This window comes from Notamacropus eugenii, chromosome 2, assembly GCF_028372415.1.
Source record: "Notamacropus eugenii isolate mMacEug1 chromosome 2, mMacEug1.pri_v2, whole genome shotgun sequence".
NCBI lineage: Eukaryota > Metazoa > Chordata > Mammalia > Diprotodontia > Macropodidae > Notamacropus > Notamacropus eugenii.
Window position 1 is genome coordinate 455,365,752 of NC_092873.1, and position 144,179 is coordinate 455,509,930.

The following is a 144,179-nucleotide window of genomic DNA, read 5'->3' on the forward strand; positions in this document are numbered from 1 at the left end:
AGAATAGTGTATGTAGTATTGGAATTAACTGTTCTTTAAATGTTTGATAGAATTCACTTGTGAATCCATCTGGCCCTGGAGATTTTTTCCTAGGGAGTTCATTGATGGCTTGTTCAATTTCTTTTTCTGAGATGGGGTTGTTTAAGTATTCAACTTCCTCTTCTGTTAATCTGGGCAATTTGTATTTTTTAAAATATTCATCCATCTCATTTAGATTGTCGAATTTGTGGGCATAAAGTTGGGCAAAGTAGTTTCTAATTATTGTTTTAATTTCCTCCTCATTGGAGGTGAGTTCACCCCTTTCATTTTTAATGTTAGTAATTTGGTTTTCTTCTTTCTTTTTTTTGATCAGATTAACCAAAGGTTTATCAATTTTATTAGTTTTTTCATAAAACCAACTATTGGTTTTATTTATTAATTCAATAGTTTTCTTTATTTCAATTTTATTAATCTCTCCTTTGGTTTTCAGTATTTCTAATTTGGTATTTACTTGGGGATTTTCAATTTGTTCTTTTTCTAGCTTTTTCAACTGCAAGCCTAAGTCATTGATCTCCTCTTTCTCCCTCATGCTAATTTAACATAAATGTGTGGTGAAAATCAATGTATTCTACCACATTAACATAGGCAAATATTTTATTTTTAAATACCTGTTTATTGAGGTTATATTTTAGGTTTAGAAACTATTAGAAATGAGTTCTTTCCCTTACTTTAATTATTTGTCTCTTCTCATTTCATCTTCTTTCTTATGTTCCTCCCTCACATTTAATCATTTCCCCCCAATTTCACTGCCAATTTACATGCAATCTTTTCTTTTCTTGAATTCAAAATTTATATGCACATAATTTCAGCACTGAAATTTTTTGCTTCTTTTGGAACCCCTGGAAAGCCACTAGAAGTATGAAAGAGCAATTTGTAAAAGAGGCAAAACTTTTATAAATTCAAGCATAAATGGGGTATTATTATAGATATCAGGCATTTAGAGATGGCACAAATTATTCTCATCAATTTACATCATAGGAATTAATATGTAATCTAAATATAGCTTCATTTTTCTCCCCATCTCACCCAGATGAGAAGTACAGATAGGAACTCAAAGGCCCAGCCCCAATACTAATTGACAGAGAAATCAGAAACCTCCTGTTTCTGGCCTAGATAGGTTCATTCCTCCTTAGAGGACCTTTCCTCATCTCAGGAGATCATCATAGTATTGTTAGAGTTAGTGAACTTAGCTTTAAGCCCACTGGATGACTGGAATTCCTGAACTCAAGGATTCCACCAGTATCAGCCTTTACGGTAACAAAGGTTAGAGATGTGTGCCATAAATAAATAGCCTTCATTCTCATATTTGATGAATTTTCCTTTTTTTTTCCTTTCTTCATTGACTTTCATGATCAAATGCCAAATTTATTTTTGCTACATACCTAAGGTGTATAAGCAACGTCTACTGAGTCCGAGAATCACTCAAATGATCTAAAAATGTCAAAAGATGTAATTTTAAGTTTTGGAATAATGCGAAAGTAGTTTTTAGGCTAGTAATATTCTACTTGTATAATTTATAGGAATAAATAGAACTCTGCCACTTAATAGCTACAATGACTATGTGACCTTGGGAAGGCTTATAACCACTCAGTCTCAGTTTCTTCCAAAATAAAATGAGAGAAGTGGACTGGTTTATTTTAATAAGCTTCTTTAGTATTAAAAGTCTATGAACCAGTTTTATAGTTTATAGTTTTCTATAAGTTTTCTATAGTTTTCTAAACTATAGCTTACAGTTTTCTAGATGTCACAATGTTCTAAAAGACATAGAGGATATCTCCAGAGTTAATATGGGGAGGGACTGTGGCCTTTATCTCAGGATTACATGATAACAGCTATCAGAGGCCAATTGTGTCAGGACCCTATGTGGAGTCATGACCCACAGTTTAAGAAGCACTTACAGGTTTTAAGTGGAAAAAAAAGTTTAAGAAACCCTGAGTCCAACCTCCTAATTTTACAAATTTCACAACAGAACCCCAGGGAGGTTAGGTAATTTGCCCAGTATCACACAGGTACTAAATGAGAAAACTAAGTTTTAAACCCATGCCATCAAATCCTCAATTTACCACTTTTGATTTCATTGTGGAAACTTGGCCAGTTAAGAATGAAGGAATAAATGAATGAATGAATTGCCAACTTGGAAAATATTCTCAACACTTTTTGCTTCCAAATTAAGATAAAAAAAGGAAGAGTAGAACTTCCTCCAATTCTCCCCTATAATCTTATAGTCTTTAAACATGGTTTTGTTCTGAGACATCCATTAATTCATCTCAGTTGAACAAATATGAGAAAAAAATTATCCACTGGAGAACATTTTGTTCTATTCTAGGTAGAAAGGAAAAAATTTAAAAACAGCACCTTCCTTCTTATGGTCCAAGAGAGAAGGACAACACACAAATACAAAATTCATGATACATGGTGGTGGAAGGCATAAAAAATAATGGGTGGTGGTGGTAAGTGTGGTAGGGGAGATCCTGAGGTGAGAGGGTGAAGGTTAGTTGTGTGATATTCTTTAAGCTGGACAACCTTTGAAAAGGGGAGTAATCTTGTGACTTCTCCGAAATCAGGCTACTTAAACAAGCAAGTAAAACTTAGCTTCACAAAATGGTAGATAAAAGCTAACTGGAATTACTCACACTAAATTATAATGGAACACAGTGAAGATTTAGCATGGAGGCACACTTGAGACTCAAGGACTTTCTTCAAAACTACTAGGCCAAGTTTATTTTGATACAAATGCTTCTGGGCATACTAAAGACAAAGTTAAGCATATGTATAATACCTGAAAGTCCTCTTCTGTCTTTGTAGCCTCAATCAAACCTGCTTTGGTAGGACCCAAAGTTAATTGAATAGCAGTGATGCTTTTTATGAGATCAAATCAGCTTTAGGCTCTAACTAACCAGACGAAGATATCAGTTGTGCACCTACCATTCCATAGGGATAGGAATAGCAATAGTCTGATTTCATGGACTCCTAGAGAAGTCAGTGAAAGTCATCATCTTCTCTTCAGCTTAGTCTTACATAGTTGCTTAGATCAATAGTGTCAATTGAAAATAGAAATAGGGGCCATTAAACATTACAAAAGGTTACCTGTAAGCCATGTATTGTCATAGAAAACCAAATACTAAAATCCATTATATTGTATTTTTATTTATATGCTACCTATTTCCTAATTACACTTTAATCTATTTTGGCCCATTCTTGGTAGTGTTGTAGGCAGCATGGAGTACTAAATGGGTGTGAAAATTTAGTCTTAAACCCAGGCAATCCAGTATTAAATCTCACACTTTCCACTTCATTGTGGGAACTTAGCCAATTGTGAGTGAATAAATGAGTGAATGAGTTGGCAACTGTGGGAATATTCACAACTCCTTTTACTTCCAAATTAAGATAAAAGAAGATAGGAGTAGGACCTGTGGCCCACGTATTTGACACCTCTGGCCTATATTACTAAGAAATTAACTTACTTGCCCAGGATCACCCAATCAGTATGTTTCAAAGGCAGGAATTGAACCAAGATCTTCATGGGTTCAAGTACAGCTCTATAGCTGAAAAAATTCTATTTCTTATCATTTCATAACACACACACACACACAGAAAGTACCAAAAACAAAAGATTTAAACTATCTTTTTCTACCCCTTATATATAAAAGAGTCAAATAGTACAGACTTATCTTCAGATGAAGAATAGTATGTCTCGGTAAAAATAAAAGAGGAATTCAGGGACTAGGAAGTCAATTATGCAAACTGACTTTTGGCCAAGCATCAACACTCTTACACCAATACATAATAGCATGAGTCAGTTGGTCAAGACCTGAATTTTACAAGCTTACATGAATGATGGTCCATGGACTCACATACTCTCACCCTAATTATAGGAAGCAATAATTAGATGATGTTCCTAGTAAAGACTCCACAGGGGAAAGGAAATGTACAACTGTGCTAGAAAGGTGGAAGCAAAAAGGTCACCGCGAATGGTTTCCTGTTTTACTCTGTAACAGGCTTCAGTATTTTCTTTTGTACACTCTGCAGTGTAGCACTAGTTAACAGAAGAAGTCCTATTGGCACAGTTACAGCTCACTATTAATCCTTCTCTTGTGACACAAGGCTGTGAGGCGATAATGTGGCAGAGTTCATTTTTCTTATAATTGGCCCATATTATTGCTCCTAACATAATGATGACTGTGAAATGTCACTTAATATAATTCTGTAATAGCCACTATAATATACTATGGCCCAGAACAGAGAGAAGAAAGGTCATGGTTAGAATCTATCAACAGCATATCCAAAGCAGTACTCTCTCTTCCCTTCCCTTCCCCCATATATATATGTATGTATATATACATATACATATATGTATATATATGCACACACATATATGTATATACATATATGTATATATATGCACACACATATATGTATATACATATATGTATATGCACATATATGTATGTGTGTATGTATGTATACACATACAGTAATTTAGAAAATGTTAGTTGTGAGTCATTTGATTCTTAATCATGCAGAAAACTGCTGATCATTTGTATAATTTCTATTCTTTCAGAATTAAAGTTTGTGTCCTCTTCCTTACCTATGTATTATTTTTATCAAATCAATTTTATATATAAGTAAGAATTTTCCCATAATCTTTATAATCCCTTGATGCCTTATGTGACACTGAAGCCAGGCTATACTGTTTTTAACAAAAGCAAATTGCATGTTCAACACATACATGCCAGGAAATCATTCCAATAAAGGGCAAATGCAGTGTATAATATAGTGCTAGATGACGTCATGGGAATGACATTGAAACTTTGAGCATTCTTTTGCATTCTCTAATTCTATCTAGTTGAGCTCAGTCTCTGGAATATCTTTTATCATGTCTCTCTCGGTCAAGCCTCTGTAAAATACTGATTACCTGAACTTCAATATTTGGAATAAAAGTTGTACCTATAAGTGTTTTGTTTTGTAGATTATAAGGGAAGAGATAAATTCTTACAAATTATAGCTTATGGCAAATATCCTATATTAGCAAAAATGATGTGCCTAGCTAATTTTTGCCCAATATGTTCCCATTTTTCTGTAGTGTGTATAACTTAGAACATATTTGTTCTGATTGAAATATGTAATGAGGGATGTGATTTGGAGAACGGAGGCTGAAGGAAAGAGTAGTAGAGCTGCTAGCTCTTTGTCAAGCAGTGATTTGAAAATTTCCCCTTAGTGTTGTTCTTTGATGCTTTATCGTAATGTAGAGATGATGCTAATTGATCAAAAATTCTAGCTGCTCCTACCAAGGAGAAGCATTGAATTAGGCCCTCATAAGAGCCTGGTTGTTTTTTTTTTTTTTTTTTATTTGAGGTTCAACCTTGTTTAGACTCAAGAACAAATTTTTGCTTTATTTTAGTTACAACTCATGAAACTGATTGCTTAGGTATCAAGGTGATTGCAATCTGTGTCAACAGGATAGGTGCCTGCATTGATGAAAACTTGGCTCAATCAAGCATTAAAATATAATTTATAAATGTAGAAAAAAAGTTGGACAAGGCAATAAAAAGGTAAACTAGTTAACCCTAGAATTATTTTTTTAAAACTACTTTTGGATTTGGATTAAGTGGAAATACATTTAAAATAAAATACCCTGAAGACTGAGCCTAGGAAATTAGGAATTTGTAGACTCCAATGCTGGGACGTTAAGCTTAGGTGAAAGTAGAAAAGCAAAAATATGGATATCTCTCATAAATCCAGTCAACTGCCTAACAGGAGAGATTTAATAGAGATATATAAAAATGTCCTAAAAGCATATGACCTCCAAGTCAACTTCCCATTTTTGTGACTTTCCAAAACAAAAAACAAAATACTCATGCTCCTTCCAATCCAAAACAAATGCAAAAAGATATACTTTTAAAAAAAGACTATAGATTCACTTTTCCTGGTGCTATTTATTAAGCCTTTCCTCATTTTAATGAAATTCTATAAAAAGTGATATGCATAAAGTATGGATAAACTGGACATGAACTAAATCATCCTTGTTCTCAATTGTGAGACTGTAATATAGGAGCATCCACATGTTAGCAGTCCCTTATTTTATCTACACGTTGCACAAGCATGCCATCTAGAATTTCATATAATCACTGATAACACTGTCGAAAAGCACAGGGGCAAATATGAATAATTATAGAATTCTACTGGAAACATTTCTCTAAGTTGATATCTGCTCATTAATGTTTTGGATCCAACTGACTTTATCAGTGTGTAGCCTACATCCCTCCATCTTGTCTTCAGGGACATTGTCAAATGCTTGCCAACTTTATTGATTCGCCACCTAAATGCTTTCCACCATATTCGGTCCACTTCCTTCTTCCCCACTCCTGAGTTCTTGATTTGTTTCATATGTGTATAACTTTTAGTATGATATGCTATTCCATGACCTACCATGAATTCTATTGTTTGAGGACAAACTATACCCTAGTTGAGTTATATTCCTACCAAGTATCACGTTTTAATTACTCACATAGAATGCTGGACTTGGAGTTAGGAAGACCTGTGTTCAAATACAGCCTCAGACACTCACTTTACTGTGTGATCCTGGGGAAGTCTCTTAATCACTTTTGCCTTAATCCACCAGGGAAGGAAATGGCAAACCACTCTAGTATCTTTGCCAAGAAAATCCCATATTGAGTTGCAATGAGTCAGACATGATTGAACAACAAAATAGAACTCTCTAGTAATTGATTTGTGTAGATAGGTATCTTCAGGGTTGAATTTATGGTGTTCTTTTGTGTATTGAATGACTTTCCCATTAATTACTATTCCCTTTCCTGCCATTATCTTTTGTTCTTGTTGGTATATTTTATGAAATGAGAATTTTCAAATCTCTGTGGACAGTTTTCTCCATACTCTCATTTTCTCATTTAAAAGACCTGATGACTATATTCTTAAAATCCAAGATGTGGTCATTGGTCATCAGGTTTGAATAGTCTTAGGAAGCTTTCAGTCTACTTCTCCTGGAAGAAAATAGCCATTTTCTGAAGCATTTCTGAGAGAATTCACTTAGGGGGGTATACTAGCTCAAACCATTTACTGAGCTGATTGTTAAATTTTCAGTGTCAACATTTACATCTTGGAAATCAGTAAATGCTAAATAGCAGGGCTTGTTTTATTAAATGTCTTGACTTCCGAAGTTAATGGAGAAAATATTAATAAAGCTGATTAAACAAAGAAGCGTCTTGTATACACGATTGCTTTTTTCTCCTCAGAGAGACACTTATTAAACATTTACCAGCACACCATTGCTATCAGTAACCATAATTTGCTTCTTCCTCATAATTACTGGGTGATATCTCACCTGATGGTACGTGCTGATTCATACCATTACTTCTTGGGCCACAAGAAGCCGTTTCCTCCAAAAAGAATGAGAATTACCCTCCAAAGCCTGTAGGAAGAAAGTCATATCTGTTACCAACCTTCAGTTATTTCATGGTTCTTCTTTTGTCACATTCTTCACTACTCCAACATCTTGATTCTGGACAGAATGGCACCCTGCTTGTCAGATTCTTTTATTTTATTTCTTTCTTGAAACACTTATTCTTTCAAACAGCGATTCATTCTCCCTGATAAACTGGAGATCACAGATGTCTTCTTTTCTCATGCGCATTCATCTTTTCCTTTAAGAAGTACTCCATTTTGAGCTTTGTGCTTAGAAAGGTATTACCTGGGACTAGAAGAAACACAGACATGGAGCATCCTGTTTGCAAATCACTGAAAATTCCTTTTCTTTCCCATAAAGTCTTGATAGCTGATTCAGTATCCTTTGTTTTTCTTTTCTGTAGTTGTCTTTACTAGTGCTTGAGGCTAGATGCTCTAGCAAACATCAAATTTGTCATTACCTTTCTTTCTTCAGAGTATTTGTTTTCTAGGGTCTCCTGAGGAAGGTTTAATTTATTTAGGCTCAACTTCTTGCCTTTTCTGGCCACAGGATGACCTGATTAGCTGAGATGACTTTAATTGGCAGGTAGCAAATTGTTACTATGCCCTAAAGCAGTTAGAGACAAACAGAAACTGTTCACAAGAATACCTAATTATATAATTAGATCCACCCACCTTTTTTCTCCTTGCTAATGACCTCTGGATATTTCCTTGTATTTTCCTCATCTCAGGAACAAGAAACAGGAAACAAGACACAGAATTCAGTGTCCTCTTCAGTCCCGCCTTGCACCCTCTGGTCCTTTCTTTAGGCCTGCCTCTGTTGTAGTGGCAGGCCAATTTTATATATATATATATATATATATATGTATGTATGTATGTATGTATCTATCTATCTATCTATATATGTATGTATACATATATACATACACACATATACATACATGTATATATACATATATGTGTATATATGTATACACATACACATATATGTATATATGTGCATGTATCTATAACACGCATACATGTATACATATTTTGTATTCATTTCTTTGTGAGATTTTTATAATTTGAAATACATGATCAATTTTTGTAAAGGTGCCCCATGTACAGCTGATAGAAAAGGTGTACTCCTTTCTATTCCTATTTTCTTCTCTCTAGAGTTCTATAATAGCTAACTTTTCTAAGATTCTATTCTTCTCCTTAATTGTTTTCTTATTTCTTTTATGGTTAGATTTGTCTTGCTGTAAGAGGGGAAAATTGGGCTCCCCTAACAGGAACTGGTGTATTTTGTCATATTAAGATATAAATGACTCTTTGAAAGCCTGAACCTCCATCTTGCACTTTATCTCTTTCATTTTTCTCACATTCCAACATAGAGTGAAATTTCTGCTTCTTTTCCCTTAAAATATTCTATGTTGCCCAGAGCTTCTCCCAGCCCTGGTCAGAAGCCTGTTCCAAAGGAAGGACTTTGTGTCCTTTGCGCTGTGTGGTTAACAAACCAAGACCAACACAACCCTCTGGGGTCATCGTCACAGAACACAGTGCTCTTATTTCTGGTGTTTGACATAGGTGGTCAAGTCTCTGATACTCTGCTGTACATGTGGTCCAAGCAGTTTCCCAATGACAGTCAGATTTTATTGTCCAGCCCTCTGGGCAAATTTTGGTGTTCAGGCTTCCACCCAGCACCTGAGGAGGCACTCTTTGCAGAAACTGTGGCAACAAGCAACAAGAGCTGAGTCAGTGAATTAGCCTTATAAGATGAGGGAGGTGAGATCCACTTTGAGGCTTTCAAACAAGCTTTTGACAGTCATGTTCCTAAGTCTTCTAGTTCCTTCTCCAAAGATATTCAACTCAGGAAGGGTAACTGAGCTCTGGCACCAAAAAGGATGAAAGTTTTGGGTTCTTTTATAGGGCTTTCCTAGTGGAGACCTTCCCCTTACTCTATCAACAAAAATGTGAATTTCTATATAGCCTGACAGGGCTTCCAATCTCTGCTTTAGGTAAGTTCTCAAATATTTGACTTCCCACATTTTTATTAAAATTTCTCGCGTTTGTATTAGTAATGGGCCACAGAGTTCAGAATAGTGTTCATATGTAGGCAATTTAAACCAGAATTGTCTTTATTTCACACACACACACACATACACGCACACACACACTCATATATATAGGTTTTGTGATATCATTTGAAAGATAATACTTCATAGGCATCTGATATTTCTGATGTTTTGAGAATACTTAGCTTTAAAAATAATTCCAGTACAATTTAAACTGAAATATACCATGTAATTGACTGAGCTGATAAGGGGTAATATGAATAGGCTATAAGGACATTCTCCCCAATACTCCTTGGCTGTTTGTTAAATTTATTTTCAGCCTTTTATGTTATCTTTAAAAATATATACAAAGACAATCTTTTGTTAATCGGTTACCTAAGATACCAGTAAGTTGGCTTTTTTAACTTTTTAAAAAGTTTTTTTTTCTTTTTCTTTGTAATTGGGTTGTTCATGTTAGACAACTCTGATAAGCATGGCAAGTATGACCAAACATAGACCATGTCATTCTTTATAAAAATAAAGTTTATATTAGGGCATATACTACTTGTATACCAAACAAAAACCAAAGACAAATAAGCTTTTGAAAAGATCAATAACTTTCTATTATGAGTGTTATTAAATCAATGTGTACTGGGGTCTTATGATTGAACAGCGAGCAACTCTTCATCACAGAACCTTATTACAGAAGAAATATTAACAATTACTTCTCTAGATTTGGGACAAGAATTTTATCTTTACAGTGCAGATTGAATCTGTCCCTTCATTTCCATTCCAATTCTTACAATCTCTGTACCCAGCCTTAATTAGATCTCACCTTGATTATTAAAATAATCTTCTAACTGGTCTCACCACATATAGTTTCTCTCAGAGACATATTGAATGCATGATCTAATCAAAACGTTTCACTACTAAAAACAAATGAATTGCTTCTTCACTGCTTATCAAATAAATATTCTTTTTTTTATTAGAGTAGCTGAATGGTACAGTGGCTAGAGGTCAGGACCTGGAGTTAGGAAGACTCATCTTCCTAAGTCAAATCTGTCCTCAAACACTTACAAGCTTTGCGACCCTTGAGAAGTCACTTAACCATATTTACATCAGTTTCCTTGTTTGTAAAATGGGCTGAAGAAGGAGATGGCAAACTGCTCCAATATATCTTTGCCAAGAAAACCACTAAAATGATGACAAAGAGTTGGACACAAAAATGATTGAAAAATATTATTTGGTGTCCAAGACTAACTAAAATCTTTGTTCATTCTTTACTTATATTATATTCATATGCTATATTCATATATTCTGGACAAAATGTGTTACTTATTTTTCCATAAGCATTGCTGTCTATTCTCACCATTCCCCATATCTGGAATGTCCTTCCCTGCTCTTTCTACATGTCAAAATCTTGCCTTTATTTTAAGATCTAGTTCTAGTAATTCTTCAGCCATGAAAATCTCCCTCATTATCACTGTCATCATCACCATCTTCATATTGTCATCATTATCATTCTTGTCATCAATACAAAACAGCAGCCACTCTTTAAGCTATATGTTAGATACTGTGCTGATATCTGGGGATACCAAGAAAGACAAAAATACAATCTGCTGCACTCAAAGAGTTTAGATTCTAATGGGGTAGTCAAATTGTGTTCATACAAAATATCACCCCAGACACATTCTATTTCCCATTATAACTATCCATATATTTGCTTGATCCTCCCCAATAAGACAATCAACATAGATATTTAATGTATGTCCTAGGAATACACTAGGCTTTGAGGTTACAAAATTTAGTTGGTCCCTATTCTCATGGAATTTACTTAGCACAAAAATTATATGCCATCTTACAGACAAACAAATACAAGATATATGTGAAATACATGAAAAGAGAAACCATTTCTTAGGGTTAAGACCAAATTTTATACATTGCTGTATCTTCACCTAATACCTATCAGAAAGTTTTATATAAAATTCAATTAACATATACTGAATTCAAAATAATCTCCCAAAGACAAATTCTTACTCTAAACAATAAGATTAATTTTGTTATGTTGTATGAATTCCCTCTTACTTTTGAGTTCTAAATGAAGTTAAAAATATTTATCCTCTGGTCTATGTCAGTAAGGAGCCTGCTATCCCTTGTCCCAGTAGGCAAATGAAAGCTATTTTGAACAATGAAGTAAGAAATGACAATGACACACCTAGAGTAGAGCTATGCAGAAGATGTAAATGAAAAGAAGATGAGGTAAAAATCATGCATCAAGAATAAGAATGACCCCAAAATTTAGAAGGAAAGCAGAAAAATGGGAGGGGGAGAATTGCAGCAAGTTTCTCTCACAAAGGATTCATTTCTCAAATACATAGAGAACTGATTCAAATTTGTAAGAATACAAGTCATTCCCTGATTAACAAATGACCTAAGGACATGAACAGGCAGATTTCAGATAAAGAAATCAAAGCTATCTGTAGTTATTTGAAAAAATGCTATATAAATCAGTGTTGCTTAGAGAAACACAAATTGAACAGCTCTCATATACTATCTCCCACCTATCAGACTGGCTAATATGACAAAAGAAGAAAATTACAAATGTCGTAGTAGATGTGGGAAAATTGAGACAACAATGCACCATTGGTGGAGCTCTGAACTGATCCAACCATTCTGGAGAGCAGTTTAGAACTATGTCCAAACTATGCAATAAAGCAGTACGTACTCTTTGATCCAGCATTACCACTGCTGGGTCTATGTCCCAAACAGATAAAACAAAAGGGAAAAGGACCTACTTGTGACTCTTTTTGGTTTCTAAGAACTGGAAGTCAATGGGGAATGGCTGAAGAAATCATGGCATATGATTGTGATGGAATATTATTGTGTTATAAGAAATGACAAGTGGGATGATTTCAGAAAAAAACTAGACTCACATGAACTGATACAAAGTAAAGTGAGCAGAACCACGAAAACGCTATATGTAATAACAATATTTTATGATGAAGAATTGTCTATGACATAGCTATTCTCATTATTGCAGTGATACAAGAAAATCTCAAAGGACTCATGATGAAACATGATATCTGCCTCCAGAGAAAGAACTGATATTATTTGAATACAGACTGAAGCATGTTATTTTCACTTCCTTCCTTCCTTCCTTCCTTCCTTCCTTCCTTCCTTCCTTCCTTCCTTCCTTCCTTCCTTCCCTCCTTCCTTCCTTCCTTTTTCCTTCCTCCCTCCCTCTCTTTCTTTCTCTCTTTCTTTTTCTTTCATCTCTCCATCCCTCTCTTCTTTTTTTCCTTTCTTCCTCCCTCCCTCCCTCCCTTCCTTTCATTTTTTTGGTTTGTCTTTTTGTACAAAACAACTAATATGGAAATATTTTGTTCAATTGCAGATATATAACCTATATCATATTGCTTATTGTCTCAGGGAAGGGGTGGGGGGGGGAGGAAGGATAGAATTTGGAACTCAAAACTTTTTGAAAACTGTGAAAATTTGTTTTAACATGTAATTGATAAAAAATAAAATAATATTTTTTAAAATATTAAAAATAATCCAGAGATACTCCTGGAATAGAGATGTTGACATCATAAAGCCAATTTAACAATTAAGAATGTTTAGTCTCAGAGAAACAGAGAAGAAACAAAGAGCCAAGGGTAAAATGGGCTAAGAATGCTAGAGTAATGTTTCAGTTTGAAGGGGTAATTAGGGAAATGGGACATTTTTCCCCATGGCTTCCTTTGAAAGGATTGACAACTGCATGTGTTCTAGTTCTTTGAAGAGAATGGCATGTCAGAAGTGGGAATGTGAGAAAAAAATATTTATTGATGGAATAAATATCTTTAGTTTCAAAAAAAGAGAGAAAAACAGTTTCAGCAATATTTCCATGTAAAAGTAAAAGTCTTAGATACAGTTCGAAATTTACTAGACTATATGTGTTTGAAATTGAACAATAATAGCTGATATTTGTCAAGAAGAAACAAATAAAGTCAAATAAATTGAGAACTACCTATCTAGGGCAGCCAAATATGTTTTTGAGATATTTGAAACATAGTGTTGCATCCTGCTGAGAAACTGAATTGAGAATATTTAAATGACCAACTTATACAACAATAGTTGAATTTAATTTTTTGATCTTTTTGCCAAGTGTCATTGTAATGAATTGTGGGGCAAAAACCTATCTGCTTGAATTTCAGTACAAATCTGGAAGAAAACCTAACTTTTTTATAAAAATATATATTTTCCATGTGATGCTATATATGTATATGTCTGTATATTGATATCTATATCATTATACACACATAACTGTATGTGTGTATGTCTTCTCCCTTATTCATATATAATGTTCCTGCTGCATATTTCCATGTATACAGATGAGTATAAGAAGATTATGCAGTTACACTATAAAATATCATTTAACTGAAATAACATGACTCACATGAATACTAGATGATGATAGTTGTTATAAACTGATCATTGTAATCCAATTCATAGTGAACTACACAAATGTTACTGAGTCTCTACTAGATTGCTCTGTATGATTTGGTAGGTAGCCAGTCAGAAGGAGCTAACTCAGGAGCCAGCCAATGACTTTTACTCTGCCTTTGCCTTGATTTCCTTTATAGTTAACTATATTCTGTTGTATGGTTCTTGTGATCCAGCCAGTTGCAATATGCTAATCAGGCTTTATACAATGATAATTTCACAGCGGACAACTTCTTACATTTGGATGGAAAAATTCAAAATATTTACATTTACTGTTAAAATGCAGGTTTTAAAGTTTTATCTCCATATTAGTAGAGGGAATAATGAAGATCTTTGCAAGTTTAAAAGAAAAAAAGTTTTGTGAATAAGTGTTGAAGAGAAAAAAGAAATTGGAGGAGGACATAGAAATCCAGAGCAGACACTTGTTTTGGTAAGTTTCTTTGATATTCTTCCTTTGAGAGTAAAGATGAATGAAACAAATTAAGAAAGAAAAGTACAACATAAAAACCATAGTGCCTCTGAGACAATCAAGAATTGATGGTGGGAATTGAAGATCCATGGGTCTAAATAGAACCTCATGGACATAAAAGAATGCATACCAGAACACTGGGGAGCAGTGCTGGGCTTAGGGAACTGGGAGCAAGATTTGAAAAAAAAATGAGAAGGAGCTGGGTGGGCTATAGTTCAGTGGTCAACTAGGAATGGCAGTTGACTAGAGATATTCAACTAAGTCCTTGAATACTAGGATGTGATCTCTCTTCTCTGCCTATTCAAACTCAATAAGAAGGGGTGTAGCTGTAAGGGATTTTAATAGCGACTAGTAAAAAAATAAATTCCTCCACCTTCTAAATGTACCTGTAGGCAACAGAAATTTTCTATCTCATTTTTCTATTTCTCCATATTATAAATAATTTTCTCAGCATTTAAAAGCTAGCTCAACTTTGATATAAAATTATGATTGCTCATAAATCCTGTTTTGTATGTGTCTCTTTCTGACCAAATTATTGCAATGGAGGGAGTCAGTGAATGAATTATGGTATGGAGACAAATATGGACTAGGTATGAACCTTTATTCAAAAATGCTAGGTGTTATCTCCAGGTGGGTGATTAAAAACAAGTATTGGGAAGAACTAACAATATCAGTGCTAGAGACTGAATTCCAAGGTCATTAAGCCCCAGGTAGACCTCTAACACTTCAAATGCTGATCAGCTCCCACATTCCCAGTAGCTCTTATTCTGTCCCCTTAAATGTAATATGTATCTTTTTCAAAAGTCCTCACCATCTCTTGAGATTGGATCTGGGTTTAATAGTATAGAAGTATAAATTTCTTTGAAAGTTAAGAGGGAATATATCCTTCTGAACCACAAATTGAAGAATGGCTGTAAATTCTAAAATCTCTAATTTATTCAACAACGCTTATAAATTTTCTAAAATCAGATGAGACTAAGCCACAGGGATCTATCTGTTTTTCTTCTTCTATCTCCCCTCCTCCCCTAGACAAAACCACAAACTGTTATCCTTGACAAACTCAATAGTATTTAGGGTTGTGGAGGGTCAGATTGTTTATCCAAATATATTATCCCCAAGAGTTACGTCTAGGGAGTGGGTTAGTCCAATGGGAGAAGAAATGTGTGGTTTGGGAAAAGTGGCCACTACTCTTAAAATCTGAAAGGGGATATCCAAAGAATGAGTATTTGGTTCTTCATTTCTGTAGTATAATTTAAAACCTCAAATAATTTCAAATGACAACACTTGCTGGTTACAATAGTAATATCAGAGCTTAACTGATTAAACAGTAAAGAAAACCTAATTAGCTAAACATTAATAGGGTCATTGCAATATTAGTGGTAGGGGAGCTATGTGGCAAAATGGAAAGAGTGCCAGGCTCAGAGTAGTGAATACTCATCATTCTGAGTTCAAATCTGGACTCAAATACTTAGTAGCCCTGAGATTCTGGGCAAATCACTTAAACCTGTTTTCCTCAATTTCCTCATCTATAAAATGAGCTACAGAAGGAAATGGCAAACCATTCCAGTATCTTTACAAAGAAAACCCCAAATGGGGTCAGAGGAAGTTGAACACAACTAAACAACAACAAAAAGTAGCAGCAGCAGCAATGTAGTGTTGGTGATAGTGGTGGTAGTAAGTAGTAGTAATAGTAGTAGTAGTAGTAGTAGTAGTAGTAGTAGTAGTAGTAGTAGTAGTATTCATTGTCATAGTCATAGTTGTTGTTAAACAGATAAATTGGAACACAAAGAAGGTAAGCAATTATCTGAAAAAGCTAAGGATGATATTTGAAGGAAGCAATTTTGCTAAAATGAAGAGTATAAGTGAACGATAGTAAAGGGCAATCAGCCTGGAAATATAGGGTAACCACTTATGAAGGACTTTAAATGCTAAACAGAGGAAATGTGTGTGTGTGTATGTGTATGTGTGTGCGTGCGTTTTACAATGTCATTTTATTTATTCATTTTTTATTGTCTAAGGGAGGATAGATTTTGGAGTAGTAAAACTGAAGTAAGAGAGACAAACTAGGAGACAGTGTCACTATTTCAATCATTGGAATGAGGAGAAAAGGTCTTAGATTTGTCTGCTTTGTCCTAAAAGATAGAAACAATAAACAAATCCCAGTTCTTTCACTTAGTATTATGTGGCCTTAGTCAAGTCACTAAATCTTGCTGATTTTCAGTTTCCCAATTTGTCAAATAAAGGGATGACCTTTAATGTCCCTCCAAGCTCTAGCTCTATCAGCTAGAACAATATGTGTTATACGTAATATTGCATTGTATGTGTTTGTCTCCCTAGAACGAAGCATTATGTGAAACCTGAAGCTTTACATTTCTATGGAATTAGTAGTTAATATAACTTACGAACCTATAAATTATCAGTTAATTTGAAAAAAATTGAGGAATACAAAACATTTATCCACAATCAATTTATCTTTTTAAAAGAAATAACATTCCTTTTATGATAGTGTAAACTATAATATGGACAAGGAGGAAATGAAAGAATATATAAGATCTGGACATCAGTGATACTTGGATTTCATACTTCTAAACTACACTGATCTTTAGGTAGTAAAATGCCTGGTTAGACTATAATTTTGTTTTGTATTTTTCTGACTTGGAGAAAAATTATAACCCCAAAACAATTATTGACTCAGTGGTAAACTTGGAAATAGAAAAAAAACAGACATGTTCAGGGGAAAGCAGGTTGTCTCTGCGGGTGGGGTTCAGTCTTTGTCTAGAATTATTTCACCTAACTGAAATAATTGGAAAATATGATGATTAAAATTATAGATGACAGTAATTTGAACAAGACTCCTCATACAATGGAAGAGAGTAATAGAATTCGAAGTGATGTGATAAATTAGAGAGAAGGCCCATCTAGAAGACAATAAACTTCATTAAAAAATATCAGAAGTTCATTCACATCCTAATTAAAATGTGGAGTGTGAAACATGGAACAGTACAATAATGAGATTCTGACAAATGTAACATGTTTCTTTAATACACAAAACTGATTTGTTCTTAAATAATTGTCTGTAAAGTGAACAGTCACCCTTAAACCTATATTTCTTGTTTCAGTGAAAAAAACAAAACTAAAATTGTCAGATAAAAAGGAAGCAAGATAGGCAAAACATTTATTAATTACCTTAGGTCACATAGCTGATTAAAAATGAATGTTAGTAAAATAGTATGATTATTCTTATAAATCAAAATAAAACTAGGAAAAATATATATGTCAGTATTTGTGTGTGTGTGTGCAGTTACCTTTTCTTTGTAGAAAGAGACTTAGACCTATGTACACACACACACACACACACACACACACAGTTTTACTTAACCATATTCAATATAGAACAAGTGTTAGAGTCTGGAAACCCTGATTCATTCATTCCTTCATTTATTTATTATTTTATGGAATAGGTAGGAACTGACACTGGTGAATCCACTGTATTAGCTGCTGGAAGAGATAAAAAGTAAAATATGTGAGTGTTATTATTATGTATTATGTATTAATTTACTATTATTATTTTATTATTATGTGAGTTTTGAGGCTTCACATTTCTATAGCATTTTATAGTTAGGCAATATAGACTAGAGAGGCTGCATGGCAAAATTCATAAACAGCAGACCTCACGATCAAGAACACAGCCTGATTTCAAATTCTATTTTTGATGAGGCCATCTATAGTAGGAGCATCTCCTCTCCTCTCCCTTTCTTCTTTCTTTCTGCCTATCTGACTTCTGACTTTATCATTCCACTAAAATTGTTCTTTACAAATTGACCAGTGATCTAGTTGAGAAATACAACCCCCTTTTCTCAGTCCTCTTTCTCCTTTCTGCAGCTGCTGATGCTTAGTTACTCCTCCTTGATAATACTCCCTTCTCTCTAGGTTTTTAGACAGTGCTGGCTCACTTAACTCTCCTCCTACCTATCAGGTCCCATGAATTTAATTTCATCTCTGTGATGATTATTCTTAGATCTACCTATCCAGCTTTAGACTCTCTCTTTTTTTGAACTCCAAGCTTTCCTTTCCAACTGCCTTTCATAAATCCTAAAATGAATGTCCATTAAACATCTTAAACCAAACATGTCCAAGGTAGAAATTATCTTTTCCCCTAAACTCTTCTATCCCTTTCCCCATTATTATAGAAGACAATACCATTCTTTTAGTCCCACAAGCTCATGATTTAGGAGTCATCCTTGACTCACTATTTCTCATCCCTCATGTCTAATGTTTTGCGAATGACTATTGATTTTACCTTTGCAACATGTCTCAAATACACCCCCTTCTCTCCTCTGGTTACTGCTACTATTTGGGTACAAGCCCTCATTATTTCGTGCTGGAATTATTTCAATAGTCTGCCGCTGGCTTTGCCCACCTCAATTCTCTCCCTACCCCCAATCCATCCTTTATTAAGCCACTAAAGTGATTTTCCTAAATCATAGGTCCAACCATGTTCATTAAATGTCAGTAGTGAACTATTAATTCTTATATCAATACAAAACTCTGTGTTAAGAATTCCAAGGCTTTTATAACCTTGCCCCCTCATACCATTCCAGTCTTCATACAGTTTACTTCTTACTAAGTTCTCTTCAGTCCAGTGACACTGGCCACCTAACTGGTCCATGAACATGATGTTGAAAATGGCTCATTTTCTCTGACTGTTTTACAACCCCAAAATACTCCTCCTCCTCAACCTAATCTACTATCTTCTCTGTCTTACTTTAAGTCCTAATGAAAATCTCATCCTTTTCAGAAAGCCTTTCTCAGCCCCTCTTGATTCTAGTGCCCTACCTGCCTCCTTAATTATTTCCTATTTATCCTGGATATAGCTAGTTTGTATGTAATTATTTGCATGTCGTCACCATCATTAGATTATGAACAAAAACTGTGCTTTTTGTATGCTCAGTACTGAACACATTGTCTGGTACGCAGTAGATTCTTAATAAATATTACTTTTTGGATAAATTGATTGTGACTCTAGATAAGTCATATAATATCCCAGTGTTTCGGGGTCATTCTCAAAGATCATAAATTCAAGAATAATTGCTGTAAAGGACACAGGATCTGTCTTTCTCTATTATACCAATTGTAAGTTGGTAAAACCTCAGAGAGAATACTGAGACACCAAAGGAAGAGAGCAATCCAAGTCAATGTAGGTATATATGTTTAGGTTTACTAGAGTTTATTGGGTTAATTAGGGGAGTGTAAATGCTGATGTGAATGATTTCAAATCACATAGTGTATATATATATATATATATATATATATATATATATATATACACACACACACACACACACACACACACACACACACACACACACACACTCACATAGCATAATGAGCTCTGTATTCATCAATAAACTAAACATTGTTCAATGAAATAAAACATGTCATTCATAGCAACATCTTTAAGCAAAAAGTATCATTCTATATCTATCTGTCTGTCTTTCTGTCTGTCTATATATCTATCTATATCATAACAGTATGTCATATGGTACATAGCATGTATCATTTAATTCAATAGCACTCCTCAAAATACTTGTTTATAAAATCAGGGGGTCCCAGGCTAGGGTCTTCCCCAGCATGAGACATCCTTAAGGGGTAGCAGAAAATACCATACCACCCACCCCTATGTCACAGTAAGAACAATCTCCATAATCAATACCAAGTGTCCAAGTAAAATCCTCTTTCATCTTAACTCCAGGTTCACTTCCAAGTCCCATGGCTCTTCCTCTGTGGGCTAACTACTCCAGACTCTTGCCTGGATTCACATGGGGGCAGCTCTCTGCTCTTGCTCCATGTCTCAGCTCATAGAGAGTGCTCCACTCCAACCTCTCCCACAACCACTGCCTCTCTGACAACAAAGCAAAAACAAAACTGACACACAGCACCAGCACTGTCATCTCAATTTAACTCCAAAGTCCAGAGGCTCTGTGATCACATCTCAGTTCACTTTAACAGCTTTCACAAGGGGCTTAAACTAAGCCTCCTTGCTATGGGCAGGTTTCTACCCTACAGCTCTATTCACTTTCAGTCTGGAACCTACTTCAGCAAGTCTCTGCCATCAGAGGTTTCCTCTCTTCTCTCAGAGGTCTCCTCTCAGTTCTCTTCTCAAGCTGGATCACCTCTTCAAAATTGGCTCTCTTCAATATTTGCTTTCTCAGCACTAGCTCTCTTTATATATAGTTTTACTCAGCATCTGATTGGTTGGAACCCACATACATGTATCTGAATGGCTAGAGTCCACATGAACATATCTGATTGGTTTCATGTTTGTTTGGCTAAAATTCAATCCAGAAGAACAGCAAAAAGATCTTACTTTACTTTCTTGTTACAGGGAATTTATGGGATTTACTCATGAAACTAGTTCTTGGCAGCTGGAGGACAGAAGAATGAATCCCCACACCCTGCTTAGGCCAGTTCAGATACTACATGGAAACAGAACAAAGAACATAGTGCCAGGGATGGCCCAAGGTTACAGGCAAGTTTTTCCATAAGATAGTTGGAATAACTTTTGCTGTGTACATTCATTCAAGATACTTTATATTAGCTGTGGAATCATAGACAGTGTTCTCACACTCTATTTTTCACTGCACAGTTGACAATCAGTACTGAGATATATTTCCCTATAAAATCAATCAGACTAAGTTAATTCCTTATGGCAGAGATCTGACAGCCTTCTATGGTTTTACAAAATTATCTTGCAACTCATTTTCTTTCAAGATGCTGTGACCTTGGCAAAGGTATATCTGGTAAAAAGAGAAGGGATAAGAAGGTGTTGTTAAAGGTACTGGTCTTTTAAAGAACCTCTTTCAGTGCAGTCTTCAGTGTACATTGTGCCCAAGATTTTGGGCAGCTTTCAGCTTAGCCCAAGCTAAGACACAAGGGCATATACATAACACAGGTTTTTAAGGAAAGTGAGGGAGAAATATTAGACCCTCTAGAACTTCTAGCTCTGTCACATAAAGATCTCACTCAGCCCTGAAGCTGTTTCTTTCAATACACAGGGTTTGCCATGCTGCGATATAATGGGGCAGCAGAAACACAACCCAAACAAAGAGTGGGGCTCACTCTGCTTTCCTATGATGCCTGCAAGTGGCCTAGGAATTGTTAACTGACTAGTCCCTTTGTCAGAAGAGTGGCAATATTACTGAGCAATTTTCTGCTTGGTCCAAGGCCCAGAGGAAATGTACAAGGAAAAGCTCTGGAATGCTTGGAAAGAGGCAAAGATAATATTTTCTAAGGCACAAAAGAAAGACTCAGATGTCATTACTTTTATTTCACTTTGAAAACTACATCACAGGGAAGCTGTATTTAAACGTCTTTTATTTAATATCTTTGTTTAAAATTAAGTGAATGAAATTGGTAGGATCTTAAAGAAATTTATTTTTTGGAACCAATCATAATTCAGTTAACTTTGCAGTTCCTCAATTAAAATAAAGTTACTCACTCCATTACCTTTCATGCACACACATTCTGCTAGGCAAGAAAGCTAATGGCAGTTTTCACCACAGATGCAGCAGTTACAAGCTAAATGAGCAAGGACGAAATTAGGAACATAAATAATGCAAAGCATCACATCTTTCCACATGTGCAGAGAGCTTCTGAATTGTATGATATAGATTGAAACAATTATTTTTATTTTAGACTTAAATGTGGACTGAGTCTTTGTGAAATGAACCTGAAATTTGATTCAGTTTTTCAGATAATTCAAACAAGAAGGTTACTTTTGTCTCAACTATCCAGGATTGTTTACTTAATCACACAATCATCTATAAGAATTTATTAACTACCTTCCATGTCCTAAGCCCAGAAAACAAAACAGTAGATTACTTCTGCCTTCCACAAGCATTTATTCTACTGCAAGATGTGCATAAATAAGAAATACATTTAAATGATATTTAAAATTAGTTCATGTAGTTTTTTGGATGAATAAAAGAATTAGCACCTTGAGGTAACAAATGAAGTTCCCGTTGTCCTAAACATTGGGGTTATGAAGAAAGGTAAAAGAGTCGCTTCCCTTCAGATGCTTACAATCCATAGGTATGAAAATGTGCAAACAACTATGTGCAAACATGAGAAATAGAAGATAAGTTGGAGACAATCAAGAGGCATTAGCATTACTGAGCCCTCCCTGTATCCCACTCTGAGGGAATAGATTACACAATAAAATGGTTACAATAATGCACCATATTAGTCCAGGTCCCAAAAATGTATTAAGTAGGCATGTAGACAAACAAATGTAGGCAAGTAGCCAATCATCAGGTAGTTTGGCAATACACTAAAAGCATAATAGACAACAAATTCCCATATTACAAATTCAGATTTCAAAAGTCTTTGAGACCACATTGTCATTATAGAAAAAAGTGTTATCAGTAACCAACCAGATCTAATATTTTTGGAGTAAAATATTATACAAAACTAAATAGGCACGATGTTGTTTCATAAACGTTTAATAGCTTTTAAGTAGGTACTGCTTTACTTAGTACTTATATCTGCAAGCTGAATAGAATGAAAAGCTTTCAAAATAAGGAGACCTAGAGAATTAAAATTAGGTGGTAACAAGATAAGGTTCATTTATTCTCTGTTATGCTGCCTGATACCAGAATTATTCCAAAGATGGTTTCAGTAAAGATAAGATTGTATCTCAATATTCTTTTGTAATTACAAAACGCATTTATTTTATACTTCTGAATCTGAAGATTGTTGAAAATATGAAAAATAAAAAGAAGTATAATTTAAATAGTACTTTAAGGTTTATAAAGCATTCTTATATGGATTATCTCCTTTGATCCTCACAATGACATGGTCAGGAAGGTGTTAACATGATACCCATTTTATTGATGAGTACATTGAAGTTAAGAGAGATTAAATGCCTTGTGTTGGGGGATGTAATTCATAATTATTTGAAACAAGATTGAAACTGATGATGGCTTCCTCATTACACATTTTCAGTGTAGTAACTTATCCTCAGACTGTTTTCATTTGCAGTTCACCATGATATATTAGAAGAATGAACTAGCAGTGATAGCTCCTTGGCACAGTGTATATGGTATCCAACAGAGTCAGGAGGCCCTGAAATCGAGTCCTACCTAAAACAGTTTTTAGCTATATAATTCTGAGCAAATCACTCAACTTCTTTCATTCATAGTTTTCTCATATGTAAAAATGTGAATTTGTGGCAGCTAGGCAGTGCAGTGGATAGAATGTCAAGCCTGGAATCAAGAACACACAGAGTTCAAATCTAGTCTCAGATCGTTACTACCTGTGTGACCCTGTTTATCTCAGTTTCTCATCTGTAAAATGAGCTGAAGAAGAAAATAGGCAAATCACTCTGGTGTCTTTGCCAAGAAAATCCCAAATGGAGTCATGAAGAGTCAGACATGACTGAAACAGCAAAACAACAAAAAAAAAATGAGTTAATATTAGCACCTGACCCCTAAAACCATTCAAGGATTAATGGAAAGAATACATCTAAAGGGAAGGCCAATAGAAACAATGAAGATAAAGATGATCAATTATCACTTATGTAGTATTTATTCACAACTACTACCCAAACTACCTTTCTAAATTTATTACATGATTCCCTTTCATGAACTAACTTATTCAAACCCACCATTCCATCTTCTATCTCAATGTCTACACTGATCGTCTCCAATATATCACTACAACCTCTATGGATACATATTCTCCTTCATAACTAAGGTCTCACATATTCTTCTGCCTTAGACCTTTCCTGTTCTGAACGATTACTCATGCTTCCTGCTCTTCCCTCTGTTAAAAGAAATGGTGTACTTAATATGGAGCCCTTTTATGTTCCTTTATACGCATATGTTGTCTTTAATGATAACACATAAATTCATCGAAGAATTCTCTGTCTTTTCACTCCCTAAGTAAAGATCGGCTTTTATTGGCTGCTTTATCCACCATGTTTTATCTATTATTTGTTTCACCTTAACTCTCATATGTAGAACAGTGGTTTTACAATCATACTGATAAATGTAACAGTATCATCAATAATAGTCCTTGTATAGTTGAGGAAGAAAGCAGTTTTTTTAACATATAAGTTGTATATCATTTAAGATTTGGAACCTGTGTGGGGAAAAACAAATGTAAGGAAAGAAAATAAATAATGCCTATTGTGCAGTTTATTTGATATTTCTTCTTCTTTTGTCATTAAATAGTCAAGGATTTTATCTAGTACAGGTCCTGGTACATAATAATTACTTAATAAAGGTTTGTTTATTGATTGATCATGATTTATAAAACCTATTATATAAATTATTTCATTTGATCCTCATAAAAAACCTTTACAGGTACACAGTACAAATAGTATTATCTGTAATAAGAAATCATAAGAAATAAAAAATATCTCCATTTCTAATTCTATAATCATTTGGATAGTATCTTACATGGGATGTTTTAAGCAGAAAAAAGTTGTGGAGGTTTGTGACAACTTTAGACTGCATGGTAATTTAAAAAGAGCAACAAACATCTTGTTTTTAGCAGCTGTGTGCACAAGCTCAGCAATATTTTATTTTTACTATGAATAGTTAAAATATGTAGTATATGCATAGAATGCAAAATCACTGCACATCTAAAATGATGAAAATGGATAAATCAGAAAAACAAGAAGATTCATATGTATTCATACAAAATGAAATAAGCAGAACTGGGAAAGCCATAACTCAAAATAAGTGGAATGAAAATTACCCCTCCCCAGCACATACACACACACATATACACACACACAGTAACTACATCCCACACACTTGTGATCACATTTTGCCCCAAAGAAGAGACAAAAATATGCTTCCCTTCATTGCAAAATTTTGAGTTATTTGAAATTGTAAAGTGGTATATATCATCTCAATACAGACTCATGTATTAACTTTGATGAAGTGATTACTTTTCCCCCCATTTTTTTTATTATCTTTTATGACAAGGAATGGTTTTGTGGGCAGGGGAAAGGGCATGAATATATTTGAAAATGGTGGTGATATAAAGCAAAATGTATCTATAAAACATTTAAATTAGCTTGAAGAAAAATAAACTTGGCTTACTTTTCTCCCCAAATATCCCAATCAAAAGGCATTTGCAATTTATATATGGACATATAAAGGTAGGCACACTAGAAAATTAATAAACCTTGTCCCAAACAAGATCTAAATTAATTCCACCTAATTCTGAAATTATATATACAGAGAATTTTATTTAATTACATAGACATGCTCCCCAAGGATCTCTATAACTACAAGTAAGGAAACACATACAGACACAACCACACACACACACACTAGCTGTCATAATTAATCACCTCTCTATAATAATTTTGTTTATTATCCTGGCCTTTTTGCCCACTTTTTTACATTTTCAAATACCCATTCATTTAAGGAAGACAATCTTTGTTACTTTTTGGGGGGAGGAATCGCTTTCTTATCAAGATACAATTCAATAAGCCATAGATCAAAACACTCTTCAAAAAGAAATATCCTTTTACAGAAATTATAGGAAAAAAATCTATTAATCTAGATTTTGTGCACCTTAAAAATTTTAGATCACATATACATGCACATGAATGTATAGATATATACTTACCCATATTTATGATATGTCATATATATGAATTAATGCACATATACACATATGCATTCATGTGTATATGCATGTATTTACACATGTGTATATACATGTCTGTCTGTACATGTTATCCTTCCAGATAATTTACAGTTCCTTTTGAAGTCTAATCAGCAGTTCTAGAATAATAGTTTTAGAAGTGAAAGGAACTTTATGAGTTATCCATTCCAACCACCCTTCCTCCATGAATAGATGATGAGATTAAGGCCCAGAAATGTAGACTACAAAGAGACTTACCTAGAGTTAGAGATAGTAAATTACAGAACCAGGATTTAAAACCCCTTCACTGGATTACAATCCAATACCCTTTCCAATATATCACACTACCTCCAGATGGGAGCCTCTCTCTGTAGTATTTTATTTTATGATTTCTCTTAGAATCTGTGAGTAGTTGTTTACATATTTTATGGGAATTTTCACTAAATTGCTTAATTAATGAATGTTTTACTTTAAAGCCAAACCATTTGTTATGAGAGTTAATTTTTTCTTGAATTGTGGGACTTAACAATCTTTATTCTCTATGACTTCTTTCTGAATGAAACAAGGACAAACGCTGTTTTCTCCCCAGAGATTCTCTTTTTTTTCCAGAAAGAAGTCATCGCCTACCAACAATATCATTTTATTCTTACACCTGGCTATAGAGAACTTCTCTCTACTTTGGTAAAATTAATTAACAAAACTGAATACTTACCAAGGTCACCAGTAGCTGTGAGAGTTCATTGTATACTACTTAAAAAACATTTTTTTAAAAAATCTCTTAATAGTAACCAGTATGGCTAGATTATTAGTAATCATAATAGGCTGCTTTCAAAACTCTTCTGACTGATATTGAAATTTCTCCGTAATATGGCTCCTATTAGTCTGTCTAAACATGTTTTCCCCTACTCTTCTACATGAATCTTCAGCTACATAAAAAGAGGTCTACTCTTTTTTCCCTGAACCCACTACATGTGTGTGTGTATGTATGTATATGTGTATATACTTATATGTCATCAGTGTCTTTGTACACATTTCCCCCTCTGTAGTCTCAATCAAATATTTTTCTTCTTCATATGTTGCAGTCTTAAACATTCTTCAATATTTTAGATTATATTTCAGCTAATCTATTCAGCTTTTAGCTCAAAGTAGTCTCTGCCATCAGTCAGACTTCCCATCTATACTCTTTTATTGAATTTTTTTCTGTCTTCTAGTACATTTACCACTAGGGTCTATCCAAAATGCTGGGGGCCTTCTATATCACTTAATATTGTATATATGCCAATGAAGCATATCAAGAGCCCATTGCTTATCCATCACTCTCATCAAATAATTGTTCAAACTTTTTCTGGCTATAATTTTTTCTAATAATAAACCTTACACTGAACCTTCACAATTCTTCATTGACCTGCCAAGCACTTAAACTGTACTGCAGAGAGTGCAAATCTGATGGGCTAGCCATGTAGCCTCAATGCCAAATGCATGCTTACTGAAAAGACTACTTTACATAGAGCTCACATGAGACAAGTACTCACATAGTGTTTAGAAGAAGTGGTTCAAGGACACTGTAAGGTATCTCTGAAGAACTTTGGCATCAGTTGTAGCCTTGGGAGACACTGGCACAAGACTGTCTGGCATGATGGGTCTGCATTAAGGAAGGCATTATACTCCACAAGCAAAGCAGAATCATAGTAGCACAAAGGAAACATGAGTTGTTCAAATCCAGAATGTAATAGTTGTGGCTGACCATTGGCAAAGCCTTGAAAACTTGTATTGGACTGAGCAGCCACAACTGAATGCACTGTACCTTGACCCCAATATCACGATGTAATTGGTCATTTTCAAAAACGAAGAGTGATTAACACAATCAACAACAGTAGTTATGTAGTATTTTAAGATACCCAAAGAACTTTACACCTTTCTGATTTGATTCTTACAACAATCTTGAGAGGTAGGTACTCTTATTATCCCCATTTTAGAGCGAAGGAAAGCTTACGTTCTACTGGCCTAGTCATGAAGATTTCAAGGCGACCTTTATGCTATAATGAGGAACTCAAGAAAGACGTTAGTGGAGGAACAATTGGATACATGACACATAAAAAAACTTAGCGATGCAGCCAACATTTCAGAATCACAGAATGCAATACATATTTCTGATAAAATGTTCAAAGCATAATACTCAAAATAAGATAAGGTACAAATGAGTAAATTACAGAGACCTAAAATATTCTCCTCAGAAAGTGTATTTACCATATTTCTAGCAAAGTATTGTTTCTTAAAACATTTTTGCACAAATATTCAATATTATAAATTTATTTTTAAACAACTCATAATTGATTTTCTTCATAATGTTTTCTGAATCCAGAGACTATACATTTTCATTTTTAATCTTTCTCTCTCTCTGTCACACTCACATACACACATTCTTATGTTCATACATAGACATAGCTACACAGGAATAGATACGTGAAAAAAGGAATAAAGGCACCCATACATATAAATTTTTTTAAATACAGTTCCACAAGTATAAAGGCACAAAACCAGAAACATATACAGACATATAATCTACATGCATAATACAGATTCACAAAGATAGAAGTGTAATATACACCTGCATTAAAAGAAAGCAGCAGGGTAATAGTTGATGAATGACCAAATGAATTTGTTTTGTGGTAAAATGTGGAAAGGAGAATAAAATTAATGTGGTAAGAATGAGGTAGATATGAAAAAGTACAAGTGTTCAATACACAGATGAATCATAAATTGACATGCATCACCTAAAAGACAATGGAGAAGTCCAAGGTAGTCATGAATAGGCTACAGCCCATTACAAACCAAGAACTGGAGAAAAGAAGTGGTCTAATTCAGCAGTATCAAACTGAAATAGAAATGGGAGTCATTAAATCATATGTAAGGATCCCTGCATGACACATATTAACTTAGAAAACCACATATAATAATAGCCAATAATCCTCATTTATACAAGTACCACACTGTACTAAATACTTTACAACTATTGTTCTCATTTGATCCTCACAACAACCCTGGGAGGTAGGTGCGATTATAATCTTCATTTTAAAGATGAGAAAACATGCAAATAAAGGCGAAATAACTTGTCCATGGTCACATAGCTGTAAATACCTGAGGCCAGATTTGAGCCTGAATCTTCTTGAATGCAGGTCAATTCTCTATCAACTATGCAACCTAGTATTATATTTTTCAAAATTTATTTTCTCAAGTATTTTCCAAATACATTTTAATCTTCTTTGGGCAGCATTTGGGAGTATTGCAGGATGCACTACCACTTGACTGGTTTTTGACACCTCTGGTCTAAATGCTGTTTCAGAGAGATGTCCAAGAAGAAACACTGTGTACCTTGTTGAGAGAGTAAAGGTTACCCAGTGGGCAAAAATCAAAACAATGTCTATAGATTTAGAGTAAAACCCTCAAAATGCTGCATAGATTTTCTGGGGTTGATTTATGAGAGAACACAGACAAGAGCCACAATAAGTGAAAGTGAACATGATTTGGAAGGGGTTTGTGTATTCATTAGATTGCAGATTCTTTTCACCTATCAAAGTATTAAGATTATCAGAGATTTTTATTTTATATAGTCAAACTGCAGAAGCATAAACAATCATTTTATTTCTTGAAATCTACCAAATTTGTGCAAAAATTTGGTTTATTTTCCAGAGTATAAATAACCATAGGCTGTTAAGAGCATAATCTTTAATCACCTACTCATGCTCTCACACTGATTTGAATTAGAAGTATTATGACTATATGCCAACACATGGAACATTTCACTCCAACTACAGCTGAGATAAGGTAAAAACTCAGTATGTTCTGAAATGAAACTTTTTTTTAAGATTTCAGATGTTTGAAGAACCAAGTGACACTGTTCTTTTTGCAGGAAATAAATTAAGAATAAAATTCAATTGCTTACTCTAACAACCTCATGGCTGAGATGAGACAGAGCAAATGTGTTCTATAATCCCAACAAAATAATCATAATGCTGCAAAGGGAATTTAGTAAAGGGAGAAAATATCAGAGGCCTGAAGCTTTTTGTTTAGCATGGGAAGGCATACATTATTTAATCCCTTTAAATTTTATGTAGGCTTCAGTCCAACATAGAATCATTTATTGAACTTATACAGCACATAAATTGCTAGAATCATCAGAACTACAAACCAGGTAGGATATTTTATCAATGTAAAGATGAGGCATATGTAGATAGGAGACATGATATGACAGCTAATTATATGGTAGGAAAAATAAAAGATATCCTATTTTTTACATTTAAATATAGTTGTGAATAGCTGAAGTACATATTGCCAAGTGAAAAGGCATAGAATTTCTTTTAAAATAAAAATAATATAATCTCACAAGATTAAGTAAGGGTCAATTAAAGTTGTTCAAGACATCTTAGAATGGAAACATATAGAAAAAAGTGATCCTTAATAAAAATACATTCCTTTTAAAATATCATTACATTTGTCTGAATAATTGTCACACAGTTCAATTTTACACTCTTTCCTTTGGTCAGCATATAGAGGTATGACCATCATTCAATCCATTTAAATTCTGCCCTGCTGGCATTTATTATAGTCCTACAATGTGCCAGGCCCCATGTTAAGAAGTAGGTATACAAAGATAAAAATGAAAACTTCCCCTGCCCTCAAGGAAATATTTCAAATCTACTTACATTTTATCTTCACAAATTTCATTGCATTGAGAGGTAAGTAGATGGAATATTGAAATTATACCAACCCAGAACTATTGCCTATTTAAAAAAAACCCTTTTGATAAAGTATTTTGTACTATATAATTAGGTGGAAGTGTAATTGGTTGGATAGCTGGATTCAAAGAGATAATAGTTACTAGTTTGATGTCATCAGGGACTTCTGAAGAATTTTTAAGAAGTATGTGCTTGATTCTTATATAATACCCATCATCCTTCCCCTTCCCCATAGTTATCTTGGATTTTCCTTCTCAGTACCCCATTGCCTTATTCTACTTCTGTTTCATTTCCACCACATGCCACCTATACTCTAGCCATCATCCTAACCACCATTCCCTTCACTCCATGACAGTCTGGGACTCTGATCCTTGAAGGGTCTTTTGGCTTTGATTGGAGAGGTTTTGTTTTACACACACACACACACACACACACACACACACACACACACACACACACACTCCAGATTTTAGCTCTCCTTTATGTATTATCTTTTTCTCTTCAGAATGTAAGCTTCTGAAGGTCAGAACCTGCCTTGTTTTCCTATACATATCTCCAGAGCTTAACACAATACCTTGTACATAACAAGCACATAATAAATACTCACTCTTTCCCTCCCCTCACTTATCTTCTTTTCTCCTCCCCTTCTCTCTCTCTTTTCCTTTCTGCTCTCAATCTCTTTTCTCTCCTCTCATCTCTCCTCTCCTTTCTTCCCTCCCTTTAGCTAGAGGTAGAGATCAGATATGATCAAAAGTAAATCAAAGCAAAACCAAACCAACCAACCAACCAAATAAAAAACACTCCACGAAGATCAAGTTGCTTTGCTTTGGGGAAAATATCAAAGTTTTTGTACAAACTCCATACTTCCTATGGAAACAAAGTCCCTTCTACCGAATACTATTTTTTTCAGGTGTAGCTATGTGGCACTGAGATGTAGATTACCAACACTTCTTTAAAATTATAGATGTGTAGCCCACTGAAAACAAATTTGAAGAAAATGGTGGGTGTTAGCAGTTTCCAGCATATAAACAACAAGGAAGTCTGAAGAACATCAGTAAATACCATCATCAAATAACTGTAATATGAAAGATAATTTGGGTTTGTCTGATGGCAGGAGTGACAAATAGCAATTGGACAGTCAGGCTGCTCCTTTGCTACCCTTGGGATGCTGGAAAAATATGAGGAAGACCTCCGAGCAGTACAATAATGACCTTTGGAGAGAATATGAAGAATTGCACAGGATTAGCCAGCATGAGTGGATGGAAATCTGCATTCTTCAGGGCAACTCTTACAATGATGATATCACAGACCTATCTGAGTACTAAGGATCCCACATTTTTGTTCCACATTGAGATTGCAGTTCATTAATTCCTTGTTTCATACTGTTATATAAAATATTTTCCTAGTTTGTACTTGTAAAGTTTTTTAACTCCTTACAGGATTTTACACTTATTATATTTCATTTGATAAAATTATTTTCCAATTATAGCTTCTTGATAATTTTTAAAATTCTAATATTATCTCCCAAATGTTGCTTCTTAGCTTTGTACTATCTGAAAATTTGACAAACATGCCTTATGTTGAATAGTATGAAGCCATGGACACATCCCTGGGACATTTTACTAGAAGCTTCAAAAATATCAAGTAATAAATAACTATTCTTTTTTTGTTTCCTCAACCAACTCCCATTCACTTCTTTTGTAAGAGTATACCATGAGCATCTTTGCTAAGCATCTGTAAGTGGGAAGATTTCCAGGCAATAAGCATGATATGCCTCCATTTTTCCAATATTATCTCAACATAATCTACAAAAATAATCATTAAAAACATAAAATCTCGTTAATTACAATGAAAAATGTCTATGATTAAATATGAAAACAAGTTACAAAAATGTGTTTCAAATAAGGTACATAGAAGACTTCTAATAAGTGGGAAAATATATTCAAACCAAAATCCAACATGATATGCAATGGAGAAATATTAAAGGCCTTTTCATTAACAAAACAAAACAAGAATTAAACAAGCCTGCTCACTCTTACCACTTTTATTCCACATAATGTAAAATTCTAGGAATAACAAAAAATTCAAAATAGAGAGATAAGCACTGGAAATGAGAAGATTAAAAAATCATTACTTGAATATGGTGTATTTGTAAATACTAAAAATCTTAGGAAATCAACAACACAGAGATAATAAATGAGTTTGGCAAAGTGAAAAAATAAAAGAGAAACCCTCAAAAAAGAATTCATGTTTTGTATACCTCTAGTAAATAGAAATTATTTTTATGGGGAATACTAGTGATGATAGAGGCTCACACAAGGTAGTATTATGAATATAGAGTCCCTATACATTCCCAGGGAAAGACAGGCCTCTCTGAAAGGGAACGTGTTGACTGAATATCTTCCATGAGTCTAGAAGCCAGATAAGGGAAAGGGAGCTTTCAGGGATATCTATTGACATAAATATGCATACTGTGTCTCTGTCCATAATTGTGTTAAATAAACCTCTTCTATCTTTAAAACAGGGCAGAATCTCTTTTTCATATACTATTGAAAACTCCAATACTCTCCTCCTAAGCAACATACAGACAATTTTGAAGGAAAGAACATTCCTATTTAATTGTGGAGAAAACATATCTACTTAATTGTGACAAAACTGATTATGTGACTTGAATTTTAGTGACTCTAAAGAGTGTTTACTGTCACAGTGAAACATCTCAATTTAATTGAAATTACTGTCTTGTCTGTCAGTCTTTAAGATTATGGTGAATTGTTACCTCAAATTTCTATGTGCATTAGTCAAGCTGTCAACAAGTACTTAGACAGTGCCCACGGGGTTGTCTCAACATCCATTTTGGACTGTTTCCATCATCTATTATGGTAACCAGATGAGTCAATATTACTTTAAAATAGTTTGGTGGGTGTTTTAATTCTTTCTCCAGTGAACATTTTTAAAGCTCATGTAGGGAAACAATTCCAGATCAACAGAATGCACTGGGACACAATTACAGTAATTATAATCTATTCCTCATCAAGTGTGTTTCCACAAAGGTGTTGTGTTTGTTTGCATTTTGAGAAACAATTACATTTTTGTCTCATAGGATTCAACAGTATTTCTGGTTGGAAAGCATTGCTTCTTTATATGCAACTTTTAAATTTCTCTCTTTGGGAGATCATGCTTTGTAAATTGCATTTCCAATGTCATACTTCATAGTGGGTTAATACTTTTCAGTCATTTCCCATGCATTACAATTTGGCATGTTGTCATTTTTGTAGTGTTTTTTTTAATGTTCAGCTGAAAATGTGCCTTGTTATTAACATGTTATTCTACCAAGTTCTTACTACTCAGTTTGGCCATTGGCAATATCCTTTCAGTTTATTTTCATGAGACTAATTTACCTGAATCATTGCTTACATAAGCCTAAGTTTTGTGATCTGTCCTCAAAACAGTTCTCAAAATAGATGACACAGTTCACAGTTTTCTTCTCCAGTCTTTAAACGAATAGCAAGAAATAATCCCATGAGTTAAGCATTTCAAATTTAAGTTTAGGACTTTTTGCTTTTTGAAACTGTTATTAAAATAAGAAGTTTCATGGACAAAATGGATTGGTGACAGGGCAAACAGCCATTCCAAACTTCATAAAAGTGAATGAGTGTTGTATTAAAATATTTATCTGATAATCACATACTTCAGATTCAGATTAATCATTAATGTAACAGATAAAATACTGATTGTGCAGCAGTTAACATATGTTGCAAGGGTGTTTATCAAATCTCTTACAATGCATCCTTTCAATTTTAGGTTCCAAAACTCTGAAAATGGAGTTTATGAAGGTTCTGTTTTATAGATACTTCATGAGCTGACCTATTTGTTATATATTAGTAACATGGCTATCCTTGAGAACTGTAGACTCAAGACTCCCAAAGGTCCTGTGACATCTCTAGGGAGGATTGTGTTTATTTAGAGAATTGCTCTGGTAGCAGATATAAATTAGTTGAATATTATTCATAATTTTGTGGTTGTTCTTACTTAAAGCTCTAGGGGCATAGACATATTATTTTAAAACTTAGAAAAGGAAAAAGAGAAAGGAACTCTTTTGGGGAAAATGGCTATGTTGATACCTTAATTAAAGTGTAAAAGTTGATTTTCTTTGGCTTTGCAGGATGTATACATAAATAGCCTCTCTCTCTCTCTCTCTCTCTCTCTCTCTCTCTCTCTCTCTCTCTCTCTCTCTCTCTCTCTCTCTCTCCCCCCCCCATCTATCTATCCACCTATCTAGCTATCCATCTATCATCTATTTATAGTCATCTATCCATATATATGAGCCAGGTAAGTGGCACAATGGATAAAGTGCCAGATCTGAAGTCAAGAAGACTCATCTTTATGGGTCCAAATCTAGTTTTAGATACTTACTAGCTATATGACCCTAGGCAAGTCTCTTAACTCTACTTGCCTTAGTTTCTCATCTGTAAAGCCAGCTGGAGAAGGAATGGCAGGCCAGAATGATAGCTTTGCCAAGAAAACCCCAAATGGAGTCACAAAGAGTTAGACACGATTGAAATGACTGAACAAAAACATATTGTGTGTATATATGTGTGTACATATTCATTTCTATCTGTGTTTCTATCACCTACTTATTTTTTTCAGATTAAAGAAATCAAAATGAGACAACTATATTCTAAAAACCCAATATAATACTTTGCCTTATTTCCCAAAGATGTTTAATCATCTTTATACTTAAGAGCCATTTCCTGTTGACTCATCCCTATTTTATATTTCTACATCTTTTTTTCTTGTTTGAATAAGAGGAAAATTCATTTATATTGCTGCATTATTACATACAAGAATCTGAAATGACCTACAAAAATCATTTTGGATGAAGTAGATATGCAACCATTTAATAGCTGAAATACTTTCAAGTAAGTTGATTGTATTTTAATTTGAGTGGGGAGATAACTGATTAGTTTCTGATAAGTGCAGTTCTTCAGAGTATAATGAGGGGACCAGCCAATCCTGGGACCATGTACGTATGGTTAAAGGCTTGACTGGTAAGTTCATGATGATTTAGAATCAAAAGGATTGGCTCTTCAGAGAATGCTCAAGAATTCTGTAACTATTTCCTGTCTATAAATTGGGTAGCAAAGAAAAAAAGCTTTTTTACTGGCTTCTGAGCTGGAACTTAGGAGGCAAAATTAAAAAAAAAAGTAAGAAGGACACACATTGGTCAAAGTGGTCTCTCTTTTCTGATGGTAATTGAAAAGACTGCTGTAAGCCTCCAGGTGTGTGTAAAAATAACAGCTATGCCAGCAGCCTACACATTGCACTAGACCAGGGCTTCTTAAACTTTTTCCACTTGTGACCCCATTCAGCACTGGATCGAGATCCAGTGACTAGGCCATGAACACATGATGCTTCTCATTTTTACCACTTTCTTTTTTTGCTTGTGCTTTCCTGCTCATGGGCAAAAGAGCATTTGAGACAATTATGACATTATTATCTCTGAACAGATAGAAGAATGAGACTATAGAGGTTAGGAAATATAGTCCACATGAGTGTTTTAGCAGCCAAGTAAGGTGAAGCACCAGCTCACCTTCAGAGAACTACCTGTGGGATCCAGGTTAGCTGAGAATTGAATTAAGTATTGTGTCCTATAAGAAAGTGTCTAGTCCAGCTGCTATAACATATTTTAAAAAGTGAATGTATTGGGTTGAATTATTTGTAGCAAACACTTTAGGGCTCAATATACTTTCCCCAGGGACTAAGAAAGTATGCCACCTTTGTCATGGAAAAGGAATATATTTTAATACTTCAATTCTTGTTATATAGTCTCAGTAAATGTGCCTTTTAAAAAACTAGGTAAATTTGTTATGGTAAATTTGTTAAATGCTTGTGGGACACCAGTCAATGAGTCAGTCAGTGCTGTGAGGGAATTGTAATTGTAACTGATCAATTAATATTGGGAAAATGCACGGAATTGGGCTCAACTTGAGTTGAGTTGAGAGCATTAGAAACTGACCCCCATCATATTTCATTGAGTGTTCTCATAGAACCAAGTACCCATATTTCCAAGTGGGTGATTTAGCTAGCCAAACCTTTGTGGATGTAACTCACTAATGTTTGCATAAGAATCCAACAGAATTAACCAATTAATTTACTAAGAAGTCAGATCTATATACAAAAGCACAGAATCTATGATTTCATGATTCAAATGTGTAATTAATTTAGTTACAATTGTCTAATGAGTAAGCTCATGTATACATTTCTGTATCACATTTTATATTTTGTCTCCACAAATTGTGCACTTATGCTTCATTTTGACATGGATATAAACCTTGGCTGATGAAGCACAAACTCAGGTAGTTTCTTTATATATGAGTCAGAATAAAGCCAATCATGACAGTACAACTGAGGACTGCTACTAGGAATGATTTTAAGCATCTAATCATATATTATAATGAATTCTCTATTAATTCAACAATAAACTAAACATTGTTCAATAAAGTATAGCATTCATAGCAACACATATCATCTGATAGACATATGTATCTCATAACACTCAGTATGCCATATGGCATATAATATATATCACTGCATCCCCAAAGTCGGGGGCTCCCAGACTAGGGCCTTCCCCAGTACGATGAAATCTTAAGAGGTAGCAGAAAATACCACACCATCCACCCCTACGTTATTGTAAGAAAAGATTTCTTAATCAATACACACTGTGCAACTAAAGTCCTCTCTCATCTTGACTCGAGGCTGACTTCCAAACCCCATGGCTGCTGCTCCATGGGCCGACTGCTACCAACCTTGGCCTTGGTTCACACACAGGTAGTTCTCTCTTCCTACTCCTTCTCTCAGCTCACAGACACTATTCCACTCCAAACTCTTCCTGCTTGTGCCTGACTGCAGGCTCTAGGGGCTCTTGCCTGTAGCTTCTGTTTCCAGGAAAACAAAGCTTAACAGGGCTATAACAATATTTGTACATACTACCAATTCCATCATCTCAATTCACTCATAAAGACCAACAGACAAGACTTCTGTCTGAGAAATCAACACAGACCAACAGACAGGACTCCTGTCTGAGGAATTAACCCAGATCAACAGACAGTGTTTCCAGCATCACAAACATTCCTTCTTTTAAGTCTCCCCACAAGGAAGTTCCCCGAGTCTGCTCATGCGTTCGCTTTTCTCTCTCAGCTCTGCCTCTGACTGCTCTACTCTGTCTCCAATCAATACAACTTATGTATTTGGGATGGAAGTTGTTGAAGGAATATTTATTCATTTTTGGATTTAGAGTTTTGCTTTCTCTATAATGAGTCATTAGTCTATGACCCCATTAACTGCTGCTTATAGTTTATAATTTTGCTTCATATTTGGACCACACCTTTAGACGTCTTTTAGAATTTAGCGCAGTGCCTGGAATAAAGTAGATGCTTAATACATGTTTTCTGATTGACTGATATTCTTAGTTCATCATGACATCGTCTTGTTCATTTTCTTCTGTTTCCCTGAATAGATATTAACTTGCTGAGAGTTACATAGAATAACATAAAGAATGCAATGTATTCAACATAAATAGTATTTGTAACTACTGTGAGGCTTGTAAATGTTGCAGAACTGTAAACCCTGACACTAATTACAATAGTAAAATGATTCATGACTTAATAGGCACTAAAATACTATTTTATTGATATTGATCACAAATGACATTGATTTTCTCTTCTTTTCACTGCCTGTTTTATATTATATACATATCCATCATGCGGTTACACATTCAGAGATACATTTCTATGTTCATTATTAAGGGAATGAAAATAATATTCTTGATCTTCCAAGGTTTGTTTATGTGGATGTTGGAGACTTTTAGAAATATTTAGATTATCTAGAAAGCGAAAAACTAATTCATTATTTTAACAGCCAAAACAACACTAGACCTTGTAAAATCTCTGGTTGTTGTTTAACCTTTCTATCGTCTGTGTCTTTATTGTAGTAAACTTATACAAAATGCCATGAGTCTTTCTAAACATGGCACATCTGGGATTCAAAGTCATTTCTCTCAGTTTTTTTTTTTTTATTTCTTACATTGTTTACATGTGGAGCTAGTTTGCATCCTATGACATTCTAGACAACAGAAATGATTTGAATGATATGGAGGCTAGGGGAAGGCAAAAAGTGGTTGTCATCTTAATATTTAGCCTTAAAAGCAGATATCACAGAATTTCTGTGTACATTCCACTAGAAATGAAATCCTAGGAAGGCTTTTGAGAAGACATAAATATTAATAAATTCACAGTGATACAATGAAGAGATGAAACACTTTCTCTTCATTAGTGCTAGACAGCTGCAACTAACCAAAACATACTTAAATCTCTCCAGTGGAAAATGGTTAAAATTAATTAAAGGAGGCTTGTTTATTGTAGAGGGAAATAGAGTAATTAGAAGGAATGTTTGGGCGGGTATATTAAAGAGGAAGCATCAATACTAAAGTTGTGTTCATGGCCCAGAAGGAGTTCTTGTTGAAAATATGTTCTTAGTCTGTACAAGGCAAAATCTGATAAAGTAGTAGAGAAAATTAGTTTATTGGAATTCTGTGAAAAATACTTTCCATACTGGTCCTTAAGTTTTCACTCCCTGTAATTCTTTTACCGTACAGTTGTCAAAAAGATATTATAACCAGTTGGGTGTTGAAGGAAGGGTTAAGTGTGATAACAAGTGTGCTTGGAAGAAAAAATCCACCCACATGGAAGAAAATGGAGAGATTACTTTTAGAAAGGCATGATCACATATAATAAAAGTGCCCTGCTCTCAGATTTGAAACATGCTCAGATATTCTCTGTTTCATGACTGCTAGCCAAGTAGTGAATGGACCCTTTTAAATTGCAGTTAGAACTGAATTTGTGTTGTTTCAAAAGCTACTGATTAGAAAAAGCAAGTCGTTAATTTTGACTGGATCTAGGAAAGACTCTGTCTGGCTGTTATGGTGAGAGGGAAACCATGTTGTAAGGGGAGAGATCTTGGGCACTTCTTATCTGAGGCTGTTTCCTATGATCATTGTAACCGTTTTTGTGTGGCCCTTGAAAATGAGCTGCCATTATTTTTCTCTATGTTTGTTCTATCCTGGTTTTAGGGGAATATTGGAAACATGATGTTGTGAGTTCTGAAATTTCTAGGAACCAGAGAGTACATGAGTCCTTATATTGGTGAAATCCTGAAGAATTACCTAAGGGATCCAGGCCGACCTTAACAGAGATATAATTGTACTTATTCTGGGAGAATGAGTCCAGAATTTTCTCTACCATATTCCTAAACAACATTTCTGACCCTATCATAAGTCTACTTAAAAATGTTGGAACTGAAATTCCTTTTTTTGTTATGTGGATTTTTCAAATTTGTTTTAAGTCATTCTATCCAGACATATATCACCTTCCTTTTCATACTTTATAGTCTAGCCACATTGTCCTACTTAATGAACTCCTTATACAACATTCTAACTACCAACTCCATGTCTTTCAATTAGTTGTTTTTGATGCCTGAGGACCTCTGCCTTTTCATTTCTGCCTTTTGTAATCAATCCTTACCTCCTTTCAAATCTCAATTCAAATACCACTCTTAAAGGAGGACTTCCTGTATCCCTCCAGTTTCTGTGACATCCCTGAAGGTATTTTGTATATAGTATATGTAATTATTGCATGCATACATGTTTGTTTGTGTAGAGTACAAGCACTTTGAAGACAAAGACTTTTTATCATTATATTCTAAAAATTTAGAATAGTACCTAACAAAGAGTAAACTGAATACTTAAGAAATGTTTGCCATTTCCTTAATTGAATGTGAATTTTCTCCACATTATGATCATCTGATGGGACATGTTAGGTGACAGAACAAATGTAATTTACTTACTGCCCACTGTTAGTAGGTCTGTTATTCAGCAACTGTGATTTATTTATTCAACATTTAGATGGATCATCATCCATTAAGGCCCTATTTCAATGCCTTTCTTTAGCATGATACTCAAAGCTTGAAGGTGTTGATCAATTGACAAGTTTTGATTTGGGGCATGGCTAATAGGATCTATTTCTTTAGTCAAAGAAACAGCTTAGCTAAGTTCAGAAATGCCTACTTCAAGAAGTATTTAAGAAGTTATATTCCCGTTGATAATCTTCTTGTCTATATATGACTACATAATCTACAAATACTTATATATACATATATATATACATTTATTTATATACACATACATACACAGTGTATAAATATATGTATATACACATAGATATGCATGTATACATATATTATATACTTCTTGACTATAGCTACTAACACACACCATCCATACTGTTGAAATCATAGATTATTGAAGTTAAAAGTAAAGATACTTTGGCTTAAACATGGAGTAAATAAAAAAAGGATAGAAAATCTATGAAAGACATTTTTTCATATCTTAATAGAATCTTTTTAGTACTGTACTCCAGTGAACTTTAAAAGCTTTTTGCTTAACTCACAAAGGGCAAAGAAGAGTTATCATGACAAAACAGGGTAATATTTGTGCCCAAAGGAATTAATAGTATCTCATCACCCAAATTCAGTGTAGTGTTACTACATGATCTTGAAGATTAACATCTCTGCTGACTTTTGTGAAGAATGAATGGATTATCTTATTTTCAAAATCTTGAAACAATGAGTGAATCAGTCAGTCAATAAATAAAAATTTAAGTACCTATTATTTACTAGACACTGTGTAGACATTGTATCTAAATTCTCTGTTTTTATCCACCATCATTTTTCTATTTCTCTCCAGTTAATGCATCCCACTACTACAGAGAATGTATCTTAAGCAAATTTATTAAAAATAATTAAAACAGCAAAGTTAGACTTCTAGTAGTGGAAAGATGGAAAGAAATACACAGGACAAATATAAGTAAATGATATTTCTTATTACTTTACCATACAACTTTTTTTTGGTTACTATCATCTTTCCTTTTTATATTATTATTATTAGTTGTGGAATCTTTAAAAAATTGTTACAGTTTTCCCCCTCAATTTATTAATTTATTTGTTATCGGTTTTCAATATTCACTCCCTTAAGTTTTAAATTTTCCCTTCCTGCCTCCACCTTCCCTCCCCAAGATGGCATGCAATTTTATATGGGTTCTAAATATACATTCCTGTTAAACACATTTTCACATTAGATGTATTGCATTAAAAAAATGATAGCCAATGGGAGAAACCATGAGAAAAGCAAAATAAAACAAAGCATAACAAAAGAGAAAACAGTATGTGTAATTCTGCATTCCAACTCCATAGTTCTTTCTCTATACGTGGATGTCATTTTGCATTATGAGTCCTTCGGAAAGGTTTTAGGTCCTTGAATACCTGAGAAGGACTAAGTCTGTCAAAAATCAGTCCTCACACATTCTGGCTGTTGCTGTGTATATTGTGCTCCTGGTATTGCTTGTTTCACTCAGCATCAGTTTATATGCATCTTTCGAGGTTTTTCTGAGGTCTGCCTGTTCATCATTTGTTATAGCACAACAGTATTGCATTATATACAAATACCACAACTTGTTCAACCATACCCCAGTTGATGGGCATTCCCTCAATTTCCGATTCTTGAGCACCACAAAAAATGCTGCTATAAATATTTTTGTATGTTGTGGGTCCTTTTCTCATTTTTATGATCTCTTTGGGATACAGTCCTACAAGTGGTATTTCTGGGTCAAAGGGTATGTACATTTTTATAGCCCTTTCAGCATAGTTCCAAACTGCTCTCCAGAATGACTGGATTAGCTTACAATTCACCAAAAATGAATTTGTGTTGCAAATCTCCCACATCTTCTCCAACATTTATCATTTTCCTGTTTTGTCTTGTTAGCCAATCTGATAGATGTGATGTGGTACCTCAGAGTTGTTTTGATTTGTATATCTCTAATCAATAGTAATTTAGAGGATTTTTTCATATGACTATATATAACTTTAACTTCTTCTTCTGAAAACTGCCTGTTCATATCCTTTGACCATTTATCAATTGGGAAATGACTTGTATTCTTGTAAATTTGACTCAGTTCTCTTTATATTTTAGAAAAGAGGTCTTTATCACAGACACTAGTTACAAAAATTCTTTCCCATTTTTTTGCTTCCCTCCTAAATTTGGTTGCATTGCCGTTGTGGGAAAAAATTTCAATTTAAGGTAATCAGAGTTATCCATTTTGCATTTCATAATGTTCTCTATGTCTGGTTTGGTCATAAGTTCTTCCATTCTCCATAAATTTGACAAACTATTCCTTGATTCCCTAATTTGTTTATTGTATCAGGCTTTATATCTAGCTTGTGCATCCATTTGGACTTTATTTTGGTATATGGAGTCAAACGTTGGTCTATGCTCAGTTTCTGCCACACTGTTTTCCAGTTTTCCCAGCAGTTTCTTTCAAACAGTGAGTTCTTATCCCAGAAGCTGGGGTCCTTGGGTTTATCCAACAGTAGACTGCTATAGTCATTGACTACTGTGTCATGTGTACCCAACTTATTCCACTGGTCTACCCTTCTATTTCTTAGCCAGTACCAACTGGTTCTGATGATTGCTACTTTATAATACAATTTAAGATCTGGTATGGCTGGGCCACCTTCCCTAGCATTTCTTTTCATTAGATCCCTTGATATTCTGAACCTTTTGTTCTTCTGGATCAATTTTGACATTATGTTTGTCTAGCTCTTTAAAACAATTTTTTGGTAGTTTGATTGGTATGACACTGAATAAGTAAATTAATTTAAGTAGAATTGTCATTTTTACTATATAAGCCCACCTACCCATGAACAACTGATGTTTTCCCAATTACTTAGATCTGACTTTATTTCTGTGAAAAAGTGTTTTGCAATTGTGTTCATATAGACCCTGGGTTTGTTTTGGCAGGTAGACTCCCACATATTTCATAGTGTGTACAGTAATATTAAATGAGATTTCTCTTTCTATCTCTTGCTGCTGGGCTTTGTTAGTAATATGCAGAAATGCAGATGATTTACAGGGGTTTATTTTATATCCTTCAACTTTGCTAAAGTTCTCCATTATTTCACATAGATTTTTATCCGATTCTCTGTGATTTTTTAAAGTATATCATCTACAAAAAAATAATAACTTAGCTTCTTCTTTGCCTATTCTAATTCCTTCAATTTTTTTTTCTTCTCTTATTGCTAAAGCTAACATTTCTAGTACCATGTTGAATAAGAATGGTGATAATCAACATCCTTGTTTCACCCCTGATCTTGTTGGAAATACATCTAGCTTATCCCCATTACATATAATGTTTGCTGATGGTTTTAGTTAGGCATTACTTAACATTTTAAGGAAAGTTTCATTTATTTATTCCTAAGCTCTCCAGTGTTTTCAATAGGAATGGGTGTTGTATTTTGTCAAAAGCTTTTCCTGCCTCTATTGAGATAATCATATTGTTTCTGTTAGTTTTGTTGTTGATTTGATCAATTATGCTGACAGTTTTCCTAATATTGAACCAGCCCTGTATTCTTAGTTTAAATCCTACCTGATCAAAGTGATCAAATTCTCATGATAAGCTGCTATAATCATTTTGCTACTTTTTTATTTATAATTTTTGCATTTATATTCATTAGGGAAATTTGTCTATAATTTTCTTTCTCTGTTTTGGCTCTTCCTGGATTGGGTATCAGCACTGTATTTATATCATAAAAATAATTTGTAGGACTCTTTCTTTTCCAATTCTCTCAAATATTTCTATATAGTATTGGAATTAACTTTTCTTGAAATGTGTGATCAAATTCACTTGTAAATCCATCTGGCCTTGAAGATTTGTTTCCTAGGGAGTTCACTGATGTCTTGTTCAATTTCTTTTTCTGAGATGAGATTATTTCAGTATTTTACTTGCTCTTATGTTTATTTGAGTAGTTTATATATTTGTAAATATTCATCCATTTCACTAAGATTGTAAAATTTATGGGCATAGAGTTGGGTGAGATAATTTCTAATTTTTGTTTTAATTTCCTCTTCATTGCAGGTGAATTCACTCTTTTCATTTTTGATACTGGTAATTTGGTTTTCTTCTTTCCTTTTTTTCTTAATCAAATTAACCAAAGGCTTATCAATTTTACTGTTTTTTGTCATAAAACCAATTCTTAGTTTTATTTGTTAGTTTAGTAGTTGTCTTAATTTCAATTTTCTTAATCTCTCCATTGGTTTTCAGTATTTCTAATTTGGTATTTAATTAATGATTTTCAGTTTGTTATTTTTCTAGCTTTTTCAGTTGCCTGCCAAACTTATTGATCTCTTCTTTCTCTATTTTATTCATGTAAGCATTCAGAGATATACAACTTCCCCTAAGAACTGCTCTTGCTACATTCCATAAGTTTTGGCATGTTGTCTTATTATTGTCTTTCTCTTGTATGAAGTTATTGGTTGTTTCTATAATTCATTCTTTGACCCACTCATTCTTTAGGATTAGATTATTTAGTTTCCAATTAATTTTTGGTCTGTCTTTCCATGTACCTTTGTTACATATAATCTTTATTGCATCATGATTTGAAAAGGATGCATTAATTATTTCTGCCTTTCTGCACTGGATTGTGATGCTTTTATGCTCTAGTACATGGTCAGTTTTTGTGTATGTGCCATGTACCCTTTGTACTATACATACATATATATGTATATATATATGTATAAACACATACATACATACATACATATATGTAGATATATGTATATGTGTATATATGTGTGTATACATGTGTATATATGTGTATATATATACATATATATATGCTTATGTATATATCTTCCTTTCTACCCCCTTTCTACCCCCATTAAATTTTTTCCAGAGGTCTCTCATATCTACCTTTTTCCAGAATTCTATTTACCTCCTTAACTTCTCTATTGTTTATTTTGATTCATCCAGTTTAGAGAAGGTGATGTTGAGGTCCCCATTAGTATAGTTTTGCTATCTATCTTCCTGTAACTCCCTTAACTTCTCCTCTAAGAATTTTGGATGCTATAGCACGTGGTGCATATATGTTTAGTAATGATATTACTTCATTGTCTATGGTGCCTTTTAGTAGGATATGGTTTCCTTCCTTATCTCTTTTGATTAGATCTCTTTTTGTTTTTGTTTTGTCTGAGATAAGGATTACTACTGCGTGGGATGGCTCAGGTCCCTACTTAAATTAATTACTCAGAGGCCTCTCAAAGTAATGACAGAAAGTTTACTTACTAGATTCTCGAGAATCGGGACAATTCTATACCAGTTCATCTGGAGTAGGAAAGACAAAGACAAAGAAAAGGCAGTGATTTATATAGACCCTAACACAAGTCCTTCCTCCCCCACTGACCATTATCCTCATTAGCTGAGAATATGATCTTACATTCTAGACACAAAATCTAACCAATCCCTTTTGAAATGAAGACATCGAGGAATTATGTAAGTTTTATCCAATCATTAAGACCCTAATACACTACATAGTTTTATATCCTTATATGGAACTATTCTATTCTAAAAATATTGTAACCTTGAGCCTCTAGGTCTTACCTCACCCCTGGGAGAAGAATTACAATCTGAGAAGTCTTCACTAAACCTATCCCACTCACTACTTCTGCTTATTTTTTTTTAACTTCAGCTGAAGCATAATATATTCTGCTCCAACCTTTTATCTTTACCTTGTGTGTATCTCCCTGTTTCAAATGTATTTTTTGTAAACAACCTATTTTTTAATCCATTCTGCTATCTGCCTCTGTTTTATGGGACTATGAGAGAGTTCTTCCCATTTACATTCACAGTTATGATTCCTGTCTGTGTCTTTCTGTCCATCCTATCCCCCTCCCCCCACTTATGCTTTAATTTCTCCTTCTCCCTTCACCTCAAAACATTTTACTTCTGCCCACCACCTCCCTCAATCTTCCCTCCCTTCTATCAGGCCCCCTTCCTTTTCTTTCCCCTTTCCCATCCTATTGCCTGTAAGGTAAGTTATATTTCTATACTTAACTGAGAATGTTATTCCCTCCTTGAACCACATCCAATGAGAGTAAAGCTCAAACAATGTTCATTTCCCTGCTTTCTTTCTCTCTACTGTAATATGTTTTTGGACCCCTTCATGTGACATAATTTACCCTTTTCTACCTCTCCTTTCCTCTTCTCCATTACAATTCCTTTGTACTCTTTACTTAGATTTTTTTAAATCATCATATCAGTTAATTTATACCACAACCTCTATCTATGGATACCCTTTTTAAATGTCATAATAAATATACAATTCTCAAGATTAACAAGTATCATCCTCCCATATAGGGATGTAAAAGCTTGCCCTTATTGAATAACAAGGTTTTTTTTTTTCTTTTTTCCCTTTTTCCCTTTCTATGCCTCTATTGAGCTTTGTATTTGAAGATCAAATTTTCCATTGAGCTCAGGCCTTTTCATCAGGAAGTTCTGGAAATCCCTCATTTCATTGAATCTTCATCTCCTTGCCTGAAAGATTATGGTCAGTTTTGCTGGATAGTTGATCCTTGGTTGTAGTCCAAGCCCCTTTGCCTTCTGGAATATCTTATTCCAGTTCCTCTGATCTTTTTATGTAGCAACTACAAGGTCCTGTCTAATCCTCAGTGTAGTTCCTTGATATTTGAATTATTTGTTTCTGATGGCTTATAGTATTTTCTCCTTGACCTCATAATTCTTCACTTTGGCTACAATATTGCTTGGCATTTTCAATTTGGGAATATCTTTCAGGAGGCGGTTGATGGATTCTTTCAATGATTATTTTGCCCTCTGGTTCTAGGACCTCAGGGCAGTTTTCCTTGATGATTTATTGGAAGATACTGTCCAGGCCCTTTTTTCATTGTGACTTTCTGGTAGACTAGTAATTCTTAGATTTTTTTTTTCTTCTTGATCTATTTCCAAGGTCAGTTGTTTATCCAATGTCATATTTTATGTTCTCTTCTATTTTTTTTTCATTCTTTAGATTTTGTTTAACTGATTCTTGATCCCTCATAGAGTCATTACCTTCTACTCACCTAATTCTAATTATTAATGAATTGATTTCTACCATTAGCTTTTGATCTTCCATTTCCATTTGTCCAATTTTTTTTTTCCTTTTAAGGAGTTATTTTCTCCAGGTAGGTTTTGTACCTCCTTATCCATTTGGCCAATTTTACTTTTAAAGGATCTGATTGTATTTTTAAAAACATTGGTCACTTTTTCTTCTACTTCTTTAATTTGGCTTTTAAAATCCTTTTTGAGCTGTTTCAAGAATGCTCTTTTGGATTGAGACCAGTTCATATTCACTTTTGAGGTTTCAGTTGTGGGTATAGTGTCAATGCTGTCCTCTTCTGAATACATATTTGTTCTTCCTTGTCTTCATAATAACGTTCTATGGTCTTTGCCTTTCTAATTTGCTTCTTGATCATGGTGATTACCTTTTTCCTGGCTTTTAAAGTAGATCTCTTCTTCTTGGGTACAGAGGTCTCTGTCCCCTCTTTTTTATGCTGGGAGCTAGTGCTCTGGTTGCTCACGTTGTTTGCTGTGGTCTCTGGTTCTTTCAACTAGAAGTTATATAATGCTGCAGCTTACCTGACTGGTGACTGGTGTGTGCTACAACTGAGGTCTGGTGAAGTCTATCTAAGTTTTCTTGGAGTTACACTAAAACTTGTGGAGTGAGGTTTGGAGCGGCAGTCTGGCTGCTGGAGGTCTCCTCCTCCCCTAGGGCTGCACTAGAGATGGGCAGACTCAGTGGCTGATGAACCCCATCTGCAATGTTGTCTGCCCAATTCCCCTGAATGTGCTAAGGTATGCCTGGGTTCGTGGTGTTGGTGCTTGCCAGCTTTACACTCCTAGGGCTCAAGATCTCCTGCTGTTTGGCTGAGGTGGGGCTTGCTGGGATGCCTCCAGTCCTGCACTGGTCCCCTTTAGCCACAGTAAGAGGGACATTTCCCGTCAATCTTCCTAGCCTCCTGAACTCAAACACTGCTATACCTTTCTGTTGGCACCCCTATTACAGGATTTATCTGGGGCAATATTCTCTGGGCTTTTCAAGGTCAACAAGGAAGGGTGAGAAGACATAGTTTACTCTGTGTAGTGCCAACATGATATTCACAGTACCTATAAAAGCTATGTATATGCTGGTGCAATTCTGAATCATGAAATATAACACACTCTCCAAGTAAGACAGAACCAAAACATTTATTCAAACACCAGAAAATTGAATCCCAACACCAGAAAGCCAAGTCCATCACAGCAACAAAGAAATCCAGGCACAATAACAAGGCAGAGCGCAATACCGTCCCCAAGCCTTCTCTCTGTTAGGCTTCCCACAAACCAGTTCCCTTAAACAAACAGGCTCTCTTAAACAAAATCACAAACAAACTCTCCCACTCATGCTAGTTGCTGCTTTTCCTAGCTGGAATTGCTCTCTGATTAACTTCTTCTCAGCCCTGTTCTAGCTCCACCCTTTCCTGTTCCATGGGACTTGACTCATTTGATTCTGGCTTCCATGTGACCCAACCTGATCACATAGGCCTATTAATGGATGGGAAAGATCTTCCTATTAAGAAGCAAAATTACATTAACAGCAAGCAAAAATACCTTTACCAATACACTTCTCCCTCTTTGCTCCTAGAAGTGCAAGTAAGTGACTTTCAAACATTTAGTGTGTGGGATGATAGCCCCAGGAGTAACTGCTGTTGCTGCTGTGGACCCTGGATTTCTCTGTCTTCCAGCTCCTCTAGACTTCCATCCTGTGATGATTGGTCTGGGAATCAGCAGTGCTGCTGGTGGATTTAGTCCATCCAAGATGCTCCTGGTCCAGTATGACTGAATCTGTCCTGGTATAGGTTGCATGCTTTGTGCTCCCTCAGCCCAGTGAAACAGATTCTTCCCATTGACCTTTTGGGCTGTCTTGGGCTGCAAATCTCCCACACTTTGTCTCCTAGTGGATTCTGCTACTCTAAAATTTGTTCAGATTCACTTTTTAGAGATATCTGAAGGAATTTATGGAAGAGCTTAGGTGAATCACTGCTTTCACTCCACCATCTTGACTCCAGCCCCCCTCTACTCATTTCCAATATAACTGTCACTTCTTCTGTATATCTCTCTCCCTTCCCTCATCAAACATGATTTGTAACACGGTGGTAGAGTGGAGCAAAACAATTCAATACATTGGCTATTACCACTCTCTTAAAGAAGATGGAAACACATTTTCATGTAAGATTCAGAACAGAACTGGGTCCATATTATTATAAAATTATAGATTTAGAGTTAAAAGGGACCTTAGAGGTCATCTAGTCTAATAAGCTCATTATAAACAAATATCCAAACAGAGACATTAAGTAATTTGTCTACAGTCCTACCACTGGTATCTTTCTGAGGCTGAATTCTAAATCTTCCAGAATTAAAATCCAACAGTCTATATAGTTGATCTTTTTGTCTCTAGATATAATAGATAGCTGTTTAATTATGGAGTGGTAATTGGGACTTGTGCTTTATATCTACATTATTAATTTCAATAATATATGGATGACATATCCATTTTCATGTATATACCTTAAAGGACATTTCATAACCAGTATAATTTTGTGACTATCAGATTAAATAAATCTCATTTTTTTAGTCTATCCAGATTTCCTTTTAGCTCTGAACATGTGGCCTATGATTCATATTAACTAATTGTTATGTACTAGCTATACTTTTTTTTTTAAATATTGACTGCCATAAGAAATCTTTTGAATGGACTGGATCTTTTGATAAAATTTGAAAAACATATTTCAAGTTTTCTAATGAAGAGTGTAAAAGGCTAAAAGCAAATGTTGGACTTCACTGACCCATTTTCTATATTTCTTAAGTTTATTTCTGAGATTTTCTTTTGCATAAATATGCATATACTAATATATATATATATATATATACATATACATGTGCATAATGTATGCATGTTTATACATATGTGGGCATTTGTGTGTGTATCCAGAAGCAGATTTTCTGGATCATAGCTTAGACTACTGAGTTATGTTATTTTATCATATAACATATGGATGAGAAGCAACCTGGCCTAAAATAAATTGAAAACCATATGAAAGACATCAGAAAGGCAGAAAAAAATAGTTTAAGTGGAGCTTGGACATTTGCACAGTTTCAGCAATTTTAATAAACTCACTAATGATAGAAATAATAAAATCCTTGTTGTCAAAACTGACTGCAGAAGAAAATGAAACAAAAAATCAAAACTTGAAAATGTAGCTAGAAATTTGACTGCTTTACTCAAATCAATAAATCTCTGCTATTTTGATGGGAGTTATCATTGGGAATTTAAAGCCTGTGTCTGTCCATGAACTATTTGTTATAAGCAACTGCCCTAGTATGAATAACAGAACAAGAGTTAAATGAAAAAATGGTAGAGCCCACATAAGCTTCCTTACTCCATGTGTGAGCAACACTCCATGTTCTCTAACTCCCTGAGGTGACATACACAATGAAAAATGGAACAAACTACATGTTTATTTCCAGCTGATGGCATTGTTTAAGCCAAAGAACTGTAGATCATCTTGATAAAAATGAAAGAGATGGACAATCCTGATGTATACAGAAAGTACTAGTTTTCACAAACTACTAGAATTCATAACAGGGGATTTATATCTTCCTAGAAGTAATAATTTAGCAAGTCTCTGTGTTCAGAGTTTCTACTTAAAATGACCACGGGTAGCCATCTAAAGAAGGCTACTTTATAAATGTTGGTAACTTTAATAATTGTTAAAGCAATATTGAGAGTTGGAAGATTGAATATATATATATACATATATATATATATACACATATATATATACATATATATATATATACACATATATACAAATATGTGTGTATATATACACACATGCATACACATATGTATGCATGTAAACACACACACACACATATATATATACATATGTAAATTTTCTCATTCCAGTTTTGCTATTAATTACTTACATGACTTTGGCTTAGCTACCTAAAGTAACAGTAACTTCAACTAGAAATTGAAGTTAGTAGAATGATAGAATCTTAATGGGCGACCAACAAGAAAGATGATTAGGTGTTTCCTTACTCCCCACTAACTCTCAAACACCGCCTGCCTCCACCAAAAGAGGAATCGTATGTCAGAGGTAGAGTAATTATAGCCATCTCAACATATAAAAAGAAAGCTCCACATGTATAACAAGGAAACAACCCATAAATTAACAGTGGAGAATGAGAAACTAATCCCTAACACATTTATTCAGTACTAGCTTCCTCACTAAACTCCATTCTCTCTGGGAATACAACCTAACCCAATGCTTTGGAACTTACTCAGCAATGTCTCTACTACTGCTATATCCCTGTCAGCCCAGCTTACCCTTGTATTCACCCCACCATTCTTTGGCAACATACACTCAATTATATATTGAAACATGAAAATGAAGGTGAGTGGAACTCTGCTTGGATTGACTAGGAATAGTCAAAGAACTAAACAATGTAGGTACCTGAGGTGGGATTATACGGCTGCACTAAGTATGAAGTAAAAGGAAATGACATCCAACTGGTACCAGATCCATCCACCAGAAAAATTTATGGGGCTACAAATGAGGCTGTTTAAAAGCAAATTTCCCAACATGGGAGGAAGCTGAGCTAGTTGTAAGGTTTACACTACAGGAGTAAATCTATAATTAAAGAGGAAAGAGTCATAAAATGAGTTATAAGGGAATATAAAAGGGGAGAGGGAGGAGGACCAAAACCATCAAAGATTTCAAGAGAAAGAACACTCTTTAAAAACCAAGAACAGATAAATCACCAGGGAGGATATTAAAACAAAAGGGAATAATATGGCTACTGATATATAAAAGACTATACGTCTAGTGTATCTAAATAAATATTGTAAGACAAAGGAAATTGAACCAAAACCTTATGAGAAAACCATGTAGATTTCAAAGAGTATATAAAATGAAACATGTACATAAGTTTCTCTACAGAAGAAAAAGAGCAACTAATTGGGACACAAATAAATCAAATTGAAAGTAAATCTAGAAGAGGAGGGAAAACAATGTTAAAAAGCATGTGGTATCACAACACAAGCAAAGCATATTAATCTTGAATACAAGAGATCCAACTTAAGGAATGAATAATACAAGAATAGTGCCAGAAGTTATGAATACAGAAACCAATAAAATCAATTAATTTCCTACCAAAAATTGTAATGAAGTCTTGTTATCCTTCCCAATACTCTTTCACTTTTGTTTCCCTATGAGATATGTGTAGTAGGTTAAAGAGGAAACTTTTATATTATTTAAATGAGAATTTTTACGGGGAAATTGTGAGGTTTAATAAATTCACCTTTATGGCAAAACCACAAAAATTAGGATACATTCTCAAGTTATCACCATGGTAACTTCTACTTCTCTCCATTCAATCATGAATAGTCAATATATGCTGCCTGTATAACTGAGATAATATGGTTGCAACAGACTACTCTTAAAGCTAAAATAATTATTGACTATATCACTGAAAAGTTTTTAAAAGCTTTTGCAGTTCATGTAGCTTAGTATTATGTAAAGACTAAGAAAGAGGAAAGGTTGGACTCTATCTGGGGAATTGTGCAAATCCCTCAAAGATTCCATATATCCCACTATTGCAGATCTATAAGATCTGTATTTCCTCAGTGATTCCATCTATCTGTAGATATGAAGCAATATTATTAAAAAAATTACTAAAATGCGAATACTTTAGTGCAAAATGGAGAGATTATGATGGTTACTAATCTTATGCTGCATGCTAATAACAACTCATATATTTAAAGTCGTGTGTGTGTGTGTGTGTGTGTGTGTGTGTTCCTAAAAAGGAGGTCATGAAAATCATGTAATAAGAATGAGGTAAAAGGTGGTCAACTTAAGGGTTTCATTGAACCCCTGAGATAATAAAAAGCTTTAGAGGGAGGAAGTCTTGGAATGATTCCCCCTAGAGGACTTAAGGGAAACATGATAAGGGAATGGGGTAGTGTCAGAGATTGCAGTGTAAAGTAATGAAAGTAGTACTTTGGATGCTCAAATGAATTAGCAATTTCCTTTAATTGGGAGTTTCCTAAAACAATAAAAGTAAGAACTCATCTGTTCATATCCACCTTGTGCAATTCTATTAATGTCCTCCCATAAGTTTACCATAGAGTGTCTCCAAAATGTACTTGGAAGCTTACCTCAAGTTCTCTTAACTTGGATTCCAGTGGATTACTTGGGCTGTTTACCTGTAGTTCTTAATTTTTACTACAGGACTAACTCTTATCATCTGTAGAAAAAAACTTTCTTTTGTATTTTTGTGCTTCCTATTCAGAGCTCTTTATTGGTTTTTTATCACAATGTGTTTAATCCAACCTATATGAACTATATGTGCTTAATCATAAAATGTATGAGTCTCTGAACAGTTATTCAGAATGAATATCACACAAAGGACCATGAAAAGGTGTGGATGGAATACTTTCTTTGAATAAGTCAGGGATTCATAAAGCCAGAGAATCAAAACAGGTATATATTCATGAGTCTTAAGAAAATACATTGGAATTACATTCCTGGATATGTAGGAGGGTTGGTCACCCCCTTTCTCTCAATCAGTAATTCAGTATTCCAATAAAGGTTGTACTATTAAAAAAGAAAACTGACTTTGTTTACAAATATTTGTATGTTTCAATTAGCAGTGAGTTCTTCCTCAACCAGAAAACTATTTCTCTACCTTGTTGGTATATCCATGGGCACTGAGAATATGGACAACACTTTGGCATTACAGTACTGAATTATGAGTCTGCTAAACTTCACATTTTTATTACAAGCATATTGAATTTTTCCTCTTTATTTTTATTACATGGATTTATTGCAAGTATTTGTCAACCTGTGATAAACTACACAAATGACCTGAGTCAAAATAATTAGTTATATAACTATAATTTGAGATATATATTTAAAATATCAGTAAGATAAGATCCCATCATAAATCATTAGCCTATGCAAACAAAAAGAAAACCCTTGTTTACATGGATTCATAGAATGTATCTCTAACTCTTTATTGGGAAATATAGGATGTTATTTTTTCATCAGTATAATAATACAATTCTCAGCAACCTCAAAAATCACATAGCTCATTAGCAGTTTTATGGTAGATGATGCTTCAACGTGTAGATTACAAAAAATAGACTGCTGTCCCTCCAAAAAAAATAAGAAAAGTAAAAGAACATTAAAGATTTCTCAGGCAACTCAAGTATCTGAATTTCTTATGTAAGTATTTCAAAATGCTAACTCTTATTTTGGATTTCTAATAAACTTAGAAGTACTCAAAATACAATGCACACATGCACTTTCTTTGAACTCTCTTGGACTTATTTTGATTCTTATTTTTATTGTCAATGTTTCAAAACCCTCCAGTGAACAATATGGGATCCCCAGGGTTGCTAATTTAACACCTGCTCATTTACTTGGCTGCTAACACAGATGTGTAGCTTAATGAAAAATGCGATGCCTTTGTATTTCAGAAGTAATTATTTAAATGCATATTGGATTTTATGTTTATTTAAAATGCATAATATATGTATTTTATTATGTGTGGGATCATTATTGATAGCTAAAATTTTCAAGTATTTTGAACCACTAAGAAATCAATTTAAATATATTTTAGCAAGGCACACACTGGAACATGCTACATAAACATTATCAAAATGTTTCAAAAGCTTCAGTTTTTAAAGCCACTGGGTATTATCCTTATGGCAACACATGAATGTACTATTTCTTGCAGTGATCACTGAGCAAATGTATTTTCAATATGTATTTTTAATACAAGTTAATATTGAATGAAATGTGCCTGTATTAATTTACTCAGTCCATTCACCAACAAATAGTAAACCCTTGTTGAACTGAATTGAATGCCTATGATTAAGGTACTGTGTTAAGCTACAAAGAAGTATAAACTGTTAGCCTCTATCTTCAAAGTACTCACAATCTAGTTGGAGAGAAGAAACACATACACATAAAAACAGTAAGTAAGGAAGAAAGGAATAAATGTTAAGAGGTACCAATAATGATAAATTCCATGTTCTAGGAGCTCAGAAGTAGAAGACAGTTGGGGAAAAGAAGTGAAAAGAACTTCACAAAGGATCTAGGACTTCAGTTGATTGAAAGTGGAGTAACTAGTAAGGGATTTCTTCAGCAGAGAAGACAGTGGAGAACATTCTAGGTGTGAAGAAAGGTGTGAAAGAAAATGTAGAGGTTGGAAAAGGAAAATGCCCATACAGGGGACAATGAATAGATTGTACAACTGGATCAGAGTCTGCATAGGGGAGTAAATAAGATATGGTTGGAACAGTTAATTGACTGAAAATTGTAGGGGATGTTTAATGAAATCCGAAGACTGAGAAATCCTTTAAAATGATCTAGTTCATCTGTTACTTTGAGATAGTCTACCTATACTCAGCACTACCTAAAGAACATTTGCCAGGGGAAGCCATCACAGTTTGTAACATCTGAGCCTTTATAAAATTGGAAAGCAGTGGAAGTGTGCTTTTCGTACTGTCCCAGCTTCCTTTGTGTACCCTTCTTTCTCATTGTGCATTTGAGTCTGATACTTGTGTTAAATAGCATCATGATTAGAAAAGCCCCAAGACAACTAATCAGGTACCAAATAATGACTGTATTTAAACGGGAAAGTAAAAGAGATTTGACATAGACATAGAAAAACTTACATAAACTGAAGTAGAATGAAGTAAAGAGAAACAGAAGAAATATTTATACTACAACATCAATATTATAAAAATAGACAATTTTGATGAATTTTATAAAACAATTAAGCATGAAATGAGCAGAACCAGGAGAACAATGTACACAACTACAACACTGCTAAGACAAACAACTTTGAAAGCAATTAGAGCTTTGATCAGCGCAATGACTATTCATGATTTCAGAGGACCAATGAGGAAAAATGCTATATCCAGTATTGAGATCTGATACACACACACACACACACACACACACACACGAGGCATATATACTTTTGTATATATCCAATGAAGGAATTTGTTTTACTGAATTATGTATGTTTATTACAAAGTATTTGTTTCTCTTTTCTTTTGTTATATGGTGTTGAGGAAGAAGCGATACAGGAGATTTCTGTTAAATTTTAAAAAACAGTTGGGACATCATAGAAATGGAATATTTCATGCATTTTCAGATGAGTTCATTTTATTATGAGTTTTCTTTTTTATCTTATCTAGAGACTTCTTTTTATATGAGAGTAATTCCTAGTGTAAAAAAGGAAAATATATAAACGTACACTTTCCATTAAAACAGCCACAAAAAAAGAATAGAAAGTAAAGAGACCCAAGTGCTAAATGAATATAGTAGCTGAACAACTGCTAAAAAGCAAACTGTCAGTTTAAGAAAGTGAACATGGGTTTCAATCAAGCCTTAGCTTTGTTTTTGCTAGATGTGTGACCTTAAGCAAATGTCCTTTCTGTCCTTACTTCCATCTTTTAAAAAGGGGGGAGGGGGACTTAGGCTCCTTAAGATATACTTCCCCTTCTCTAAAGTATCTGTTCACCATTGTTTTGAAGAATCTATCACACAATCTTGCTATTGGAATGAATTTTTAGAAGAAAAAAAAGCTTAAAACCCTGGGTGAGTGGAAACACCAAAACTATTGGTGCCTAAGTAGAATATAAGCTCATTAAAAGTAAGAACTATTTCCATTTCTTCAATTTGTATTCCCTTTATTGGACACAGTGCCTGGTACCAGTAGACTTAGTGAATTGAACTGAAAGTCAAGGTGATTAAAGACATAGCAGTACCCAGAGCAGATATGAGTAGACAACTGGAACCATACCCCATTCTGTTGTTATTCTTCATAAATGAGACTGAAAATTTAGTATCTTTAAAGTGCTCCTCTTCTACCCTCTTTGTTTAAAATCTCTGCCCTTTACTGATCTTTGATTTCAGCAATTTATACACATGGTTTACCCTTTCTAGGGTCCTGGACCCTGACATGTATCTCAATCTAAAGAGAAAATCAGGTTCAGAGACAGGTCAGCGCCAATAAATCTAACTAAACATTGAAAGAGCAATACTAGTCAAAATTGCAAACTGATGAAATTGAGAGTATATGCCTTTGTATGAGAAAGGGGAACCTTGATGGTCATGTATCTATTAGCTTTTTAGAAGGGACAATGGAAATGTGATTAACCATGCAAGCCATTGTGTTAGGTACTGCAAATTTCAAGAATTAGAGAACCTCATAGTGGAGAGGTCATAAGATGCCAAATATTTGGCCAAGATTTCTCTCTGCAACATAATAGACAAATGGTCATTCAGACTTTATTTAAAGTTATCAACATAAAGAAAACTTAATTCCACTCAGGAAAGTCCAAACAATTTTGGATATTTCTAATTATTTGGGAAGAATTTCCTTCCTGGTGCCTAACTTTAGCTCTACATCTTTCTTTTTATTCCTACTTTAGAATTCTGGGGAGTAAGTATCTTGCAATAAGTAAGGCATCACTCTTCCATGCAATCCTTTGAAATTGACATCATATCTCCTTTAAGTCTTCTCTCCTCCAGACTAAATCTTCCCAGTTCCTTCAGTAAATCTTTATGTAGCATTCTGATCTCCACTACTGACTATGTTGGTTGCTCTCATATTGAAGTGCTCCATCATCTTGTGTACTTCCCAAAATGTGTTGCCTAGAAGTGATCGTAGAACTTCAAATAAAGCCTGGCCAAGGAAGATTATAGCATAATATTTGCTAGTTGGCTCTGGACAGTGTGTATGTCCACACATCTCTAAATGTAGTCCGAGATGCTATTAGCTTTTATGATTCAAATAACACTGTTGAGTCTTATTTTTTCACACAAACAGTAGTGTAATAATACAACACATCTTCAACACAAATGCGCATGCACACACACACAAATAGAGATTTCAGCATCTGATGAAGAAGTCTATTTAACAGCTACAACACATTCATCCCTATTAAGTATCATTTTATTGATTTGTATCATTCTAGTCTATTGAACTTTTCCAATCTTGGTTGTCAGTGTAAAGTACAGAGAGATGGAAATTTTGAGGCACATTTTTAGCTTAACATAGGAAACAATTCCTAACAATTAGAATTGTTCAGAATTGTAATAGATTGCCTCAGAATATAGTAAAGTATTCAGACAAATGTTAGATGACCACTTCTTGGGAAAAGATGTAGAATGGATTTATAAGTTTCAGCTATAGGTTGAACAAAAATATTTTTAATTCTATTGTTCTAAATCTGGAATTTCTTGAGTCCCCATACAAATTCTCAACTAATCAAACTCTTCAAACTTACTCCAGGACAGGGATAACTCTCCATCAAAATTATTATCATTCTCACAGTCAATTCTCTCCTCTCCCTAATCATCCCAATATCATTGGCAGTCTTTCAGCTACTTCCAATTCAATTGCCTATAGGGAAATAGAAACAAGTATAATTCCTTTGCAAAATTTTTGAAAAAAACAATTTCTTTCACACTTATTAAAGTTGGAATGTTAAAAATTGAGCTCATTATCTCTACCCCTTCCACAAGATGTTTCTTCTTCCTAACTTTCCTGTCACTGCATAGGGTAACACCTTCTTCCCTGTCACTTTGGCTAGAAACCTAAGCATCCATCTTTACTCTTCATTCTAAAACCTCATATCTACTCTGTTGCCAAGACATCTTGGTGCTGTCGTTGTAGCATTGCTTCAATGCACACACTTCTCTCCTCTGACACAGCTGTCCCACTTATTATTATTTGATATTTGGACTATTGTGTTGACCTTTCGCTTGGTCTCCCTACCACAAGACTTTTTTCCTCCTATCTATCTTTTCCTCGCCTGTCAAATAATCTACTAAAGCATAGGTCTAACCATGTCACTATATTTATATTTAATCACCACTTGGATAAAATATAAAATCCTTTATTTGCCTTTAAACCCTTTATAACGTGGCTCACTCCTACCCTTCTAGCTTTCTTACATCACACATGTATAGTTTATGGTCCCATGACCCTGGTATGCTTTCTGTTCCTTGAGCAAAACACTGTATCTCCCTACTTAAATTTCCATTCACTGACTGCCACACTGGGAATTCTCTCCTGCCCTCACCTCTGCCTCCTGACTTCTCTGGCTTCCTTCAAGTCTCAGATATGTAACCCTATTCCCTGTTCCTCACTGTATCTTTAGATGTTCATATTTGTAAGTCCTCTATTCAAAAAAAAAAACAGAAAAAGCAAAAGCAAATAAAAAACACAAAGGGAGACATAATCATGTGGGATTTCCACAAGATGAAGAGGTCTGGATAGACTGCGATTCCCATTATTAGAGTGAGTCCTCGTGTATGATACTACAGAGAAATTAAAATATGAAAAGTTATTATGAAGAAAGTGCTTTGCAAATCATAAATTGCCACATGAGGTACTATGATTGTAGTTATTGTTTTCATTGTCAAAATTATTGTCATTATCCCCACATTCATTCATCTCTTTTGGGATATGATTTAGATATCAATGGTCCATAAGTATGCTGCTATTATTCTTTTGTACTAAAAATTCTGCAGGCTAATGTGTAGGTTTACACAAATGATTACTTCTTGTAATTGAATAAAATTATTGCAATAAAAATTCATATTTTCTTTTGAAGGAATCTTTGAAACAATACTAAAAGTAGAAAAGACAACATAGATGGCATATACATTGTTCTGTTTTCTCAAAGTTTAAGTTTCCTCCAATACTTTAGGACATTTTTTTTTAAAATTTTGACAAATTTTGAAATTTATCCTTCCCGGTAGCTGGGAGATTATGAATTTTCAATAGGGTAATATCTGATACGATTTTTTTGTTCTTAAATTTGTATTGGCCAATGTTATATCTAGGCAGTTACTGATAACAGTTTATTTTGTAATGATTCTCTGGTTTCAGTATACATTATTCACTAAATTCTCCCAAACATTTGGAGATTTGTATTCATAGTGTATGTATTTGTCAGCTATAATAGGTTAAAAATAATTCCAAATTACACAATAGCTTAGTGGAGACATTCTCAGAGGTCTTCAGGATTCTCAATCACTATTACACCTACTTCAGCTAAAGTCAAGCTCCTCTAGCTTTTTGAACATGAGAGAAATAGAGAAGGAAATGAACATTGACTACACCAAGGGCAAGACTCCTGTACTCCCTACACAGAGTCAAAGAAATCCTCCACAAAATCTGTTCAATTCCCTCTTAGAATATTTGCAGAACTTTCCTCAGTACCCTTCTGTATAACATTTATGATCCTAGTTTGCATCTGGGCATGAGATTGTGAATGATTTTCCTATGGCAAAATACTACCCTTTGAATTAGTATTTTATTTTAAGCTTCCTATGTGACTTTCCTTGAAAGATAAATAAACAAATAAAATAAATAGATTAATAAATGAATAAATGGGTAAACAGATAATTGAAGAAATACTTAAATAAATAAAAACATTAAGTCCTAAACTTTGAGGATAAAAGATAGGGAGAAAGAAAGCAACTTGTAGAGCCATGATCTGGAATTTCATATAGAATCATGTAATCATTTTAAAATCTGAAGACCTTCATTTTCCTGGAATAGCATATGGTTTAAAGGAGCTTGTCTCTGCCAGGTTTAGTGAGATGTATGCTTAAATGAACTGTGAACATCTTCTGATGTCTTCAGGATGCTTCTTGACAAGAAGGCATTTCCCCAATGCCATTCTGCATTGCTAGGAATGAAGAAAGATTTTCTGCTTAAGTAATTATTCTGTCATGTGAGTAATGAATTCCACAGAGCCTTGAAATCCAGAAGAAACACATGTTGAAAATATGTGAAAATGTCTTAAATATTTATAGAATTCAGCTGAGATATGAAAACACAATCAGAAATTGTGTTCACTTGATTCTTTTATTTTACTCTTTCTAATGTCTCAATGAAGGCACTCATAGTCACACAAATGGTGTTTTTATCTCAATAAAAAGGTTATTTGTTACTGGATCTGTTGATTTTTGTATTAGACAAAATACTAGAATAACTGCCTCCTTTTCTGTGGCTATTATTTATAATGTCTTCATTCTGGGAAAGAAAGGAATTTTGTAAACAAAAAAACAAATTTTATTTTTTAATTCCATTCCATTATACAATACTCTTTTATGTATGATACTAAAATCATTCAGGGAGATGTGGGTATTTGCATTTTTAAGGAAAAATACATATTTTAATGAAACAAGAAAGCTAATAATAGTACTAATGTAACAAGAAACTACTGCTGGCCTAAGGGGGTCTTCTGGGCTTCCTTCTTCCACTAAGGGGCTCTTGGCTTATAATTAAATCAGATGAAGTCCTTACAGAGCCTAGCTTTAGTGAGGCTTTTTAAAAGTGAGGCTTTAGTCTCTCCCCTCCACACTCTTTCTGTTTCTGTGTCCGTTTTACTCTCACCTGGAGTCCAGAAGAAAAGCCTATTTAAAATTTAGATTTGTCTCATGTCTATGATCTCCCTAAAAAAAGCAGAAAGGTTTTCAATCTATAATACAGGCCAGCTAAAGAACAGTTACTTTCTCCCCAAAATTGCTTAATACATGAAAGACTCATAAAGACACATGGACAAATAGGATTGTTATAATTAAACTATAAGATAGTAAATTATCAGTTGTATTTTTGTATCTTGAGTGGGTGGTACTTGAAACATTATAATATGAAAAATTATTCCTGGGATTTTGTTCAATCATCTCAGTCATGTCTGACTCTTCATGACCCCATTAAAAGTTTTCTTGGCAAAGATAACTGGAGTAGTTTGCCGTTACTGTGATTGCACCATCTAGCTGCCCCATTTGTGAAACTCCTGATCAGCCATTTCCCCCTCCCCTTAACTTTTGCTCTCTACTTTCCCAGTAACTCTCTCAAGGTTCATGTCTTCTGATCAGCTGTTGCTGCTGCCACATGAAAACTCATCTTTTAACAGTCAGTTCTTACACAAGGACCCCAGGAGCTCCAGAAATCTTGAATTCATGAAGCTTTGTCCAAGACTGGAAATGTCTACTTCAGGTTTACTTTTTGGCACTCAAGTTCAGAGAAAGATATACAAAATAGAAGAGGCCTGAAGATCAGGTTCAGGCTTACCTGCATAGCATGTCTTTGCTCCTATGGTTGGTTAACAAGCTAATCTAACGATTAGGACTGGAGGGTATTTTTCCCCCATGGAAAGTCCAAGAAAGAGCTTTTGCAGAGTCCCCACATTCTGGTACATATGAAAGGAGAAGCACCAGAAATCTGAGTCCCTCATTTTATAAATATTTTACATCTTGGTACTTAATCATGTAAATAGGAAGAATTGAGCTAGTTCTGCCTGGAGTTTAAATAAGACAGTGAAATAGAAATATTTAATATCTGTGAAGGGCTTATAAACATAATATCAGAAAGTTAAAGTTGTAAGGGACCCAGAGGTCATCTAGCACAAACTTCCTATTTCACAGAAGAAAAAATTGAGATCTGTTGGTGTGGAGTCATGCCTCTGATCACATAGGAAATAAGAAACAGGGCCAGGATTTGTTTATATTAGACATTATTTAAATTATCCTGATAAAAGGAATGTCTTCTTAAAAAAGTAAATTTAACACTTTCTGCTTTGAGGAAACATTTCTCTACCAGAGAAACATAAAAGTTGACACATTCTATACCTAATAGTGTTTATGTAACTTTTTAAAAGTATTAAATCAAAAAGTCAGAATTATCAAACACCGAAGTCTGCTCTTTTCTTCCCTTTCAATTCAATTCAGAGGAATCATGTCCCGAAAATAATGTTGTCTTGAAGTTGTGAAGATCTGGGTTTGAACCATGCCTCAGACATTTTCTAGCTTTGTGAACCTGATTCCTCATCTGTGAAACAGAATAATACAAGTACCTACTTCACAGGCTTTGGGAAGGATCAAATGAGATAATGCACATTAGTACTTTGAAAAATGTTATACATAAATGTTAGCTTTTATTTATTTCAACACACAGTTATTAAGTTTCTACTTGATGCAAGAAACTTCATTTATATGAAGGTTCTTATACTAAGCCTTAGAATCTCTCATTTGTGTAGAGACTTCCCTGCTGGTTTGTATAGCATGTGATCTCCATTTCCAACAAAGCCTGCAATCCTAGATTTCCACATAAATGTTCTAGCTCTCCATAGAATCAATAATTTTACCTGCACCTAGAAGAGAGGTTGGAATCATTCTTATGTCATACTCACTAGTCTCAAAAACATGTATTCATATTAATCAATCATCCATTCTGTTGAAAATTTGCATTCAGTGTTGATGAAAAAATACTTTGAATATTTTTTGCAGATTTGTTGATATTAAGGCAATTTATTTCCTTTTGTCCTTAACATGTCACAATTTTGTTGCAGTAGTGATATATTTTCTTTTTTTTTAAGTTAAATTTATTTATTTAACTTTTAACATTCATTTTCACAAAATTTTGGGTTACAAATTTTCTCCCCTTTTATCCCCTCCCCCACCCCAAACACCAAGCATTCTAATTGCCCCTATGACCAATCTGCTCTCTCTTCTATCATCCCTCTCTGCCCTTGTCTCCGTCTTCTCTTTTGTCCTGTAGGGCCAGATAGCTTTCTATACCCCTTTACCTGTATTTCTTATTTCCTAGTGGCAAGAACATTACTCGACAGTTGATCCTAACACTTTGAGTTCCAACTTCTTTACCTCCCTCCCTCTCCACCCCTTCCCTTTGGAAGGGAATCAGTTCAATATAGGCCAAATCTGTGTAGATTTGCAAATTACTTCCATAATAGTTGTGTTGTATAGGACTAACTATATTTCCCTCCATCCTATCCTGTCCCCCATTACTTCTATTCTCTTTTGATCCTATCCCTCCCCATGAGTGTCGACGTCGAATTGCACTCTCCTCCCCATGCCCTCCCTTCTATCATCCCCCCCAACCTGCTTGTCCCCTTATCCCTCACTTTCCTGTATTGTGAGATAGGTTTTCCTACCAAAATGAGTGTGCATTTTATTCTTTCCTTTACTGGAATGTGATGAGAGTAGACTTCATGTTTTTCTCTCACCTCCCCTCTTTATCCCTCCACTAATGAGTCTTTTGCTTGCCTCTTTTATGAGAGATAATTTGCCCCATTCCATTTCTCCCTTTCTCCTCCCAATATATTTCTCTCTCACTGCTTGATTTCATTTTTTTTAAAGATATGATCCCATCCTCTTCAATTCACTCTGTGCACTCTGTCTCTATGTATGTGTGCATGTGTGCATGTGTGTGTGTGTAATCCCACCCAGTACCCAGATACTGAAATGTTTGAAGCGTTACAAATATTGTCTTTCCATGTAGGAATGTAAACAGTTCAACTTTAGTAAGTCCCTTATGACTTCTCTTTGCTGTTCACCTTTTCATGATTCTCTTCATTCTTGTGTTTGAAAGTAAAATTTTCTTTTCAGCTCTGGTCTTTTCATCAAGAATGCTTGAAAATCCTCTATTTCATTGAAAGACCAATTTTTCCCCTGAAGTATTATACTCATTTTTGCTGGGTAGGTGATTCTTGGTTTTAGTCCTAGTTCCTTTGACTTCTGGAATGTCCTATTCCATGCCCTTCGATCCCTTAATGTAGAGGCTGCTAGATCTTGTGTTATCCTGATTGTATTTCCACAATACTTGAATTGTTTCTTTCTAGTTGCTTGCAATATTTTCTCCTTGACCTGGGAACTCTGGAATTTGGCCACAATGTTCATAGGAGTTTCTCTTTTTGGATCTCTTTCAGGCGGTGTTCTGTTGATTCCTTGAATATTTATTTTGCCCTCTGGTTCTAGAATCTCAGGGCAGTTTTCCTTGATAATTTCATGAAAGATGATGTCTAGGCTCTTCTTTTGATCATGGCTTTCAGGTAGTCCCATAATTTTTAAATTGTCTCTCCTGGATCTATTTTCCAGGTCAGTTGTTTTTCCAATGAGATATTTCACATTATCTTCCATTTTTTCATTCTTTTGGTTTTGTTTTGTGATTTCTTGCTTTCTCATAAAGTCCTTAGCCTCCATCTGTGCCATTCTAATTTTGAAAGAACTATTTTCTTCAGTGAGCTTTTGAATCTCCTTTTCCATTTGGCTAATTCTGCTTTTGAAAGCATTCTTCTCCTCATTGGCTTTTTGAACCTCTTTTGCCAATTGAGTTAGGCTACTTTTCAAGGTGTTATTTTCTTCAACATTTTTTGGGGTCTCCTTTAGCAGGGAGCTGATCTGCTGTTCATGCTTTGACTTCATGTCTCTCATTTCTCTTCCCAGCTTTTCTTCTACCTCTCTAACTTGATTTTCAAAATTCTTTTTGAGCTCTTCCATGGCCTGAGCCCATTGGGTGGGCTGGGACACAGAAGCCTTGCCTTCTGTGTCTTTGCCTGATGGTAAGCATTGTTCTTCCTCATCAGAAAGGAAGGGAGGAAATGCCTGTTCACCAAGAAAGTAACCTTCTATAGTCTTATTTCTTTTCCCTTTTCTGGGCATTTTCCCAGCCAGTGACTTGGCCTCTGAATATTCTCCTCACACCCACCTCACCTCCTGATCCTCCCAGCCAGAGTTTGGGGTCTGAGATTCAAATGCTGCTTCCAGCCTCAAGGCTTTGGGCGGGGGCAGGGCTGCTATTTAGTGTGAGATTAAGTTCAGATGCTCAGGTGAGGGCAGGGCCGCCTCTCAGGCTCAGTTCCCTCAGGGGGTTTATGCACAGACCTTCCACAATGGATCCAGGCTCCCACCCGCTTGGGGAGCCCCTGTCTGCAGCCGCCTCTCAGCTTCTACCTCCCGGGGGGGCCTGAGTTATGGGGGCACCCCACTCCCCTCTCGACCCGCCAAAGAGACTCTCTCACCAACCCCCCTCACCTGTGGGTGGAGGGACTTGTGTGGCCGCTGGAGATCCCGTCCCTGAAGCCTGCTCGGATATGTACCTCTCGGTGCCGCGGCCGTTGCAGGTCTAGGCTGGGCTCCGCGTCTGCAACGCGACGGACCTTTTGCAAGAGGTTTGCAGGTCCCTCTGTGGGTGGAGGGACCCACGTGGCCGCTGGAGATCCCGTCCCTGGAGCCCGCTCGGATCTTTTCCTCTTAGTGCCACAGCTGCGGCAGGGCTGCACTCAGCTCCCAGTCCCGGTGCGCAGTCACCCCCCGCGAGAGGTTTGCACGTCTCTCTGGAACAGAAATCTCCCTTGCTCCAATGTTCCATGGCCTCTGGGTGCAGAATTCGCTGTGAGTTACTTCCCTGTAGCCATTCTATGGGTTGTGGGTTCGGAGCTATGTGCATGTGCGTCTTTCTACTCCGCCGTCTTGGCTCCACCCCCAGTAGTGATATATTTTCAACAATTCTAGGACAAATTAAGAAAATGAGAGCATGCGTCTCTAATGCATTCACCATTTCTGGCACAAGTTACACCTGACACATGGAATTTTGAGGCAAAAATGGTGACTTGTTAAGCGTGACTGTGAAGCATAGTGGTGAGTGGTTTGCATGTTTTTTGAATTTTTGTTTTCAGGTTTGAAACTATTTTTAAATATAGTTAATTTGTTAAAGTCTCAAAGGAAATTCCCTCAGACCAATTTGGATAAAGTGTGGAACAGAGGAATAATTTGGACACCATAGTTAGTTGAAATATTAGAAGGAGCATTGTCCAACACTGTTGAGGTTTTCCTTATTTGTTGTAAAAAAAAGCTTTTCCCTACATTTTAATGATGAATACAATAATTTGATATAAAAGGAAGATTAGAATACAAAATTGATTAAGGATGACTAACATATATGCATATATACATATGAGTATATATACACATGTATATGTGTATGGAGAGAGAGAGAGGGAGAGGGAGAGGGAGAGAGAGAGAGAGAGAGAGAGAGAGAGAGAGAGAGAGAGAGAAGAACTGAGGCACACATAGTTAATTGACTTGGCCAGTGTCAACACCACTAGGAAGTATATGAAGTCAGATTTGAACTCAGAAGGATGAGTCTTCCTGATTCCAGGCCCACCATTCTATCTACTGTGCTACATAGTTCTAAACACACACACTTACGCAAACGCAAACACACACACACACACACACACACCATGTTAAAATTCACAAAGAACTTAGTCTGTGTTGAGTCTTATGATAACTCAGTCATAAAACTTTACAGATATTGTTATATTCATTTTAAAATATAGATAACTGAGGCTCTGAGAAGTTAGATAATTTTTTTACAATCACAAAGCTAGTAAGTTTCAATTGTGGGATGTGAACTCAGTTCTTCTTGACTCTAACTCCAATATCTGCTCAGTCTCACCATGTGTATCTCCATAACCTGCTGCATGATATTCATTTTGAATTATTTGGATTCAGCTCTATTCCATGCCTCATAGCTATTTAGCAAGACTAGATGTCATATGGCAACAATAAATCAAGTTAAAGTTACTTTAATGGGAATCTTGAGGTCATTAAATGATGCTCTCTGCTTTCCCAAAGGCAATCTATTCTACTTTCTTCCTCTTGGTCATCTCTGCAGTCAATTCATTATTCATCTGTACTATCTATCCCTGATATATCTACTGACAGACAGATACCATAGAGTGGCTATTCAAATACCTATTTAAATCTGAACAATAGGCATTAAGATCTACTTGGTTTTTCCATCAGGAATGGAAAGACTAAACTCATTAAATTTCTCTTTCAGAAGATTATATAATGTTAAGGGCCTTGAAACAATCATTACACTGTCATGTACAGACAGGAGTATTTTGAAGACATCTCTGATAACAGCAACAAAAACAAGACATTCCTTTTTTTGACCTGTATTCACTGCTGCATGGGTAGTCTAATAGTGGTTTCTACATTTGGTGATCATATGTATTCTTATTTAATGCTTCACCTGAAATTTATTTTAGAGTGCCACTGAACAGGATTATTTCTCATGTTACATCTTCCAAACAACTTGAATAATTTTCAGGTATGGATATGAAATCTCAATGTAAAGGAATTTAGAAGATATTTTGACTTGCTCTTTTTTTTTTTTACAAATTAATTTATCTTTAGTTTGCAACATTTACTTCCATAAGTTTTAAATTTTCTCCACCTCCCTACTCTCCCACCTCCCCAGATGGTGTGCAGTCTGATACAGGCTCTACATATACATTCTTATTAAACATATTTTCACATTAGTCATGTTGTATGGAAGAATTAGAAGGTATGGGAGAAGCCATGAGAAAGAGAAAAAAAAAACTAAACCCCCAAAAAGAGAGCAAATAGTATGCTTTGATCTCCATTCATCCTCCATATTTCTTTGTCTGGATGTGGATGACACTTTGCATCAGGTTACTCTATCCTTTTTAAAAAAATCATCAAACAATAAACTGAATGGAATAATGGAATAGTATATTTTCTGCTTTTTTTATGGACTGAAATTATGGACTTGCAGCGTACTTTTGAATATCTCTTATGAAAGTTTTATTTGTTTGTTCCCTACTAGTACCTACAGGAAGGATGCCCTCAATTTATTTCTAGATAATTATCATAAAAACTTTTGTAGAGAGAGTAAACATGTAGGACGTTCATTACTGATGCTCTTTTGATTGCCTTCAAAATGAATAAGATTACAGATCATTTCCCCTGTAGCTTTGGCATATTCTTCCACTCAAATATGATCCCCCAAGGCACAAACAATTGGGTCATTGCCATTGCTAAAACATCTAGTACTGGGATAGTAGAATCTAAGTGTAGTGATTCCACTATCCTGGATAAAGAAAAATTTGTAATGATGATTTTTGTGAATATTTTCCATTTTTCTTCTGATTTCTTTCAATATTCATTTAAAAATGACTTTGATATGACATTGTTTACTTATTTGGATGTTTTCTTTATAGTATTTTCTTTATTCTCTACTGCTTCTGTCTCCTTCATAAGTTGGCATTGTTCATAATCAACCATAATTATTCTTTGTAAGATTTTAGAGTTTATATTTAACAACATGTTATCATTCTCCATTTGCCACATAAGTCACATATTTAGAGAATAAGGAGCATTCTGCACTCTTTTCATCTATGATGTAGCAATTATATAGGTTAATTTAGAAATATTGTATATATAATATGGATCACATATATATGATATATATGATAAATTCAGTGTTCATTTCATTCCTATTATCCATTTCTTATTTTAAATATACATTGTTATGTTATTTCAGTTTTTACAATATAGTTTTCTCATTGTAGTTTTTTTATTTGTTCTGATTTTAGCTAATATGCTGTGTTTTTCGAGTTGAACTTTATGAAACCAAGGTTGTATTTCAAAATCTCCATCTATTGAAAAAAAATTGCTCTATTGTAAAGACTAGATGAGTTATTAACTTGTGGGTTTACTATTTTTAAATTTATTCCTTCATTTATATATAAATTTAAAAAATTGATAGTGCCCCATTGGGCAACAGAGAGGTACAGGACCTATAAGCAAATTTCAATATGTAGTTAATCACGATTTCTATAAGGCACTTCTTAGTTTTTAATACAGCAGGTGTTTCTGCAATACAGTTTTGTCTTTGGGAAGAACTAAGGGGCACTGGAAGTTCCCATTTAGGGAAATCAGCTTTGTTAGACACCAGGACAAAAATGGCCCTGTTACTCTCTATGACAGTGAATGTCTAGGATTCAACAATCTCTGTGACTGGACCTACACATCTGTGGTTTCCATTTCCTTCTGTTGCTGGCTAGTGGTTTCTGTTGCATTAGAAAGATTACTCATAGAGACTGAATCCTTTGAAGTATTTTCAAGTCTGTAGTCTTGGACTGACCTATAAAGGAAATCCTACAGTGTCAGCAAGTCATAGAATTCTCCTTATCTCTGAACTATATAAATTTGGTTGATCTAGAGAGCAACAAGGAGACGCACATTGTGGTCCTAAGCAGGCTCTTTCATATCCCTAATGATCTCTCGAATATAACAAAAGGCCCTTGATACATTCTAGAAATATGACTGGAAAAAAAAAAAAAGACTGGGTCAGTTAATTACAAAACTAAGGGATAGAAGATGGTAGAGCATAAGATATACTTACTGACACTCAGAACAGTAAGAGACTTAGAGGTGGGGCTTTAGCATGTTGGTTTGATCTTTTACGTTTGAAATACAAAGACATGGAGAAAAGTTAAAGGTGGTTGTATTTGATCCTAGTGTCAGCTAGGTGGCACAACTGATAAGAGTATGGGGCAGCTGGGGGCACATGTGGATAGAGTGCTGGTTATGTAGTTAGGAAGAACTGATTTCAAATATGGTCTGAGACACTAATAAGCTGTGTGTCCCTGGGTAAGTCACTTAACTTCTGTTTGCCTTGGGTTTCCTCATCATAAATAGGGGAGAAATAGTACCTACCTCCGAGGGTGGTTGTTATGATCAAATGAAATAATATGTGTAAAATGCTTAGCCTAGTGCCTGGCACAGAATAAGTCTGATATAAATGTTAGCTATCATTAACTATTTTTATGGGCCTTGAAATCAGAAAGAGGGAGTTAAAATGCTGCCTCATATATTTACTAGGTATTGTTAACTTGGGAAAATCATTTAATGTCTTTCAAGCCTTGGTTTCCTCACCTGTAAAATGAGGATAATAAGACCTCTCTCTCTCTGAGTTGTGAAGATAAAATGAGTTAACATACGTAAAGCATGTTGAAATCCTTAAAGTGCTACATCCATGTTTAGTTTTAGGAAATTTAATGACTATAAGAGTGACATGAGTAACATGACATGAATATCCATTTTTCAAATGAAGAAGACTCATTTGAAGTGGAGTGGTGTGTGTGTGTGTGTGTGTGTGTGTGTGTGTGTGTGTGTGTGTGTGTGTGTGTGTGTGTCAGAGTTTGGAAGCAAGGATTAACTAGATTATTTCCAGTACCCAGGGTGAGAGGTCCTGAGGTCCTGATCTTAGATGAGGGACCATAAAGCTCTGAAGATGATTGTAATATTAGAAACCTGAGTGAGAAGAAGAACGATGGTTCCCTTGGCAGAAACATCAATAATCTCAAGCACAATATTCAGTTTTATCAAAAGTTAAAGACCTTAAAAGTCTTACAGATCCTTTAAAAATTTCCACAAAAGTTATATCAGCTTTTCCTCCAGTATTAGTGTTAATTAAAAAGCAAACAAACCAAAACCATCAATGGGATTAAAAAGTTATTACTTGATCTGTTTAATGATATTTCTGTTTGGTTCATAAAATCATATAATTTTGGAATCATAAATGACCATAGACAAATTATCTATGCCAACACCACCCATTTTAGAGAGAAGGAAATTTTATCAAAACCCTAATGACCTGGTAGCAGAGCTGTCACTAGTGTGTAGAGATTCTTCCTACCAGTAGGTTCTTCCTCCTACACATCACTTTCGCCATGCTTTTTTTTTTTTTTATTGCAAATATATACTATTTAAGATGCATTATGTTAAATATGCTTTTGTGAGATGGACTGGGGATTCTACCCACATTTGTAAGATAAATTCCATGGGAAAATGTGTTCCAAGTCCAAACAACCAAATTAAAAATGAACTTTGGGACATAATCTAATGGTAATTTGGGAACTGACTGTACTGATTAAATAAACCATCTGTTTTTAATACTTGATCGACAGTGAGGAATAGTGAATTGAGTGCTGAATTGGGAATCAGAAAGATGTACAATTAAATCTGTACTCCCACACTATTTAATGGCCATGGGAAAATCACATAACTTCTCTACAAGTTGGATTTCTTACAAGTTAGGGATAATGATATCTATATTATGCATGTTTGTTACTAGGCTCAGAATATATGGATTTTATGTTTGTTACATGATAATAAAAATGCATGTAAAGTACTATGAAAACCTTAAAATGTTATATAAATGCAAATTACCATCATCATTATAATTATTGCCCTTGTGTTTTGAGAGAAATTATGATTTCTTTCTTGTATTTAATAACCTATTACTGAATTAGGACCAAGGATTTTCACCTTTTCTACTTCCTCATCCAGAAATCAACCAGTGTAGGATATCTTGGGAAAAACCTACCCAATTAGGCTGAGAAAATTGATGAATTTCTATTCATTGTGTTTGGACAGAAAGGTTTGGGATAAAAAAAATTAATTCCCTCTTTGAAATGTACATTGATACGTCTCTTTGACTAAGACTTGAGTGATCCAATTCACATACTCCCAAGACCCTTACTAGAATGAGCCCACATCTCATTATAATATTCATTTTCTCATTAATTGTTAACCAATTACAGTTGATTGCCACCCTCAGGAACATCGATTTTTCCAAGGTCATGTAAGTTGTGAGCCTCCACCATTAGCATCTTAGCATTCTGAAATGCCACTGAATTCTTTCATTAATAAAATGTTAATATTATTAATAAAATCATTAACTACCCAGAAACTGTCTCCTGAACTTTTTAAATGTCACAATTCAGAAAGTCAATGACTAGATAAAACCCCAAAACACTATCTAGAGGTTTTGGCTAGTATTTTTTATTTATTTAGGTTTATTAAAATGCAGTGAGTCCCCAAAGCATTGGTAGAATTTTAAGTTTTTAAAACTCTACTTAAAACTACAAAGACTTAGGGAATACCTTGTATTTTCTACACTTGAGAAGTCATTAGGGAATATAATCATTCTTATATAAAATTTCCTCCTTTTTCCTTGGACATATGAGGAATTTCTGACTCAGAGATTTCCTGGGATGAAATTTTTTGTTAGTAAACAGCACAGACAGAATTGGAGAGAAAATTCACATGATTTATATGCACAAGACCACTAACTGGATGAATCTAAGAAATATAAATTCAGAGTTTTGTTTTGTTTTCCTTTTTGGGCTCCCTGAATTCATTTGTGATAATCATCATGCCCATTCAATTTCCAGGCTCAACATTCTAATGTATGACCTTCCTACTTTATACCTAGACTCTGCCCCATTCCTCCCGCCTTGCTATTATATTAATCTTCCTAATATACTGCTTTACATCACGCAAAATTGCTGCTGAAAAAATTCCAATGCCTTCCCACAACCTGTAAGTTAAAACCCTAAATTGATGTCTTAGATCCACAGCCTTCAACAATTTATTCCCACCTGCCTTTTTAACCACTTTTATCACTAATACTGTTATTAATACTCAGTTATAGCTAGGTTTATATACTCCCTTTCCCCCTTTTTACTCATTCCCACCATAGTTTTACTCATAGCATTCTGTCTTCAAGATAGAAGGCCTTTTTCTCTTCTTCAACTATCCAAATACTACTGCCCAACTTTCAAGACACAATTCAAATCTCTTCTTTTTTCTATAAAGTAAACAAAAAAAGAAGACAAAATAGAATCAAATAACAACAAAACACTTTTTTTTTCTGATCAGACCTTTGGGATCCACTAATTCCCCCCTCAAAAAAAGTTTTATTTATTTTTGTTGGGTTGCTCATTTGGCATTATTTGATGTATGTATTTTAATGGTTCCTCTCTACATGCCTGTTCCACCTAATGGATTGTAAATGCCTTGTGGTAAGGTCCATCTTTTGTTTCATCAAGTTGTATGGAAAATAGCACTAGCGGCATCTTGGCTCATCTCTCAGTACAACCCAGATAGTATCTCCAGGATAAATTAAGCCTTTTAAACCCCTATATCAATGCAACGAGGCCTCAGCCTTTCTTACAGAAAACTATCTAATTTAGAATTTGACATTAATAAGATTTTTTTTTTGGCAGCATGCAAAAGAAATTGAGCCAACACAAAAGACAAGTTAAGGGGATAGAGTCATGATTCTATACCCTTGTAGCTTGTATTTTTGACTTTATTATGCAAATCTTTCAGTAACAAAACACAGTTACTTTCATATTGGCCAGCAAAAACTAAACAAAATAGACAAACACAACAACAACAGTCTTTCTTCCGTGAGTTTAAAAAGAAGAGAAAGTTATTCTTTAATTATGCAAGTATCTGAGTAAAGACAAATTTTATATACATGCATATAGATATCTAACTATATCTATTTCTATCTATCTATCTATCTATCTATCTATCTATCTTTAATCAAATTTTTCACATGTCTTTCCTTCCCCCTCCAAGAAATCCAGTTCTTGGAAAAGAATTAAAAATGAGAAAGAAAAAGGGAAGGAAAAACAATCAGCAAAGTCAATGAATAAAAACAAAATCTGGGGGGCAGAGGCAAGATGGCCACGTAAAAGAACAGACCTGTGCTAGCTCTCCCCCACAGCCATTAAAATAGCTGTAAAAACACCTCTAAACAAATTCTAGAGCAGCAGAAGCCACAAAATGACAGAGTAAAACAGATTTCCAGCCCAAGACAACCTGGAAGGCCAACATGAAGGGTGGTGGCAGCCACTGCAGCAATAGCTTCTACTTTTGGAGCCCTTAGCCTAAAGACCAGAGGGAATGAAGCGGCTGACCTGAGTCTCAGTCCTGAGTATATGTTCTGGGGTGAGGAATAGTGCTGGGGTGGGAAGTAGTGCTGGGGTGGGGAACTGGTGGTACCTGTGGAGAGAGAATCCTACTCAGAGTACCAGGGCAGAAAAGAGTGCTTTTTGTTGCTCAAATCCAGAGTGCAGGCCAGGAGAGGAGTAAACACCTCTCCCTTGACTATGCCACTTTGGAGAAACTGAAAACTTAAAAGTACCTAGAAATATCTCAGAGAACAGCTACACAAACCTCCAAAGTCTAGGGTGGTATACCCTGCACTTGAGAAAGGACTCAAAAGTCAAGCAACTAGCTGGGTAAATGCCCATAAAGGGGGGACAATAAGACGATAGAAGGTTACTTTCTTGGAGAAAGGGTATTTTCTTCAATCCTTTCAGATGAAGAATAGCAAAGCATACAATCAGAGGAAGACAACAAGGTCAAGGTTTGCACATCCAAAGTCTCCAAAAAAAAAAATGCAGTGGTCTTAGGCCATGGAAGAGCTCAAAAAAGATTTTGAAAATGAAGTAAGAGAGGTGGAGGAAAAATTGGGAAGAGAAATGAGAGTGATGCAAGAAAATCATGAAAAGTAGGTCAACAATTTACTAAAGGAGATGCCAAAAAATGCTGAACAAAATAACACCTTTAAAAATAGACTAACCCAAATGGCAAAAGAGGTCCAAAAAGCCAATGAGAAGAAGAATGCTATTAAAAGCAGAATTGGCCAAATGGAAAAGTAGGTTCAAAAGTTCACTGAAGAAAATAGTTCTTTTATAATCAGAATGGAGCAGATGGAAGTTAATGACTTTATGAGAAACCAATAAATTATAAAACAAAACCAAAAGAATGAAAAAGTAGAAGACAATATGAAATGTCTTATTGGAAAAACAACTGACCTAGAAAATAGATACAGGAGGGATAATTTTTTTGAGGGGTTAACAATCACTTTAATCAAGCACATGTATCAATTCTTTAGTCAAGTACATATATCATTTGCCTAGGTCAGAAGAGTCAACACCCTGAGCCCCAAAGTAATCAATAGACATGGCTTCCTCTGTCTCACCATAATTCAAATGACAAGTACAGCTGTCTGACCAGTTACCAGAAAGGGAAACAAAATATCTGGGTTCGCAAAGCAAAGGGGCTCTTTAGCAGCTTCCTCATCTGGCGTTCAAACCTTCTTACCAAAATGAAGCCCTCAAATAAAACCTCACCCTCAGAGTATTTATCCACTTTTTCAAATCAGAGGGCATAACCCTCTGACCCTCTGACCCTCTGACCCAGTGCCTCAATAGAAAAAACAAAAGGTACTTGGGAACCACCTACAAAACACCTCTCCTAATCAAGCTTCCCTTGAAGGGCAGGCCCATCAATGGATGGGAAAGAGCTTCCCCAATCACATTATTCAGTCAGACGCACTTTTAGTAAAACAAAAACAGCAAAAGATCCTACTTTACTTGCCATTACACTCCACCCTCTAGAGTCCTTGACCTTATAAATCTAAATGACGATGAATCCTAGAATAAAAAGGCATTATACTTTACAATCCAGGGTGATTTAAGCAGAGTACAAGCCAACTTATATCTGAACAGCCATTAACACAACATAGTTCACACTTGCAGAATACATAAAGTAGGATTTATTACCAGGGTGGCCATATAGCTTTAAACAAACACAAAGATATAGGTATAACATCACATCACTTTGAGGAGAGAGCAACCAGCTCCTCCTTCCTCAATCCCGAATAGAAATGTCCAAGCAAAGTCCTCTTGGGGGCATGTCCTTTCCACCCTGCACTCTCAGGTGTAGGTTCTAATGAGCACCCCCCTTCCAAGTCATGACGGGCAACTGGACAACAAAGGCATCAGGGTGGAGTCCTTGGGAATACATCCCCACCACAGGCAACTGAAATCCCTGGGTCCCAAACTATCCAAGGAGAAAGCTGCAAAAAAGCATACTTAGTGCTTTGCTGCATAGTCCCAGTCTTGACCCAGGGCTGAACTCTGAACTCCTAGGTACTCTTTCTCCAGCAGGAGCCAGCCTCTCCCAGCTTCCACCTGGGTCTGTGGAAATAGCGCTTCTATGTTCCCCTTCTCACCTCACCAAGGGCTACTGGGTGCTTCAGCTTGCAGCCCTCCAGTGGGATCCCAGGGCTCCATTCCAAATTCTCACTGCTCTAGTCTGGTTTCTGAATACAATACACTTTAAAGACCTTAACTTTTCTAGCACAGTCCAGAGCCTGGGTAATCCATTGGAGCTCAAGCTCTGGCCATCCCCATCTCCCTAGGCTCCACAGAATCATAGCCACCATAATTGGGAACCAACAGACAATTATCCCAGTCCGCATAATTTCCTTTTAATTTATGCAGATCCCATCCTCATTGCTATAAGCACCCCAACATACACAGAGGGACATGCTGTCACAGGTTCTTAGACTTGCATTCATAAAAGGAAAGGCAACTTTTGAGGGGTTGACAATCACTTTAATCAAGCACATGTATCAATACTTTCATCAAGCACATATATCATTCACCTAGTTCAGGAGAGTCAACACCCTGAACCCCAAAGTAATCAACAGACATGACGTCCTCTGTCTGACCATAATTCAACAGACAGATAGGGCTGACTGATCAGTTACCAGAGAGGGAAGCATGATATCTGGGTTCTCAAAGCCAGGGGGCTTTCCTTCTAATCTTGGTTGTATTGACTTGGTGCAAAAACTTTTTAAATTTAATGTAACCAAATTTATTCATTTTGCATTTCATAATGTTTTCCCTCTTCTTTGGTCATAAATTCTTCCCTTCTCCATGGATCTGGTAGGTAAACTATTCCTTGGTCTCCTAGTTCACTTATGGTATCACCCTTTATATCTATTTAAATCATTTTGACCTTCTCATGATATAAGGCATGAGATGTTGGTTTGTGCCTAGTTTCTTCCACATTATTTTCCAGTTTTTCCAGAAATTTTTGTCAAATAGTGAGTTCTTACCCCAGAAGCTAGTGTAGATTTCTATAGCCATTTGCGACTGTGTTTTATATACCTAATCCATTCCACTGATACACAGCTCTGTTTCTTAGCCAGTACCAAATAGTTTTGATGATTGTCACTCTATAATATAGTTTTAGATCTGGTGGGGCTAGGCCACCTTCCTTTGCAATTTTTCATTAATTCCCTTGATATTCTTAAGCTTCTTTTCCTCCAGAAGTATTTTTATAAAATATTTTTGGTAGTTTTATTGGTATAGCACTGGATAAATAAATTAAATTACGTAGAATTGTCATTTTTATTATATTAACTTGGCCAACTCATAAGCAATTGCTATCGTTCCAGATGTTTAGATCTAACTTTATTTGTATGAAAAGTGTTTTGTAATTGTTTTTGTATAGTTCCTGGGTTAGACTTGGTAAGTAGACTCCCAAATATTTTATACTACCTACAGTTATTTTAAATGGAATTTTTCTTTAGGCTTCATTGCTTTTATATATGTATGTATGTATGTATGTGTATATATATATATATATAAGTATATACACACACATATATACATATACGTATATGTATACATACACACATATATATATATGAAATGCAAATTATTTATGTGGATTTATTTTATATACTGCAACTTTGCTAAAGTTGTTCAGTATTTCAAGTAATTTTTAGTTGATAATCTAGGATGCTCCAACTATAACATCATATCATCTACAAAAGCTGATAGTTTCGTTTCCTTGCTGCTTACTTTAATTCCTTAATTTTTTCTTCTTCCATTGCTAAAGCTAATATTTCTAGAATAATATTGAATGATACTGGTAATAATGGGTATCCTTGTTTCACCCCTGATAATATTGAGAATCACCTCCTTTCCTAAGCATATTTCTAGAGTGATGTATTTAACATACAAATCATTTTATGGAATATAATGTACAGCTTCCTGAGGAACACAATATATCTTCCTTTTGGTCTTTAAGTCTACCAAATTTTCCTGGTTCAGCAATAGAAATATTGTGTTAAGGAGCAGATTAAGGCTGATAGGAACACACTTTCCTAAATGTAGCTTAGTCTTTTCTTTTTTAATTTTTTTAAAATTGATTTATTTTAAGTTTTCAACATTCATTTCCACAAAATTTTGAGTTCCAAATTTTCTCCCTATTTCTCCCCTCCTCCCACCCCAAAGTGCCTATCATTCTAATTAACCCTACCACCAATCTGCCCTCCCTTTTAACATCCCTCCTTTCCCTTATCCTCATCTTCTCTTTTGTCCTGTAGGACAAGATACATTTGTATACCCCATTACCTATATTTCTTGTTTCCCATTTGTATGTAAGAACAATACTCAAGAGTTGTTCCTGGAACTTTGTCTCCTCCATCCTTCCTCCCCATCCATCCCCATTGGGAAGGCAACCAATTCAATATAGGATATATATGTATAGTGTTGCATATGACTTCCATAATAGTCATGTTATGTAAGGCTAACTATATTTCCCTCCATTCTATCCTGCCCCCCATTTCTTCTATTCTCTCTTTTGACCTTGTCCCTGCCCAAGAGTGTTGATTTCTAATTGCTCCCTCTTCCCATTACCCTCCCTTACATCATCCCCCCCCACCATGCTTATTCCCTTCTGTGCCACTTTCCTGTATTGTAAGACAGGTTTTCGTACCCAAATGAGTGAATGAGTGTGCATTTTATTGCTTCCTTGAGTCAAATGTGATGAGAGTAAGCTTCATGTATTCCCTCTCACCTTTCCCCTTTTTCCCTCCATTGAAAAGTCTTTTTCTTGCCTCTTTTATGAAGGATAATTTGCCCTATTCCATTTCTCCTTTTCTGCTCCCAAGATATTCCTCTCTTATCCCTTAATTTCATTTTTTAGATATGATCCCTTCCTTTTCAACTCACCCTGTGCTCTGTCTCTCTCTTTCTCTATGTGTGTGTGTGTGTGTGTGTGTGTGTGTGTGTGTGTGTGTGTATAATCCCACCAGCTACTCAGATATTGAAAAAAGTTTCAAGAATTACAGTGTCTTTCCATATAGGAATGTAAGCAGTTCAATTTTAGTAAGTCCCTTGTGGTTTCTCTTTGCTGTTCACCTTTTCATGCTTCTCTTCATTCTTGTGTTTGAAAGTCAAATTTTCTTTTCAGCTCTGGTCTTTTCATCAAGAATGCTTGAAAGTCCTTTATTTATCCCCTGAGTTATTACACTCAATTTTGCTGGGTAGGTGATTCTTGGTTTTAGTCCTAGTTCCTTTGACTTCTGGAATATCATATTCTACACCCTTCAATCTCTTAATGTAGAAGCTGTTAGATCTTGTGTTATCCTGATTGTATTTCCACAATACTCAAATTGTTTCTTTCTAGCCGCTTGCAATATTTTTTCCTTGATCTGGTAACTCTGGAATTTGGCTACAATGTTCCTAGGAGTTTCTCTTTTCAGATCTCTTTCAGGAGGTGAGTGGTGGATTCTTTTAATAATTATTTTGCCCTCTGGTTCCAGAATATCAGGGCAGTTTTCCTTGATAATTTCATGAAAGATGATGACTAGGCTCTTTTTTGGTCATGGCTTTCAGGTAGTCTCATAATTTTTCAGTTGTCTCTCCTGGATATATTCTCCAGGTCAGTTGTTTTTCCAATGAGATATTTCACATTATCTTCCATTTTTTCATTCTTTTGGTTTTGTTTTGTGATTTCTTGGTTTCTCATAAAGTCATTAGCCTCTATCTCTTCCATTCTAATTTTAGAACTATTTTCTTCAGTGAGCTTTTGGGCCTCTTTTTCCATTTGGCTAATTCTGTTTTTTAACGCATTCTTCTCCTCATTGGCTTTTTGAACCTCTTTTGCCAATTGAGTTAGCCTATTTTTAAAGGAGTTATTTTCTTCAGCATTTTTCAGGGGTCTGCTTTAGCAAGTTGTTGACCTACTTTGCATGGTTTTCTTGCATCACTCCCATTTCTCCTCCCAATTTTTTCTCCACCTCTCTTACTTGATTTTCAAAATTCTCTTTGAGCTATTCCATAGCCTGAGACCATTGAATATTTATTTTGCATTTTGGGGATACAGAAACATTGACTTTTATGTCTTTCCCTGATGGTAAGCATTGTTCTTCCTCATTTGAAAAGATGGGAGAAAATATCAGTTCACCAAGAAAGTAACCTTCTATAGTCTTATTTTTTCCCTTTTTTGAGCATTTTCTTAACCTTACTTGACTTTTGGGTTCTTTGTCAAGAGTAGGGTATGCTCTAGAGATCTGTAAGATCTTAATTCCTCCACGGTGGCACAGTCAAGTATGTACAGTGGTCTGGGAGCAACCAGAAACTTTTGTGCCCAGAATCTGTGATTTCCTCTCCACAACTACCTGGCCTCAGTTCCAACAAGCCAACACTGGGGGCTGAGATTCAGATAGGCTGCTCAATTCCTTCAGGAGCATTAGGTGAGGGCAGGGCCTCCACACAGGGCTGAGGTAAGGATCAGCTGCTCAATGCCCCCAGGGGTTTTATGATCCATCAAAGGATGCAGACTGCTATGGGAGCTGCTGTGGGAGCTGTTGCTGCCCAATGTGGCCTCTGCTGCTGACAGCCACCTGAGGCCTGAGCTATGGGAAGACCCTGCTCCCTTCTCAGCCAGCTGAAAAAAAACCCTCACTGACCTTTGGTGCCTATGGGTCAAGGGATCTGCAAACCACCACTACTCCTGTTGAGGATTTTGCCCCGAGGACTGCTCATATCCTCCTCTGGGATCTGTGCTGCCAGCCAAGACTGGGCTTGACTCCACTCCACGTCCAGTGTGACAGACCTTTCCTGTTGACCTTTCAGGTCACCCTGGGAAGAAAATCTCCTCCACTCCATTTTTATGTGGCATCTGCTACTCTAGAATTTGTTGAGAGTCTTTCTTTACAGTATTTTACGGGCTGTGGTGCAAGAGCTAGTGTATGTGGGTCTTTCTACTCCACCATCTTAGCTCTGCCCCTCTCAGTCTTTTCTTATATGTTGCCACCATAGCTAGGTGGTGCAGTGGATGGAGCACCAGTGAAGGAGTCAGGAGGACCTGAGTTCAAATCTCACCTTAGACACTTGACACTCACTAGCTATGTGACCTTGGGCAAGTCACTTAACCCTAACTGCCTCATCCTGAATATATGGTCACTAGATTCAAATGACTCTGGAGGAGAAGTGGGGTTGGTGACCTGCACAGCCCTCCCTCACTCAAAACAAAGTCAAGTGCAAGTCATGTCATTATTTCTCTGATGGCATGGTCTTCTTCAGCAACGAAGGATGAACACACATATGTTGCCATATATTTCACATGGAGAGGATAGGTGGGAGAAGGGGATCACTGGAATGGAAATACCACCTTCTCAAGTATTTGTTAATATCAGTTACATGGCATTTGTGTATAGATCAGAAAAAATGTTGATTTGGAAGAGAGGTCATAGGTTAGAGAGTAAAGATGATTGGATCTGAAGTTGGAGGGTATAGGTTCACATTTTCTGCTTTACCTGTTGCTAGTGGTAGGACCTTAGTCAACTGATTTTACCTTTATGTGTATTGGTTTCTATTTCTGTGAAATAAGAGGAATGCTAAGGTTCCTTTCACCTCCAAGTCTATGATTTCCCCACAAAATTGTTTGATAAACACACAGATGGCTCAGTGGAGAGAGCAACTGGGCTTGAGGTCAGAAAAACCTAATTTAAAATCTAGCCACTGGTACTTAATGAACGATGTGTCTCTGAGCAAATCACCTAACTTCTGTCAGCCTCAATTTCTTCTAATGGAAAATAGGCATTAAAACAGCATATACTTCTCAAGGTTATTTTAAAGATAAAAAAAGATATTTGTAAAGAGCTTGGGACAATGCCTGGTACACAGTGGAATGATACTTAACAAATACTTGCTACCTCTTTCCACACCCACTTCCCCAATTTCCCTCAACAAGTCTCCTAGCAAGAGATTTTTTTCGTAAGAGATCATGAATAGCGGTATACATAAATAACCTCCTCAAAGTTAGTGATATTCACTAAATAATCCTAACTTTCCAATCATGCTTCATTGTGAAATTTGGTTTGAATTACCCTGAAACAGAGAAAAAGATTTTTAGAGCCAAGTAATGCTGAAGATCATTCATTTAGGTCAGTGCTTTCCTTCTGTGATTTCCCTCCTGTGAGTGAGGAACTGAGGACCCCAGCAACTCACTAATATACCCAATGAGAAGCAGTTACTGAGCAGCTCAGCTGGGCCCAGCAGTTCAGATCTGAAAACTACCCTAGTGCTCCTGCTTTGGCATCATGCTGTGTCCTTTCTTCATGACTTTAAAAAAGTCTTCTTGAACCCACCAATTTTGATTTGCTCTTTTTGTTTTGTTTCTGTCTCCATGAACACTTTAAACAACATCTCCTATGTATTTTCTACCAGCTGTGTAAAGAAGTGTCAAGTGTAAAGAGGATTACAGTATACCTCTCCTAAAATAACCTTCTTCAAGCATAAAAGACTATATTTCCAAGCTTCAGGGGAAAGAGAAAGCCTGAATGAAGACTCCAACCCCCTGTAAAGAAGTCTACATGAGGGAAATTCTTCTCCAGCTGTTCTACATAAATGCTCCATTGTTACAACAACAACAAAATAGTCTTTTGGGAAATATGATTAGTATCACTATGATTTTGCTGAGCAGTTTGGCTAAGCAGAATCAACTATAAAGCCCATCTATCTAAAACCAGGGGTTACAATTACTAATTCTGAATTAGAAATGCACAACTTATATTCATGAAGACATTTATATAAATAGTAAAGTTATTTTTGAGTACTACAGATTCCTGGATGTGATAGTTGTATCAGCATTTATTTTTCTTAAGTTGGTATGATTTCCCTCCAAGGAGGCAATAGGCCAACATTGTGATTGGCAGGTTTAAATAATAGGGATATTAAAATTCACCAATCATCTTTTTTATTATACTATGTTATGAAAATGCTTGTTTTACTCCAGTAGTAAGAAAAAATTCAATCTATAGAAATTTGTTGATCCCAAGATCTGGAGGAATTCCCACTACTACATGGGATATCTTTTTCTTTCAGGGCTATATTGTCTCTGACCTGATACAGGCCCTCATCATCTTCTGCCTAGAGAGTCATCAGAACCGTATCTCTGCTTCAAGTTTCTCCCTACTCCGATCCATTCTTAACTGAGCTACCAACTTGATTTCCCTAAAGCACAGATCCGACAATGTTACTCCCTACTTATTAAGCTATAGTGGCTCTCAATGACCTCCAGGGTCAGATACAATATCTAATTTGGCTTTAAAAGTCCTTTGTCAACTGGCCTTTTTTTTATTGCTTTAGCCATCTTTTATAAGTTCAGGCCTTGCAGTCTTGGACCACTATGATAGTATCCTTTTAAAGACGACCTTAGTTCATAGAATCTATGCATGAAAAAATACTGACAGTAATACTTTTAATGTTAATCCAGCTTTGTGCCCCTAAATGATATCTTAGTAACTACCAGTTTTTCTTTCTTCTCTATACTTCTGTCCCCTCCCCCCCACCAAATCCCCTGCATTTTGAGAACTTTAACCTGCCAATGTCCAGATCCAGGTACCCATCAATAGCAGGGATTAATTAATCTACTCTCAGAAGGGTATTTTGGGAACATCTCTCCCTCCTCCTAGCTAAATGGACCCAGGTTTCTGTACTCCCCAATACAGAGGCCCTTATGTGAGCTTTATCCTATATATGCCCAAGTTGTCATTTGAATTCCTTTCTCCCTCTCTCCTTTTCCCTTTCTTCCTCTGTGACTCATCATTTTTCAATAAAATTTAATATTCAATTGATTTTCATTGTTTTACATATTCTACATGATATCTGAACTCATCAAGGGGTTGTTTTCTGCAGTGTCTCTGACTGCCCACATATCTTCCCTCAGCTATAAACTGGATATATGGACAAGGAGTTAACTTATTGACAGCAGCACCCACATTGAAGAAATATGACAATGTGACCCCACTTATAGAAAACAAGGGATAATAGAGGAATCTTACTTTCTCTTAGGAAGGATTGCCTTATGCTAAAGGACTGTAACAAAGCACTGTTTTATACTTTACTCCCCATTATGCATTCTAGATTCGAGCTTCACTGGAAGTTTTGATATCCTTGTACACATCAGTCTATATTCTAACTCCATGCCTTTTCTTTTGCTATTTCCTCTGCCTCTGGCTTTGCTGGCCTTTTCTGAGACTTAGTTCAAATCCTTCCTTTGGCACTAGGGCTTTCCTGGTCCATCCTCTACGCATTCATGTACCCTACCCCAATGCTTGTGCCAACACCCTCTAACAGTTTTTATTCACTACAACCTTCTAACAGAGTTGCAACAAGAATTATCTCCACTTTAGAGATGAAGAAAGTGAAACTCAGAGAGGTTAGGTGGCTCATTCATGATCTCGAAGCTAGAAAGCTTCAGAGATTGGAATCAAATTCATGGTTCTCCAGAATCCAAGTAATGTTTCTTTTTTGTTGCTTAATCATTCCCAAATTGTTTGTTTTAAGTACTTGAGGTCCAGAAAGTCCTTTAGATCCCAGGGAAATTTGCAGGGACTTTAAAGGTGGTTGTCAAAAGTTGGGTTTTAGTGACCTGATTACTAATAAAGCCTTGCTACAGGCATACCTAGGAGATACTGTGGATGAGGTTCCAAACCACAGCAATAGAGCAAATATGCCATTAAAGTGAACTGTACAAACCTCTTGATTTCTTAGTGCATAGAAAAATTACACTTACATTATATTGTAACCTATAAAGTGTACAATTGCATTATATATAAAAAACCAATGCATGTGCCTTATTTAAAATATTTTCTTGCTAAAAATTCTACCATCTGAGCCTGCAGGAAATTGTGGTGATTGCTAAAGTTGGATGTGACAGAGGCAATATCTTAAAATAAGACAACAATGAAATTTACTGCATTGATTGACTCTTCCATTCACTTGAACACTTAGAGGCCATTGTAGGATTAGTAACTGGCCTAAGATCAATATTTTTGTTTCTTATGGAGTGGGGACACCCAAGGAGAGGGAGAGAGACAGGGAACTGCAGGTCAGTGGAGCAGTCAAAATACACACAATTATCAATTGTGTTATCAATTAAGTTCAGAGTCTTATATGGACATGGTTTGAGGCACACCAAAACAATTATAATAGTAACATCAAAGATCACTGACCACAGATCACAATAACAAGTATAATAATAATCAAAAAGTTTTTAATATTGAGAGAATTACCAAGATATAATACAGAGATATACTGTGATCATACACTATTAGAAAAATGGATCTGTTAGACTTGCTAGATGTAGAGTTATCACAAAGGTTCAACTTAAAATAACACCATAATATCTTTGAATTGCAATAAAGAAAAGTAAATAAAATGAGGTATGTTTACGTGTAATCCAATGACAATAGAGCTTCCTCTTCTTATAAAGATAGACAGAGAGAGAGAGGGAGACAGAGACAGAAAGGGAGGGACAGAGAGAGAGACACACACAGAGAGACACGCACAGACAGAAAAACACATACACAGAAACAGAGAAAGACAGAGACACAGAAAAAGAGGAAGACAGAAACAAAGACAGAAAGACAGATTTTATACACATACATATATACATACACACATATATATACATATATGTGTGTATATATATATATATATATATAGAGAGAGAGAGAGAGAGAGAGAGAGAGAGGAAATTAAATATAATGCTAGCATGCAAACTAAAGGACAGTGGACAGCATAACTTTTCCTTTATGTTGACATCTAAATTCATTAAGGATAATGGTCTATAATTTCTTCTCTGTTTTGACTATCCATGGTTCAGGTATCATGATACATACATATATACACACACATATATGTGCATATGCATGTGTATACATATATACATACACTCATATCTATGTGTATGTACGTATATATGTATGTGCAGTGTATATACATATATACACACACTATATAATATATATTCTTAGAAGTTATGGTTTTATTGGCATTTATTTGAGCAAAACTAACTTCTAACAATGCCTTTTGTTTTTTTATTAGGTGTAAATTTTCTTTTTTAAAATTTTTGATATTGGTGATTAAAATTTTCTACTACTTAATCAAATTAATAGTTCTTATAGTGTATATATTTTATTATAAAAACCTCAATTGTACTTTTAGAAAAAAATTATAAACAAGGAATACTGGTTCACAAAGATCTAAAGTGCCTTACCTAATGCTTCTCCACTGATACAAAATTAAGATAGAATCTTAAAAATTCTGATTCCTAACTCAGTGTTCTTTCTACTATACCAACCTACAAATAAAATGAATTATAATGTAGATGTTCTTAGGTAATAATGAAAATGCATCTTTTACCTTTCTTCTCTATGTAGTCTGCTTACAAAGAAAAAAAAATCACCCAACTTTTGAAAAGTATTACACAAGATAATATCTGTAGCAATGGAAATATGTGTGTGCATAGTTGCCTGCATGCTTGTGTGTGTATCTGCATGTAGAAATGATGACAAGTAATAAGTGAGGTTTTTTTTGTTTCTAAATATTTCTTTACTAAGTGACCTCACATCCTTTCTAATTTGAAAACATAAATGAAAACATAAAAAGCAAAATAATATGCTTTGTACAATTTTAGACATAAAATCTATCAAAGTTTGGATGAATAGTAATGCAATCTTGGTAGAAAAGAAAGATGATTTCGTATATTTTATCTATTATCTATGTTATAATTTATCTGTTAATAGATTTATCTATTATTTTTATCTTGTTTATTATCTAATACAAAATCTAAGTTATACAAGTAAAACATAACAGAAACCATTTTGTAAAATGATGGATGTAAGTTCAACAGTGAATATCACTAGGCAGGAAAAAGATTTGTCATATATTCCAAAAAATTATAAACAAATTAAAAATTTAATTTCTTCTAAAATCTACTCTATACCACTCAATTTTCCCATCTCTTTTCTTCAGTTTGTATCTATGGTTTCATTTAGCTGTATAATTTTACATGAGATACTATTCAGAACAGTCAGATTATCAGACATTGACTCACTAATATTACATTCATTGAAAACAACAAAGAAAGGAGGACAAAGCTACAAAATGCAAATACCTGCTCAATTCATTAAATTTCAGCTATGCCAGCTTGAGACAGGTGATTTGATATAGAGGAAAAACTTGTTATTCACAAAAAGGGGTGATTGCTTAATTGGCCATTTGATCCTGAATTGGTGTTTTCATCAACATGCAAATGATTTGGCCTGAAATGTCTAATTATTAAAAACTTACTAAAAATGTCACTTTCTCCAAATGGTTTCATACTAACAGGGAAAGCTGACTCCATTTAAAATGGACTTGTTTGGTATAGACTCTGTGCAGTCATCTTTACATGCAGTCTCAATCAAAATGCTGTCATTTTTTTTATTTGGATTTTGTAGACTTTTAAAACATCAATGTGATTAATTGACATTTTCATTAAACTGATTCTTCATCAAAGTTTCTTGAAACTTTGATATTTAAGAAACTGTATCCAACTTCTCTATATCTTTTGATATTATTGGTATTTTAAGTAATCAAAACAAATGAAAGGCAGTGAGACACAGTGAGTTAGTATTCACTGGTCTTTAGATCAGGAAAAAATACATGTTGAAGTACAATAAGCACAACTTTTGATATCCCTGGCAACTCTCTAAGGCTATTCATTCATGAAACAAAATTTTATAAAATAGGAACTATAACTATGTCTAAGATTAAGAATCCCCAGTTTCCTAGCTAACTCTGAATCTGTAGAAGCAAGATTACTAGATGGCAGAGTAAAATCAGGAACTCACCTGAGCTCTACCACAAATTCCTTCAGATAACTCAAAAAGTGAATCTGAACAAATTTGAGAGTGTCAGAATCCACTAGAGAACAAAGTGTGGCAGATTTCCAGCCCAGGAAAGCCCATAAGGTCAATGGGAAGTATCTGTTACACCTGGTTGGGAGAGCACAGAGTTCATGAGCTGCACCAGCACAGACTTAACCATAGGGGTGAAGGAATGGCAAAAGCAGTTCTTAGGGGAAATATATCTCTGAATGCTTACGTGAATAAAATAGAGAAAGAGATGAATGAATCAAGCATGCAACTGAAAAAGGTAGAAAAAGAACAAATGGAAAATCCCCAATTAAATACCAAATTAGAAATACTGAAAACCAAAAGAAAGATTACTGAAATTGAAATTAAGAAAACTGTTGAACCAACAAATGAACCTAAGAGCTGGTTTTATGAAAAACCAGTAAAATTTATAAACCTTTGGTCAATTTGATTAAAGAAAGAAGAAAATCAAATTACCAGTATCAAAAAAATGAAAAGGGTGAATTCACCTCCAATGAAGAGGAAATTAAAACAATAATCAGAAATTATTTTGCCCAACTCTATGCCATAAATTTGATAATCTTAATGAAATGGATGAATATTTACAAAAATATAAATTGTCCAGATTAACAGAAGAAGAAGTAAAATACAAAAGTAACCCCATCTCAGAAAAAGAAATTGAACAAGTCATTAATGCACTCCCAGAGATGATGGTAGGCTGGGGTGGGGGGAAAGTAGGGGGCAGGGGGAGGTTCTTAACAATTGATTAGAGGGAAATTGTAAGGATCTATTGGCTGGTACCGAGGCTTTGTCTGTGCCTGGATCTGGCCAGTCCTGGTTGTGTGTCCTGGGGCAATGACGAACATTGGCATGGTGGAGCTTGTGACAGAGGTGGAGAGAGAATCCTCCCCATAGTTCTAAGGCAGAAAAGAGTACTTGTGGTCACTCAGAGCAGAGGCCAGGAAAGGAGTAAATACCTCTCCTTTTATCAAAATAACAACCCCTGTGAACTGCCAAAATGAAAGAAGTCCCAGGTTCAAAAGGGGTACCTGGAATGAACATAGCTTACAAAGGTTATAACTGCATTTATTGCCTCAGAACAAGACACTTGCAAGATGGAGCAATAAGGCAATGTTCTGATCTGCTCCAAAGTGAATGGAAAAGGGTGAGATATTTATACATATTTGAGGTATTTAGAACTTTTTTGAGGTATTTATGGCTAGGTCAGGGCTAAGGGAGAAACACTATTAATAGAGAAGTCAGTGGGAAGTGGGGGTCTAGGGAGAAGATATCTGTAAATACAATAAATCAGAAAGAAGGAAAATTACTGCTCTTTAGACAAGTCAGAAAGCAAGACGTTTACTTTTTTTCTCTGAGTTTATCAAGACTGGTTTCAGCAGTTGCACCCATTTCTAAGTTCCTTTAAACTATTTCACAAAGAATCTCTGGTGTGTCAGACAGCCCTGGGCCTCAGAAGTCCTCTTCATTGGCTACTTATTGTGTTACTCCCTTGTCTTGATCCCCTGTGAAAAAGGGAAACTCTAGCATATTTAATCAGTTAGTACAAACATTAAAGACCTCATTGTCTACAAGGTTTATTTGTACCCAATTCCCTGATATTAGTGAGGTGGGGGAAAGCAATGACTGGAGTAAATATGTCCTTTTTGGGGGTTAACTTATTGTATCTGCATTAGATTTTGTATCTATTAATTACAAGCTGATTAAATACAATTAGATGTCTTTTTAGATTAGATTTGTATTTCCTTGATGTAGGTGCTCCCCATGATGGCACTCTCTCAATAAAAGAAAACTATATTTGGTTTATAATCTTAGAAAATTGACTAAGTTAGAGGATAATGAATTTCCCAGCGTTACATGGCCATCATGTAATAAGAACAGAGCTTACTGAATCTAAGTTCATCTCCATATCTCCAGGCTGATCGTCAACTTCAAGTTATGATTAAAATTATTTAATGTTTTAACAAGTTATCTTAAATATAATTATTAATAATAAGAAGAAGAAGCAACTAGCTTTTATATAGCACTTTCAAGTTTATTAAGTGCTTTTCAAATATTTCATCTTATCTTCACAGCAACCCTGTGAGACAGGTGCTATCATTATCACTATTTTACAAGTAAAACAACTCAGAGGCAGACAGAAGTTAAGTGGCTTGCCCAGCTCACATAATAGTAAATTGCTTGGGATCAGTTCTAACTCAGGTCTTCCTAGCTGCAAGTCTAGTGATCTACTCAATGGACCATGTAGCTGCCGAAGTCATTGAATATTTCTAAATCTCATAAATACATAACAGGAGATAAGAGCTCAATGATTCACTCTGTCACTTCCTGTAGGAGTAGCAAGGCTTTGTTATCAGTAGGTAATCAAGGGACACAAATATGTTATTTGGAAAAAATTTGGAATGCTTCATCACATAGAGTAGGTTACACTTAAAGCTAAAGACATATTAAATGATTTGAAGTAAAATTAAAATAATTAGGAAAAGCATTTTTTTCAATCAAGTAAGAAATTAGGATTAGAAAAGTTAAGAATTAAAATCACAAAGAATCTGGAATCATGTGAAGTTTGGCTATAGTTTAAATAATTGATCATTCTGTTGCTGTTGGAAAGGTGGGGGGATTCAGGGAGCCCCAAATACTAGAGAACAGGGGTGATTTGTCTGGAATGAATTCATAGACTCAAGCATTCTTGAAATCAAGGTGGCAAAGATTTATTGTTACTCTTTTCAGCAGACAAGAGTCCTTAAGGAACCTGTGATTTAAAAGGGGGTACAGGTAAAATTTATATGGGATAAACTACAGTTAAACATGAACCACAAATACTAACTAGGCAATTCAGGGTAGCATTAGGGATTGGTTAAGGAGTGGTTAGTTCTTAAAGGAATATGCACTTATAGTTATGTACTGCTCAGGTTTTTTTACCCAGAGGTCATCAGGAAGTAGCCCAAGGGGAGGCGTACATGGAGGTGTGGCTTTAGGCCTGGGACATCATTAAGTCAACTAAAGGTCAGGGCTGAGAAATACCCAGACATGAATGTATTGTGTTTTTTGACAAAGATCAATGTACAGAAGTATACATATATGTAAGCCTAGGATACACATAATGAGGAGTTCAGGATGCATATGATAATCCAGTAAGTAGTAAATATCTTTATGAGCCAGTACACAGTCAGTTCAACCAGTACACAGCCATTTCAAACTAGTAAATTCTATAGGTGCATTCTATAGATGGCTACCGTATCAGGAAAAGAGATAAATGTTTTGCTAGGGCATGCAGTCCGAGGGCTGGGGAGAAACTGCCAGGGACAGTGTTTTGAGGCTAGATGGAAATGTGACTTTTAGAGAGAAATGTGATTTTAGAATTGGGGTCCAACCACAGGCACCCAAGTGCCCCATCAATTCCAGCTCAACTGTGATATCAATAAAGTGGGTGGCTTTTCCATATTAAGATACCAGACAAGAAATGCTGGTCCATGGTCTTTTAAGCTTGGCATCATGGAACATGGCAGCTGCATCTACCTTGGTGTCTTAAAATAGCCACCAGATGGAAAGTTCTGTGCACTGACATCTTCCTATTTATTTTAATTAAGTTTTACTTCAGAAATATTAGGTGTTTTATGGTTAGTTAGTGGGTGCTTCACAGACTGATAGTTTTGCTGTTATATCAGAAGAACACAAATTGTTGTACCTGCTCCTTAACAAAATGAATTTGATGACATTGATATGTGACAGTGCCCCCTCACAGAGGACAGTATTCAATATCTGAAACTATTTAGTCTATGTAATGACATTATAACAGAATGGCCATGCTACTGTAATCACATATCATATTTCATCTGGGGGACATGACAGACAGGGTGTTAGTAAGTGATTTTAACATTCCTTAGGTGATGTTATCAGCATAAGATTGAAGGCAGAATCATTTTAACATAATGAGAAACCAAATAAATGGCTTGACATATGTTGTCTGGAGCAGTTTTATTATTATTTTTTGTAGAAATTAAATAGGAAAAAAAGAAGTTTTGGAGAATCTAAACATGGCAATGTCATCATGGTATACCACAAAACTGTCTAGGATCTGAAACTGTTTTATAATGTCATTTAATTAAGCAGGTTGCATGAAAGGAGGTAATTTGATGAGCCAACAAATATACCTTGCAATATATTTTATTTTGTTTTGTTTTTTTCTGCCAGTATTTCAGAATTAGGTCACAGGATCATAGAATGACTAATTTATAGCTGAAAGAGTCTTTAGAAAGCCAACTAGCCCAATACTCTGCTTTTACAAATGAGGAAAGTTAAGCCCAGAAAATTAAAATGACTTACCCAAGGTCAAATTAGTGTTTGGAATCTCTAAATAAATAAACATGCTTTAAAGACAACAAAATTAATGCTCAAAATACATTTATTTTTCTAAGTACTTTTGTCTCAGATGACTATTTCTGTCTTTTTAGCACAGATTGCCATGCTTCCTAGACTTAGTTAATCCTGGAGTACTATGCTTGTAAGAGACATGAAAGACCATTTATCTACCCTCCTCATTTTATCATGGTTCAATGTGGTAAGATCCAGTGCTCTTTTCCCTACATGAAATTTTCCATTTCCCTTATGACTTTTCCCCAGACAGGATGATCAATTCAGAATCCAATCTCATTTTTAAGAGCTGAAAGTATCCTTAGTGATCTTATTCCTTCATTTCACTAATGAACAAACGGGCACAAAGTATTGAAGTGACTTGCACAAGATCACACATGTTACAACTATCTCAGACCTTACCACCATCCACATCTGTTCTGCTTCTGTGATTCAAAACTCTCATTTTTTTCTCCTGGATCATAACTTTCTCTCCTTTTCTTCCTCTGGTCTTCTATTCCACTCTTACTCTTTTCTCACTTTTAATTCTTCACAATCTTGACCCAACAGTTTACCAAAAGATGTATACATTGTCTTCCATCCTTGTTTCTCACATCATACAGTCTTTTCACGTTCATGTCCTGCAGATCTTCAGACGTGGACCACCCTTACCATTTGCCTTTTTGTTTCATGTTCCTATAGTGCTATATATCATTAGAAGAAGTTATGCTACCATGCCATGTTGCTTCTCACCCCATCTCTACTGAAACTACTCTCTCACAGTTAATAGCATTTATTGTAAGTGGTTCAGAATTTAATATATAATTTATTTCATTTTTATTCTGAAATATAACTCCATCTTTACTTTCAGAAAAGTGTCTTTTATTGGAAACTTTTGTCTTTTGATCACAGTAATTTCTCCCTTGCCCCTAAGATTTAATTCTCCTTTATGAAAAAGAAAAATGAATAATCAAAAATACCTGACAGTTAACTTGCCTGAGAATGAACTCCATATTCAGTTATTCGGTAATTTCCCCAATTTTCTGATGAAAGGGAGGAAATATATTTCATTGTATCTACTTTACAATCTTGGGCCAATAACTTTTTGATAACTAACTATAATGACCTTTTCAAAGTTATTTTCTTTCTTTGATACCATAAACTTCTCCATCCTCTTAGAAACTCTATGTTTTGTTTTCCCCATAACATTGCTTTTTCTAACAGTTATCTATCTGTCTGACATGACTTCTCTGCAGTCTTTGGTAAATCATCATCCATATTAGCCTAAGTTTCATCCACAGCTTTATAGGACTCTATACTTTGTCCTTTGTTGATCTCATTAACTCTCATTGGTTCAATTTTTATCTTTGTTCTGATATTATTTTCCATGCCATAGCCTCTGTATTTCTTCTTAATCATTTCCAAATCATGCTTCCTGCTCTCTGTCATCCACTTTCAACCAGATTCCGAACTCTGCCACAATGATTCTAGGCTCCAATAGAACAAAACCAAATCAAACAACAACAACCAAAAAAAAGTACCTTAACTTCCCTGGAATAACATGTCCACGTAATTTCCTCATCAATCCCAAAGTATGTCAATGTGTATATATTTTTTCTTTGTAAAAGCTTCCTTTTTTGTGTTGCTTCCTTCCATAAGAATGCAAAATTCCTTCCTGAAGAGAGATACAATTTTGTTTGCTTGTGTATCCTGGCACATAGTAAAAGCTTGATAAATGTATTCTGTCCCATTCGTTCTTTAATCCCACTCCTGAATTATAGTCTCACATCATTAATTTCCTGCTGAATATCTTCAGCATGTGGTGTTATCTCAAACTTGGCATGTCCATTATGAAACAGATTGTCTGCATTCCAAACTTCTTTCTCTATTTCCTTCCTACTGAGATATCATCCTCCTCTTACTCATTCAAGTTCATAACCTCAGGGACATCCTAACCTTACCTCCATCCAATCCGTTGCCAAACCTATGCACAAATCAAGTCTACCTCCATAAAATATCCCATCTGTCCCCTTCACCTCTGTAACTCAATTATCGCCTTTGTTCATGCCCCCATCTCCTGTCATCTCTACTACTTTAATAGTCTCCTAATTGGTTTCCCCCAATGCAGTCTCTTCCCTCATCAAATCATTCCCCAAATAGCTGAAAAAATAAATCTTCCTAAGCACAAGTTTAAACATATCACTCCCCTGTTTAAAAATCGTCAATGTTTCCCTCTTGCTTCTAGGCTAAAACATAAACTATCTAGCTTGACATTAAATGTCTTTCGTAGTCTAGTTTGCATCTAAGTTTCAAGTCTCATTTCATACTATCCTTTTTTGTGACTATGTGTTATAAATTAAGTGAACTAATAGAAACTACCTGACCTGTAAGCGGTGTATTTTTCCTTTTTATTCAGGCTCTTCCTCATACCTGAGTGAAAGAATGAAAAACAAATTATCAAGGGCTATGTACCTAACTAAGCATTGAATACAAATTAAAAGGAAAAATAAAAACAAATAAGCCTCTACTCTTAAGGTTTTTGCATTTTTGAATGGAGAAATAACACAAATAGGAAGCACTGTCTAGGGAAAGAATTGTTCATTAGGCAATTTAAAAGAATGGTGATCAGGGATTTATGAAATTTTGCCAGTCAACTGGTTAATTACCTAGTGCTCATTTAAACACCTGTGATATTCAAGGCACTTTTTAAAGCAAAAGATATAAAGAAAGGCGCACAAACACACACACACACACACACACACACACACACACACACACACACACAAGGAGTCCCTTCTCTCAAGGATCTCATAGTCTAATGTGAGCCAGAGTTCGTTGATATTAGCTTTTCAGGAATGGTGCTACTATTTATTAGATTATGGTACTTAGAGCTCAGAGAAAGAGATGGAAATTTAGGTAGGGTGTGGTCCAATAGGAGTGTTTGTATGTAGACATTAGACAGAAGGCAAAAAGATCTGGCAGGTGGAGGGTTACATAGAATGCTAAGTGTTTTTTGAATCCTCTGGTCTGGAAGTAAGTAATATATAGTGGCAAAGTGAGTTTGGGCTTACTAAATCACAAATCAGGGCAAAAGGTCGGCCCTGGGGAAGAAATGCCGAAGCATAGTGTATTGTTTCCTGGACTTGGTGTGTACCATGTATTCATCTCTGCAGCTCAGAAACATTGTTGGCCTTCAGGGTTAAGTTCAGTGAAGTGAAATTCTCATGGCCTTTCTTCTTGTGCTCTATCTTCAAATTACTTTGTACTATACTTATTTGAATACGTGTTCTATCCTGAATCACTGTCTTCTTTCTCAATAAAATATAAACATCTTAAAGGTAATCTCTGATTTGCTTCTGTGCTTAGATTGCCTAGCACCTTCATGATGCCTTCTTCCCACAGAGTAAATGTCTAACAGGCAATTAAATGGAATATGACATAACTTTCTGTTTGGCTGAAGCAAGGAGGAACCAAATGTCATATCCCATTTGCTAGTTGCTAGATACAAACACAGACACATTTTTATATATAGAAATGTACATGCATGTACATTTCTATATTCATTCTTTCACATCACCACCTGACACATGATGGTTATGGTAGACCTTTTCCTAAAGTGGAATAGAAGTGAGGAAAGAAATAAGCATTTTTAAAAGTGATTATTATGTTCCAGGCACTGTGATACAGGCTTTACAAATATCATCTAATTTGATACACACAGACTCTTGGAAGTTAGGTACTATCATCATGTCTATTTTGTGGTAGAGAAAACTGAGATAAATTGAGGTTCAGTGACTTGCCTAGCAACAACCCGATTAGTAAGTGCTTGAGGCTGGACTTCAGCTAAGTTTTCCTGACTCTGGCCCAGTGTGCTATTTAGTTTTCTACCTAACTGCTTCTGAGAGGCATATACATGTTGTGAATGTAGGATAATGGAGAATGATTAAAGAATTTATGGTGGCAGTCTCTGATACCAAAGAAAGTTCACTAATCCCTGTGTTTATCTCATTTCCTCATGATTCTTGTATTCAAATAAGTCTGAACTCTCCTTCACTTAGACTGACACATAGATGAAAGATTATATTACTTTGTCTCCCTGAATACAAAACCCCACAAATCCAAACTGTCCTCAGCCAACTAAGAATTAGCAAAAAATCTCTGCAAAGTTAGTTGCTTTCAGAGTGTGATCTTTTAAAATCAGAATATCAAAAGTTTTCTAGCAATAATAATATAATCAGGCCTCTTGAGTCCTCAGTATCCTTCATATAGTAAGTTTATTGGTATGCTATAAATATACATGTTATGATGTATCAAGTGAATTTGATATCTTGAGAATGCTTTGAGGCTAGTCTACTTTGTTTACCTTTACACACAAGATGAATTCTCTATGTGCTAAGAGCCAGAAAGAAAAAGAAAAACAAAATATAGTTACCAATTTAAAAATGTTCCTAGGGGTAGCTTGACTGACTGCTACCCAAGTCTAGAATCTCATCAATTTCTAATGATTGCATCAGTTTTCAGACTAGCATCCTAAATTCAGGAGCTATTATTTTTAATTCTTGAAGTCTTGCGTTAAAATCAATCTTTTTAAAGTAATCACTGCATATTTATGTAGAGTTTTATATTTTAAAAATGGTTTCACACATACTTCCTCAGTAGTTTTGTAGGAAAAATCTAATTTTACATTTAAAGTCCATTATACAAATGAAGAAAGTAAATCTTAATAAAATTTGTCAATTTCCTAAGGTAACAAAGCTAATAAATGATAGAATTAAAATTAAACCAAAATCTTCCATCTCAGAAGAGGATTTTAAAATGAGTAAGAATAACAAAACAGCCCTCATATATTTGCCAAGGCAGATAACATAGGCAATGGTAGATACAACTAAGTAATTGTAAAAAAGAAAAAAAAATGGAGATGTGACATGGAGCAGAAAAAGAAGTAAATGTGAAGTCACAGGACCATAGTTTCCAGATTATTCCCTTTAGTACCTATGTGATTTTGAATAAGTCACTTGATCTCTTTGGGCCTCAGTTTACTTATATATAAAATGAAGTGTTTGGAGAAGATAACATCAAAGGTTCTATGAAGTTCTCAACTTATGACACTGATTAACCTCTAATCACTGGATAAAATAACCAAGAAGATAAACTACTATAAATGAATCACATCAGATTTCAATTTTTGAAAGCAGAATTTGATTAATAAATACTATGAAGTCATATGATTGGTAACAGGGAATTTTTTCTAAATAACTTTTTCAACATAACAAATTCAAAGGAAGGAAAAATTAATACTTTATCAACAAGGCAAGAGGGAAACAGTCAAAGTATATAAAACTTTAGAAAAGCACTCACAAAGATAAAATGTTTAAAATTCCCATTCACTTTACTTAACACCAAGCGTACTCCATGAACTAATCAATGTATAAGCAAGTATTTATTAAACACTTATTATTTTATTTAAAACTAACTTTGAAAATTGTTTTATAATTATGTTCATGTATTTTCTGGGTTTTTGCTGGAAAGTATATTTTCCCCCACGTAATAATATTTTCCCCCAATAACATGTATAGATAATTTTCAACAGTTTTATAAGATTTTTATTTTCAGATCTTTCTCCCTTCCTCTGTCCCTTCCCATAACTCTCCTTAACACAGTAAACAATCTGATATACATGTACAATAATATTAAATATATTTCCACATTAGTCATGTTGTGAAAGAAGAATCAGAACAAATGGGAAAACCATAGTAAAGAAAAAAATAAAAATAGTATGTTTTGATCTGCATTCAGATTCCGTAGGTTTTTGGCTATGGATAGCATTTTTCATCCTGAGTCATTTGAAACTATATTGGTTCATGGGTATTGCTGAGAAGAGCTGAGTCATTCAGAGCTGATCATCACCCAGTGTGTCTGTTACTCTGTGCAATGCTCTCCTGGTCTGCTCACTTCACTCAGCATCAGTTCATGTAAGTCTAGATTTTTCTGAAATCTACCAGCTCATCATTTCTTATTGTACAATAATATTCCATTACATTAATATACCACAGTTTGTTCCATCATTCCCCAACTGATAGGCATTTCCTCAATTTCCAATTCTTTGCCACCACAAAAAAGCTACTACAAATATCCTTTATACACATACTTCCTTTTCCTTTTTTATGATGTGCAATACAGACCTTGTAGTGCTATTGCTCAATCAAAGAGTACGTACAGTTGGGTTGACTTTGGTCATAGTTCCAAATTGCTCTTCAGAATGATTGGATAAGTTCACAATTCCATGCATTAGAGTTGCAGTTTTCCACATCTCCAACATATATCATTTTTCTTTTTTGTCATATTAGTCAATCTGATAGGTGTGATGTGGTACCTCAAAGTTGTCTTAATGGACACTTCTCTAATCATTGGTGATTTAGAGTATTTTTATATGACTATAGGTTTAAATTTCATCATGTGAACACTGCCTGCCCACATCCTTTCACCTTTTATTAATTGGGGAATGACAATTTATATTATAAATTTGACTTAGCTCTCTATATATTTTAGAAATGAGGCCTTTATCAGAAACACTGGCTGTAAAAAATCATTTCACATCTTTCTGCTTTTCTTTTAATCTGTGAGTTTGTATTGACTTTGTTTGTGTAAAACCTTTTTAATTTAGTGTAATCAAAATTACCCATTTTGCATTTCATAATGTTCTCTCTCTCTTTCTTGTTTAGTCATAAATTATTCCCTTCTTCGTAGATCTGATAGGTTAACTATTCCTTGCTCTCCTAATTTGTTTATGGTATCATGCTTTATGTCTAAATCATGTACCCATTTTGACCTTATCTTGGTAAATAATGTGAGGTGTGGGTCTATGCCTAGTTTCGTCCTCACTATTTTACAGTTTTCCCAGCATTATTTTTATCAAATGGTGAGTTGTTATCCCAGAAGCTGGAGTCTTTGGGTTTATAAAACAGTAGAGAGTTATTCATTACATTTTACATAGGCCACTCCACTGATTCATATATTTCTTAGCCAATACCAAATAGTTTTGATGATTGATGCTTTATAATATAGTTTTAGATCTGGTATGGCTAGACCAAATTCCTTTGCATTTTTTTCATTAATTTTCTTAATATTCTTGACTGTTTGATTTTTCAGTTGAATTTTGTCTTTTTTTCATAATTTTTGGTTGTTTTACATGGCACTGAACAAGTAAATTAATTTAAGTAGAACTGCCATTTTTGTTATATTAGCTTAGCCTACCCATGGGCAGCTGATATTTTTACATTTGTTTAGATCTGACTTTATTTGTGTGAAAAGTGTTTTGTAACTGTCTTCTCTGGTTCCTGGGTTTGTCTTGGCAAGTTTAAACAACTTATCATGTGCCAGTCACTAAGTGAGATACTAGGGATGCAATGAATGAAACAATCCCTAATCGAAGAGTATTTACATTCTCCATTGAATGAAGCCTGTGCAAATACTCTCACAGGTTTGTATTCCATTTTATTGTGATGGCTTACCCCATCTCTCTGCCCTCCAACCCTTTCTCCAAGCCAACCACCCTGTCTACACTCAAAACATTTTATGGGCAATGGTGAGACTTCCTGAGTACATGAATGAAAGAGGAATATTTCTAGAAGTGGAATGGGGTTGGTAGTAGAGAAAAAAACCCCACATAATTTCATTTGGGTGTAAATACCCACAAAATTCATCTTAAAAGTTCAATACATATGAAATTATTCATTTTAAATGATGATATCAGCTAAGCTAATTTATTAAAATAATGTTAAATTTATATGTAAATAAAGCTAAACTTACAAACATAAAAATTAGGTGCAAAATATCAATTATTTTGTGAGACAGGGTGTACCTGGACAGATCTAACATAGCAAATAACCTGGCCTTCTGGCAGAAGACAATAGTAGCAAATTGACTAGATCAAAGGAACATATATGCCCATTGTAAGAGGAATTATCAACCTAACTATGGTGATTTCTCTCCCTGAGGAGTTTTCTGTGGCTAATAGCTAAATACCAAACCCTCTAAGAAAGAGCAGAGCATGAACACCCAGTCTAGAGGTCTGTACAAAAGAAAATATGTGATGAAGTGGACAAAAAGGGAGGATCAAAGAGTAAGAAAAGATGCTAGAGACAAGTCCTTGAGGAAAAAAAATGATTAGAAACAAGACATGCAAAACAGAAAAGTTGTATTTAAGCTTTTGATATTGAACATAGATAAAGCGATAGTGAAGGCCAAAAAGACAGAAGGGAGACTGAATATTTTAAGGGTATAACAGAGTGGTCTAAAGGAAAACAAGCCCCCCTCCAAAAAAAGATAACAAGATAATAAATGCTGTGGGATTCACAGAGATCATGAAAACAGCAAAAAAACTTAACAGTGGTTCAAAGTGGAAATTAAACTTTAAAAGGAGATATTCAAATTTAAATCAGGTTAGAATTAAGAGTAGAAATCATTAAGACAATGTGCTAGGTAACTCTGCACAGAAACAGAGATTTCCTACAAAACAGTATATGATCTAAAAAGAAATTAGAAGTGGATGGTGGAATTAAAAAAAAATAGAAGAAATTATGTTAGAAAAGCCAAAAATAAAATAACCAACCCACTGACAATTTTCAAATAATATATGAATAATTATGGTTAAATGTGATATTTTTGCCCATTTTTTGACATCACAATTCTTTCTAATGGTATAAATGCCTTTCACCTATGCATCAAGCAATCATTTATTATAAAGATGTAAAAAGAAAGAAGTAAGAAACAGCCCAATAAAGTTAATCAACATATTAACTATTTCTAACAATATTTCATACTCACAGGATGGGTATACAGCTATTCAGGGAAGAGTGGTACCTCTTGTGTGAGGACTGCCAAGCCCTTTTCAGGACTGCTTTCCACCTTTGGTGTCTACATGCCACCTAACTGGCAAGTTCCAAGAAGCTGTAGCAGACCCAGTGTCCACACCCAGACAAAATATTTTAGTAGATAGTATAAACCAAGTTTAGAGTAACCCAGGGATCTCAAATCTGTCAGAGGAATAGGTTAATGTGAACAATTTGTTCCGGTGGGCCATGAGGGTGGTGAAACAGGCGCTGCAGAGTGCTTTGAGCTTAATTAGACATTGTAGATGCCAAGGTCATCCAGTGCATTCCAAGCTATCACCAGTCATCTTGACTTTGGTCTTGCCACTGGATTCTGATAACTGTAGAAGAGAGAGTGAGGTCAATGACTTCCAGCAACTCTGCCTAAGTTAAATCCAATCTATGTGTGAATCAAAAGACATCACCCATACCCTTTAACATTTTTAAGTACCGCAAAGTCCTGTGACAATAAACAAGTGATGAAGCAGCAGTTGCAGATACGCTAGGAACTGTAGTCACAGCCCTGCACCAAAACAGCTCAGATTATAGGTTCATCTTCTTACTGGAATGAAGCAGTGATGGCGATTTAGCATCTGAGTAGTGGTTTGAACATCTGTTTTAAAGGATCACACTACTTACATCCTGGCATGAGGAAGGGATTAGAAAAGGTGCCCTAAAAGTTGCCTGTTCACTTTTCCCTTACTTTCTAAGTATTCAGTGTGGTGCTAGGCCCAAAATGTGAGCCCTACATATATTGCTTGGCTGCTCACAACAGTTTTTGCATCACTAATTTTTCTCTCTCTGGTGTCAACAAGAGAATGGTTTCATTATTGGATCCAGAACTTCCCAAGGAAGCTGAAATCTAAGAAGAACAAGAAACCAGCATGCAGTCTGAGGACATAGGTGTCATAAATCCTCTTCTTCAACATGTTCGTACAGGAAACATAGAGCACTTGCAGAGGATTTTTGAAGACACAGAAGAATCCTATCACTCTAAGGTCATGCAGATAGTTATGGAAGAAGATGACATAGGTAGGATCTTCTTGTATGTGACTTTGTGTTTGCTCGTCCTTCGTTGCCAAAGAAGACCATGCCATTAGAGAAATAATGACATGACTTGCACTTGACTTTGTTTTGAGTGAGGGAGGGCTGTGCAGGTCATTAGCCTCACTTCTCTTCCAGAGCCATCTGAATCCAGTGACCACATATTCATCAGAATGACTGGAGATGATGGAGAATGAGGCAATTGGGATTATGTGACTTGCCCAAGGTCACACAGATGGTGAGTGTCATGTGTCTGAGGTGAGATTTGAACTCACGTCCTCCTGACTCCTGCACTGGTGCTCTATCAACTGCACCACCTAGCTGCCCTTAGATCTTCTTGTATACAGCATGCATGATTGGGCAAAATGATGTGATTATAGAGTACTGGCAAAATATGGTGTGAACCTGAATGAGAAAAGGGCTAGAGGTTATACATTCTTAAACTATGTTGCAGCCTGCAGTCAAGTGGAAACTTTAAAAACACTTGTGGATCTAGAGGTTGATATGGAAGCACTGAACTTCCATAATGAAACAGCCCTGTATGTGGCTCTTTGGTAGACTCAGATGGTGTGTGTTGACTTGTTCACCTAGCTCTGAAAAAGTCCATTGCAAAGATCCAGACATCATTATAGATCCAGAGAAAACATCAGAAAAGATGAACAAGGAAGACAAAAATCTTGCTCATCAGTGCCTGCCACACCAAAATGGAGTTGAGTTCCATCCAGAAACAACTGTAGAAGAACTTCTTGAACAAAAGTAACAACTGGAAGACCTGGTGAACTCTATTTTTTGTGAAAATGGCCACTTTTCATCCAATGAAAAGTGCCAAATGAATATATATTTATGATTTATTTATATATATTATATATGCCATATTATAATATATATGCATATACAATATAATATATACATATACAATATGATATATACATATTATACATGATTTATTTATGAATATATATTTATATATAAAGAAACATTTTTCTTTAGACACTCCAAAAGAAAAAGCTTCAAGTGCTAATGGATGTTAAGATAATAGTGTTATTTCTAAAATGCAAAATAAAACAGCTCTTTTATTACAAAAAAAAAAAAAAAAGTCTACTTCACCCAATGCTGGCCTGCTTACTGTGGCAGGTGGGGTTGACACTCTACAGTTGAAACACATACACACACACACACACACACACACACACACACATACTTACAATGTATGAAAACTTTTGTGAAGATGATTTCACTCACCATTGGTACATGGTGTGTGTCCGTACTTACGGACAACATGAAATACAGTAGAGGTGAAAGACAACTGGCCCTTGCTATGAGAGAACTCATCAGGTATCACATCCAAACACATGCCCTGAGTGAAACAAGGCTGACCAATGAAGCCCAGCTTACTAAAATCAGAGCTAGATACATGTTTTTTTCTGTAGTTGCCAAAGAGATGGGGAGTACTGTGTAGCTGGTATAAATTTTGCAATCACAACTAATCTAGTCAACAGGTATAGTTCCCAAAAAGAATAAGGATAGACTCGTGACTACATGATTGCCATTTCTAGCAAAATGCTGTACCACCAACCTCACTGTGTATGATCCCACCATAATTAATCTTGATAAGGTAAAAAAAAAATATGAAAACCTGGAGACTTTCAATATCAATGTGTCAACAGAGGACAAACTTGTTATTCTGGGTGACTTTGACAGAATTGTAGTTACAAACTATGAGACATAGTAGGGAGTCCTTTGGAGGAATGGATTTGGAAACAGCAGCAGCCATGGTCACTTTCTTATGAAAAATTGTGTTTTATGACCTCATAACCATCAATGTCTTCCATTTACCTCAGTGCAATAAAACTTTGTGTATGCTCCCTTACAGCAAACATTGGAATTTAATAGACTATGTCATTGTAAGAAGAAGAGACTGAGTATTTGAGAGTGATGAAAGTGATTTGTAGCACAGGGTTCTGTACTGATCACAGACTTCTCTTCTCTAAGCTATATATTTGCATTTAACAAAAGTGGTTCCAAGGCAAGATGACTATCAGAAGACTTTATGTCATCAGAGTAGAGTGTTTCTTAGTTCCTGAATAGTTTATTACTGACTTGGAGACAGAGTCATTAACATACAACAGAAAAATCCTGAATATGTAAATAGTTCCTCCCCACCATAAAAAAAAAAAAAAAAAAAAAAAAAAAAAAGATGGGAAACTTGAATACTTTAATAGCATATGAGGGAGCCAGGAAGATAATGAACTTGGTTCTAGGGCATGGAGACACCTAAATGTCTCAGTAGTTAAGAGTGATGAACTTGAAATAGGAAAGTGTAAGTTCAAATACAGCCTCAGACACTTCCTAGCTATGTGACCCTAGGCAAATCACTTGACTTTTCTCCGCCTCCATTTTCTTAACTCTGCAATGAGGATGAAAATAACATCTACTTCCTGAGCGTTATCCTGGAAACACATTAGGTTTTTAATAAATGTTTTATTCTTCCCTGTATTCGAAATTTCCTTCATAGATATTCATCTACATAAGACTCCCAGACTAATCACCTTAAGGAAACATAAGGGTAAAAGATTTTTCCAGCAGGGAAGATTTTGTCCAAGAAGAATTTGTCCATAGGACAGGCAAGCTTCCTTTTGTCCTCTTATCTGAAGGTGAAAAACAACCTTACTGTTTTTGCTCTGAGGAAATAAAAAGAAAGAAGCTTCTAGATCCAAAGCTAAGAATAATTATCCTAGCTGAGAAGTTTTGTAACACTTCAATTAAAAAAAAGCAGAGTAACAGTCTAGTAGATAGCAGCAGTATCTATAGGGAACCTACTTGCCAGGGGCATGATGAGTTGAACAAGTGTTCTCCAAAGGAAGGTTGCATGGTTGTGTGTGTGTGTGTGTGTGTGTGTGTGTGTGTGTGTGTGTGTGTATGTGTGTGCGTTTATACTATTTGAGGTGTTTGCATGCAGAAAAATCTGCTTATATTTTTTTCTATTTCTGTTTTTGTAGGAATGCTTAAATGCCTCTCCTTTATTATAAGTATGTATTCTTTTGATTAGGTATAGATTTACCTGATATGTTATCCTCATTTACAACATGAACTACTTTCCTTTTGGAAATATTTTATTAATTTTTCTCTTTTCTTGTGAGTATAAAATAATCTTTGGTTATTTGAATTTTCTTTCCTTTATACAAAAATTGACTTCTTCTAGATACTTACAGGTTAATGAAATTATTGAATTTCATTATCATGTGCCTTGAATTGTACGTTGCTTATTTTTTCTTCCTTTTTCTCATCAAAATTATTTTAGTGATCATTCTTTGTTGTCTTCATTCAAACATTCTGTACAGATTTCTTGTATTATTTCTAATATAATATTCAGATGTTTTTGATTTATATTCATTCAGATTCATTATATGGGATGATCAGTTGTTTTCATTTCCATAAAGACATTGATAAGCGTAGCTTTTAAACAATGGCTTTTATCCACCTTGATGAGGAATCAATCATTGTCTGCTGTATATAAGCAGATAGTCAACTATTTGCTGGTATTCAAATTAGTAGTAATTTAGTCCTTTCTGATAATGGATTTATTATTGCATGCCTGAGTGTTGATAACAGAGCTCCTCATTTTATACATTAAAGCAAAAGCACATTTTACATTCAAAATGCTATGCCATGGTGACTTTATAGCATCTGGTGAATGATTGCTATGTAAAACATCATGTTAAGTACAGAGATAACACTATATAATTCAGGTTTTTCAGAGATGTTTTGGGATAAAAAATTAATGATGAGTTTGTACTTGAGAGGCTGTGTTTTGGAGGGAAATGGATGCTGGAGTGGGAATCAAAAGACATGGGTTGGAGTTCTAGTAGTGCTAACAGATCTCTTTCAGTGTTAACGTCCTTATCTATAAAATTGAAATAGTGCACTTGGAACCTTGCTTTGTGTCTATGAGGTCAGTTTCTGCCAAAGGGCTAGAAGTTGTAGCAATTCTTTACCTATGAAATGGTTTGTGCCTATGTCCTCATTTACAGAGAGGAACTCTCCCAAAATTAGAGTTTTAGCTTTTAAGCCTCTCCTGAGAAAGTCCGTTGTCCCTAGAATTGCTTCTACTCTGCTTCTCATGCCCTTGAGTCACAAATAAAGCACACTGAGCAACAAAATGCAAACATCAGTAAAAAATGCTTATAAATTAGTTTTTGAAACTTGCAAATGAGTATTCTAACATTATTTTTTAAAAAGAAATGCACACAATAAGGCAGGGGAAGGTTAGGTTTTACCTTTAAATTGCTATCAGGTTTTGTTTCATACTCTTTGCTAATGGAATGAATACCCAACAAAAGCACCTCCCATAGTCATATATCTCTCCACTTACTCTTGCAGAAATCACCTCTCAAGGTTCTGATTTTTGTTTGAAGAAGTTGTCATCATTTGCTTCAAAGTATGGGTTTCTGTCATCCTTCTTTTCGTCACTGTTAGATTCAAAATGCAAAACAAAACCCTCCTTTCCCTCCCGCACATATACAACTCCTTTGAGATCTGATCTCTGATTCCTTAGTATTTTTTCCCCGAAATTGGGAAGAAGTATAAATGCCAGAGGTATTTGTTGCCATCCCTTCAGCCTTAAGTGGTTATATACTATTAACATAGAATTATTGTGTAGTTGAAGGGAGATAATGGAAGAGAAAAGAATTTCTAACCTATAAAACATCTTGTAAACGTAAGTGAATACTGACAATGGGTAACAAAAGTTCCTAAGAAATAAAGAAACAAAAAGAAAAAAAAAACAAATATTTTTCCCATTACCCCCAACCATTTCTAGCCTTATATCGTGAACTGCAGATTTGAACTAACCTTATATAAATAATTGAAGGTAATCCAGCCAAAGGTGTAGCGGATAGCCCAAGGAAACAAACAAAAAGGAAAAAAATGACCTATATGTACAAAATTATTTATAAGAAGGAAGGAAACAGACATTCATTACACATTTACTACATAGTACATGTCATTGTGCCAAAATACTTATATGAACTCTTTTCATGGTAGGTGAAAACTAGAAGTTCCTATAATTGGGCAACGACATAAAAAATGTGGTAGGTGAATATGCTGGTATATCACTGCCCTGTAAGAAATGAGGAATGTGAGAATTCTAGAGAAAGCTGGGAAAAACTTTATGAATTAATATATAGTGAAACGAAATAGAAGAATGGTTTAAACAATGATGACATTGTATAGAAAAACAAGTTTGAAAGACTTTAGAATCACAGATCTCTCTCATTGATCAACCCAATGAAAAACCTGGAATTCAGAAGAAGGAAAATGAAACAAGCCACTGACCTCCAGACAGGTAATAAATTTAAAATGCTGAAAATGAAATGTATTTTCAGATAAATCTTATGAGAGAATTTGTTTACCAGATCACTAAGCATTTATGTATTATGGTATTTGAATTGTTGTTTTGTTTTGTTTAAATTTCTTCATTTGGAGGGAGGTGTAGTGGAAACACCTTAACTTAAAATACCGCCATGAAAAATAAGAAAAGATGTATGGTTAAGGAGAGCCCAGAGTACATAATCAGTGTAATGCTGAATATTGTTGTTTTAATACAAATCATAAGATCAGAGATTTAGAGATCAAAGGGACCACAGAGGCCATATACTACAAACTCCTCATTTTACAGATGAGGAAACTGAGGAACAGCAGGGTTATTAATTTTTCTCCATCTATAAATATCAAAGGCAGAATTTAGGACCAGGTCCTGTGACTTCAGACTTGGTGCTCTTTTCTTTAAACACTATATAGCTTTAGAGTCTAAAGTCCATTGCCCTGTATAAGAAGACAACCTTTCTCTTGGATATCTTGCAACAACTCCTGAAAATCATCTTTTGATGTAGCTGACATGATCACTATATTTAATATCTGTGTTTCTAGAGTAGACCAAAAGTAGCCATGGTTCACTTTAAGTGATTTTTCATTCTGAAAGTCAGTGATGTTAAAAATGTCTTTTTTTCTGCAAAAAGTCTGTGGTTGAAAATTTGAATCTTCCTATCTGGTAAAGTTTCAGAAGTTTTTGCTTAATTTTTCCTTAGGAATTTTCATGAATATATGTTTTTATACAATAAGTACTAAGCAAATATCTGTTGAATTTAATTAAATATGAAGAAAATATGATTTTCCCTGCTCTGTGCATGAGCCATATTCAATAGAGATGTTGCATATGTGATTTCCATTACTTGTTGAGAAGGGAAATTCAACAATGTAAAAGATGAAATATTTCTGGAGTCTTGTACCACTCACTGTGTTGAAAAAAAATGATATAATTATAGTTAAGGTATCATAAAAGGAGTTCCATCCTCAGGATCAAAGCACAAGAACTATGGGACAGAGCCCTTTGTGGCCTAGAAGCAGAGACCTACTTTAAAAGTCAGGAAAAGTGTGATCACCATCATTGTGAGTAAGAATCAAAGCAGAAAAGAAAAGACCATAGAATATTCATATGGGGGCAAGGACCAAAATATGAATACCAAAGAGATCAACATTGAGAATGTACTCCCATCTGAAACTTAAGAAGGGAATATGAACTAGTCTGAAGCACAAAGAGCATCCTTGGAAGACTTGAAGAAGGATTTTAAAAGCCAAATTAGAGAAATGGCAGAGAAACTGGCCAATGATTTTAAAAATATTTTAAAAAATCTCAATAGAATGTAAAAGTAAAATTGGACAAATGGAAAAGGAAGCACAAAACATAATTGAGAAATTGGGCAAATGGAAAAGGAAGTACAAGAAATTACTATAGAAAATAACTCCTTAAAAGGAATAATTGGACAGATGGAAAAGAAGATGCAAAAGTTAACAAAGAAAACAATTTGATAAGAATTAGAGTTGGGCAAGTAGAAGCTAATGACTCTATGAGACATCAAGAATCAGTCAAACAAAATCCAAAGAATGAAAAGATAGAAGAAAATGTAAAATATCTAATTGGAAAAACAACTGATCTGGAAAATAGATCCAAAATAGAAAATTTAAGAATTGTTGGCCTACCAGAAAGCCATGATGAAGAAAAGAGTCTGGACAATATCTTCCAAGAAATCATCAAGGAAAACTGCCCAGAAGTGCAAGAGCCATAAGGCAAAATGGTGATTGAAAGAAGCCACTGTTCACCCCTGAAAAGGATCCCAAACTTAAAACACCAATGAATATTGTCGCCAGATTCCAGAGCTATCAAGTGAAGGAGAGAATACTACAGGCAAATAGAAAGGAACCATTCAAATATGGAGGAGCTACAGTCAGGATCAAACAAAGCTTTGCAACTTCTACATTAAAAGACTGAAGGAACTGGAATATGATATTCTGTAAGGCAAAGGAGCTGGGACTACAACCAAGGATCAATTGCCCAGCAAAGTTCAGCATAACATTTCAGGCAAGGAGTTGGACATTCAGTGAAATAAGGGATTTCTACACCTTCCTGATACAAAGGCCAGAACTCAATAGAGAATTCAGTCTTCAAATCAAGGTCACAAGAGAGGCATAAAAAAGGTAAACAGGGGAAAAGAAAAACTTGTTACTCAATTTGAGAAAACTGTTTACCTCCCTATAAGGGAAGATGATACTTGTTAATCTTGAGAATTGTATATCTATTATGAAATATAAAAGGGATAGATAGATAGGTAGGTAGACAGATAGACAGACAGACAGGCAGACAGACAGACAGATAAATAGATAGATAGATAGATAGAGGGAATGAGTATAAAATAAATTATGTGATAAAAATATGATTTAAACATGTGAAGGGATTGTAACAGGAGATATGAAAAGGAGGTAGCAGAAAATGATAAATTACATCACAGTAAGAAGTATAAAATTATATTAGAGTAGAGGAAAAGAGGGGAGGGAGATGAACATTGTTTGAGAGGTATTCTCATCTGATTTGATTCAAGGACGGTACAACAAATTTAATTAAGTATATAAATCTAACTAGCTCTATAGGCAGTAGGAAGGGAAGGGGGAATGAAAGGGCTAAAAGGGAGGGAAGAAGTAGTAAGAGTAAAAGACAGTAATAGCAAGAGGGGTTGAAAGAAGGAAGGGAAGACTGCAGGAGGTGGTGGTGAAAAATTAAAACTCTGCTGTGGAGGGGAAGGGTGAACTAAAAACACAAATGGTGGGAAAGAAGGTGGAGGGAAAGACAAAGACAGTAATCATAACTGTGAATTTGAATGGGATGAACTCTCCCATAAAATGGAGATGGATAGCAGAATGGATTAAAAATCATAATCCAACAATATGTTGTTTACAATAAACACTTTTGAAATGGAAATATACACACAGAGTAAAGGGAAAAGTTTGGAGCAGAATACATTGTGCTTCAGCTGATGTAAGAAAAGTAGAGGTAGCAATACTAACCTCAGGCAAAGCAAAAGCAGAAATAGATCTAATCATAAGAGGTAAGGAAGGAAACTATATCCTGCTAAAAGGCACCACAGACAACGAGGCAATGTCATTACTAAGCATACATCTTCCAAGTGATATAGCATCCAAATTTTTAGAAGAGAAGTTAAGCAAGTTACAGGAAGAAATAGACAGCAAAACTATACTTGTGGGGGTCCTCAGCCTCCCCCTCTCTGAACTTGATAAATCCAACCCTAAAATAAATAAGAAAGCAGTTAATGAGGTGAATAAAACTCTGGATAAGTTACATATGATAGATCTCTGGAGAAAACTGAATGGGGATATAAAGGAATATATGTTTTATCAGTGGCACATGGCACTTATACAATAATTGACCATGTACTCGGGAATAAAAACCTCACAATTCAGTGCAGAAAGGTAGAGAGAGTCAATGCATCCTTCTCAGGTCATAATGTAATAAATAATCTATGTAATGAAAGGTCATGGAATGTTAGACCAAACATTAATTGAAAACTAAATAATCTAATCTTAAAGAAAGAGTGGGCTAAACAAAAAAAACCATATAAACAATCAACAACTTCACTCAAGAGAATGACAATAATGAGACAACCTATGAAATCTCATGGAATACTGCAAAAGCAGTTCTTAGGCGAACCTTTATATCTTTGAATGCCTACACGAATAAAATAGAGAACGAAGAGATCAATAATTTAGGCATGCAACTGAAAGAGCTAGAAAAAGAACAAATTAAAAATCCCCAAGTAAGTAGTAAATTAGAAAATACTGAACACCAAAGCAAAGATCAATAAAATTGAAATTAAGAAAATTATTGAACTTACAAATAAAACTAAGAGTTGGTTTAATGAAAAAAAAACCCAATAACATTGATAAGCTTTTGGTAAATTTGATTAAAAAAAGAAGAAAACCCAATTATCAATATCAAAAATGAAAGGGGTAAACTCATCTCCAATGAGGAGTAAATTAAAACAGTAATTAGAAGTTACTTTGCTCAACTTTCTGCCCATAAATTCGATAATCTAAATGAGAAGGATGAGTATTTAAATATATATGTAATATATATATATATGTATTATATATATGTTATATATAATATATATATATATATATATATATATGAATTTCCCAGATTAATAGAAGAGGAAATTGAATATGTAAATAACCCCATCACAAAAAAAGATATTGAACAAGCCATCAATGAACTCCCTAGGAAAATTTCTCCAGGGCTGTATGGTTTTACAAGTGAATTCTATCAAACATTTAAAGAACAGTTCATTTCAATACTATGTAGACTATTTAGGAAAATTGGGGAAGAAGGAGTCTTCCCAAATTCTTTTTATGATGCAAATATGATTTTGATACCTAAACCAAGAAGAGCCATAACAGAGAGAGAAAATTATAGACCAATTTTTTTCTTTTTTTATTTTTATTTTTAATGTTCTACAATCACTACCATAAAACTTAGATTTTTCCCCCCTACCTGCTCCCCAATACCCCTCTCTTTCCCCAAGATGGCATGCAATTCTACATAGGATCTATACACACTTTCCTATTGAATACGTTTTCACTATAGTCATGCTGTGCAGACAAACTAAAATAAATGGAAGAAATCATATAACAAATCAAAACATAATACACACACAGACACACACACACACACACACACACAAATACACACAAATGATCTGCTACATTCTGCAAATGAATTCCATAGTTCTTTCTCTGAGTGTGGAAGGCATTTTGCCTTAGAAGACAAGTGGGAAATTTTTTTTAAGTTCTTTAATTGTTACAAAGTTCCAAGTCTACCAGAAAAAAACTCTTGCACACTGTGGTCTTCACTGTGCACAAAGTTCTTCTGGTTCTACAACTTTCACTCAGCATCAGATCATAAAAGTCTTTCCAGGCCTCTCTGAAGTCTTCTTGGTCATCATTTCTTATGGCGCAATACTACTCCATTACATTCATGTACCATAATTTATTCAGTCATTCCCCAATTGATGGGCATCCCCTTGATTTCCAGTTTTTAGCATCTACAAAAAGTGCTGCTATGATTACTTTTGTACATATGGGACCCTTTCCCATTTTTATGATCTCTTGGGGATATAGTCCTAGAAGTGATATTGCTGGGTCAAAGGGTATGCGCGTTTTTGTAGCCCTTTGGGCATAGTTCCAAACCACTATTCAGAATGGTTGGATGAGCTCAGAGCCCCACCAACAATGAATTAGTGTTCCAACACTCCCACATCCTCTCCAACATTTAGCATTTTCCTGTTCTGTCATGTTTGCCAGTCTAATAATTGTGATGTGTTACCTCAGAGTTGTTTTGATTTGCATCTCTCTAATCAAAAGTGATTTAGAGCATTTTTTTCATATGATTAGAGATATCTTTAATTTCTTCCTCTGAAAATTGCCTGTTCATATCCTTTGACCATTTATCAATTGGGGAATGGCTTGCAAATTCTTATAAATTTGATCCCATTATCTATATATTTGAGAAATGAGACCTTTTATCAGAAACAATGACCATAAAGATTATTCCCTAGATTTCTGCTTTCCTTTTAATCTTAATTGTATTGATGTGATTTCTAACAAACCTTTTTATTTTAACATAATCAAAATTATTTATTTTATGTTTTGTATTGCTCTCTATCTCATTTGATCATGAATTCTTACCTTTCCCATAGATCTGACAAGTGGACTATTCCTTGCACTTCGAATTTGCTTATGGGATCACGCTACATGTCCAAATTATGCACCAGTTTTACCTTAACTTGGTATATAATGTGAGATCTTAGTCTGTACACAGTTTGCATCTTATTGTTTTCCAAACAGTTTTTGTCAAATATTGAGTTCTTATTAGGCTGGGGTCTTTGCAAACACCAGGTAACTATGGTCATTGACAGCTTTGTTTTGTGTATCTAATCTATTCCACTGACCCACCACTCTGCTTCTTAGTCAGTAACAGAAAGTTTTGATGATTGCTGCTTTATAACATATTTTGAGATATGGTATTACTTGGCCACCTTCCTTTGTATTTCTCCATTAATTTCCATATTGTTCTTGATCTTTTTTTCTCCCAGATTAATTATCTTGACATTTTTTCTAACTCTATCAAATTTTTTTTTGATAACTTGATTTGTATGATGCTGAATAAGTAAATAACTAAGCAGCATTGTGGTTTTTATTATATTGGCTTGACCTACCTATGAGCAACTGACATTTTTTTTCATTTGTTAAGATATGACTTTATTTGTGTTAAAAGTATTTTGTAATTGTGTTCATATAATTCTTGGGTTTTCTTGGCAGGTAAAATCCCAAAATATTTTCATTATTTACAATTATTTTAAATGGAATTTCTCTTTCTATCTCTTGCTGCTGGTATCTGTTAAGTTATATAAATAATTTCTGATAATTTGTGTTGGTTTACCTTATATCTTATAACTTTGCTAAAGTTGTTCGTTATTTCAAGTAGTTTTTTTCAGTTGATTCATTAGGATTCTCTAAGTGTGTCATCATATCTGCAAAGAGTGACAGTTGTGTTTCTTCCTTGTTTATTCTAATTCCTGTAATTTAATTTTCTTGTCTTATTACTATAGCAAATATTTATAGTATTAAATTGAGTAATAATGGTCACAGTGTGCAGCTTTGCTTCACCCCTGACCTTATTTTGGAAGACTTCTAGTTTATCTCCATTGTAGATAAATCTTGCTGATCTTTTAAGATAAGTATTACTTAACATTTAAAGGAAACTCTCTTTATTCCTATGCTCTCTAATGTTTTTAATAAGATTGGGTGCTGTATTTTAGCAAAACTTCCTTTTTTCTGCATTTATTAAGATATTTATATGATTTCTGCTTATACCATATCAACAGTCAATTATGTTGATAGTTTTCCTAATAATAAACCAACACTGCATTCCTGCTATAAATTCTGACTGGTCATAGTGTATAATCATTGTGATATGATTTTGTTCAAAATTTTAGCATTGGTATTCATTAGGGAAATTGGTCTGTAATTTCTTTTTCTGTTTTAGCTATTCCTATATTCAGTATCAGCACCGAATTGTGCCATAAGAGGTGTTTGGAAAAAGTACTTATTTGCCTATTTTTCCAAAAAGTTCATATAACATTGGAATTAATTGTTTTTTAAATGTTTAAAAGATTTTTCTTTTGAACCCATCTGGTCCTGGGGATTTTTTCTCAAGGAGTTCTTTCATGGCTTTATCAAATTCTTTTTTCTACAGTGTGGCTATTTAGGCATTCTATTTCCTGTTCTGTTAATCTGGGTAATTTTTATTTTCCTAAATATTTATCAGTTTCACTCAGATTGTCAGATTTACTGGCATATAATTAGGCACAATATTTTCTAATTATTGCTTTAATTTCTTTCTCACTGGTGGTGATTTTACTCTTTTCATTTTTGATGTTGGAGTTTGGTTTTCTTTTTTAAAATCAAATTAAGCAATTGCTTATTGATCAAATTTGGTTTGTTATATGAAATAAGGCCCTAGATTTATTTATTAGCTAAATAATTTTTTTTAACTTTCTTATTTTTTAACAGTCTTATTAATCTCACCTTTCATTTTCAGGATTTCCAATTTGTGCTCAAATGGAGATTTTTAATTTGTTCTTTTTCAAGTTTTTTTAGTTGCTTACTAGCTCATCGACCTGTTTTTTTCTATATTGTTGATGTAAGAATTTAGAGAAATAAAATTTCCCCTAAGAATTGCTTTGACTGCATCTAATAAATTTTGATCTGTTTAATTTTTGTCATTCTCTTTAATAAAATTGATTGTTCCTATAATTCGTTTTTAACCCACTTATTCCTTAGGATTATATTATTATATTATATTATTATTATTATATTATATTATATCATGATATGATATGATATTACTATATTATATTATTTAGTTTCCAATTAATTTTAATCTATGTTTGCAATGCTCTTTGTTGGGAATTTTTATTGCATTATGATCTGAAAAGAATACATTTACTATTTCTACCTTTCTACATTTGATTTGATGTTATTATGACCTAATACATGGTCGCTTTGTGTATAGGTCCTATATGCTGCAGAGAAAAAGATATATTCATTTCTTTTCCCATTTAGTTTTCTCCAAAGCTCTGTTGTGTCTAACTTTTCTAAAACTCTGGTTACCTTCTTGATTTCTTTCTCATTTATTTTTGGTTGGATTTATCAAGTTCTGAGAGGGGACAGTTGAGTTGCCCCCACAAAACTAGTGTAGTTTTGCTGACTATTTTTTCCTGTAAGTCATTCAGTTTCTCCTCTAAGAAAATAGATATTATATTACTTGTTGCATATACATTAAGTGTTGATATTACTTCATTGTCTAGGGTACCTTTTTAACAAGATATACTTTACTTCCTTATCTCTTTTTATTAACTCTATTTTTGGTTTTGCTTTGTCTGAGATCATGATTGTTATGACTCTTTTTTTTTTTTACTTCAGCTGAAGCATAATATAATCTTCTATCGCATTTTACTTTTAATCTGTGTGTATCTTTTTGCTTCAGATGCGTTTCTTGTAAACAACATACTGTAAGATTCTGGTTTTTAATCCACTCTGCCATCCACTTCTGTCTTATAGGAGAGTTCATTCCATTTACAGTCCGTTATAATTACTGTGGTATTTCCCTGCATCCTATCCTCTTCCCCCATTTTGCATTTCTCTCTCCTTTCACTCTGTCCCTCCTCGCCAGAATTTTGTGTCTGACCACTCCTTTTAATTTGCCCTTCCTGCTATCATTCCCCTTTCTTCTTTCTCCTCTTACATCATTATAGGGTACGATAATTTTCAGCACTCAATTTCAAGTGTTTTGTTTTGGGCAGTACCAGAACTGAACTCTGAACTGCTGGCACTGGGACAAATAACTAAGAAAAAGAGAAAGTGAGATTTCAGAAGAGGGTAGAAGTGTGTGTTTTGTCATGTGAGGGGGTGGTGGAAGTATAGCACTCCAGCAAACCTGAGGGAAGGAGAACAGCATTTGTCTTTGTCCATTTCTGACCACCCAGAATACAGCAGGGGTAAAGCCTCAGGTAGTTGAGCCATGAATTGCTTAGTATGGGAGGAGTGAGATACTTTGAGATCCAGGTCCCCAAAAAATTGATAGTTAAAAAAGAGTCACAAGTGATAGGGAAAATAAGGGGAGGGAGATGTTACAAAAAATTTCAGGAAGAAAAAATTCAAAGAACTTGACCATGAATAGATAAATCAACAAGAAAAAAAAAACAGAAAGAAAAACTTTGTATCTAATAAGAGAGTTCAGTTCAGGTATCTATGAATAAAGACTACAGAAAAAAGTAATCTAACCCTTCATGAGACAGAGGACCCAATGGAATGTAAAGAGGAAAAGTACTGGAGCAGATCTAGCAAGAGTTAATCATGTAATGATGTAAATTATTGTCTTTGCTCAATAAATGTTTATAGAGAATTTTATGGGCTGTCTAACTCACATAAGAAAATATAATTATAAATTCTGTCTTTGGCGACAGTAAGTAGATTTTCAATAATCCTTAAACATAATACTACTGTTCCTGCTTTCTCTGACCTCAATATCTTACAGTCTGAATTCAGTCAGAACCATCTTACATATAGTGTTTTCCAAAATAATAAATGACAGGTAACATTTAGTGATTACTATGTGCAAGACCCTCTACTGAGTATGTTACAATTATTATTTTATTTGATCTTCACAACAACCTTGGGAATTAGGTGCTATACCCCCATTTTACAGATGAAGAAACTGAGGCAAATAGAGGTTAAGTGACTTGCCCAGGGTCACACAGCTAGTGTCTGAGATCAGATTTGAATTCAGTTCTTCCTGACACCAGCACCAGTGCTTTGTCCAGTTCTGTAACATTTCAGATCCTTTCTTTAATATTGTGTCTTCCATTCACTTTTATTTCCTTCTTCTTTAATCATTCCTTCTGTAGGTCCTCAATCATTTCTGAAATCGTTAAGATTGTTCCTTCAGTCCTTTTCTCTCCATTTTTTTTCTTTGACAATTTTTTACCTCTAAGTGAATCCAACACTAACCTCTTTCTTTGTCTCTAGACCTGCATTTATAATTATCTATAAAATATCACCAACTGGAATTTTGCCAGAACCTCATAACTAATATGTGTTTATCTCTGCCTGGGTGATAAAAGGAATGATGGTGCCCTTGAAAGAAATTAGTGACTCCCTTAATAAAAATATTAAAAATCATAGTGGTGGATTTTAGTGGAAACAAAAGGATTTATTTTTTTTCAGATATAGTTTTCAAAATTCCCTTTGTGTAATCACAGCAAAGCAAATATTAGCCTGAAAAGAATGTTGGTGTGAAGTAGAGTAGCCCTATATTTATCTATCCTTCACACAATCTAAAAGTTTGTTTCTCCTCTTCTCTTTAAAGATTCAGTTACTGGGAAATTCAACGAAGATGGCAAAGAGAAATCCCCTCTCCTACGCAAGAGATAAATATAAAGAGAACATGTAGAAACAAATCACATTCCTTCTTGAAGAAATTTTCTAAAGAAGAGTTGTGGAATATAGGAAGAGACTTGCAATGATTTTTTTTTGATGGGGAGACTACAGCAAAATTACTTCTTCATGGGGATTTTATGAGAAATGAATGCTAAATGGGACAGGCTACAACAAGTAAATTGTGTGTTAGATCAGAAGCAGACACTTTAGTTTCATGAGTCATTGGCTTGGAAAACTGTCTTGAAAGAATTAGGGACTAAGAGGAGGGAAAAAAGAAAGAAAACCTATCAAAAACTATATCATGGGCAGAAAAATAATGGAATAATGCACAAAAAAACAGGTAAAAAAAGAGACAATCAAATTTGGCAGTGAAGAAAAATCACATAGCTGACATTTTCTTGCTATAAGGAGAGGAAATTCAACACTTAACTTGAGATTTTTGAACTCAGGATCATTGAAGCTCAACTCAATGACTGATACAATCTACCATGAAAGCCTTTATATAATTTTCATATGCTAGCTCCAAAGAAACAGCATACTGCAATCTTACATTTAAAATATTACATCAAAAATTGTCAATTTTGAATATATATGACTCATTGAGTTCAGATTAATTTAAACTCCAAATATATCAGCTGTAGTTTGTTTAATTAAATTGGCCATATTTTCATTTTTCTAGAGTAAATTGTGCAGGAAAAAATGTAGTTAGATCAACGTATTGTTTTAAAAGGCAATATTTATGTAATAATTTCAGCTTTATGAAGCTAGTTCCATATGTTTCAGGGTTTGGTCAGGGCACCCCCGATTAATTGAATTCTCTTGGTGAAGTTATGGGCTATGGACCTTTGTATAAAAAGAAAAGTGCAATGTCATTCTTGACCGTTATCCATTCATCTGGTGCTGACTATATCTGAAGGAATTTAATCCATGGAATTCTGTCTTTTTCTTCTCTGAACATCTTAAATTGGCTTTCTGCAAATCTAAGGTGCTTCTCAGATGTTCTAATATTTTCTTTTCTCTGTCACAAACTCTAAAACAGAGTGGTCACTTCCCTCTACACCATTCCCATCATTTCCACTTCAGAAATCAGTTCTCCTTTAGTGAGAATGAGATATAGAATAGAATTTCCCTTTGTTTGTTCCTTCACTTTTGATAGATAAAATAATTACTAAATCTAACCAAGGAATTATTACTTAAATAAAAATAATTAGTTGCTTATTGAGAGTAGGAATTAGAGTAAAAGTGAAAGAGAAACAGAGAGACAAATAGAAGAGATGCAGAGACAAAACTAGAGTGACCAGAGAAAGAGATAAAGAGCTGTTCAGCAGAGGTCTGGAAAATTCAAATGCACCATCACTAACATGCCATACCTTTGTGACAGTCTTACGGTCTGTTTCCCAAATTCCTCCTCTCCGCTCCCTTCCATCTCTCAAGTTGGTCATTGCTCAAAATATATTTCACGGGCACCTGGAGGGGCCCTAAGATTCTTTCCAGAGGTCCATTAGGTCAAAATTTTTTACAGTGATGTTAGGATGTTGCTTGACTTTTAAAACACTTCTCTCTTTTGCAACTCTACACATATGTGAAGCTAGATTTTCTTCATATACTTCAATCAAAATAGCATATTCTAACAGATTGTAAAATCAGATAAGAATTCAGCTTGTCTTCTATTAAGCTAGAGATTAAAAAGATTTACAGAAATGTAAATAATGCCACTATTCTCACTATTTTTAAGTTTGAAAACTAGTTATTTTTTAAAATGTTATTTGTCAACAAATAATTTATAATTCTTATTTTTAAATGAATGAATAAATATTTTAATTTTTAAAAATCCTATGAAGGTGGGCATGTGTTCTGTCCTTTTCCTTTAGGATGTATCATGTGGGGATGACAAGACAACTTCATGATTGGGGAGTTGTTGATTCATAACTTGCAAAAAATTTTCCATTCCATGGTGCATAGAAGAAGTGAAGAATAAATGATTACCCTCCCTTTAGGTTTGACTCATTTGGGATGCATCTATGCTTTCTGTCTTTTAGAAAGTATTTCCAAAACAGGCAGTAAGATGAAGACAGATTTCACTCTCATTCTCTTTCCAACCTACCACCACAGGAGGCAATAGAAACTAAACACACAAGGCATCAAGAACCCTGTTTAACTCTTCTGCTTTGCCTTTTGATGTAAAAAGACAACATTGGCCAGTGATTTTGAGAAATTACATTTCCAACTCTGGTGTTAAATTTTATGAATTAAAATTAGTTGGAATCTGTTGACATGGGTTCAGTTAGAGGTGATTTCTCTGATAGCACTACTCAAAGGAGAAGAAGGACTATTTCCAGGTTCACATGGGAAGGATTTTCTACCTTAGAAATTTATATAATTTTATTATTCGAAATGACATAAAAAGGAGCTTTATAAATTAATATATTACTGCCCCCTCAGGATTTTTTTATTTGATTTGCAGATAGAATCATCTGTAAGTGTTGCTTCTCCTATTAGAAAATGAACTCAAAAGATCTGTATCTTCTGACTGAAAGAACCAAAAGCTACAACACTCAGCCAACATCATGAATCGGAAAAAGCAGACGAAAAGTGAAAAAACCATAGAATCTCTCTATGGGGATAAGGACCAAAACACAAACACCAAAGAGGTCAGAGCTGAGACTGTACTTCCATCTGAAACCTCAGATGGGACTATGAATTTCTCGCAAGCACAACTAGATTACCTGGAACGTCTGAAGAAGGATATAAAAGAAAAACTGGCCAATGATTTTAAAACCATAAAAAAAGAATTCACTGATGAGAACATCAATCTGAAAAAGAAAATTGAAGAAATGGAAAAGGAAGTTCAAAAATTAACTGGAGAGAATAATTCCCTAAAAGGAAGAGTTAATCAAACGGAAAAGGAAACTCAAAACCTAATAGGGAAAATTGATCAGATGGAAAAGGAAACCCAAAACCTAACTGGGAAAATTGGTCGAATGGAAAAAGAAGTACAAAAATTAAATGGAGAAAATAGCTCCTTAAAGGGAAAAATTGGCCAGATGGAAAAGGAGATGCGAAAGCTAACTGAAGAAAACAATACGATCAAGATTAGAATTGGGCAAGTAGAAACTAATGACTCAATGAGGCAACAAGAGTCAGTCAAACAAAATCTAAAGAATGAAAAGATGGAAGAAAATCTAAAATATTTAATTGGAAAAACAACTGACCTGGAAAATAGATCCAGGAGAGAAAATCTAAGAATTATTGGCCTGCCAGAAACCCATGATGAAGAAAAGAGTCTGGACAATATCTTCCAGAAAATCATCAAGGAAAACTGCCCAGAAGTACTAGACTCAGAGGGCAAAATAGTCATCGAAAGAATCCACCGTTCCCCACCGGAAAGGGATTCCCAAACTCAAAACCCCAAGAAATATAGTTGCCAAATTCCAGAGCTATCAAGTGAAGGAGAAAATACTACAAGCAGCCAGAAAGAAACAATTTAAATATCAAGGTCACACAGTCAGGATCACACAGGACCTTGCAGCTTCTACATTAAAAGATCGAAAGAATTGGAACCCAATATTCCGTAAGGCAAAGGAGTTGGGACTCCAACCGAGGATCCACTACCCAGCAAAGTTCAGCATAACATTTCAGGCAAGGAGAAAGTCATTCAACGAAATAAGGGATTTCCAGAGCTTCCTGACCAAAACACCAGAACTCAATAGACAATTTGATCTTCAAATGCAGGTCTCCAGAGAATCATAAAAAGGTAAACAGAGGGGAAAAAACAAAAACAAAAACTTGCAACTCAATTAGGGCAATCTGTTTACCTCCCTGTAAGGGAAGATGATACCTGTTAATCTTGAGAACTGTGCAGCTATTATGATAAAAGGGATATATGTAGAGGGAACGGGCATAAAGTAAATGATGTCATGGCAAAAATATGATTTAAGTATGAGAAGGGAATGTAATAGGAGGTGTGGAAAGGGGGAAGCAGAAAATGGCAAATTATATCACAGGAAGAAGTACAAAACCATAGTAGAGGGAAGGAGGGGAGGGAGATGAGCATTGTTTGAGAGGTACTCTCATCTGATTTGTTCAAAGGAGGGAACAATAACCTTAAGCAGATAATCCTAACTAGCTATATAGGTAGTAGGAGGGGAAGGGGGAAGAAAGGGGAGGGTGGCTAAAAGGGAGGAAAGAAGCAATAAGAGTAAAGGGGACCAAAAGGGAGGGGGGCTAAAAGAAGGAGGGAAAGGGTGCAGGAGGAGGGGGAGAAAAGTGAATACTATTGAGGAGGGGAAGGGATACGGGAGAGTTAAAAGCATAAATGGTGGGAAAGAGGGTGGAGGGAAATACACAGATTGTAATCATAACTGTGAATGTGAATGGGATGAACTCTCCCATAAAACGGAGACGGATAGCAGAATGGATTAAAAGCCATAATCCAACAATATGCTGCTTACAAGAAACACATTTGAAACGGGGGGATACACATAGGATAAAGGTCAAAGGATGGAGCAGAATATATTGTGCTTCAGCTCATGTAAGAAAGGCAGGAGTAGCAATCCTAATCTCAGACAAAGCAAAAGCAGAAATAGATCTAATCAAAAGGGATAAGGATGGAAACTATATCCTACTAAAAGGCACCATAGACAATGAAGCAATATCATTACTAAACATGTATGCTCCAAGTGGTATAGCATCCAGATTCTTAGAGGAGAGGTTGGGGGAGTTGAAGGAAGAAATTGATAGCAAAACTATACTAGTGGGGGACCTCAACCTCCCCCTCTCTGAACTAGATAAATCCAACCTTAAAATAAACAAGAAAGAGGTTAAGGAGGTAAATAAAACTCTGGATAAGGTAGATATGATAAATCTTTGGAGAAAATTAAATGGGAATAGAAAGGAATATACCTTTTTCTCAGCGGTACATGGAACATTTACAAAAATTGACCATGTACTAGGACATAAAAATCTCACAATCCAGTGCAGAAAGGTAGAGATAATCAATGCATCCTTTTCAGATCATAATGCATTAAAAATTACATGTAATAAAAGGCCATGGAAAGAGAAACCAAAAATCAATTGGAAACTAAATAATCTAATTCTAAAGAAGGATTGGGTTAAAGAAGAAATCATAGAAACAATCAACAACTTCATTCAAGAGAATGACAATAGTGAGACAACGTACCAAAACTTATGGGACACTGCAAAAGCAGTTATTAGGGGAAGTTTTATATCTCTGAATGCTTACACAAATAAAATAGAGAAAGAGGAGATCAATGACTTAGGCTTGCAGTTGAAAAATCTAGAAAAAGAACAAATTGAAAATCCCCAAGTAAATACCAAATTAGAAATACTGAAAACCAAAGGAGAGATTAATAAAATTGAAATAAAGAAAACTATTGAATTAATAAATAAAACCAATAGTTGGTTTTATGAAAAAACTAATAAAATTGATAAACCTTTGGTTAATCTGATCAAAAAAAAGAAAGAAGAAAACCAAATTACTAACATTAAAAATGAAAGGGGTGAACTCACCTCCAATGAGGAGGAAATTAAAACAATAATTAGAAACTACTTTGCCCAACTTTATGCCCACAAATTCGATAATCTAAACGAGATGGATGAATATTTTAAAAAATACAAATTGCCCAGATTAACAGAAGAGGAAGTTGAATACTTAAACAACCCCATCTCAGAAAAAGAAATTGAACAAGCCATCAATGAACTCCCTAGGAAAAAATCTCCAGGGCCAGATGGATTCACAAGTGAATTCTATCAAACATTTAAAGAACAGTTAATTCCAATACTACATACACTATTCTTGAAAATTGGGGAAGAAGGAGTCCTCCCAAATTCTTTCTATGATACAAATATGGTTTTGATACCCAAACCAGGAAGAGACAAAACAGAGAAAGAAAATTATAGACCAATTTCCCTAATGAATATAGATGCAAAAATTTTAAATAAGATTTTAGCAAAACGAATACAGCATCTAATCACGAGATTAATACATTATGATCAGGTAGGATTCATACCAGGACTACAGGGCTGGTTCAATATTAGGAAAACTATTAGCATTATCGACCACATCAACAACAAAGCTAACAAAAACCACATGATTATCTCAATAGATGCAGAAAAAGCTTTTGACAAAATACAACATCCATTCCTACTAAAAACATTGGAGAATGTAGGAATAAAGGGAACTTTCCATAAAATAATAAGCAGTATCTATCTAAAACCTTCAGCAAGCATTATATGCAATGGGGATAAGCTAGATGCATTCCCAATAAGATCAGGGGTGAAACAAGGTTGTCCATTATCACCACTATTATTCAATATGGTACTAGAAATGTTAGCTGTAGCAATTAGACAAGATAAAGATATTCAAGGAATTAGAATAGCCAAAGAAGAAACTAAGTTATCACTCTTTGCAGATGATATGATGATTTACCTAGAGAATCCCAGAGATTCAAGTAAAAAATTACTTGAATTAATAAACAACTTTGGCAAAGTTGCAGGGTACAAAATAAACCCACACAAATCCTCTGCATTCCTATATATTAGCAACAAAGTTCAACAGCAAGAGATAGAAAGAGAAATCCCATTTAAAGTTAGGGTAGACAGTATAAAATACTTAGGAGTCTACCTGCCAAAACAAACCCAGGGACTATATGAACACAATTACAAGACACTTTTTGCACAAATAAAGTCAGATTTAAGTAAGTGGAAAAACATTAGTTGCTCATGGGTAGGCCGTGCTAATATAATAAAAATGACAATTCTACCCAAATTAATATACTTATTTAGTGCCATACCAATTAAACTATCAGACAAATACTTTATAGAGCTGGATAAAATAATATCAAAATTCATTTGGAAAAACAAAAGGTCCAGAATATCAAAGGGACTAATGAAAAGAAATGCTTGGGAAGGTGGCCTAGCGCTACCAGACCTTAAACTGTACTATAAAGCAGCAATTATCAAAACCACTTGGTATTGGCTAAGAAACAGAGAGGTAGACAAGTGGAATAGACTTGGCACTCAAGATGCAGTAGGCAAGGAATATAGCAACCTTCTGTTTGATAAACCCAAGGACCCCAGCTTCTGGGATAAGAACTCATTGTTTGACAAAAATTGCTGGGAAAACTGGATAACAGTGTGGCGGAAATTAGGCATAGACCCATACCTGACACCGTACACAAGAATAAAGTCCAAATGGGTACAGGATTTAGGTATAAAGATTGATACCATGAATAAACTGGAGAAGCAAGGAATAGTGTATTTATCAGATCTATGGAGAAGGGAAGAATTCTTTACTAAAGAAGAGATAGAATGCATTATGAAATGCAAAATGGATAACTTTGAGTACATTAAACTGAGAAGTTTTTGCACAACCAAACCCAATGCAACCAAAATCCAGAGGGATGTAGTAAATTGGGAAAAAATTTTTACAGCTAAGCTCGGGGATAAAGGCCTCATTTCTAGAATATATAGAGAACTGACCCAAATGTATAATCATACAAGTCATTCCCCAATTGATAAATGGTCAAAGGATATGAACAGGCAATTTTCAGAGGAAGAAATTAAAGCTATCTATAATCATATGAAAAAATGCTCTAAATCACTATTGGTTAGAGAGATGCAAATCAAAACAACTCTGAGGTACCACATCACACCTATAAGATTGGCAAACATGACAGAACAAGAAAATGATAAATGCTGGAGAGGATGTGGGAGAGTTGGAACACTAATTCATTGTTGGTGGAGCTGTGAGCGCATCCAACCATTCTGGAGAGCAATTTGGAACTATGCCCAAAGGGCTACAAAAATGTGCATACCCTTTGACCCAGCAATATCGCTACTAGGACTATATCCCCAAGAGATCATAAAAATGGGAAAGGGTCCCACATGTACAAAAATATTTATAGCAGCACTCTATGTAGTTGCCAAAAACTGGAAGTCAAGGGGATGTCCATCAATTGGGGAATGGCTGAATAAATTATGGTATATGAATGTAATGGAGTACTATTGTGCCATAAGAAATGATGAACAAGAAGACTTCAGAGAGGCCTGGAAGGACTTATATGACCTGATGCTGAGTGAAAGGAGCAGAACCAGGAGAACTTTATGCACAGCAACAACCACAGTGTGTGAGAGTTTTTTCTGGTAGACTTAGATTTTTGTAATAACACAAGAACTTCTGAAAAAAAAAAAAAATCCCAATGGTGGACCTCAAGGCAAAAAGCCTTCCTCACTCAGAGAGAGAAATATGGAAGTCACTCACATAATGTAGCAGATCATGTTTGTGTATGTGTATCTGTTTGTGTATCATGTTCTGATTTGTTATACGGATTCTTTCATTTATCTTAGTCTGACTACATAGCATGACGATAGTGAAAATATACTCAATAGGAAAGTATATGTAGAATCTATACAGAATTGTATGCAGTCGTGGGGAGGGAGGGAGGTAGTGGGGGGTGGGTGGGGAGGGATAAAATCGCAATTGTATGGCAGTGATTGTTAAACATTAAAAAAAATAAAAAAATTAATAAAAAAAAAAAAGAAAAAAAAAAAAGAAAATGAACTCTTTGAAAAAAAGGACTATCTTACTTTTCTATTTGTATCCTCAGGACTTAGCACATAGTAAATATTAACAAGTGTTTTTTTTTCATTCATTTATTTGCTGAAGAGCTATACATTTGGCCATTGTGAGTTGCTTGGGCAGTACAAATCGGAGATAAATGTGAAATAGTATTTCAAAGCTATTTCAGAAATGCCACAGAAAGTTGACTTTACCATTTGGGAGATTATTTATAATGGGTGTTATGGGTAATTGTTTTCTCTTTCCTATAAGCATTAATGTGCATTCAGTATTTTGAATCTTAATCATTTTCTGTTGAGAAAGAAAGAATTTTTTTTTAACCTGATACCTATATTTTACATAGAGTACCTTTTCTTGAAGGGTCCACACTTTAAGGGATACTTGAGACATGAGCCATACCTTTAAGTTATATTAATATATTTTCCTAGGACATCATCCATGATTAACTAATTTAAGGCTATATTATTTTGGTGCCTTATTTAAACTTTTCATTATCTTCCTTCTCATTCTGCATTATTTTGCCTTTTTTACTTCTTTCTGTCCATTCAATTTATATTTGTTTATCTTTCCAGATGAAAAATTAAATTGTATTGATACCAGAGTTGCTAATTTGTTTGCTGTCATTGAGCTACATTCTAGGGTAAGAGCACTGTTGCATGAATTCTACCTTTCATTTTGTACAGAATATCAATATTGCAACCAATTGAATGTAGTAAGATATTGGGCCTGGCGTTTTAATGTTTCATGTGACATAGTGCATTAATGTTTCCACAGTGCTGATGATAGTAGAAACATTCTTTCAATGATGATTTAATTCTAAGCCAGAAACTTAATAGTGCTTAATAATAAAGTAGTTTTACATATGGGATCTAAAAATTACTGTGGCCAATAGTCATTTTACAGTTGATGATAAAATTATTGTTCAGAGCTGGTCCTCAGAGTTATTCTTATGTTATATATAATACATATATTAGGAAAATATTTTAAAGAAATATCTCATGAGACTAATGCATATTTCTAATATATGTAGCTGGTGTAATATAAAGAAAATAAATCTTTGAAAATATATTTAATGTAGCATTTATTTCTATATGCTTTTCAAGAATGATTTTATTTGTTCATGGGTAAAAATGGGAAGTATGTATTTGTACCTCCTTTCAAAGTCTATAGTGCTTTTTAATTAGGAAATAAAGATGTGGTCTTTCATTCATCTTACTACAACAAGAAAGAAGTAGCAGTCATAGTAGAAAGAATGTTGCTTCTAGAGACAAAACATCTAGAGACTGAGTAAATCACTAGTTGTGTAATCACAAGCATCAATTTTAAAAAGCAAAATACTGTAATTATTTATGAGTTATTACTTTCATAACCCAACCCCCTTCTTAGCAGCATAGAAATTCACTGAGGTAATTAATGAATTGTTTCCAATGAGAGTAGATCAGTTCCCTACTTTATTCTCTTCCCCCAAAAATCCTGTGAGTTGCTTTCTTGACACCAAAGTTATATTCAATGGCAGATTTAGAACTGGAAAATTGGAATTTAAATTAAGAAAATATACGGAATATGAAATTATTCAAACATTGTGAGAAAAATTTTTAGTAAAGTAGGAAAAAAATTGAGATCCTAAATAATTCTAATGAAATTTTGAACTTTTTCAGCCATTTTGGAAGTAGTCAGGAATTATGCCCAAAGGGTTATTAAATTGCCTATGTACTTTGATCCAGCAATACCATTACTATGTCGATTTCCAAAGATAATTAGAGAAAAAAAAGAAAAATAATCTATATGTTCTAAAATACTGATACCAGCACTCTTTTTGGTAGCAAAGACCTGGAAATTGTGGGGATGCCTTTGATTTGGGGAATGGCTAAACAAGTTATGGTGTATGATTGTGATGGAGTACTACTGTGTTATAAGAAATGATGAGCCCATCAATATGGTGACTTGCATGAAATAATGAAGTGAAATGAGTAGAAACAAGGGAAGGTTTTTTTAAAATTAATTTTATTGTATCTTTTTAAAATAACTATTTAGTAATTTATGCAGCATATTTTTAAAACTTTGAGTTTAAATTCTCTTCCTTCCTCCCTCCTCAATCCTGCCTTATTGAGAAGGCAAGCAATTCAGTATAGGTTATACATGTGTAGTCATACAAAAATTTTCCACACTAGTCATGTTGTGAAAGAAAACATAAAAAAAAAATCAGGAAAAATAAAGTAAAAAAAAAAGTATACTTCAATCTGTATTCAGGCACCATCAGTTCTTTCTCCAGGCACAGATAACATTTTTCATCATAAGTCTTTAACAGTTTTCTTGGACCATTATATTGCTGATAATATCTAAGTCATTCATAGGTGATAATCTTACAATATTCCTGTTACTTAACATAGAGTTCGTTTCATTTTGCATCAACTCATGTAACTTCAGGTTTTTTAAGAGCATCCTGCTCATTACTTCTTATAGCACAATAGACTTCCATCACAATCACATATCACGATTTGTTCATTCATTCCCTAATTGATGGCCATCCACTTAATTTCCAGTTATTTAACACCAGAAAGGAGCTGCTTTAAATATTTTTGTAATATAAATCCTTTTTGTTTTTTATTCTTTTTAGATACAGACCTACTAGTGTTATTAGTAGTTGAAAAAACTAGTTCAGAAAGGTTTTTTGAGCTCTTTGGGCATAGTTCCAAATTGCTCTATAGAGTAGTTGAATCAGTTTATAACTCTACTGAAGTCCATTAATGTCTCATTTTCTATATCCCTTTCCATATTTGTTGTTTTCCTTTTTTTTACCTATTAACCATTGCAATAGTTATGAGGTGGTACTTCATAACTGTTTTAATAATTTATATTTGTCTTATTAGTAGTGATTTAGAATATTTTCATATGGCTATAGATAGCTTTGATTACTTCATTTAAAAATTGTTCATATCTTTTGGTCATTTATCAGTTGTGGAATGGCTCTCATTTTTACAAATTTGACTCAGTTCTCAATATGTTTGAGAAATGGGACCTTTATCAGAGGAAGTTCCTTCAAAATTTATTTCATAGTTACTATTGCTAACCGTATTTCCCTCCATCCTGCAACCCATTTATTTTGTTCTCTCTTTTTATCCTGTCCTTCCTCAAAAGCGTTTTGCTTCTGACTAACATCTCCCCGAAATTGCCCTCCCTTCTATCATTCTCATTGTTATGTTTATTCAATTCCCCTTCTACTTTCCTAGTTAGATAGTTTTCTATACTCAATTGAAAGTGTGTGTGTGTGTTATTCTCTCTTTGAGTCAATTCTTATCAAAGTAAGGTTGACTCACTCTCATTCACTTCCCCCCTCTTTCCTCCCACATTTAAAGCTTTTTCTTGCCTCTTTTATGTGATATCATTTACCCCATTTTACCCCCTCCCCTTCCCTTTCTCTCAGTGCATTCCTCTCCCCCTTTTAATTTTATTTTTGAGCCCTTCATATTCATTGCACACCTGTGCCCTCTCTCTATACTTCTTCTAATTGCCCTAATAATGATAAAATTCTTACAAGTTGAAAGCATTGTTTTCCCCCATAGGAATATAAGCAGTTTAACCTGATTAAGTCACTTATGATTTTGCTTTCCTGTTTATCTATTTATTCTTCTCTTGAGTCTGGTATTGGAAAGTCAAATTTTCTATTGATCTTTTCATCAAGAATGCTTAAACGCCCTCTATTGCATTGAATATCTGTTTTTACCCTGAATGACTACACTCTTTTTTGCTGGGTAATTGATTCTTGGTTGTAATCTTAGCTCCTTTGTCCTCTGAAATACCATATTTTAACCCCTTTGATCTTTTGATGTAGAAGCTGCTAAATTTTGTGTCATCCTGATTGTGGTTCAGGATGAACCACCTGAACCACCTTGTTTGCATTGTTTCTTTCTGGCTGCTTGCAATATGTTCTTCTTGACCTGTGAGTTCTAGAGTTTGGCTATAATATTCCTGGGAGTTTTAATTTTGGGATCTCTTTCAGGGGGTCATAGGTGGATTCTTGCAATTTCTATTTTACCTTCTGGTTTTAGAACATCAGGGAATTTTTTCTTGATAATCTCTTGAAATATGATGTCAAGGCTTATTCTTAGACCATGACATTCAGGTTGTCCAATAATTTTAAAATTATCTTTCCTGGAACTTTTTATCAAGTTAGTCTTTTTCTCCCAATGAGATATTTTACATTATCTTCTATTTTTCATTTTCTCTTGTTTCTTTATTTGTAAGAAAGTCATTAGCTTCCACTTGCTATATTCCAAGTTTTCAAGAAATTGTTTTTTTTCAGTGATATTTTGTGCCTTCTACTTTTTATGGAGGTTTTTCTTCATTGAATTTTTGTGCCTCTCTGATTTGGTAATTTTGCTTTTTAAAGCATTCTCATCTCTTTTTTTGTATCTCTTTTACCATTTGTATTAGTCTGCTTTTTAAGGTGTTATTTTCTTCAGTACTTTTTGTGTCTCCTTTACCAAGCTGTTGACTCTTTTATTCATGATTTCCTTGCATCATTCTTATTTTCCTTCCCAATTTTTCCTCTACCTCTTACTTGATTTTTAAAATCCTTTTTGAATTCTTCCATGACTGGAGAACAATTCATATTTTTCTTGGAGCTTTGCATCTAGGAGATTTAACTTTGTTACTTTCTTCTGAGTATGTGTTTTGATCTTCCTTGTCACCATAATGATTTTCTATGGTCAGAATTTTTTCTGTTGTTTGTTCATTTTACAGCTAATTTCTTGACTTTTAACTCTTTGCTAAAGTAAGATTCTGATTTTAGGGTGATGGGCATCTTGTCCCAAGCTTCTGGGGTTTTGTACAGCTGTTTTCAGGCATATTTCTAGGGACCTGCAAGTTTTTAATTCTTCCAAGGTGGCGTTTTCTAAGGAAAAGTATTTACTACTCTCTTGGACTATTCCCTGGTCTGCGAGTAACCAGAATTACTCTTTTCTGTCCTGGAATTATTATGACTAGCACAATCTCTGTTGTCCTACTGCTCTTCCTTGTCCTGGGACTGTCACCAAGGACCACAACCCATAGCTAAGTATGGGCAAATCAACAGAGTCCTGCCTCATTGCTATCAAAGAGAAACCAATAATCATCTGACTGGTTGTTTGACCCACTTAACATCTGTGAGCTGAGAACTCTGGAAGAACTGCTGCTGATGATGATTCAGTGGCACTGAAGGCCTTCTCCGGGTTTGTGTTGGTATGGCCTGAGCTGGATTGTCCTCTACTCTCACTCAGGTTTGACAGACCTTTTCTGCTGACTTTTTAAGTTTTCCTTGGCTGGAAAATTATATCACCCTCTTCTTTTGTGCTTTCCTCTGCTCTAGGAAAGGTTTTATGGCATTGTTTAAAGCTTTTGGGGTGTTTTTTGGGGGGATCTTAAGCATGTCATTGCCTTTTCTCTGTTATCTTTTCTCTGCCTCAACAATATTTTTTTATTAGCAGTTTTGAGCAGTTAAGTCATTTTGACTATTATTTATGCCTAAATTAACTATAAAGGATATATGAAGTAAGATGCTGCCTATGTCTAGAGAAAGAACTGATAATTAGAAGTATGCATAGAATGATTTTGTACACACACATATACACATACATACATGCTCATGTACATACATACACACATATATAAATGAATACACATACATACACACATGTTTGTGTTTAATGTTTAGTCATCTCTATGTGGGGGAAGAAAAGAAGAAAAAAATGGAACAAACATGGAATAGTAAGTTATACATATGCAGTTTCATGTATAATCATCTTTTTTTTAAAATTATGGTATGATACGGAAATGTTTCTTTTGTTCCATAAATTAAAAATAAAATAAATAAAAATTTAAAAAGAAAGTAGACTGATGTGGCTTGTTCTACTATCGGATTATCTTTTATGATATTATTACATGTACTAATATGTAGAGATAATGTGGTTCAGTGGAAACAGACTGAGAGCTAAAATCAGAAGTCCTGACTTAGCTCTCCCTCTTAAAGCATATATGAACATAGTGTAACCTTCCACTCAGTGTAGCTTTTTAATTCAAAATATTGAAAAAAGAACCATTGGACACATTGCAAATCTGTGGAATGAAATTAAAGTATAAATAGAGCTACTAAATGGTACATAAAAATTCCTGTGGACCCGTATTGATTTTAGTTTAAAGTATAATATTACCTATCTTATTGCATTTTTCTTATTTAGTTAAATATTTACCAACTACTTTTTTAATTTGGTTTGGGCCACACTCAATTTGCTATGTTTCACATGTGCCCCACACTGAAATGTTTGACATCTCTGTTTTAGAGGAACATAGTGTTCATATGTCAGACTGTACGGCCTTTGGGATATACAAACTGAGATTTTCTGATTCCTTCTAGGTCTCAGTTTCCTCATGTATAAAATGAACAGACTATATTTGTTGACCTCTAAGGTCCCTTCTCAGAATAAATTAATAATTTTATTTCTGTACTCCTCATTAGAAATAAGATATTCGTTCTTTTGTTTTGTTGCCCTTTATAATTGAATAGAACCAAAATAACATCACAATATCAGGGTAAATGTACAATATGATCAACATCAATCAGTACCAGTTCAGAAGACTCAACACAGATTGGGCACAAATAATCTGCATGAACATTTAGGAAGGTCATGTCTCTAAATTTGCAGATCTCATGTTTCTTTTGAGCTACTGCAATTTTGCTTTGCTCAAAAAGCACAACACCTTCTTTGATGGGGGAATACCATCCTGGATGATCATCAAAAAATCAGTTTGTTTTTTTTTGTTTTTTTTTTTTTTTTTTTTATGAATAGTGGACACCCTGCCTTAAATGTCTCCTCTTAAATGGAATAAACAACAGGTAATTTACCCAAGACAAGCTAAATGGCACTCAAAACCTCTTCTTAATTTGGAAGATTAGTTAAAGAAGGATTGACTTCAATATACATCAATGACTTTAGCATTGTTGATAATGGCCTCTTGAAAACCCAAAGAAAGTACTCAATCTATCTTTCCAGGATCATGTTCTTATCTCTATTCAATGTGGCTCTGTCATCATTGAATAGTTAAGATGCACCATAAGTCTTTGGTTTATAAATAGCCTGCAGGGAATCATAAAAGTGCTTTGATTGTTACTGTCAGCATAAAACTAAATTTCATCTCCCTTCTAACTGAGCTAAGAATCTTGTATCTCTCTAAGCTTTGCTTGGACTTTACTTTTGATGAAGTTAAATGCAGCTTTCTGAAAGATGGATAAATTATCCTAGCAAACTCTACGAAGTTTTTTTTGTCATTTTTTGTTGTTGTTTAGCAGCTTCTGAATTTCCCCATTATTGTCATCAATGCAATCCTGATTTAGTGAGCATTATGACCTAGATGAGTAAATGTGGTGTTGTACACCTTTACTCAATGAAAGCTACCCATTTCTTTTTTGCTCTAGTTTTTTCAAGTATTGTTGGATCATCTTTCCCTCCAAGTCAGTGATAGCATGTTCAGAGAAAGAGAAGTGCTCTAATTTGTTGATCCTTAGTCTTCTGATGTCATCTTGCCATGGACACCCTTCTTTTGTTGAATGTTAATGTTTAGCTTGAAGAAGATATCTATTTATCTGTTCAACACTCGATGCCACATGTTGCCTTTATCACTCTCACAACTTATCTCTTCTCCTTACAGTGATATAATCTATTAAATGACAATGTATGCTGCTAGTTTGCATCCATGAAGTTTTATTGTATTTTGGTAAAAGGATGACAGTGTTGGAGAAGAAATGGTTATGAGATGCGCAAGTCTTCAATAAGAAGTCATCATTGCTAGTGCTGCTTCAGACTATTCATCTCGAAGACTCCCTGCCATGTCTGATAGTTTGTGGCTATTCTGCTGTTAAAGTCACCCAGAATTACAAGCTTGTCTTCTTTTGTCAAATTGATCATGAAGGTTTCATGGTCTTCATATTTTTTTCTTTGACCTCATCAGGATTCATCATAGTGGGAGTATACACAGTGATTATAGTGGTATGCACTTTCCTACAAATGACAACCACAATGTCATAAGCCTGTCCAATTCTTCTGAGAGGCATGCAAGCTTGTTGACTAGATTAGACTTGATTGAGAAACCCAAATCAGCTTCATAGCATCCTTCTTCATGACAACAGCTTTAGAAAAACATGTATCCAACCCCAACTTTGGTAAGCTGGCTTTCATTTATAAACATTCTTTCACTCAGGGCTGCTATTTGGATGTGATACCTACTGAGTTCTCCAGCAACAAGAGATATTTGTATTTCAGGTGTATTGGATTTCATATTGTCCATAAGTGTGCACACATTTCAGGTAGCTATGGTCAGTAGAATTTTGTTCAGAAAAAAATTTGTACATTTTTTTTTGGTTTAACTGCAGTGTGGGATCCTTACCTATCACAAGCACCAGGCCAGCACTGGATAAAGCAGACTATGTTTAGAGCACTTCTAGCCTCTTCCTCATGCTAGGAGATCAGCAGTGTAGTCCCTAAAAAAGATTCCTCAGACACCCATGGGGCTGCCAAACCCTATTTCTGCTTCAGGTCTTTCAGAAGATGAACCTATACCCTGAGTTGCCTTTGTGTGGGCTTGTGATTTCTGTTCATAGTGTATCCATACCTGTTGCTTCATCACTAGCTCATCACCTCAGAACTTTAAAGTAGGTAAAAAAATAAAGTAGAAATTAATAAAATTGTAAGAAGTAAAATGACAGAATTGTGTGAAGTCATAGACCTCACTCTCTCTTCCAGAGTCACTGGAGTCCAGTGGCAAGACAAAAGTCAAGATAACCGCTGATGACTTGGGTTCTTAGATGTAGTAATGAAATATATGCAGCAAAGACTATATTAAAGGAAAAAGGCTAGTCTTTGAAAAATGAAAGTCTATTTTGTTTAATGACCTCTCTTAGGATAAACAGTATGATTGAACAAACAGCAAAGCTAATGGAATCTGGGTCTGCAATGAGAGGAATAACTTCCACAAAGAAAGAGGCAATAATCTTCACTGATAGACACATTTAAAATAAAATATTAAGTTCTGGTTGACACAAAATAGGAAGGAAATTGATAAGCTACAGTGTCTATGAGGGAAGCAAGAGTGGCAAAGTCTTTAAGTGTAAATCATATGAGGATTAAATTAAAAAATGGGAATGTTTAGACTGAGGAAGAGAAGAATAGGGAGGGGTAAGGGGAAGGTTGATGGCTATTTTTAAGTATTTGAAGGTTTGCCATGCATTAGAGAGTTTAGACTTGTTCTGTGTGGACCTGGGGTAGAAGCACTATAAACTGATAGAAGTTAAAAAGAGGGAAATATAAGCTTGGTATATGAAAAAATTTCCCCATAATGAGATAAATTTAAAAGTGCAGTGGGGTGTCTTGGGAAACTCTACTTTTTTTTTTTTTCTTATGGTAGGCATTCTTTTTTCATTTATAAGTTGTACTAGATAATAACTGCAGTTTCTGCCAGTTCTAAAATTTTATGATCTTGTGAAATATGATTTCTAGGTCCCATTTGTATCTTAGTCAATCATTAAAATCTATTTTAACTTGTAGAACTGAATACTTAAAAAAATTAATTCAGACTATTCACTGGAAAGTCAAACACTGAAACTGAAGCTTAAATAGTTTGGGTACTTAGTGAGAACACAAGACTCATTGGAAAAGACTTCAATGTTGGGGAAGTTTGAAGCCTTCTTAAAGGGGATGGTAGAAGTTGAGGAAGATAGATAGCATCATGGAAACAATGGATTTGAACTTGGACAGACTTCTAGATACAGTGGAAGACAGAGGGGCTGGCATGCTGTGGTCCACAGGGTCAGGAAGAATCAGACATTACTGAATAACTGAAAAATAATAAGGAAAAGGAGAACTACAAGGCTGCCAACAACATATCCCTTACCTTTAGGCAATTTAAATCAAATTTATTTTAACTTCTAAAGTATTAAGTCAAGAGTACATATAACTTTGAGCAGGATTGTAGGAAAGTAAAGAGAAGACCACAGTGATTCTTTCCTGTATGTGCTTTTCTACAACCCATTGTCAAAATGGCATATACATAGACTTCCCAGGGGTGACTGAGTTTTGTATGTGAAATGCAAAATTTAGCTATTAAGAAGTAAACCATCAGTGGAACAAAGTGATGAGCTTTGTCAGATCAAATGGCTTTAGGTATGCAAACATTATAGCAATAATTTCAGGAAAAGGAGGAAGTAACAGAAAGAGAATCATTAATCATAAAAACATAAACTCTAAGGCTGATGTAAACCAAGGGATCTCGTCTAGTGTCTCTCATTTTATAAATGGAGTTCTGTTTTCCTTTTTCTATACTGATAAGTTCCACTTTCTTCAAATGACATTCTTATGTCATGGTTTCTGATGTTCACACCACTGAGATCATACTTTGTGTTCGAACTTGTCAGTATCAGTCCTCAAATGTAGTGCCCAAGAGTGAATATAATGCCACTACTGAAAACTTACACAGCAGAATACATCATGGTCTCCCTCAATTTAGACACAGAATATATATACATTAAATCCTCAAAATAATGTATTACAACAAAGGATTCACATATCACCTTGGTTATTCACATTAAGCATAAAGTTCATTAAAACCCTTAGATTTCTTTCATGTGTTTCCTTAATATTACATATGGACAACATGAACATGCATGTTTTTGAACCATTATTCAGAAATACTTATCCCAGAAAAATTCTAGACTCTGCATTTTTCTGGAATGGTGAAATCTTTCTTAACCTTATATGACTGGTGCCATAAATACAAAAGTTAGGAATGGCAAAAAAGACATTTTATTTACATTTGGGTAATAAAGGGAAGATCAAAGAAGGAAAAAGTCCAACATTCTTTGAGGTTAGAATGGAAATAATGGAAAACAGAAATAAAATCAGACTATTTAACACTTAATTTCTGCCAAGGCAGAGGTCACTAAACATCATGGAGAGAATATTTGAATTGTAATTATAAAGAAATGAGTTAAAATTTTTGCCTCTGCCACTCACTGTATGAGTAGGAGAGTCACTTAATTATCATATGCCTTGAGCACAACCTACAAATGCTTTTACTGTAATAAATACATGCAAACTGCATTTGAGGAGGAAGTTCTAACACCTGAAATTCACTCAGAAGGGCAAAAAATCAAAGATACTTTCTGTTTTCACATATTTTGTACCAAGGCAAGCAAACTGTGATTGTATTGGACCGAAACCCAAGTTGAATAAGGTTATATTCAAATATTTAACTGCCAACGATGACTTAAATTTAAAAGAAAATAGTGGCAGAATTGGTTAGGGGGCACAGTGGATAGAGTCCTGGGCCTAGAGTCTGGAAGACCTGAATTTAAATTTGACCCCAGTCACTAGCTGTATGACCTCAAAGAAATTACTTACTCTCCATTTTCCTCAGTTTACTTAATTATAAAATGTGATAATAATAATACCTACTTCCCAGAGTTGTTGTGAGGATCAAATGAGATAATATTTGTAGAACATTTATCAAAACCTGGAACATATTGAGTACTTAATAAATGCCTGTTGTTTCCTTCTTTCCTGGATTAATAATATTTTAGTATACTGAAAAAAGGCAGCTAGGTGGTACTGTTGACAGAGTGCTAGACCTGGCATCAGAAAGACACATCTCCCTGAGTTCAAATCTGGCTTCAGACATTTACTAATTGTGTGACCCCATGAAAGTCATTTAATCCTGTTTTTCTCTGTTTCCTCATCTGTAAAATTAGCTGGAAAAAAGAAATGGCAAACCACTTCAGTATCTTTGCAAAGAAATCCAAGAAAGGGTCATGAAGAGTTAGATAAAGAGATGGGGATAGCATATTATCTAACTTGTCTTCTGTGGAAACTCTATGTGGGTCAAGAAGCAATTTCTAGAACCCAACAAAGAACAATTGATTGATTTAAGATTGGAAAAGGAGTACACTGCTGTATATCTTCACCTTATTCATTTAACATATATTCAGATTACATTATACAAAATGCCAGAATGGATAAAGCAAAAGCAGAATTAGGGCTGCTGGGAGAAAGATTAACAGTCTCAGAGAGGCAGAAGATATCACTTTGATTATAGAAAGTGAAGAAGAGTTAAGAAACCTTTTTGATGAGGGCTGAAAGAAGAGAGCATAAAAGGTGGCTTGAAGCTTAACATAAAAAAAAGAATAACTAAGATTTTGGCAACTGATCCTATCACTTCCTGGCAAACAGAGGAAGAAGAAGTGGAAACAGTGGCAGATTTTATGTTGATGGGCTCAAAGATCACTGAAACTGGCAAACACAGCCATGAAATTAAAAGATATTTACTCCTACAAAAGAAAGCTACGGTAGAGATCTGAACAGTTCACTAAAAACAAAACCAAAATCAAACGAAAAACAAAGAAACAAACAAACAAAAAAAACAAAACAGAGCTATCATTTAGCCAAAAAAGGTCCATATAGTCAAAGTTATGCTTTTTTCCAGTAGCAGTCTATTGCTGTGAGAGCTGAAAACAAAGCCAAGCACAGCAGAATCAGTGCTTTTCAATTGTGGTGCTGGAGAAGATTTCTGAGAGTCGTTTAGACAGCAAGGGAATCAAATCAGTCAGTGCTTAAAGAAGTTAATTCAGGCTATTATTCCCCGGAAGATCAAATACTGAAACTGAAACTTAAATACTTTGGCCACATAATGAGAAGGCAAAGCTCATTTGATGTTGGGAAAGATTAAAGGAAAAGAAAAAGGGAATGGCAGATGATTAGATGGATTGATAGCTTCACAGAAACAATAGATATCAACTTGGACTTTGAGAGATAGTGGAGGATAAAGGGACCTGGTGTGCTCTGATCCCAAGGGTTCATGACTGAATGACTGAACAACAACATATTGAAAGAACTAACAGAAGTATCTTTTCCCATTGTCAGTAGCCTTAGAATAATAGTAAGGAATTGTAGAGAAGTTTTAAAATTAGAGGGCAATTTTAGTTACAATTAAGAAAAAATTCAAATAGATAGTATGCTTGTCTGATTAACAGTTAATGTAAAACTAAGAGTGAGAGTTAATACAATGGATGATAGAAGTAGGATCTAAAGAGATGATAGCTTTCTAGAACAATGGATCTGGTCTGATAATATGAAATTCAGTAGTGTTTAGTAGAAAGGTATAGAATTAAGGTAAAAAAATTCATAAATACAAAATGGGAAGGGGAAAAGGATAATATGTCTATTTGTGATACATAAATTTGAGAGGGACTTTTTGAAAAGCAAGTTGGATATGACTGAGCTATGAACAAATCATATAGCTAATTTAATATTTGGCTTTATTGATATGGAGTGTCCCAATTGAAGAAACATCTTAAATTATAGATTCAAAACCAAGTATCATCTTAGTGATTATGTAGTCCAAAAACATTATTTTAGAGTTAAATTAAATGAGACCTAGAGAAGTTAAACTTATGCTCAAGATAACACCTACTACAGTAAGTAGGGCACCAAGCATTTAAATGCAGGTCTTCTGACTACAAGTTTAGTCACCTTTCCTGAACAGTGTCTTTGAATGGACTCCTTTCCAAAATGAGGAAACTCATGAAATCTTAGGGTGAATAAAATATACTAAAGTATTTGTTTTAATTAATGGTGTTTAACATTAGTATTGTGAGAATTGGTAGAAAGTATTTCACTGACAGGTGGATAAACTGTTTCTTTTCCTTGTTAGACACTTGTAGACAGGTTGGTAAATTAAATGTTTTGGTTGAACACCTTAAAAAGAAAACCTAAAATCAGATCCCTCAGGTAGTGTACTGTTTGGAATTTTATAGAGTCAGTTGCCAAGTAATCACCCAAAGATCATCAATTAAGGATACTTGGGCTCAGTTAATCTTTTTAGTTTATTGACAGTTTTTAATGGGTTCAGCAATGCACAAAGAGCTAACAATTTAGCTGAGAAATTTGGACCAAAAATGAAGTATACTTCTGCATAGAAGGGTCTGTCCTGGAAGTACCTATATTGTAGAAAGAATTCCTTCCAGTCATTTTTGCAAGGAAAATATAGAAGGAAGGGGAGTGATTTAATGAGATATGATTATTTCATCCACTGCTTTCTGACAGTGAGTGTTAAACAGTTATAGAGAATTGTCTAGTTTTTTCCAAGAGAATTGCTGTGAAGGCACATTCTTATCTAGCATGCTAAGTGGGAAAAATGGAATAAAATACTAAAATATTTGGCTAGAGAATTTGTATTATTTAGTTAATTAATTAACTACTTGATTTTTCTTTAAGCAGGGGACATTGTGTTCAGTTCAGTCTCTTTTTAAGATTTAAATAGGAATCTTTCTTGTGGCATTCCTAAGACTAGACTGGATCCTATCATAATATAATAATAAGTACCTGAGCTAGGAATGGAATAGAAATAAAGAATCAGGATGCAGAAAAATTTTGCAAAGGAAGTATGCAAAGGGTCAAAGAATGCGTTAATCTAAGAGACGAAAGAAAGAAGTCTAAGAAGACTGTGTCATCAAACATGGGTGACATTTAAAATGTTAGTAATCCAAGAATTAGATTTAATTAATTGGTATTTACTAGATAGATCATTTGTCTTCCAATATTAATATGTTTAATGTGAATCTTATCTGGAAGTTTATATTTAACTATATCTTTTTTGGAGACATTCAAACCTTACAACACTCTAATGTTATAATTTTATAGTTTAAAAAAACACAACTAAAGCACAGATTAATTACAAGAGGATCTATATTCAATGGTAGTCTTCTTGCTTCCACTGCTAGAAAAATATTTCTAGCTATTATGTCTGTGCTGCTTCAGCATTTCTGAACTCTGTTCTGACGGCATTTTAATGATACCACTTTGTCATGGTTTAAACTAGATAGTTTTTTATAAGGGTTCAAAAGGTTTCTTAAACTATCTTACAAGTTTCCTCTGCCTTTTTTACTTTCAGGTTCTCACATTTGCTGGTTATACTTACAAATTCAGTCCTTTCTTTTACAATCTGGTTAGTTTGTTTTTTTTTACTTTTTTTCAGTCAATATATTTCTGAGCTTTCCTCTGTAAATTAATACATACATATCGACATGTTTTCTACCATATAATGTATTCCATGGTTCAAAATTTAATTTGAACTTTTAAAATTTAGTTTTCACTAGTATTCCTCCTCCCAACTACTTTTCTAACCTCTATATAGAGTTTATGACTCTTAATTAAAGAGGGTGGAGTCAATATGGTGGAGTAAAAGTAGGGATTTGTTTGAACTCTCTTGTAAGTCCCTCTAAATATCTATAAAAATGACTCTAAGCAAATTCTAGAGCAGCAGAATCCACAAAATGACAGTGAAACAAATTTTCAGCCAAAGACAACCAGGAGGTTTGACAGGAAAGGACTGTTGCACCAGTTTGAAAAGAGTGCAGGCCAGCATGGACAGTGCCAGCACAGATGGGGCTGGAACAGGATTCAGGGCACTGAGTCACTGGTAGTTGTGCCAGTTTCCAGACTTCTCAACCCGCAAATGCCAAAGACAACTTAGAAGATCAGTAGGAAAGATCTGTCAGACCTGAGTGAGAAAGGAGCATGGTCTACCATTAGCTTCAGGGTGGTGGCTGCTGCTACTGACAGCTGAAGTGGATATTTTCAGAGCTCTCAGCTCACAGATTGTGGAGGGGGAGATTAATTGATTGAACAGAGAGGGATTGAAGGGATCTCTTTACAGGCTCTGAGGCAGAATTCTTTTGCTTTGCTTGTGTTGGATCTGGGTTGCAGTCTTGGGTCGTAGTCCTAGGGTGAGAAGGAGGACTAACATGGCAGAACTTATAGAGAAAGTAGAAAGGGAATTCTCCTCACAGTTCCAAGGAATAAAAGGGTGCTGTAGTCACTCACAGAGAAGATCTCAGGCCAGGAGAGGAGGAAACAACCCTCCTTTGGTCACACCACCTTGAAAGAGCTGAAAATTTACAGATTCTAGAATTATCTATGAAACTAACTGCACAAAACCCCTGAAACTTGCAATGGTGCCCTCCATGACACCCTCTACAACAAATGCAGAGTCTGACCTTACAAAAGAGCTAAAAAGTCAAGTAACTGGTTGGGAAAATGAGCAAACAGTGGGAAAAACAGACTATAGAATCTTACTTTGGTGGCAAAGATGATGAAGACATACA

General features: G+C 34.8%; 1 pseudogene; it reads left to right on the forward strand.

The window, feature by feature from the left end:
• The first annotated feature begins 103,259 nt into the window (after positions 1 to 103,259).
• On the forward strand, positions 103,260 to 104,321 carry LOC140524178 (ankyrin repeat domain-containing protein 45-like; annotated as a pseudogene).
• Positions 104,322 to 144,179: the final 39,858 nt, after the last annotated feature.